Source organism: Dermacentor albipictus, unplaced genomic scaffold, assembly GCF_038994185.2.
Source record: "Dermacentor albipictus isolate Rhodes 1998 colony unplaced genomic scaffold, USDA_Dalb.pri_finalv2 scaffold_83, whole genome shotgun sequence".
In the NCBI taxonomy this organism is placed as follows: domain Eukaryota; kingdom Metazoa; phylum Arthropoda; class Arachnida; order Ixodida; family Ixodidae; genus Dermacentor; species Dermacentor albipictus.
In genome coordinates this window covers 93,761-216,237 of record NW_027225637.1, presented here as the reverse complement: position 1 = coordinate 216,237, position 122,477 = coordinate 93,761, and the positions used below count along the sequence as shown (strand labels likewise).

The 122,477-nt window shown below is 46.7% G+C and overlaps 1 protein-coding gene across 5 annotated transcripts; it reads right to left on the bottom strand.

Annotated features, from left to right (window-relative positions):
* Positions 1 to 33,977: 33,977 nt before the first annotated feature.
* Positions 33,978 to 88,882, bottom strand: LOC139053226 (zinc finger protein 182-like). Of its 5 annotated transcripts, XM_070530319.1 has the most exons (6): positions 88,744 to 88,882; positions 88,134 to 88,240; positions 64,596 to 64,802; positions 63,741 to 63,885; positions 63,260 to 63,342; positions 33,978 to 35,588 (listed from the first exon to the last, which is right to left on the bottom strand). In XM_070530319.1, the coding sequence occupies exons 4-6, from the start codon at positions 63,749 to 63,751 to the stop codon at positions 34,105 to 34,107; spliced, it is 1,578 nt and encodes a 525-aa protein (XP_070386420.1). In that variant the 5' UTR covers positions 63,752 to 63,885; positions 64,596 to 64,802; positions 88,134 to 88,240; positions 88,744 to 88,882; the 3' UTR covers positions 33,978 to 34,104. The 5 variants fall into 5 exon arrangements, with proteins under 5 accessions (XP_070386420.1, XP_070386416.1, XP_070386417.1 ...); XM_070530315.1 differs by lacking the exons at positions 63,260 to 63,342; positions 63,741 to 63,885; XM_070530316.1 differs by lacking the exons at positions 63,260 to 63,342; positions 63,741 to 63,885; positions 88,744 to 88,882 and adding an exon at positions 88,490 to 88,730.
* Positions 88,883 to 122,477: the final 33,595 nt, after the last annotated feature.

The window sequence follows — 122,477 nt, the reverse complement described above, 5'->3', positions numbered from 1 at the left end:
GCAGAGAAGTGGCTACGTGAGGCGGTTCGACCGATAACTGTAGAAGCGTCATTCAAAACAAGTGATTGTTCTCCACTTCCGGCGGCGTTTTCTCTACTTCCTTTGTAAATAAAAAGATGTTGATCCATAAATATTCTCATAAACAACGGTTACCTTTTTTATTATTCGCTTTTGCTTGCAGTTTGGTTGTTGCCTTGGCTCTCTCCCCCAATAGATCGCTTAATTTCTCAACTCCTTGCGATTTTTGTTTCCAGTTTCCAATTTTGCACGAAAATTTCCTATAGTATTAGGGGAAAACAGACGAGGTAACAAGCGACAGTCATCTTGCTTAGGGCTTAAGGGTTATTGCAGGGTTTCATGACGGACGTTCTTTCACATTATTTTATTTCCCACCTTATCTAACCCATATCACGTGTATATGGTTCCAGGCACCTGCGAGCGTCGCGGCGAGCCATAACTCAAGGAAATAGTGAAGCAAAGGGAAAGCTTAACGCAATTGGCGTTTTCTCCGCGGCCGCAACTCGTTCCATGAGAGTACAGACCAGCTGAGTAACAGCCGCATCCCTCTCCTGGTCCCAGGATCAGCCTAAGCAAAGAAGGTTGAACTAACAAAAGTAACAGCTATGCGTGTGACGGTTGATTAGATGGTGACAACTGAACGCATCTCCAGTTAATCGCGCGGGTGCGGAATCTATGAGAAAATTGTCCTTCACATTACAAGAGATGCTGATAACTACCGCCATCTAAAAGGAGTGAAAAAGGCAGCATAATGCTGACCGATGACCGAGTCTCAACATTGATCTGGCGCCGCTTCAGGAATGTGTGAGGAGTGGTGGCGTGGGTGGGGAGGAGGGGGGGGGGGGTATGCCACTTGATTTCGGGAGGGGGCCCGGGCCCCCCCCGGGCCCGCCCCCCCCCCTAGGTACGTGCCTGTCTCGAGATTCAAAGGAAACATTCAGAGTCAAAGTTTTTCTGCCCGTTTTGGACCACCTGATTGTGTAGCTGACTAGGCGGTTCACGAAAAACGATGATGTACTCTGCGGAGTTAGCAACCTTCACCCACGGAGTGAGAATTTCATGGACATCTTACTGAAGCTTTCCACCGAGCACTATGCATGCGACATCGAAAGCGTTGAAGTTGAGTGCAAGCTGATAATGAAACTTCTTGAGCGCATCGAAGCCGAAAGTGCAAGGGAGACACTGCTGCAACTGGCGACTGTCTTGGGAGAACATAATCTAGCCTTCCACGACCTGCACACGCTAGGTCTTATCGCCGTGGCGATACCGGCATCGTCATCATCTTGCCAGCACACGTTTTGGTGCCTTCAAATATTGAAGACTTCGCAGAAAGATGAAAAATTAAAAATTAAATTATGGGGTATTACGTGCCATAACCACTTACTGATTATGAGGCACGCCGTAGTGGAGGACTCCGAAGATTTCGACCACCTGCGGTTCTTTAACGTGCACCTAAATCTAAGTACACGGGCGTTTTCGCATTTCACCCCCATCGAAATGCGGCCGCAGTGGCCGGGATTCAATCCCGCGACCTCGTGCTAGGCAGCCCAACACAATAGCCACTGAGCAACCACGGCGGTTCGCAGCAAGATGAATATCCGTCTGAGTGACATAGCTGTGCTTGCGGTCGATCAATATTTCTTGCCAATAAGATAGATCTTCAGCGTGTTGTTGACATGTTTGAAGCTGAGCACAGTAATCGATGTTTACGTCTGCACTAGTATGCCGGTATAATGATACCCCATCATATTTTTGGGGCGATCTCGTGGGAAAATTGTGCGGCACAGGCGTAGGACCAATACCTGTACCAGTATTAGAACACCCGCTTCACCATCGAATAAATCCCGGCTGTATTTTGTCTTATACTGTCAAAGCGCAGGCATTGGCGTCTGTGGTTGTGACGAAACCTTTATCTGTCCCTTGAATCACTTTGAAGGAGACTGCATACAGGGTGCTGTCCGAGGCCACGTTGGTAGCCTAGTTTGAGTAGCGAACAGTGTATAGACGGAGAGCTGCCATTTGCGTTTGTGAAGCTTGCTGTATTGCACGACCAAATGTGGCAATGACTCAAATGCTTATTGCATGCTCTATTATTGCAATTCACTCCTCTCATCTTTTGTTTGTTATTCTTTTCCCATATACCATTTTGTAATTTTTATCATTTCCAGGATTTAGAACCACCAGCCGGCGCCACAAGAGTGTATTCTATATATATATATATATATATATATATATATATATATATATATATATATATATATATATATATATTTAATCTAGCGCGTCTTTACCTATGTTGGAATTGATATGCACATTGCTTTAAGGTGCACATTGCTTAGCTATGCTTAGAGGTGTTTCGCTCCCGTTTTGAAATATGCTCTTCTGAAGCGATATTGCGATTTAGTTAACTGGTGTTATATCGGTACTGCTGGGCACCTGTATTTTCTTCTTCCAGTCAAAAACTCCTGCCCATGGACTGCACCCGCCTTTAGGACTACGTCTTTGCACAGCCATGCATCCTGGTGGAATGTGACCACCACCCACACTAGAAAGACTCACTTTGGATAATATACAAACAGGGAAACGAGATGTTCATATAGCAGATACCCTCTCTCGGTTCCCTTCGAAAGAAAGGGTACTGGAAGAATAGCACTTTCAAGTATACGCCGACCAAGAGTTAAGTCTCGACAGAAAGACCACAGCAGATCAAGTGTGAAACCAACTGAGATGAAGATCTCGGTACCCTGAAGCTACATGCAAGCACAATATTGCCAGAAGACAAAAAGTTGGTGCCGGAACAAATCCGAGCTATATTGACCGTATCGTGACCAGATCCATGTTGAAGAAAATGTCCGTATACGATCCAACCGACTCACCATTACCTGCAGCATGAGGAACCAAGTCTTAGACATCATGCAAGCGGCACGTGGAGGCACAGAAAAGATGAAGCAACGTGCCAGAGACGTCTATGTTATTGCAGGGTATGTCGGCGGTAGAGGGTCGTCCTCTTCAGTGCTTTTGCTCGTGAGTGCTGCTCCTGCTCGGAGTCTGTGCTCTGCCTAGACTGTCGACACTGCGCTGCTCCTAGTCCGGTCAAATAAACACCTTAACACAGCAAACTTCGTAAAGAAAGTGGAAAGGTGTGCGCTCTGCAGACAACACAAGTCCAGGAACCAATGGCTACCCATGATGAGCCACAACATCCCCAAACTGCCGTGGCACACAGTTGGCATCGACATTTTCAACCAAACGGGAGAGGAGTATGGAAGCAACGCAGACTTCTACTTGTTATATATTGAGCTTCAGCGCTTGAAGCACACAACGGCAGAAGCTGTCATTAAGTTCTGCCAAGAGGTCTTCGCTACGCACAGCGTTGCCTGCAAACTTAGCACCGACAACGGGTTACCGTTTAACAGCCACAAGTTTGTTGAATACATGGAGCTCCGTGACAACATCCACACTACATTAAGCTCAGATTACCCCATGTTTAATCGGAATGGCCGAGCGTGCCGTGCAAGAGGCGAAGAAGCTTCTGAGCAAGACAATTTGCCACACGACAAAGTTATACAGTGTCCTACCGTAGTGGAGAAACATGCCAAGAGAAGCTCGTGCAGTCTCCAGTGCAGCGTCTCACACGAAGGATAGGGATAGCCAGCGCCGCCTTCCTCCTTAATTAGTTGTAATCAAAGCGTGCCTAGAAAATTTGCTTCTCAGCTACCACAGCATGCAGTTGTGTGTGCACCATGGTCTACATGAAGGTGGAACATAAGAAGTACAAGGAAAAGCAGACCAGCGACTTTGTGTCACTGGACCGTAAATCTGTCCCCACTACTGACAGGTCAGAGGGTGTAGGTGCGACCCGACGAAGTACACGCTCCAGTGTTGAGCTTGGTTGAAATGCCATGATGCGTAACTGGCGCCACCTGATCCCTTTCGTTCCCTGAAGAGAACAGCAGAGAGCTTCACCAGGTATATAAGAGCCACCAAAGCATGCTGTTGCAGTCCGAGAACCGTCTTTCAGCACTGCAGGGTCAAGAACCGCCCAGGGACAGTCCTCAATGGGCATTGGTCAAGTAGTGTGGACATGTAATGGCCAGAGAGTTGTTTGACCAGATCACCTTAACAATTGTTTCCTGGCCTCACCTCTCTTCCATGGTTTTTAAAAGGGGAGATGTAGAGGACGCCACTGTTCTGTTCGTATGCCAAAACTTTGTGGCTCCCTCTGGATGTTGGTCGACTGTATATATGTACTGGCCTTCAAATAAAGGGGGCACTTGTTCGTTTGGGATTTAACGTGTCAGCCGTCTGTCTTTCGATGTTGTCGCAACAAGTGGCATGCGCCATCAAGCCTACATCGGTCATATTTGCACATATCTTATATCTGCAACATCGTGCGGGTTCCTGCAATGAACCTACATTGTGTTTGCACAAAAGATGTGAGGAATATTGTGCAAACATGGTACCTCCCAAAGTACCATCAAAAGAAGCAATACTAAATAGCAGCTTAGAAATCTAGATGGAATAAATCTGAGAAAATTTCTTGGACAAGAAGACAGGCAAACCTTAGAGCAAAATTGAGCCCGAGTTGAACTATCAGTCGTTGGGCCACATTCCTTAATATTAGTGTTCATTGTTTACATTTGGGTTGCTGAACATCTGCCTTCTGCATTGTGGCGAGCAGGTGCTCAAGTAAGTCTTCCATTCACTAGCCACAAAAATCCGAGATAAACAGGGTACCAGTATGAAATGCAAGGAAAGAAACAGTACACGAAGACGCTACACAGAGTGCCATTAAAATGTGCAACAGCTCACCTACTCGCGCATTATCTGCAACAGGAAGCCCGACGATGGAGGAATTCCTTTTTTTGTGATCTATGCACAAAACTGAGTGGCAACAGCAACAACAAACCCAAGAACGAGTTTAAACCTTAGCGCCGTAGGAGAAGAACGGCCAAGCTGAGAGCTCACATGCGCCCCATCCACAATGGAAAATTCAACAAACGAGCAACATCACTAAAAAAAAAAGAATAAAAGCTGCAGAAGACCAATCTACCAACCACAAACGTGCTGTGAGGTACATGGAAATGAACTGCTCCAGAGCTGCGCCCAAGTGTCCCAGTGTGTGTGTGGTGCGACCGTAAGTTTCGCATGGTTGAGTGCTAGTTCAGTGTTCAAAACTAACGAGACCTGACGACTGCAACACGAATAAGCAGGGTGGCCAAAGTTTGATTCCTATGTAGGCGGCTGCGGCCGAGCGTAGGGTTCCAGAAGTAATATGTCTTATCGAAATTAATATCTAAAAAGTTAGGAGCAGCTAGTTGCTCCTAATTCATGTCGGGCTGCTGTAAGAGTCTGTCAAAAAGAGAGCGCATGAGAAACAAGGTGACCCTGTGCTCCATGTGCGTCTCGCACAACTCCAAAATTTGGCTGAGATGTTCACATTAGCGTATACTATCAGAGGACTGTGTTTCTCAAAGCCCGAGGGGTGGTTGAGGACCGCTTTAAGAGGTACCACATATACCAACAGTCGCGGGGCTCCATTCTTATTTATATGGAAATTGTGCCGTGAGTATACGAACTTGGACAATCTTTCATCTTGGAATTATAGCTATATAACCACTCACAAGATGATAAAGCTCCGCCGGTGAGTTAAACAAATTGCAACGATTGAAACGACCGTACACCTACGAGATGCTCCGTGATACAGGCAGATGAGGCGGTTAACTAAAGAGAACAAATAGCTTTCTCAAACCTGACGCTCCCTGACATCCAAGCCACATCAAGCTTTGCAACGGACTTTTTAGGCCACTTACTATTTGAACTACAGGTTATACACGATGGGACAGAAACCTTTACTAACTTGCTTAACATCAACATAACCCACGTCTACACTTACAGGCTGGGCGCAGCTAAGCAAAAAACTTGCATGTATGTAAGCAGCTAGACAAAATTCATAATTCTACGCTCGGCAACATCACTGCCAACTGGGTGCAGGTATAAATGGTCATAACCATAACATTTAATGACTTTGCAGACCACACTGTTCACTCTTTCTTGACATCCATAACTACTCTTTCCCTTCCCTCTGACCCCCGCTCTGTTTTCTGTGCCAGAAAATCCATTATCCAGTGCGACACGTGTGCCATTATCCCCTGCGTGTCTGCTCCGCTGCCCACATTCCTTATATGGTGGAGCAAGTCTCTGTCCGGAGAGCTTTACTCTTCCCGTAATGCGCCCACCGGGCATCGTTAGCCCGCTAACGATGGCTTGAAATGCCGGTTCCGAGAATTTTCGCGCCACCCACAGACATACTGCGCTATCGTACATGAACGAGGAGAACTATTTTGGATTCTAAGCAGTTCACTTTTTACCCCCAGATGGTAAAACTTTTGAACACACTCCGAAGTTTTCCAGATCGTCAAAGCAGAAAGCAAAGTCGGCCTTTCGCGCCACTCACGGACACTGTGGGCCATGGGACGCGAAGAAAACTATATTTTTGTTTTCTAAGCAGTTTGCTTTTTCCACAAAGTGCTAATTTTTTTAATGCAATCCGAAGTTTCGCAACCGCCAAAGTAGACAGCAAAAATAGCTGCCTCGGAGAGAGGCGCTCGCGCTTCGAAAGATCGCAGATCTCGCGCTTGTGCTGTTTTTTCAGCTGATTTTATCGCTGGATCGAGCAGCAGTGAGTCTGAGGATCAGGGTGTCTACAAACCGGGAAAACCGGGAATTCTCAGGGATATTGAGTAGTCTGGAAAAACTCAGGGCATTTGTGCTTCTATCAGGGAAAATTAGCTCTAATTTTATTGAAAGGGAACGAAAGTCGCGGTAATGCTAGCTCGAGTAACAGAGAGGAATCGTGACGAATGGTCTTTGACGCCGCGTCGTTGGCTGGAGGAGTTAATTACCAGAGTACAGTAAACAAGCGACTCTACGGACGGACGGTTTCGCGGCAACAGGACATTCGATGCGTGGGCTCCGTTGACAATCTTTGATTGCGGCGGATTACAATATTGGATCAGCGTATATTTACCATCCACGGGTTCCCTTCAACGCCTGGCATCGCCTGGTACCACCAGTGAACCTGTGAGTGCCATATTTTCGGCGGTAAAGACTGTCTGACTCCTCAGCACCACGCGAAGAGCGCTAACCCTAACGGCCGAGTGGTTTGGGTGCCTCACCGCAGCAGAGACGCAGGTGCGCCCGCGGATGCGAGGCATGGCGTTCGCGCAACGCTGGGTCTGACGACGTTCGCCAGCGAGTGCTCCCGCTTCGCTCATGACTACCGCGACTACTATGAATTCCCTAAGAGGCTACGACCCGACGGAGATGGACTTCAGCCATGTACCAACATCCCAGCAGCAGCTGATGCCCCCGCAGGATCTCCCGAAGGAAGACAACAGCCGTGGCTGGAACATATGGTCCCGGCGCAACAACGAAAGAGCGGCGCAAGCTAAATCGACAGCTCCCAAGCAAGAGCCGGAGCAGAAAGAACGCCGAGAGCGGCCCGCACCGAGACCTCCGCGTCTACCGAGTTTAAAGAATTTTCCATACAATCCGACCTAAAACCACGGTGGATCTGCAATCTGTGGATCCACGCTCCTTCGATCTCGAATTAGGGATCCAAGCGGCCCTCGACACACCGCTACAAGAAAAGCCAACTCTGCGCGTTGTTAGCCAGCAGAACATTATTATGATATGTGCTCACTGTGACGAAGATGCGTTCCGCCTCGCCAAGCTTAATAGTCTGCACCTCGACGGCAAGAGTATAACAGTCAGCGCATACGTTGCCTTGCCAGAGGATGTTTGCCGGGGTGTAATACATATCGCCTGAAGTGGGTGATGACTCTATCTTCCAAGACGTCTCCTCACCCAGCCATACAATCCTGGGAGCGCGCCGTCTGGGCAAGACTACGTCGGCAGTCATCGTCTTCGCCGGCCAGAAAGTTCCATTCACGGTCGACTACGGCTGGTCAGAGCGCCGCTGCTACATCTACCGGAAAACGAGGGCGGCTTGCATCAACTGTGAAATGCCAGGTCACCGGGCAGACGTCTGCCCGAAACCCAAGGGGGCTGCTTGCCAGAACTGTGGAACGCCGAGTCCAGATGAGACGCATGAGTGCGCACCCGTTTGCGCGCTGTGCAAGGGTCCACACAAGACTTATTCAAGGGACTGCAAGGAGAAATTCCACAGACCATTGAAAAAGAATGCTAGTGCCACGTCATCAAACGCGGCATCAACAACGGAACCTGAAGAAGGTAGGAGCAGGCCGAGGCACAAGAAGCAGCCTGAACAGCGATGGCAAGGAGCGTCGTCATCAGTCACCCACTCTCGTTCCACCTCTCGCGGCCGTTCGAGCTCGAGACGCCGGGCAACCGGCTCCAACCAGAACGCCAGTCACGTGGAGGCGGGTAAAGAACAAGGGAAGGAGAACCACACGAAGACCACCGGGGCGCTGAAGAAGACGTCCTCGGGTCAGCTCTCAGATTCGAAGGTGAGCTTTGCAGAGTGGCCTCCCCTCCCCTCGTCCTCCCCGCATAATAACACACAGTTGGCAGCACTCAAATAAGAGATAGAAAGTCTTAAAAACAAGTCAGCGCTTTAACAATCAAAAACCAAGAGCTTAAGCGAGCCACTACTAATGCAATAACGCCGGTAACTCAGCCGACTCCTCAAAGCCAAACACATCAGGCACCTTGCTCCCAGCCTGCCTTAGGCGAGGTCTACCAACAAATTATCCAAGAACTCCGATCCTTCAAGGAGGAGTTTCGAGCCTTTCCAATTTACGTGAACGCCCAATTCCGAGAAATTCGAGAGCAGATTGCAAACAACAGACGATACACGGAGACGGCAATTTCTGCACTTCGGAAGGAACATGCGGATAAAAGACATAAGTCCAAATTCGCTCGTACAATGCAAATGGACGAGCCCTCCGATACGGACTCACCATGCCAGCCAAACCTAGAATGAAGATCTGGCAGTGGAACTGCCGGGGCTACAGAAGAAAGCAGGCGGCTCTTGATCTCCTACTATCTCAGGAATCTGACTTACCGGCAGCTATCCTAATTCAAGAACCCCACCTAATACCTATCAAACTCCAAGACTATGTGACTTATCAGCAAGACCAGTTAACTGCCACGTTAGTGCACAAACTATACACTGCCATACTGCACGACCCTTTCGAGCCGGATATTGCGCACTGCTATATTACAATTCTTCCTCTCCAAAGAGGAGCGACAAGCACGCATGTATTGAATGTTTACAGCCCTCCCAAAGACAGGCACGCAAGATTGGGTTCCCTCATAAAGAAATTTCTGAGCTTAGCGGGCCATGCCCCCTGCGTGATTGGGGGCGACTTCAACGCACCGCAGCCTTCATGGGGCTACCCGGCGGTGACACCAAAAGACAGAGAACTGGAGGAAGTAGTGACGCAAGAAGGGCTATCGATCCTTACCGATCCCACTTACCCTACGAGGCTGGGAGACAGTGTTAGTAGAGACACGTGTCCGGACCTGACGTTCACCAAGAACATAAAGAGCGCGATTTGGAAGAATACCGAACAGCACCTGGGAAGCGATCACTTCATCCTCTCTCTGGAGATAAGCACAAACGCGTGCAAACGCAAAATAGGTATCGCAAGAATTACGAACTGGGACAGGTGGAGACAGGCCCGGGCATCTACTGCAAACTCTATTACAAACCTAGAGGAATGGGTTAAGGGTGAGGTGCAAGCTTCGAAAGCCTTTACGAAAGAGGTCTGCACGACAGAAGATTGCCCAGCGGTCGATCCGCACCTTCTACATTTATGGGAAGCAAGACACTCATTGACAAAGAGATGGCGAAGAGAACGGCTTAACCGCAAACTCAGGGAAAAAAAAAGACGAGATAAACAAAAAGGCAGAATCCTACGCCATATCCTTGGCTAGACATAACTGGAATACGCTCTGCGATGGTATTCAGGGGAAGCTAGGTATGTCAAAGACTTGGAAGCTCCTGCGTGTCCTAATAGACCCCAGCAGCAGCAAGTCGGCCACTAAAGACAGGCTCACGAAGATTGTACACACCATCCCGGGTACGGACACAGACTTGATGGAAAAGCTCAAGACCAGGTATCTGTGCACGGACCCAGTCGTGGAACAACCGGAGTATTCTGGGCTACCGAATGCGAAGCTGGACATCCCACTCACGAAAGAAGAGATCAAAGCAGAAATAGCGGCCATGAGAAAAAATGCAGCTCCAGGTCCAGGTCATATAACAGCAAAGCTCGATCCTATTTAACCTCAGCGATGACACCATCACCTCGCTGGTGGAATGCTTCAACGAGCAGCATTGGGCTACAGGAACGCTACCAATATCCTGGAAGACGGCCGAGGTTCGGTTCATTCCGAAGCCGAACAAACCCCTTAAACTGGATAATCTAAGACCGATATCGCTGACCTCGTGTTTGGGCAAGCTCATAGAGAGGGTAATCAACACGAGACTCAGTAGATACTCAGAAGAGAACCTCCTACCTAACACTCAAGTCGGCTTTCGCCCTCACCTATCGACCCAGGACGCCCTCTTGTACCTGTACAAGGATCTCCTTGAGACTCCCACCAAGTCACAGACTAGGGCCATCCTGGCACTTGATTTGAAAGGAGCGTTTGACAACGTTCTGCATAAAAATATTCTTCAAAGCCTCGCCGACACCAACTGTGGCACCAGAATCTACAAATATGTCGAAAACTTCTTATCAGCAAGGCAAGCCACTATAAACTTCGGTGGAATAAAATCAGATCCCATCACTCTAGGCCCGAGAGGAACTCCGCAAGGGGCGGTACTGTCACCCCTTTTGTTCAATTTGGCTATGAAAGATCTGCCAGGACTTCTCTCCGAAATCCCGGGTATCAAACACACATTGTATGCGGATGATATCACTGTCTGGTGCAACTCGGGGAGTGATGCCGAGATCGAGGAACGTCTTCAAGCAGCAGCGGACACGGTGGACCAGTACGCAAGGAAAAGAGGCCTCCAGTGTGCGCCGGAAAAGTCCGAGTTGCTCATCCTGAAGAACCCGAGGACACCCCTGGCGCAGAACATCACGGTGTATATAGACAACCACTCAGTACCGAAACCCACGGAGATCAAGATCCTAGGGCTGTATATCCCGCAGGGGCGACAGAACACCACCACTGTGAAGAAGCTTACAACATCCACCGAGCAAATCCTCCGGATGATACATCGTATCAGATATAAGCACCATGGCATGAAGGAAAGGGACGCCATCCGCTTAGTGCAGGCTTTCGTGATTTCTCGGATAATGTACGGGACGGCATTCCTTAACCTCTCCAAGTCGGAAATTGAAAAGTTGGAGACACTGATCCGGAAGGCCTACAAGACGGCACTGGGGCTACCAAACTCCATGCCAACGGCAAAGCTCATGGCTCTATGAGTACGTAACACCCTCGAAGAGATGTGGGAAGCACAATGCCTCTCACAACTCAATAGGCTCGCACTCACAAAACCAGGCAGAGATCTGCTCGAAAAGATCCATATTAATCTGCCCTATATGATAGACCAAAGGGAAGAGGTACCACGTGATGTGAGGAGACGCATCAACGTGTACCCCATTCCGCGGAACATGCATCCCGCATATAACATCGAAAGGAGAAAAGCAAGAGGGGAAGCCCTGCAGAAGAAATGGGACGATCAACCTAACACCCTCTATGTGGACGCCGCAGGGCCAAAGAATGGAGTGATGACTATTGCGGTCTCAACGCCTTCAGGATCGATGGTGAATTGCGCCTCGATGAAAACTTCCAACCCCACTCACGCAGAGGAAGCAGCAATTGCATTAGCTATAGCATCTAACCCCAACGCCGATGTGCTCACTGACTCCCAGAACGCCTGTCGCAACTTCAATAATGGATTAGTTCACAGGTCAGGGTTGTCATTGCTGACTAAGCATCCACGCAGTCAAGCCTCAGTCATCTGGTTTCCCGGTCACCTGGAACTACCAGGAGGAAACGAAGCCGCTCACAGGCATGCCCGAGCTCTTCTTTACCGGGCGTCTCCCCCTGATGACCGTGAAAAGTGCTGGGACTTAACTGCTTTAGCAGTGTATGCTGACAATCTCGCACCATACAGAACAGCCAGGAAGGAGTACCCAACACCACATAAATCCCTCAATAAGTTGCAAGAGAACACTCTTAGGAGGCTACAAACTAATACATACCCAACGCCAGCTAATTAAGTTACACCAGTGGTACCGTACACTATACTCCCCGCAATGCCCACACTTTGGAGAGGTAGCTAACCTCTAGCACATGGTGTGGGCTTGCCAGTTTAATCCCATAGTTGACCCCATTCCAAATCCCTCAAAAGAGCACGTGGGAGGCTATTCTGCTCGCGATGATCCTGACCGTCAGCACTGGCTGGTGGGGAGGGCCAGCGCAGCAGCAGTAACAAGTGGGCTACCGGAATAGGCGGCCCACCCACGAGTTCTACGAATATCCTGCAAATAAAGATGTTTTCAATCAATCAATCGCGGCAACACTACGTACCCCATAGGAACAATGTATAAGAACGTCTGAAATTTCGAACACAAGAACCCTTCGCCGTCCGATTTTCTAAACTTTTTGCCATGACCGCAGGTCCGAAACGGCATTAATAAAAGCCACAACCGCCAATTTGATAACCTCGCCGCCTTGAACCGGCACACTCGCGCGCAGATCCGCTGGCAGCCGTGGCCACCACCGCGGCAATGCTACGCCTAGCTGCTTCGAGGTTCGATATTAAGCTTCTTGCCGTTCTGTGCCGTGTTTTTCATTGGAAGAATTCGCCGCTGTTAGCAATGGCACCGACACCACCTTTGTGGTCACCGCGATTGGCTTCGAAGTTCGGAAAGCACGGCGCGTTCCATAATCCCGGTTCCCGAAGGTCAGCTTTACCTCATTACAGCAGTGTTACGCTGTGAAGCATAACAAGTGTGGTAAGGGGCAACTGTCACTATAGACACGGTATGTATTCCTTGATTGTGCACGCGTGCTCCCACCATCTCCCATCTCAGTACGAGTACCGATATGCCTAATAAGTGTACTGGCAGGCCTTCAGAGATTTTTAGGACGTGGCTGTGGGCGATTTTAGCCCTTAAGGGCTGTAAAAGAGGTGCATTCATGTTTTCGGAAACTTTCACGGCCCCTTGGGAGTCCGGAAAGTCGGACGCTGACTGTACAGCTGTCCAACAGGATGATTCAAAAAGACCGTGTGGCGAATGTGCAGCCTAAGGAGGACAAGGAGAATCGAAGGAGAAATGAACGGAAAAGGAAGCATGCCACCGCTTTTTTTTGAAGGAGCTTGCACTCTAAAAGCAAAGTGTTGGCTCACGCAGGTGTCCCTCATCCAAGGAAAAAAAACTATTTAGAACAGTGAAACGCAACACTGAGGCGTTGTGCGCCGGCTGAGAGTATGTCAGGACAGTTCAAGTTGACTTACCAGCTGTTACGAGAGAATCTCACTTGTGATAATGTTCGGGCCTCAAACCAATTAGATTGCTATAAGTTCATAGAAATACCGCATATTCGAAAATATTCTGTATGCACCTCTTTCTTATTCGTATTTGAGAATGTTCGACCCGATTTGTAAGGAGTTTTACTACTACTTTCCAAGACATTTTATTCGCTGTTCGTTTTACATAACCCCTCTTTTCTGTTTTCTTTTTGAATAAAATAAACACTACCCCGTACTATACAAACTGGATTAAGTTGTTTTTTCATTTTTTTAACATGCTTACTAGAGAGTGACACCATTGGGTGACATGATGTAGGGAGTCCGTCTTGACATAAAACAATGTTGTGCCACTCAGGGAAAACCTGGAAAACTCAAGGAATTCGTAAATGTCAACTTGGTAGACACCCTGGAGGATGCTGCCTCTTCGTTGGACATTGAGAGCAACGAAGACACAAGCCAGCCCGGAATATCGGAGGCCGCAGCCTGGCACGCCAAACTATAGTGCTTGCACTAAAATTTTTTCAAGTGGGAAAGCTGCTGAATGAAAAATAGATTTTTTGGGATATTTAGTGCCTATTAGACGGCAATATACTTTGCATGGCATACCTTTTTACGTTTTTTCTTAGCAGATACAAGCATTTCTCCACAAACACTGTTAAATTTTATCCCGCAATCTTTATTTTCAGCAATGTATACCTCTTTTACCGCATACATCTCGTTAATAATTGTAATTTTCAAGGAGACATATGTCGCCTTGAAGAATACAAGTCCACTTGTCGAAAGGTTGGCTCCCGTCTTCACCTTGTTCTTGTTTTCCTCATCGTCTTGAATTTCCACCTCCCGCCTTCCCCTTGTTTTCCCTGTATCTCGTTAATAAAACTCTTATGCGTGAAAAGTGCACTCATTCTGCTTTTTGTTTATGTATTACATAAAATATTTCATAAATATTTACATAAATATTTCGAAATTACATAAATTACATTACATACTACGTAAATATTTTTATCTGAAGTAGCTTAATTCAGATAAAAATATCTGGCGTAACCTGCAAAAAACACCTAGTTTCCCCATGCTGCGGAAAGAGTGAAGCCATCGAGCCATCACTTCCGCCTGAGGTCAGCGCTACGTACCCATTGTTTAGTGTCCGCAGTGCAAAGCTCGTACCTCTGCAGCTGATACCGGCCATCTACTAGACGTGCCCTGGGCCTCGGGACAAAGACAACTCCCAAAAGTGTACTTAAAGGTGTGAATTGAAAAGACTACGAATAATGGCTTATGGACATCATATTCTTTAAGTCTGCTGCAGTATCTTAGTGAAACGAACCTGCATGCATATATGCAGATTCATGCTGACATTACACCGGGTGGCAGCCAAAGAGAATAAAAAATAAACACTTTGCAGCAGGCAAGGGGCAGTGCTACATTCCAGGCGACGCGGGAATTTATGCTTAGCACTGTGATCGATACACCGAACACTGTTCTACAATGCGAATGTCTTGTAAAATTTCTTTGCGAAAAATACCATAGGCTTTTGTGCATGTGACACCAATGCCGTTAATGGCGCACTGTGCATAGGATGGCAGCCAGATGGTTGGCCTGCACAGTGCATTACGGAGAGCGGAAAAGAATTGTCCGTACATAATCGTACGTACCTCATCAACAGAAATAGCCCTCGACAGTAACGACAACCCATCAAAATGCACATAATGGAGTCGAAACCCATACGCAGCAGCAACGCTATAAGGCAGATTCAATGCCCCCCCCCCTTCCCACCCAACCCAATCCTCGCAAAACATGACAGCTTCTCTGCTCACACCATTGAGTGTGCAGCAATGTCCCCTCTTATCGCCATTCCATTCTCCATAAGCCTAAATGAGCCCTTATGTTAAGGCTTTGTGTAAGCAGATCACTGGGAAAAGGAAGGGAGGGGTTCTGCAGCACTATGTAAAAGCTGGTGGAGCATCGCCAAAGCCAAAGGGTCTGAGAACCCCTACCTTGTGTAAGTGTGCACAGTTCGGTGAAAGAAAGGCCACTATGCTAGCGTAAATTCCAACGGAATCTGAAGCGATCTATGAAGGCTTCAATTGTGCCGCTTATTGTGATGACAGCCTGCACATGACAAAAATGGTGTATACATTAAATAAAATTTGGTAATGCCATTTTGCTTCAACGCACTTGTAGACAAAATGATCACTCATGGCAGATTGAGAAGATAACCACTTGTGTAAAAAAAGTGTGAACCACTTTTCACGCAGAAGGATGCTTAATTAGGCAACGACTTACTTGGAGAACGTAACCTAGCGAGCCGTGTAACATTCAAAATTTCTCACTAATGAGTATTTTACTGTACGCTGCAGTCTTTTGTATGCATAGTGTATAAACAGATGCTACGTTGTTGAGCCGTTACATCAAGGAATATTACATGGTTGTGGCCACTGAAATATGTACTCTAAACTGATTATCAAAAATGTCTGCAACCATCAGCGCACCTGCATAGCCTTGGCTATATTGCAATATAACTAAAGAACTTGTTAATTTGTATTACAACATATTTATTTCCAAAGTGTGTACCAACATAACTGGCACGATACTTGACTTTGGTATTGTGGTGTTGTCAGTGTCATGTGTCGCGTCGTATCAGTGTTTTCAAATTCTTTCATTGCTTTCATAAAACATAATGAAACAGCTTTTCACATTATACTGGAACATGCTATGAATTACCTCTGAAGCTCAACATGTCTGAGCATACAGTAACAATTGTGTAACAGAATGTTATGTAGCATACCGCGCACACATGCATATTCCTAATTGAGATTTGGCGTAATACATTGACACCTACATCGCATAAGGGTGTTAATAGACAATTTCTACATATCTGAGTTCACAAGTTACAAGTAAGCAAGCTTTGAAAGAAGACCCGGCACTGAAATGGCCACATGTTGGTGCAGGTGCCTCTTCACGTGGATGTAACGTGCCACAGTCTGAAGCCATACGTGCCACTAAGATGGCTGAATGGATGTGGAGGTAATCCTTAGGAGCGCAACTTGCAGAACAAAAAGAAAAAAGCCTCAAATGTGTTTATTTATTACATGAAGGTACATTGTCGCCCTATATAGAATTTTTGCATACTGAATGGAATACAATTCGAATAGTGCCAGAAGTGAAACAAGTGTAGAATATGTTTCGAACTGTTCTTGAAAAGTGCACAGCAATTGTCAAAATATAGGTAAAAGAATGTACACATCCTGGTGTTCATTCCATTGGCAAGTTCCTGTAGTTACATCGCACATTATGCAGCATTGTTTACTAAAAGCGCTAACGGATCACTAGCAACAAATGAGGAAATTACTCGCATACAAAGGACTCTTCAGGGAGTGCAAGTGGTCTTTGTATAGCCAGGAAAGTCTAGCTGCCTGAGAAGCGTTTGCAGCTTCTACTACGCATGCTCTCATGTTTTATGCATATACTATGCCCATGGTTGTTGTTTACACGTCTTTATTCACATTTTTTGCCCTTAAAGGGCTGCGGTGAATTGGCTTGGGAAGTAGCGGGAGTGAGAAAGTAAGGGAAACAATGAGGGGCGTAACCCTTTGAGGGTCGATTTTTTAAATTGCAGATGACACTTCTTCTTAGGGAGTTATTTCGAAAAAAAATTACCGTAATTTTTTCTAAGGTGACCCTAAAGTGATAAAAAATATTTTGCGTTGGTATATAAGCACTCTTCATTCATGAATAACAACAATAAAAACAGAATTAAACCTATCAGAATTGAAAATTTAATGCATTGTTATAGTTCAAGGCTTTGAAAATGCGCACACGAGAATATTTCGCAAGACTCAAATGTTCCTGCTCCTACACTAATATGTAACGTCCATAGCGTAATCGAACTGCGCAGGTGCGCGCACTCAAGAAAACTGTGTGGTTGTGTGCCCGTCAAAAAAACATCCGACAAGCTTCCGCTAATCTTCATCTTATCGCTTACCAGAGGCGATTAGCGATTAGTAACGAGATAGCGATCAGTTTTGCAAGCGCAGGAGGCCGAGATCGCTCGCGGAACAAAACCCAAGCCGCCACCTGCCTGCGCGAGCGTATGTAATAGTATGTAGTAGTATGTGGTAGTAGTAGTAGCATGTAGTAGTATGTAGTATGTAGACGCGCAGGAACAAACTAGCGCTAAAACAAACCATGCAGCGAAAAGCAAAAGAGGGAGGCGCGCGAAAAATATTCCCTGTATTCCCACATAATGGCAGCACATGACAGAAAAGAAAAAGTTAGGAAATTGTTGCGCTTTTTAGGTATACAGACGGCACCGTAAATATACGCAATCGACCATTTTGGAGATCGTTCGTGGCGCCGTATATTTATGTCATTGACCCTCAAAGGGTTAATTATCTACATCATGCGGTCTGATGCTTTCGCTGGTACGCTAGAGATGAAGAAGCATGGTCCCAGTGGCTGGAGCCTCAGGATCATCCAGGAATTCATACAGTGATCGCCAGGGCTTGTTGGCGGTCGCAGCACTGCAGTGTCTCGGTAGAGCCCAGCTCTGTAGGGAGTTGGTCGCCATTCCGTTGGGAGCCAAGCAAGGGCCCTTTGCCTGGGGCCAGAATACAGTGGGCAGTCCCAGATCAAGTGTTTGAGGTCTGCCCTGATGTTGCATGGGCTGCAGCTACACGCACGCGAACATTCTAGGCCACGAGGGTCTTCCGTTCTGCGAAAACGCTGCACGAGAAAGGGAGTAAGAAGGGTGGCAGTCTGTACCTGCCGGAGCAGAACCTGCTGCCGAAGAGAAACAGCTTGGGAGGGAAGGGAAGGAATGTGCATGGGATTGGGCGTAGTGAAGAGATAGCTGCGCCGGTGGTGCTTGGCTTCGGCTATTGCTTCCATGGGATTGTACCACTGACTGTGTATTTCCGTGTGTTCAGGTACGTTGTTCAGTGACTGTTCCGGCGGTTTTGACAGCGCGGATAGTACCATGGCGTGCGCTAGTCGATGAGCCCGTTCATTTCCTGGTATACGCGTGGGCTCCGGGATCCAGTGTAACTGAAAATCATGACCTTGGCCACGCAGACGACGCACGTGGAGGCGGAGTTGTTGGAGCACAGCAGTGGTTGTACGAGTGCCCTTGCAAGCTTTAAAGACATTTTGAGAGTCCGTAAACACTCTGTAGTGCTGCTTAGCCTCTCTTGGAAATTTGTTGGCAGTGTGTTCAGCATGCTGTAGGGGTTGAAGGACGGACTTCGGGATGAAAACCAAACTTGGGAGGATTTATTTTACATTATATACAGAGAGGTGAGACTCAAGTAACAGTCGTACAGTCATTACGGGCCGGCAGCAACTCGGACGCTGCGGCCCGCGGCAAGAAGTTCGAGAGAGGTCAATCAAGGGAATCAGGGAATGCTCAGGTCTCTCTGGAATGCTTCTTATAAACCCTTCGAGCACTGGAAGTCGCGTCATGTTTGACCAATAGGAGAGTCCGCTCAGATGACGCCATTTTCGGCCAATCGTTGGCGCCCGTGTCGCGTTGTCACACCCGGCGGCTCTCTGCGGTCTTGCCTCGCAGACTTGCAATGCGCTTCTTCGAAGGAGGAGAAGTGGGGACGCTCATGCTCCATTGTCCGACGACCCCTCCAGTCCCGGCGGTACGGCTCCGCTGTGGTAGCAAATGCCTTCTTCAAAGGCGAAGAAGGGTGACGATTGGGCTCCATTGTCCAAGGGCCCCTTCTAATCCCGGCGGCGTACGAACTGGGGGCTGCAAACTTGTTTGCAGCTGTCTTGTGGCCTTCAACTTGTTTGCTCGGGCGCTCCTCTGGAATGTGCTTTCCTGCTTCTGCATTCCTCAATTAGCTGTGCTGCGATTCGATGTGGTTCTGGGGAACTCAAAGTAGGCGCAGGAAACAGCTCCATATCTATCAGCTCGTCCTCGCCCAGGTTGTTCTGAATGGCCGGTGAACTCAATTCGCCGGCCATGAGGAACACTGAAAGAACCTGCAGGGTATTGGCGTCGAGCCTCGTTTGACGAAGTTCGGGGTCCTGGGCCCTGGAGAACATACGTCAAACAAACCAAACAACACAGCGCTGCCCCACGTGTAAGCGCAGGCTCTTCACCCCTGACTCGCCAGGCTATTACTGAGTCAAAATGAACCCTGATCTTTTATTTCCCGAATTTTGACAAAACAGTTCCAACCACCTTTCCAAACAGCTATCCATTTCTCCCCGATTGCCGACAAGACCAGAGTACTATTGTTGTTGCAAAACAAAAGGGTCGTTGACGATGCAAACAACAAATGAAAACAGCCGAACATAACTGAAGTGGCCTAACTACACGAACAGCATGTTTCCAATCTATCGCAGTGGCGTACTTATCGCACGTAATGGTGCCACTGAACAATCTGGTCAACCTCACAAGTGCGTAATCACAAGCGCACTAGCCTTGTGGTCATTAAACAAAACGCGTACTTGCGTTGTAGGCAAACTTTTCATTTACGCTTACTCACGTTTCATCCCTGAAAGTCCAACAGGACACGTGACATAAACGAACAATTAAACTTGTGGGACTTACACACTCCGCAGAACCCTTAAAATAATGCGTCTTTTAATAACTCGTTCCACGCATACTTATCAGAGAAGTCAGAATACGGCTGCCCTCAACACACACGAGCAACCCAGTCATAAATCTGCTTCCTTCCGCCCACACAGGACACGCCCTAATGGAACTAAGAACGCTTCTCAATGCAAATGATGCACTTACTGAAACTTAACCTTACAAAATTCAAAAACACTTAAAAAGAAAGAAGGTTAAATAACACACGCGCTTTACAAAAGGCCTTTCGACGATAACCTTGACCTTCAGGTTACTCACACATACACAAAAAAAGAAAGCCTGTTTACTTATTAATGAACATCTCGCGAGACTACAGGTTTACATAAAACGCATCCTTCAAATCTCGGAGCTTTCTCAAACCAAAACATAAACAAAGCTCATAACTTAAACGTTGAAAGAAATCCTAGTCTCAATTCGCGAAAACTTTCTGATGTTCAAAAAAAACACACTTCATTTCTACAGAAGGGCTCTTGGCCTCCCTTTCCAAACGTTTACGTCTGACTCATACTTTGAGTCGAACCCGGGGTGGTCGCGGTTTCAAAGCTACTCTGGCTACGGAGGAACAACAAAAAGGCTGACACACTATCAGCTCCTTCAAGACGTTACAGACCCCTGCCAATTTGCGTCCTCGCGGCCCGCTTTCCTCACAAACTCGATTGACCGCGTCGCTACTCCCCACCTGGTCTCGTCCTGCCACCTTGCGTTTCTTCGAACTGCACGCTAAGCTATGAAAAGAACTACGGAACGACGAGGAGATTAACTGCCCCGTGCCCTTTGTCCGCGTCCGCGCAGAAAATGCTTCGCGGTCCCCCTTTGACCTGTGGCTCGCTCGTTTTGGATGCGTCAACATCGTCCGTGACGACCGCACCTTTTTCCTCGCGCCCTGCCCTTTTGGGTTTCTCGCCATCTTTGGCGGCGCTACATAAGTTACCGCCTTTCGGTCTTTAGCGCGCTTCTTGTTACGGCGCTTTCTCTTTGCACTCGCCTTCATGTCGCCTTCTCGTGCCTCGTGCTGGCCGGTACACGTTTCGTCGGCCCGGATCGGTCTCTTACCCGCACAGTCTGAGTGATTTTCATTTAAATCAACATTCTCTCTGCCTCGACTGGCCGACAGCTCAACCGACTCTGGCACAATGCAGCAGGCTTTACTCGAGTTAGACAACTCGCACTCTTGCGAACTGCCCTCTACTACATTGCCCAGCTCACGCTGTGCATCGGCACACAGCCCGTCGGTATCGATCGCTGTCTCACGCGCACAGTCCGAATGATTAACAACTGAATCATCCCTATCTAGGCCATCTAGACTGGCAGAGAGCCGCACCGATCCCTGAACAATGCAGTTGTTCTCTCGTGGACTACGGAGCTCGCCATCCCGAGAACTACTCTCAACTGCATCGTCCAGTGCGCACCTCACTTCCGCACGCAGATCTGGCTCTACATGGGTGCTCGCTTCTGTCTGGTCAGAAGTACCCTTTTCTTCGCTAGCAACATCGCTAACATTACCAGCGACCCACACACGCGGTAACTGTGCCAATTTGTTCGCAGCTGGCCTAGCTGTCTCTACAGTCATCTGTTGGAACAGCACCTCGTCGCTCTCCTTGCGGCCTTTAACGGCCTCTGTTGCCACTAAGACATCGTTAGCAGCTAGCCTTTTCCCTTCACTTATGAATCGGCAGCCAATCTCACAGGCACTACTCTTCTCGTCGGCTTTTGGCGAAAATCTGCTAGACACTTCCTCATTATTTCGCTCTGTACTTCCTACAGAATTATCAGACAGCCGTTGCCTCTGTGCCAATAACTGATCACAATGCTGTATCTCTTTGATCAGTGCTGCCTTCTCTCTCTCATACTTTTGCTCAAGCTCTCGCTTACGTTCCTGATACTCCCGTTCGCGTTCATTCTCACGTTCGTGACGCTCACATCTAAGAGTAAGTTCTTGAAGCTCATGTTTCCGTTTATTCTCGCGTTCTTCACGCTTACGCTCACTCCCAAGTTCACGACGCTCCCGCAAACGTTCACGACGCTCATGCTCCCGTGGCTCCTGTATCACCTCCCAAGCAAGCTCAATGCTTTTACCATCATTGCCACTTTCGTTAATCGCCTTTATGATAGCTGGCGTCTTCATCTGTTCGTCGGCCTCAACTCCCAAATCGTCGCACACCAACAACAAGTCTAACCTCGTCAACCTTCTAAGATCCATGGCAGCTGCCCCGACAGGTGGTTAGAACTGCTTTCCTTAATTTGTGCAAACACACAATGCAACAAACTCCCGATTCCCAGAACCATCAAAATGAACACACAACATTTGAGTCTGGCGAATCAAAAGGAAAAAAACTACGCGCTCACTTACGGTTGCAGCACCCTGCAATCCGGTTCATTTGTCCGCTGTTCCCGGTTCCTCCGGACTCCCTGGGTCGAAGGCTCGCTCTTCTTCGCTACTCCCAGTTTCTTCGGACCTCTTTCGACGAAGGCTCTCTCTTCTTCGCTCTTCCCGGTTCCTTAGGATCTCTCTCGACGAAGGTTCATCCGTAGCGCTGCCGCCAGCTGATGCATTCGGAGGCGATCTCACCGCTGCCAACCAGATGTAGGGGTTTGAAGGACGGACTTCGGGATGAAAACCAAACTTGGGAGGATTTATTTTACATTATGTACAGAGAGGTGAGACTCAAGTAACAGTCGTACAATCATTACGGGCCGGCAGCAACTCGGACGCTGCGGCCCGCGGCAAGAAGTTCGAGAGAGGTCAATCAAGGGAATCAGGGAATGCTCAGGTCTCTCTGGAATGCTTCTTATAAACCCTTCGAGCACTGGAAGTCGCGTCATGTTTGACCAATGGGAGAGTCCGCTCAGATGACGCCATTTTCGGCCAATCGTTGGCGCCCGTGTCGCGTTGTCACACCCGGCGGCTCTCTGCGGTCTTGCCTCGCAGACTTGCAATGCGCTTCTTCGAAGGAGGAGAAGTGGGGACGCTCATGCTCCATTGTCCGACGGCCCCTCTAGTCCCGGCGGTACGGCTCCGCTGTGGTAGTAAATGCCTTCTTCAAAGGCGAAGAAGGGTGACGATTGGGCTCCATTGTCCAAGGGCCCCTTCTAATCCCGGCGGCGTATGAACTGGGGGCTGCAAACTTGTTTGCAGTTGTCTTGTGGCCTTCAACTTGTTGGCTCGGGCGCTCCTCTGGAATGTGATTTCCTGCTTCTGCATTCCTCAATTAGCTGTGCTGCGATTCGATGTGGTCCTGGGGAACTCGAAGTAGGCGCAGGAAACAGCTCCATATCTAACAATGCTTGGCAAAATCTAGGATGGCATACAGTTCTGCCGTAGAGCTGTGAACGACATGTCTTGTGAGGCGGAGTTTACTCCCCCGCTTGGCTGCTTCCATATTTGTCCACGCCGTAGTGAACGTTGGCTCCTCCTCTGATCCTCCCTCCGATACAAGCATCCACATAGACCATATGGCACCTGCCAGAGTTGTCGTTGCCCCCCTTACGTAGTTGGTGCGTACATTTCTTGTGGCGTTTGGCGTGGGCCTGTCTTCTTGCCAATTGATCTTGTCCCATGTTCTTCGGCAGTGGCTTGGGATCCGCAATTGGTACTTGCTCCCAAGGGGGACATATCTGTGAAAGCGCCGGAAAGTTAGAGATGTCATGCCAAATTTTAACCAATGTGACCCTTCCTGCGTTTGTGGAGTTGAGCTTGAACTTGAAACGTAATGTCTTGCAGGAACGCAGCAATAAAGTTGTGCATGTTGCCTTTGATGCCCATTTCTTGTATCGCCTGCACGATAAAGGCATGGGGAAGGCTATCGAAAGCTTTCCTGATGTCCACCCCAACAACTATGCGAGGACACGAGGACGAGACATAGAGCACGTCCTCTTTTAGGCGGAGCATAATATCTCGAGTAGAAAGACCAGGCCGGAATTCGTATTGAGTGTGAAGCAGAAGACAATTTACCTCCAACCACCATATTAACCTTGCATTCACCATGCTCTCCAAAAGTTTGCACAGACATGACATGTGCGAAACTGTTCTTAAGTTTCCCAGGCAGTTCGGTGGTTTGTTCGGTTTCGGAATAGGCTTGACAATAAAGTGGCGCCATTCTAGTGGGAGAGTTCCTTCTTTCCATATGCGGTTGAACTCCGCCAGACGAGTAATTTTGAAACCTTCGATAAGGTTTTGGATTTGTGCTGCCACGATTCAATCAACCCCTGGTGTGCCACGGGTGTTAATTTTGCGTATGGAGTCTTCGAGCTCGCGAGCCGTGAAGGGCTGGTTTATATCGTCGTGTCCGTCTTGGTCGTCGTCCCTCGCATAAATTCTATTTGTGGTACTCTTTGACTAGGGGGAAAATATATCTGCCGCTTTCTCTGCGAGTTCGACATTGGTGATGCCTTCTTTCAAGGCAACACAGGCTACGTCGTCTGACGTTTTACGTTGCCCAAGAAGAGATCTCAATACAGCCCCCGCCCTGCTTGAATTAGTCGATCCGTTGAGTTGCTCGCACACCTGCATCCAATGCTCGGAAGCTAGCTCTCCCGTATACTTCTCAATTTCCTCTTGTATAGAGCGTAGTTTAGTTCGTAGTGTCCGGGGGTGCCCCTTCCCTCGATAAGAAGACAGAAGTCTGGGCCTGCGGTTCCGCAGATGCAGGAGGTGCCTATCCGGATTAGGTTGGTCTGGGGAAACCCGAGGCGTCTTAGTTGCTGTACGCTTGCCACGCGTCGTAACTTGCGGTAAAGGTCAAGATTGTTGACTGGACCGTTTTCTTCTAGCAGCATCCGATATTTGTCCCGATGGGTAATCGTACAATCCCGTTTGTAAGACGATGGGTGGCACGAGGGACCATTTGTTCTCACTGTGACGGCAATTGGAAGATGATCACTGCCTAGAGAGTCCTCTAGAAGTTTCCATTGGCAGGTTATGGGTCTCGAGGACCATGTTAGGTCTGGCGTCAGGTCTGCTTGCCTTGTGTCCTGTCCAAGCCTTGTATGGGATTGCGGCAGAATAAAGGGCGATAGTTCATAATGGTCAAACTCTTCCATGATACGACGACCGCGTGGCCTGCACTTATTATAGTTCCGGGCTACGTGTTGAGCATTGAAGTCTCCACAGATTAGAATTGTAACCTTGGGATAGATCTTCCGAAAATGTTGTATGCAGCTAAAGTCTACCGAGGTGCCCTTAGTCTTCCTTCGTGAGTTTTCTTGACGTATGTACACAGAAAAAAACAATTATTATTCTTTCGGGCGTAAGTTAAATGCAGCATACAGTAACATAAGCAATATTCGAACACCAAGGCTCAGTGTCGAGCTTTGTGTGGGTGAGTCTTCGATCCAGATACACAGCTGTGCACACAGGTGTGTCGGTGTCTTCGGGGAAGCCATAGCCCTCGTAGTATCGTAAGCGTGACATAAAGCAGTTCATCTCCTGCAATGAACTGCTCATCTCCTGCAATGAACTGCTTTATGTCACCAGTCTCAGAACCGCCAGGATGGCGGTTCTGAGACTGTTATGCGACATGCCATAGCGTAAAATCATGTCTGCTTTTTTTTCTTTTTTGAGGAAGCGGCAATTCCACTGAAGCACTGTCGGGACGGCTCCCGCCACATCCCGACCGTGACCGCAAACATTAACTTGAGGGATTAGCTGAGCCATGTTGTGTGTGAGCCATCTGCTTCGTAGCTATCTGTACAGAAAGCAAAAACGCCATATTAACTCATGCGGCCGGGATAAGATCTCCGAAGGAGAGCGTTCCATTGTGCATTAGGCACTCCATGATGGTGCGAACGCATGTTTCGATAGCTCGTTCTATCATCGTTTGTACCCTTGACATGATGTTATGTTCCATTTGTGCCAGGCATGCAGAGAAGATGGCTTCGTAATCAGGATGAATTTGTGGTTTTGCCTGCGTTTCTAGCAGCTTATTCTGGCTCTGCTCTGGTGCCCCGACAGTGATAGTTTCATGGATTTGTCCATGAACACGTGTACCTTCATTTGCTGAGAGTGAGGCGGGGACAGACTGACCTGTAATTTTGCTGACTCGCATTCGCGTGTTCTAGCGCTTCGCTGTTAGCCACCTTGACGACATTAGCAAAGGCATGTTTGCCATGGTCGAAAAGCGGTTTATTTTCCGGCGGTATCGCAGGAGTTGATGGAGCGCGGGGAGGCCCAGTGTAAGAGTTGTGTCTCAGGGTCACTGTCTTTTGAGGGCGCTCATGAACTTGCGGTTGTCACCCCATGGAGTTCTGGCTTTGCTTCTGAGGGCGTTTTGACTTCACGCGCAGCTGTTTGTTTATCTTTATGCGCTGAGGGCAGTCTTGAGCCGTTGCAAAGTATTTACCCCCCCCCATTTGCGGCATTTCGGCCCCTGGTTGGGACAGACCTCGCCACTGCCATGCAGCTTTCCGCCAGCCACATGTGGCACAACGCGGTCAAAATTCGGACAATGCTGTTTTCCGTGTCCTAATTTGTGGCACGTCTAACAAGTGTAGACCTGCGACTTGAGCGGATAGACTAGTATTCTGAAACACTTGGGCCCGATTTTGTATGGAAGGCTAGTCCCTTTAAAAGTGACTGCAGCGGTGCCTTTCTCCCCAATGGGGCGAGCGCTGATAATGTCGCACTTTCGGCAGTGCGGGTTCATGGTAAGCTGCTCGGCAGTCATTCCTCCTGCGTTGCGGATAATGCCCCACATTTGATCCTCTTCTATGGCCTCGTATGCTTGAAATACAGTTGGCTTGCCATTTATTGGAAGCTGTATTAAAGACAGAAGGGCATTTCGTGTCGCGATCACCGATGTCAACCACTACTTGATTACTCCTGTCCAAATATCTGACCTGAACGATCGGGTCACCTTCCCTTCAATGTTTTGAGGGAGCATTCTGCATGTGTATCCAAAGTGCCTCAACAAAAACAATGAAATTTTTATTTATGATTCTGCATGGTGTTAGATATGGAGCTGGTTCCTGCGATTACTTCGAGTTCCCCAGACCACGTCGGATTGCAGCACAGCTAATTGAGGAACGCAGAAGCAGGAAAGCGCATTCCAGAGAAGCGGCCGAGCAAACAAGTTTAAGGCATCAAGTTCACGTGCCAACAAGTTCGTGCACCGCCGGGATTTGCAGGTGGCCGTCGGACAATGGAGCAGGTGCAGCCCTCCCCTTCTCCTTGTTCGAAGTGTATTGCCAGTCTGCGATGCAAGACCGCAGCAAGCCGCCAGGTGTGACACCACGACACGGGCGCCTACCATTGGCTGAAAGTGGCGTCATCGGAGTGGACTCTCCCATTGGTCAAACATGACGTGACTTACAGTGCTCGAAGGGTTTATAAGAAGCCTTCCAGAGAGACCTGAGGATTCTGGGACATGCCCTGATTCCCTGATTCACCTCTCTCGAACTTCTTGCCGCGGGCCGCAGCGTCCGAGTTGCTGCCGGCCCGTAATGTCTGCACGACGGCTACTTGACGCTCACCTCCCTGTACATAATGTAGAATAAAATCACTCCCAAGTTTTTGGGTTTTCATCCCGGAGTCCGTCCCCCAACCCCTACAATGGCAATTGAGGTTTTAGGATCACAGTGTGAGCATATGAACGACGTGTAGTGAGCGTTCGCTTGTTTCTTCGCTGGATCGGGGCGTTTATATGTAACGGTTTTCCATGCTCCTTGTTCGCTGTCATCTTCGCGAGTAGACACCGAGTTCGAGTCATACGCATTAAACTATGGCGTTGCGTTGCCGTTGTAGTGAGAGACGCAATGACGAAACGCAGCCTTGGGTTTAGCTGCTGCAGCTATCGTGGACAGTGTTGCGCGTTTCTGCCCATGCTTGGCGGTGGGTACAATGATTAGGTTTGAGACGAGTAAATCATCGTACTTGCCTTTGCTCCCTCTTGGTGGCTCAGGATCAGCAAGCGAAGCGAATGGATTCACGTATGGACGCAGCGGCGTCTTTCTCGGAGCGGTGGTGTTCACCATGGCGTCGGTCGAGGTGCTCGTTACGGTTGGCGCATTCTCTGGCGTGAGGGCGTCCTCAAACTGCTGTAACTCCATGTCCTCGGGTAATGGGACATTCAAAGCTGCCTCTTGGTCATCCATGACCACGGTCGATGCGACTTTTGGGCCCTAAGGCCCAAAGTAACAGGACGAAGACAGTGACTGTCGGAGATGAAAATGCACACGTCTGTTCAACTCGGCCACCCGGTGGCGAGTCTCCTATGCCCATGGGGGTGACATTTATCATACTTTTGCTTCAGTTTGAGGTTTATTTCTGTACACGTATTGTTTTAAGTGTTCGAAGGCTATTAGAATATAGTTGTATTGACAAAGTGCCTGCTTTAACGTATCAAACATTTGCACGCCCTTAATCGAAACAGTGAACACTTGTATTTATTATCTCAAAAGCATGTCCTCTACACAATTTTGTCGGTGAGGAAATTCCTGATGAGAGACTAGTACAACTGCAATGCAGAAAGCATCTTTTTCAAATTTCGAAAAACAGGATTGCCTCAATTTCATGGCTTCTGCACACAAATGTATTACACAGTGCAGGCTTATAAGCCCAATTTAATATATAAAGTTTATACAAATATTTCTACAAATATATGTAGCACTAGTCAGGCACGTACCCAGGATTTTTTTTCGGAAGGGGGGGGGGCACCACCTCCATCATCATCATCATCCTGTTTTATGTCCACTGCAGGACGAAGGCCTCTCCCTGCGATCTCCAATTACCCCTGTCCTGCGCCAACCGATTCCAACTAGCGCCCGCGAATTTCCTAATTTCATCGCTCCACCCAGTGTTTTGTCGTCCTCGATTGCGTTTTCCTTCTCTTGGTACCCATTCTGTAACCCTAATGGTCCAACGGTTATCTAACCGGCGCATTACATGGCCTGCCCAGCTACATTTTTCCCTCTTCATGTCAATTAGAATATCGTCTATACCCGTTCGCTCTCTGATCCAAACCGCTCTTTCTCTGTCTTAACGCTATGCCTAGCAATCTTCGTTCGATCGCTCTTTGCGCGGTCCTTAACTTGCTCACATGTCTCTGCCCATATGTCAGCTCTGGCGAAATGCACTGATTGCATGCACACCTTACTTTTCAATAATAATGGTAAGCTTCCAGTCAGGAGCTGGCAATGCCTGCCGTATGCGATCCAACTTATTTTTATTCTTCTGTGAATCTCCTTCCGATGATCAGCGTTCCCTGTGATTAATTGACCTAGGTAAACGTACTCATTCACAGTCTCTAGTGGCCGACTGGCGATCCTGATCTCTTGTTCCTTTGCTCGGCTATTTATCATTATCTTCATCTTCTGCATATTAATATTCAACCCCACTCTTACACTCTCTCTGTTAAGGTCTCCAATCATTTGTTGTAACTCGTCTGCATTGTATTGAATAGAACAATGTCATCAACAAACCGAAGGTTGCTGAGAGTTTTGCCGTCGATCTTTACTCCTAAGCCTGTTAGATATGGCGCCGTTTCCTGAGGCTATTTCGAGTTCCCCAGACCACATCGAATCGCAGCACAGCTAATTGAGGAATGCAGAAGCAGGAAAGCACATTCCAGAGGAGCGCACGAGCCAACAAGTTCACGTGCCAACAAGGCCGTACGCCGCCGGGATTAGAAGGGGCCCTCAGACAATAGAGCCCAATCGTCACCCCCCTTCGCCTTTGAAGAAGGCATTTACCACCACTGCGGGGCCGTAGCACCAGGAGCAGGTGGGCACTCGGACAATGGAGCATGAGCACCCCCCCATTCTCCGCCTTGGAAGAAGCGCATTGCACGTCTGCGAGGCAAGACCGCAGAGAGCCGCCGGGTGTGACAACGCGGTACGGGCGCCAACGATTGGCCGAAAATGGCGTCATCTGAGCGGACTCTCCCATTGGTCAAACATGACGCGACTTCCAGTGCTCGAAGGGTTTATAAGAAGCATTCCAGAGAGACCAGAGCATTCCCTGATTCACCTCTCTCGAACTTCTTGCAGCGGGCCGCAGCGTCCGAGTTGCTGCCGGCCCGTAATGACTGTACGACTGTTATTTGAGTCTCACCTCTCTGTATATAATGTAAAATAAATACTCCCAAGTTTGGTTTTCATCCCGAAGTCCGTCCCTCAACCCCTACAAGCCTTCCCAGTTTATTGGCTTGAATTCTTCTAAGCATGTAGTGACTATAGCTTTGGAGAAATTGTGTCTCCCTGTATGACCCCTTTCTCTATAGGTATCTCCCTGCTTTTCTTGTGTAGAATTAAGGTAGCTGTAGAACCTCTGTAGATATTCTTACGCGAAGGATGATTCAATAAGACGAGAAACTATTTTCATATTATATTTACAACAACGGTTGCAGCGAATACCGGTCAGATTCAAAGCGCGAGCCCAGTTCATTCTTCCTCCTCTTTTCTGGAGTGATGGCGCCCACGGGCCTCGTTCAAACAAACAAATACCACACGCATGTAGCAATATTTTCCAAGCTTTTTACGTAAGCGTTCTGTACTCCTTGATTACGTAGTGCCTCTATGACCGCTGGTATCTCTACTGAATCAAATGCATTTTCGTAATCTATGTAAGCCACATAGAGAGGCTTATTGTACTCTGCAAATTTCGCGATAATCTGATTGATGACATGGATGTGATCCATTGTAAAGTTTCTCTTCCGGAAGCCAGCCTATTCCCTTGGTTGACAAAATCGAGTGTTGCTCTTATTCTATTGGAGATTATTTTGGTAAATATATTACATAATACTGGGAGTAAGCTAATGGGCCTATAATTTTTCAATTCTTTAATGTTTCGTTTTTTGTGGATTAGTATGTCTGCATTCTTCCAGTTTTCTGGGACCCTTGCAGTCGATAGACGCTTCGTATAAAGAGCCGCCAGTTTTCCAAACATTATGTCGCCTCCATCTTTGAATCAATCGATATATTTATTCCACCTTCTCCTCCCACACTTCATCGTTTCATGTCTTGCAGGGCACTTCTGACCTCATCGCTAGTTATAGGAAAATTTCTGTATCCTTTTCATTACTGTTTCTAAGTGAGGTATCGTGACTCCACTGGGTACTATAAACAGGTCAGCTTAGAATTTTTCCGCTGCTTTTACTATATCTTCGAGATTGCTGATGATATTATCCTTATCTTTTAGTGCTACATCATGGTTTGTCCGATTCCATGTTTCTTTTTTACTGATTTCAGGCTGCGTTCATTTTTTACGGCTTCTTTAGTCTTTCTCATGTTATAGTTTCGAATATCAGTTATTTTCGCCTTGTTGATCAGTTTTGACAGTTCCGCGAATTGCGTAGCGCTGTGCGGCCGCCAGTCCCAGACAACCGCGTAGAGCGCAGGACTCTGCGATTCTAGAAGTACTGCGCTCACCGCGAAAGGTTAAAAAACACCCACATAAGCACAGCAGAGAAGTGGCTACGTGAGGCGTTTTCTCTACTACCTTTCTAAATAAAAAGATGTTGATCCATAAATATTCTCATAAACAACGGTTAGCTTTTTTACTATTCGCTTTTGCTTGCAGTTTGGTTGTTGCCTTGGCTCTGTCCCTTAGTAGATCGTTTAATTTCTCAACTCCTTGCGATTTTTGTTTCCAGTTTCCAATTTGGCACGAAAAGTGCTTTAGTATTAGAGAAAAACAGACGAGGTAACGGGCGACAGTCATCTTGCTTATGGGCTTAAGGGTTATTTGCAGGGTTTCATGATGGACGTTCTTTCACATTATTTTATTTCCCACCTTATCTAACCCATATCACGTGTATATGGTTCCGGGCACCTGCCAGCGTCGCGGCGAGCCGTAACTCAAGTAAATAATGAAGCAAAGGGAAAAATTAAACGCAATTGGCGTTTTCTCCGGCCGCAACTCGTTCCACGAGAGTACAGACTAGCTGAGTAACAGCCGCATCCGCATCCCTCTCCTGGTCCCAGGATCAGCCTAAACAAAGAAGGTTGAACTAACAAAAGTAACAGCTATGCGTGTGACGGCTGATTAGATGGTGACAAATGAACGCATCTCGAGTTAATAGCGCGGGTGCGGAATCTATGAGAAAACTGTCCTTCACATTACAAGAGATGCCGATAACTACCGCCATCTAAAAGGAGTGAAAAAGGCAGCATAATGCTGACTGATGAACAGCTGCCAAGTCTCAACATTGATCTGGCGGCGCTTCAGGAATGTGTGAGGAGTGGTGGCGTGGGTGGGGAGGAGGGGTGGTATGCCATTTGATATCGGGGGGGGGGGGGGCCGGGCCCCTCCGCCCCCCCCTGGGTACGTGCTTGGCACTAGTGCTTATAGAAATGCTGGTACATTAGTTGAAATAAAATGTAGGAATGATTAAATATGGTGGACTTGACATTCCACTCAAACATTAGGCTACTCATCTATGTTGCTTATAACAGGTTCCTTCTGTGTTAATAATGAAGTTCCAACTGCCGTCATTCAACTTCTCTTTCAGCCGCAGATACAATAGAATGCTACCATCCCTATATTGCATGCCGTCAATAAATTATTGAAATATCGAGAACAGACAACGAATACTCACCAAACACTGGCGTTTATTTGATGCTCTAATGAAACAGACAGTGGAAAGCTAGCTTACTGAACAATCAATTCCTCTAAAGAAGTACATATTTGTAAAAAAAAAGAAAGGAACCAACAGAATAAGATCAAGAGAATCCACAATGAACCATGTAGACCAGAACCAAGAGGCAACAAATACATGAATTGGTCTAAGAGAACAAGTTCATATGTAACAAAGAGAAGACTGAAAAAAAAAACAGAGCCTTAAGAACACATCATTCAGACATCTGTAGTGTAACAATTATTACAACAAACATACATAGTTTGTTGGGGCATGCAAACAGTAATTTTTGAGACACGAATGAACATCAATTACTTTTCGAATAATGAAAAGCCACAATATAACAAAGCAAATAGCTGTTTTTGCCCACTTCTTTTAATTAAAGTTTAACTGTATCTTGACTTTTTTCTCAGCTACAGCGGCTTTATGTCGGTTAGTTCTCGTAAATCCTTTTGCTCTATGTTCCATAACGTGTTAAAAAAAGATCTAGAGAAAATATGCTAACCCCGCAAACGTGTTTTAGAGACCCTTTAGGAGCAAGCTTCAGCTTGGGGGCTGCCATCTACATACATGGGAAAGGAGATCATTTTTCTTGACAACTACTGCACGAAACCAGATGAAGTTTGTTGCATATAAAAGAAATAGAATGTAGTGACTGTTGGTAGTGAATTTTTGATTTAGGCCATCAATCTTCTAATAACAGTTGTTGAAAATCACGAATTTTCAGAAAACGAAACTACCAAATTTACAACTCTGGTAACTCAGCAATGAAAAATATTGCAATTCTGTAAAATGCTCCAAACACGACACCTAAAGCGGACAATATTTAGGTATTAAACAAAGCGTTAAAATATGCCACTAATAAATGATTAGGACATCTGCAAAGTCCCTGTACGCGGTGTAACAAGTTAGCAAAATATACATTGGTACATCAAATTTGTCTGCTTTGTAAGATCTAACGTATGCAGTTTACAGAGCTACGATATCTATTCCAGGTGCAGAGTTAAAAATTTATAAAGTTCTTCCTCCAATTCTTTAAGATGAAAAATCTTCGTATATTCCTGTTATAACATTCAGGATTCAAACTAAATTATGCTTCCAGAAGACACCAGAATTTAGCTTTTTCTCTCAAATGTAACAAATTTCGTCACAATCGGCCCACTGGTTATTTCAGAAAAGCATTTATGCGTTTTACATGTATTTGAATAGGCGGCATCGAAGTTGGGCCCGAGTTAAAGCTTGCTCTCAGGAACATGTGGAAACACTTGTGCTACCTGATGCACGAGAACACTACGTAACATCCTACACGAATGCAGATTTTTATTTCAGACTCGAGTTCAACAAGATTGATAAAATACCCTACAGTATCATGGTGCTGTGCTCTCCAAGTCTGTTCAAGTGATGAGGACCTGAAGCAGGCAATGCAACTATATGGCCGGTAATTTGTATGAATGCACCGGTGTATCTTCAGGGCATTCTTCAACGAGAATTGCTGAAGGCAGAGTGGGCAATGAAATGGCTTCTCGCCTCATGTGTTTCCTAAGGTTGCTCGTTTGTGAGAATCTCCGAGAGCATGAAGGGCACTCATATGGCTTCTCGCCTGTGTGGGTGCGCAGGTGGGCTTTCAGGTGGCCCTGTAGTGAGAAGCTCCGAGAGCATGAAGGGCACTCATATGGCTTCTCGCCTGTGTGGGTGCGCAGGTGGAGTTTCAGGCTGCCCTTATGTGAGAAGCTCTGAGAGCATGAAGGGCACTGATATGGCTTCTCGCCTGTGTGGGTGCGCATGTGGAGTTTCAGGCTGCCCTTATGTGAGAAGCTCTGAGAGCATGAAGGGCACTGATATGGCTTCTCGCCTGTGTGGGTGCGCAGGTGGACTTTCAAGTACCACCTGCTTGAGAAGCTCTGAGAGCATGAAGGGCACTGATATGGCTTCTCGCCTGTGTGGGTGCGCAGGTGGACTTTCAAGTACCACCTGCTTGAGAAGCTCCGAGAGCATGAAGGGCACTGATATGGCTTCTCGCCTGTGTGGTTGCGCATGTGGAGTTTCAGGCTGCCCTTATGTGAGAAGCTCTGAGAGCATGAAGGGCACTGATATGGCTTCTCGCCTGTGTGGGTGCGCAGGTGGACTTTCACGTACCGCTTGCTTGAGAAGCTCTGAGAGCATGAAGGGCACTGATATGGCTTCTCGCCTGTGTGGGTGAGCAGGTGAGCTTTCAGGTTGCCCTGTAGTGAGAAGCTTCGAGAGCACGAAGGGCAGTCAAATGGCTTCTCGCCTGTGTGAGTCCGCAGGTGGATTTTCAAGTGTTGTTTTCCTGAGAAGCTCCGAGAGCATGAAGGGCACTGATATGGCTTCTCGCCTGTGTGGATGCGCAGGTGGCATTTCAGGTCGCTCTTCTGTGAGAAGCTCCTAGTGCATGAAGGGCACTGATATGGCTTCTCGCCTGTGTGGGTGCGCAGGTGGAATTTCAGGATGCTCTTCTGTGAGAAGCTCCGAGAGCATGAAGGGCACTCAAATGGCTTCTCACCTGTGTGGGTGCGCAGGTGCGCTTTCAGGTGGGACTTTTGTGAGAAGCTCCGAGAGCATGAAGGGCAGTTAAATGGCTTCTCGCCTGTGTGGGTGCGAAGGTGGGCTTTCAGGTGGCCCTTTTCTGAGAAACTCCGAGAGCATGAAGGGCAGTCAAATGGCCTCTCGCCTGTGTGAGTCCGCAAATGGACATTCAGATAACACTTGTGTGAGAAGCTCCGAGAGCATAAAGGGCAATGAAATGGCTTCTCGCCAGTATGGATGCTGGCATGTGCCTCCAGAAGAAATAGCTCATCAGCCACATAGTCACATAGCTGACATCGGTGGATGCATCCTTGCTTTGAGTCTTCACATTTGGCAGTTGACGCAGAAATTGAAGGCCTCGATGCTGCAGAAATAAAAAAAAGTAAATAAGAGTTTTTAGGAAATGCCAAAAAAGAACACATGCTAACTTTAATGACAAGCTATCTTTTTCATTTTATTTGGGAGATCTTCAGGGTGACCTTAAGTATGATGAAACAAAGAACTAATGGTCATTTTTATTTACTCAATATTTCTGCATTTTAATGCTTCATGATGACCCTGTTTGTGAAGTCCACTTATAAAAGGGATTTTTCAGAAAGCTAAGAATTACAAAGTGACAGAATGTGGAGTGCTTAACTACTCCATACTATGACCCTTAGAGAACACTTCAAAAATGCTTTGACCAAGTCTGCTCTCATATCCTCAATGATCACTTGACGCCCAGTAATCACATTAGGCACTTGCAAAATTTATGATTCGCTTACACAACCAATTTGTTTTATACGAGACTTCATCAGCGAGTTTCTCTTTGACCACACATTGAACATTGCCAATGTTATCGTAAGTCGAGATTGCAAGGAGCAGGCTAGGAAATTCCGCAGTTTTCCTCACATAACCTGCCAACACCTACTACCCACATCCTCTTTCAGAACAGCCCAGAAAGAAAAAAAGAATAATATGCGTCTATAACCCACGGTAACAACTGCATACGCAACCCCTAGATATTTACAAAACAGCATCCATTTGGGGATAAACCACTTGTGCGTGTGGTATATTCAGCCAATGACCCTGCTTTCCTGTTTCCAGAGACGGGAGCTGGGCCGTTGAGCATGGCTTATCGTGACCTAAGTTCAACTTTGCTAGCACCATGTGCACTATTCACTAACTACTAAATGCAAAATGGCGACCCACACAGAGGAGGAAAATGACCGACCGTGCACGAGAGAAGGGAGCTTCAACACACAGGGGTGGAAAAAGAGTGGGATTCCCCAGGAGATAGCAAAAGTGTGAGCACTCGAGAACCTTGCCCTGAAGTGTGGCTTTGGGGCTGTGCACGCTGTGTTGTCATGGAGTAAAACTTCAAATACTAATTCCAGTAGTTCATACCCCGGTCCTGACCTTACAGTAAATTTTTCACGATATTTGGTGCGGCATAGAGGTGCAAAAATACGGCAACTTCTTTTGGAGTGCGCTCTGCTCCTTGTGCTCTGCCATCACAAAATATTGGCAAATGATTGCTGGAACCGACAAGGAATGGTATGCTCCCTTTGCAAAGCGCAGTGGATTTTAACACACTAGTGGGTGAAGCTACTGTATTATGTGCGAATGGAGGCACCAAGCACCATCGGGGGCTCCGAAAGAATGACACACACACTAGTTTCATATCGCGCCCAACTTACCCCTCGGTTGCAGTGAGGCTGGTTATATATATATATATATATATATATATATATATATATATATACACACACATATATATATATATATCATTTAACAGGCATGTTCGTCTCAGCAAGATGGGCACGGCGTTTGGAAAAGGGCCACTAACACAAGGCAGCCAGATTGAAAAACTGAGTGAGACACACACACGAACGTCAACTTCTTCCTCCGTGCTGGCACAGAACTGGCGCCGAAGTGCTCCCGTACAACACACTTTGGAACGGGGCGGTGGGTTGCGCCACCAACCTTTTGCTATTTTAATGCCCAATGTCCTACCTATGAATTCCAATAAACAAACTTCATGAAACTCTATTGTGAACATTGCTTTGTACGCCCTTGTTTCTAGTTTACCTAACTTTTTTGAAGCTTCAAGTCGCCTTTTACTAATCTTCATTGCGGACATGGTTATTTTCACCATGCTCTTGATGAACCCAAGGGCTTCAAGGACGCTTGTGATTCCTAAATCGACCGCTGGGCAGATATCTTCACATTCTAATATACCATGCTCCATTGCTCCATTCCTCTCCTTGCTCCTCTCACCGGCAGCACCTCTTCTCCTTGCTCCAGCAAGGAGAGGAGGCGGTGGGTTGCACCACCAAGCTCTTGCTACTATACTGCTTAATATTCTATCTAGGTTAAAAAAGAAAAAAAAACGATTTCCCACAACCAAATTCTCTGACCCCCTATTGTGAACTGCGCTTTTGTACGTCTCCGTTTTTTGTCGTTTCCCTACTTTTCTTCCACCAATTTTCCTACCACCTCTTACTAATCTCTATTGCGGACGTGTGTACTTTTCACTTGCTCTCGCTGAACCCAAGGGCTTCAAGGCCAGTGGTGGCTACGTCAACCGCTGGGAAGATGTCTTCACATTCAAACACTAAAACACGCTCTATCGTTTCCCTACTGTACCGCAGCAAGCACATGCTTCTTCTTCCTTCTTATATCTCACTTTATAAGTGCGTGTTCCAAGGCATTCTGATCTCGCTTTAAAATGTAATGAGCTTCCCTTTGAGTTATCATAAATTCTTTCTTTTCTGATTTAGTTTTTTCCTCTTACGCAGTTACTCATGGTAGGTTTCTTTATTTCATTGCCGCCACCCATGAGATTATTTCAGCCTCTGACTTTTCGTTTGATGTTCTTTGTTGCTGTGTTGCTCACCACACAGGCCGCATACTTGCTGGTAAGCTTCCTTGTTCTTTGCCTCCACTATGCATGAATGTTATTCTTGTACAAACACCTGAACACTCTCCCAGTCTATTCACTTTATTCTATATTCCTCAGTCGTTATTCATGATTAATTTGTCTGTGAGCTTCCCTCACCTCAAAACTTCTGCAGCCCATATCACTCTGGATAGCTTCATTGATAGTCTTCCCGTGAGTGCCCAATGCGAGGCGTCCTGCTCACCTTTGGTTTCAGTCGAGTCCCAATTGTATCCCTGATTTCAAGCAAACAAGCGCATTTCGAAATGTAAGTCTTGGAACCATTAGATCTTTCCACATACCCCAAAGCACCTCGCACCTATTGTATCTCCCTAGTGCTCTGTGTTTCATTATGGCCGCATTTCTCTTCCCCTTAACTTTATTCTTTTTTCCTGTGTCTCCATATATTTATTGCCTTAATTTATCTGTATACGAAGGTGTTTATATTCTTTTACGCAAAATATTTCCTGGCGCTGTATTGTCACTGTGTGTTCGCTGTTTTCAATTAATACCATTGCACCTCATTTTTTAACACTACATTTCAGACCTAACTTATGGCCTTCCTGTCCACAGAATTGCCAGACAATGCATGTCACTATGCGCATGTCACTATGCGTGTTAGCTAGCAACACAATGTCGTCCGCATAAAATAAACCTGGAAGCTGCTGCTCTACTACTGTACTGGCCTGTTTGTATGAGAGATTTAACCTAATATTACTTCCTTCTAGCCCCTTTCCCTCCTCACCATGAACACCATAAACAGCAGTGGGGATAACGGCCACCCCCGCCTCAGTCACTTGTTGATATCAACCTTCTCCTCGCTCCTCATCCCTTCCCATTCATCGCAAACTGTATTTTCTAGGTAAATACTGTGATAAGCTGTAGACAGACGTCGCCTATGCCTTCCTTTTTTGGGGCTCAACCGGCACCCCGCGTGCGATCATTTTGAATATGCTGGCTCGAGGCTTGTTTGGAACCGCTGGTGGCTTCAATTGGATTGGTGTCGCAGCTAGGTGGCATGAGCCGCCACCCGATTTCAAGGGTTAAGCCTTATCCATCCATCTATCGTGAACGGTTACCATTGCCACTTGTGTGCAGCCTGCTCGTCTCCCGGGATATTCTCGCCTTTCGGAAGTGAATTTTTGCTGTCTGTTTTCGACACTATGGCCTCGCCTCACGCCTCTCCGCCAAACTTTGCAAAGAAAAAACGCGGTAACTACACCCACCTTAACTTTGGAAAAGAAAGCTGCGATCATTGAACTCATGGAGAAAGGACGGACGCAAGCTGACGTGGCGAAGCAGTTCCAGCTGTCCAAGCGAGCAGTTTCAGAATACATCCGCAAAAAGAGCAAGATATTGCCTGCCTTCGAGAATTCACTCGAAAGAGAAAAAAAACGGACCGCAAGGGTGAACATCTGCAGCTGGAAGACGCATTTAAATTGTGGCTTAAAGGGGTCCTGACAAAGAATATCCCAGTTTCTGGTGACACGCTTAAACAGAAGGCCATAGATCTCGCCATCAAGATTAACATAGAGAACTTCAAGTTCACTGACGGATGGCTCCGCAGCTTTAAGAAAAGGCATGGAGTATCCTTTAAGAAGATGTGCGGTGACAGTTGAGCCGTCAAACAGGCTGTGGTGGCAGAATACTGCAGCAATGATTTGATCTTTGTCCTGCAAAACTACAGCCCTGAGGACATTTTTAATTGCGATGAAACGGTTTTATTCTTTAGGATGCTGCTGGACCGTTTGCTGCATTTCTCAGGTGATCCAAGTACCGGAGGGCGGCACAGCAAAGAAATAATTACAGTTATGGTCGGTGTGAACGCGACCGGTACCGAGAAAATTCCACTTCTTGTGATTGGAAAGTCGCGAAACCACAGGTGCTTCAAGGGCCCCAGAAACCTGATAGTATGGTACATGAGCAATTTAAAGGCATGGATTACGCAATCATCATTCGAGGGTTACCTGCGCCGCATGGACGGAATGTTTCGATCCCAGCAATGCCAAGTGGTGAATTTTGTCGACAAATGTGCAGCCCATGGTGCTGTAGACAACCTCCAGGCCATCCGACTGGAATTTTTGCCGCCGAATACCACGAGTGTGCTACACCCCATGGGCCAGCGCGAGATACAAAATCTTAAAAGCGCTCTACCGAGCCAGTCTGCTTCGCCGCACAATCCTGTGCATCGACATCGAAAAAGTGCACACCGTGAACCTCTTCACGGCAGTCTGCATGCTTGCTGATTCGTGGAAGGCCGCTCAGCCAGCATCGATAGCAAATAGGCACGCTGGATTTTGTGCTGCTGAACCTTGAATTGTGCGCAGAGCCTACTCACCACGAGATCGTGACACAGGTGCTTACGCTTCAAAGTGATTCTGGATCCGATGCTTCAGCTGTCCTCAACCAACGACATCGGACATTAACAGTGCACGGATGTTGCTGTCAAATGTGTACGACGAGAGGTCGACCCTCGCGAAAATACAAGCGGATGTTGTCACAAGCAGGTGAAAAATGAGGCAAGGCACAGTCCGTAACTATGTCAAGGTTGATTCGCAAATATAAAGTTCACTTTTCCTATTCACAAGTTTTTTCGGACTGTTACATTTTTCTCATCCCAATGTAGTCTGAGAAATCGGTCGGCGACTAATATAACTGAGTGCAGCATTTCGACAATATTTCACATGTTGCTATAGTTATTCGCAATATATATATATATATATATATATATATATATATATATATATATATATATATATATATATATATATATATATATATATATATATGCTTTCCCCCCACTCAATGAGACATAGTTGGTATACCACTTTTACCACTTCCATCCTGCTGGTGTCGGTGATGTTTGCGGCAGATGGACGTGTTTTTCCAGGGCCCCGTGGCATCAACGAAAACATGGCGAGTTTTTTGTACATGCTTTGAGCTTGCTTCTGATTTTTAGCCTTTAAATAGTAATTGACTAGTTTTATTTTTGTGTATTTATGTGTGTGAGTGTGTTTTGTGCATATTTAGTTCTGCCGGATAGCCACAGCATCCATTTGCGAAACGTGTTTCAACACGTGCAACCGTTTTGGGACGTTAGCCTTTGTAGCTTTTAAATAGTAGTTTGGAAGTCGCAATACCATTAGCTATTAGTGGTTGCAGTCTGTGTGCATTGGTATCGGTAGTACTGCTTTGGTAGGACAGTGAGGGCGTGTTTGAACACGTGTGAATACGTGTCGTACCTTTAGTCTGTGTGGCATTCATTGCTTTTAAATCATTGGTGATAACAACTTTGCAGCATTTTAAGGATCTAGATTCTGTGCGTACAGGCCTCTGCTAGAAGGCACATGCTCTGAAAGCTTCGGTGCTTGTATTAGAAAAAGCAAAGTGCAACACATGGCAAGAAAGATGGTAAAACGTGCAGCGTACAGGAAGTCCCCCAAGGTAGACAAGGGGCCGGATAAGAACAGGGAGGAAATCAAGTCAATCGCCAGCCACTGTGATGTCAATGCTAGGCTGAACAAAATGGAGGCTTTCCAAGATGAGCTTGAGAAACAGGTCAAAGAGCTGGAGCGTGATGGACAGAAGGTGGTGGAAAAAAGGCCAAGCCGCCGAAGAAAAGCTGTACAGGGCCGCCATCATGAAGGAGAATGTTCGCGACAATGCAAAGCAGTCTGCCAACATGACAGGAGAGGGAGTGTCAACAAAGCACGTGGAAGGTATGCAAAGTAGGGTGCGAGTACCTGGAAAGAGCTTCACCTATCTTGATGTGACCACAAATGAAAAGCAGGAACGCAGAGGTCAATGGCCCTTGTCAAGTCCAAACCACACGGAAACTTTCCCCTTCCCACTTTCAATAATGTTTACCACCACCACGACCAGAAAAGCATGACAAAGGGAAGCAGGGAGAGGCCTCGGCAGTAGGAGAGAGTGAAAGGATGATTATCGCCGGCGACTCAAACCTGGCTAGGTGCTCAGAGGCAACTGTAGAGAGGGTGAAAGCTGAAGAAAGAGTGGCGGTAGGAATATTTCCAAGAGTGGCATTAGTAGACACTGCCATGGAGCAAGCAAAAGCAAAGCTTGAGGGAATAGCCCACGGACGCGACCTTGTCGTAGTCACAGGTGGGCTAACTAACGTCCCAAACAAAAAAGACAGGACTAGCCCAGCCGTTGGCGAAGGAGGCAAACAACTTCCGTGGGCTGTCTCCACAGGTGCAGATCGTGGTGTGCACAGTGCCGGATGTGCCTGTACCTGACAGTAACGTCCAAAGAGCCATAGTGGCTACTAATGAGGCTATATGGACTTTGAGCCGAGAGAAAGGTTTCGACGTTGTACTGGATGTCTACAAAGTTGACATCTCCAAATTCCCTGAGTTTCCAGGTTTTCCCTGAGTGCCTTTGCAAGATTCCCAGAGTGATGCAGAACTATGTTTTATGTCAAGACAAGCTGAAACCATATCACTTGACACTGTCACTCTCTAGTAAGCATATGAAAATTTTTTAAAGAACGACTTAATTAAGTTTGAATACTTAGGAGTAGTGTTTATGTAATGCAAAAAGAGAATACCCGGGAGGGGTTAGTAAAAAGCACAGCAAATGAAACGTCTGTGAAAAAAATTGCAAATCAAGTCGAACATTCTCAAATATGTATGAAAAGGAGATGCATAGAGAAGCAAATATTTTCGAATATGAGTTATTTCTATCAATTGATAGCAAGCTCTGCGGTATGAGGCCCGAACTTTATCACAATTTCGATTCTCTCTCAACAGCTCGTAAGTCAACCTCAACTGTTCTAAAATACTCTCAGCCCACGCATGACGCCTAAGTGTTGTGTTTCACTGCTTTAAAGAGTTTATTTTGGCTTGGATGAGGGACACCTGCATCTCAGAAACAGCCAACAATGTTTTTTGAGCTCAAGCTCCTTCAAAACGGCGGCAGCACGCTTCCTTTCCCGTTCTTTCCTCACTGCATAGGTCCTTTCTGTTCTTGTCCTCATTCCGCCACTCGTTCGCCCTACAGACCATTTGAAGCATCATCTTGGTCAATTGCACAGTCCACGTCCGATTTTCCGAACTCCCTAGGGGCCGGCAAAACGTTCGAAAAATTGGCCAGTTGGAAAAAATAAATGCATATCATTTACTGCCCTTAATGGCTCAAACCACCATAGGCACATTCAAAAACGCTCTGAAGGCCTGTCGGTACACGTATTAGGCATATCGGTGCTCGTACTGTGACAGGGGAGACCGGGTGCACGCGCGTATAATTCAGGAATACATACTGTGTCCGGTGGCATAGCCGCTTCCCACGCTTGTTATGCTTCACTGCAATACTTTTACGTATGCTTCACCAAGTAACGTTTCTGTACGGAGGCGAAGCTGACTCTCGGGAACCGGCACATGCCGGCATTATGCAACGCACTGTGCTTTCCAAGCTTCTAAGCTAATCGCGAAGACCACAAAGGCGGAGTCCATGCCATTGCTGATAGCAGCGAATTCTTTCAATAAGAAACATGGCACCCAATGGCAAGAAGCTTCATAACGAACGTCGAAGCAGCTAGGCCTAGCGTGGCTGCAGTGGTGGCTACGGCTGCCAGCGGATCTGCATGCGAGAGCGCTGGCACGAGGCGGCGAGGTAATCAAAATGGCAGCGGTGGTGGCTTCGATTAACGCCGTTTCGGACCTGGGGTTAAAGCAAAACGTCCGGAAAATCGGACGTCGAAGAGTTCTTGCGTCCGAAATTTTTGACGTTCTGATACATTGACTCTATGGGCTACAAGGTGGTGCCGCGAATCCATCCGAATTATCGGGAATCCTGAAGGTCGGTTGTTGACGGTACACTGGCAACTCCTCCAGCCGAGGGCAGAAAATGACGATTCATTACGAATCCTGTCTGTTACTCGAGCCAGCATTACCACGACTTTCGAACCTTTCAATAAAATTACAGCAAATTTTCCCTGATAGAGGCACAAATTCCCAGAGTTTTTCCAGACTACTCAAAATCCTTGAGAATTCCTGGTTTTCCAGGTTGGAAGACACCCTGTTGTAAAGTAAACAGGGAAGTGAAAAGGTGTGGTGGTTTCTAACGAAAGGGGGTCTACTTCAACCACAGGCATGGACGAGAAGTGAACTGGCGACCTGCTGGTCGTGCGGTTGCTTGCTTAATGGGCCCACGGACGATCAGGAGGCCAGTGTAAGTAGTGATGAGGAAGGTCCCCCTAAAGAAACCTCGCAATAGCATGATTGTAAAATAAAAGCAAAAGGAGGAAAATAAGAAAGAGAGCTCGCCATGCAAAGGCTACATAAACATGCAGGTCGGCAGAAGAAAGGAGACGTGGGCAGAGAGTGAGGAGCAGTTAAATAAGGAATGAATAGGGGTGTATTCGGTTTCAGAAACACACCAATTAGAGAATCGAAAGAGCCGCCAGTGATTGAGAATTATGTTTGGGAAGGGTGCAATTGAAATAAATCTGAAAGAAAGGGAGAGGCAGTCGGAACGCTCATCGATCAGGGAGCCAAATGGAAAATAATAAATTCAAGATGTCAAGAGCATCTAAGTTTGTCATGTACAATGAGGGGAAAGAAAACTTAGCTGCAGGCGTAACGTACTTGTGGATTGGAAATAATTGCAGAGAGAAGAATCAAGAGTTAGTGGAATGTCTAAATGCCGATATCAAGGATTTCGGGAATGGTGCCGAAATTATTCCATTAGGTGACATGAATGCCCACATACAGGATCTATATGGCTATACCAACAACAATGGGAAGTCAATGCTAGATCTTTGTAAGCAACATAACCTCGTTATCATGATTATAGGCCTAAGTATGACAGGCAGACCACGTGGGAAGTGGAAAACTGCCATTCGGCAATTGATTACAGCCGGATGATAGAAGGAATTCATGATTAGTTGAGAGAAATGGTCATTGACGAGGAAGGGTATAGTAGCATAGGCAGTGACAGTAAACGCGTCATTTTCAAGGTGGTTAGTTAATTCGGGTTTAATGGCGCAAGAGCGACTAAGGCCATGCTGCGCAAAAAAAAAACTAGATATTGTTACGTCTGATAAAACACAGATGATAGAGGCTATATACAGGGAATTTACACAGGAGCCAGATAACCAGGCAGACACTCGCCCGCGCCAAGGGCACAGACCCACTTCGTCGTCGTTGATATCGTAATACTACCCCCCGGCGGCAAAAGCGCCGTCACGGTGCCGTTAAACATCCAAGGGGCGTGGAGAGTCGAAGGTTTTGAGTCGGGCGACATGGACAATGTCAGTGGTTGTCACAGCGGAGGACGTGCGGACGTAGTGGGCGTGTCTAGAGCGATTTCGTAGGTGACATCAGTTACTTGGCGAAGCACGCGATATGGGCCTGTGCAGCAGGAAAGCAGTTTTTCACAAAGGCCAACTTTACGCGATGGTGACCAAAGCAACACGAGGGCGCCGGGCACAAAATCGACATCAGGATGACGGATGTCGTAGCGTTGCTTTTGTTTGCCTTGAGAGACTTGTCAGGTGCGCGCAAGTTGGCGAGCATGGTCAGCATGGGCGATAACATCATGGGCATAAGCGCTAGTTGAACCTGTGATGGACGGAAGCACAGTGTTCAGTGGTAGCGTCGGTTCACGGCTATACAAGAGGTAAAAAGGCGAAAAGCCAGCAGTTTCGAGACGGGAAGAGTTATACGCAAATGTAATGCGAGGTAGAGCCTCGTCCCAGTCACTGTGGTCGTCTCAAGCGTATTTAGATAGCATGTCTGTAAGGGTGCGGTTCAAACGCTCACTGTGGCCGTTCGTTTGAGGGTGGTAGGAGGTGGTAAAATTATGCTGTATTGAGCAGGCACGCATGATGTCGTCAATGACTTTGGCTAAGAACGTACGGCCACGGTCTGTTAGCAATTGATGCGGAGCACCATGAATCAAAATGATATCATGCAGGAGGAAGTCCGCAACATCAGTTGCGCAACTGGACAGTAGAGCGCGGGCTACGGCGTAGCGGGTCGCGTAGTCCGCCGCGACGGTAACCCACTTGTTTCCTGATGTAGATTCCGGAAATGGGCCGAGAAGGTCTAAGCCGACACAATGGAAGGGCTCGGCAGGGATGTCGAGCGGCTGCAGGTAACCAGCGGGGGGGCTGGGAAGGCTTCTTGCGTCGTTCGCAAAGTTCACAAGCGGCGACGTAATGTCGTACAGAACGGGCAAGGCCCGGCCAGAAAAAACGGCGCCGTACACGGTCACATGTTCGAGATACGGCGAGGTGTCCTGCCGTTGGTGCGTCGTGGAGCTCTTCTACAACGGTTGAGCGCAGGTGTTTAGGTATGACAAGTAGGAACTCAGAGCCGTCCGGATGAAGGTTACGACGGTACAGAGTACCGTCGCGGAGGGCGAAGAGGCGTAGAGTGGCATCGGCCAGAGAGTGTTCAAAACGGTCTATGAGTGCTCTGATGTAGGCGTCACGACGTTGCTCGTCGGCGAAATGAAGCAGCTGCGACACACAGAATACACAAGCAGCACTGGTAATATTGGAGGAGTCAGGGTCGTCAACAGGGTAACGCAACAAGCTGTCAGCGTCTTGGTGCAGGCGGCCAGACTTGTAGACCACGGAATATGAAAATTCTTGTAGTCTCAACGCCCATCGACAGAGCCAGCCTGTAGGATCCTTTAGGAATGAGAGCCAGCAGAGAGCATAATGGTCAGTGACTACGGAAAAGGGGCGACCGTAGAGGTAAAGACGGAACTTCGCAACCGCCCAGGCTACAGCAAGGCATTCTTGTTCCGTAATGGAATTGTTGCGCTCCGATGGTGTGAGGAGGCGGCTCGCATAAGCAATAACGCAATCCTGGCCACGCTGACGCTGGGCTAAGACGGCACCTACGCCATGACCGCTGGCATCTGTACGCAATTCTGTAGGGGCATCAGGGTCGAAGTGGGCGAGAATGGGTGGTGAGGAGAGAAGAGTGACGAGACGAGAGAAGGCGGCGGCTTCTGCAGTACCCCACGAGAATTGTAGGCCTTTCTTCAAAAGATTAGTGAGGGGTCTAGAAATTGCCGCAACATCTTGAACAAAACGACGAAAGCACGAGCATAGCCCGACAAAACTTCGAACGTCTGCGGCTGTCTTCGGAACCGGAAAATCTCGGACGGCGCGAGTTTTGTCGGGATCAGGCTGTACTCCAGAAGCGTCAACGAGGTGGCCCAGAACAGTAGTTTGGCAGCGACCGAAACGACATTTCGACGAGTTAAGTTGCAGTTTCGCCTTTCGAAATACATCAAGTATAGCTGTTAGACGCTCAAGGTGAGTGTCGAACGTGGGCGAGAAGACGATGACGTCGTCGAGGTAGCAGAGACATCTGGACCATTTGAAACCAGGGAGCAAGGAGTACATCATACGCTCAAAGGTGGCAGGGGCATTGCATAATCCAGACGGCATTACTTTAAATTGGTATAGGCCATCAGGCGTGATGAACGCGGTTTTTTCTCTGTCCATATCGTCAACAGCAACCTGCCAGTATCCAGAACGAAGATTAATAGAAGAGAAATAGCTGGAACCGTGGAAGCAGTCAAGGACGTCGTCTATACGTGGGAGCGGGTAGACGTCCTTCTTAGTAATATAGTTCAGATGGCGGTAGTCTACACAGAAGCGCCACGTGCCATCCTTCTTCTTAGCCAACACTACAGGTGACGCCCAGGGACTCGAAGAAGGCTCAATAATGTTTTTGTCTAGCACTTTGTTGACTTCACTTTGAATTACTCGGCGTTCCGACGCAGAAACTCGATAAGGTTATCGGTGAATAGGAGTAGCAGTAGCCAGTAAGAATCCGATGCTTGACCGCGAGCGTCTCGCCTAAAGGCCGATCGTCAAAGTCGAAAATATCTCTGTAGGACGATAATAGTTGGTAAAGCCTGCGCAGAAGACAGGTCCGTCGCAACCATTTTCTGTATCTTGGGATCGGCGGCCGAGGCTGGCACGATGGGCCTGCTAAGCTCGCAAACATCGGTCGATAAAGTTGCACGTGATGGTCGCCGAGACATCAACGTTGGCAAGGCTTGCCAACGTTGATGTCTCGCAAGATTCTACCGCAAGGCAAATACCTTGCGGTAGAATTTGCTTTGCCAATCCAAAGTTAAAGGTAGGCATGAAAGTGCGGTTCGCAGTAATAGTAAGTATACTGCGAGGCACGTTATACCGTGCCTCGCAGTATACTGTACCGTGCCGTGCCCGTGCCGTGCACAGTATACCGTGCCTACTGTAGTGGAACGTTGGGCAGAGGAGTGACGAGGTACTCGCCATCAGGGACTGGTGGGGAAGACAAGAGTTCAATATAGGCTATTGATTTTGGCAGCAGGTGAATAAAGCCGGTGGGGCGTAGGCGGCACTGGGGTGTGTCAAAAGGTTCTCTGACAATCGGCAACTCAAGGCGAAGAGTACTGGAAGAGCAGGCAATAAGAGCAGAATGCGTGGAGAGAAAATCGAGGCTGAGAATAAGGTCATGGGGGCAACGAGCAATCACGGTGAAGAGGACAGGAATGTGGCGGCCGGTGATGCTGACACGTGCCGTACACATGCTGATGATAGGCACAGTACCGCCATCCGTAACGCGGACGACGCGTGCCGACGCTGGGGTGAGGAGCTTGTTCAGTCGTCGTCGGAACTCAGCACTCATAATAGAAAGATGGGCACCTGTATCGATGAGTACCATGACAAAATAGCCATCCGTCAACGTCAAGAAGGTTTTGGTTCGTGTGTAACGTGAGCAGAGGATTTGAAGGCAGGGTGGACAACGCAGCTTCACCTCCAGAAGCTGCAGTACCTAGTTTTCCGGCTGGATCCGGGAGGCGATAGGCGACGGAGAGAAGCGACGGGGTTGCGGCGAACGAGACTGATGGCGTCGAGGTGAGGGAGAGCGGCTGTAGCGAAGGTTCGGTGCAGGAGCATCAGCGGCAATGGGTTCAACAGAAGGTCCAAAGGGGCGGGAATGAGCAGCGGTGTATATCCGAGGAGGTGGTGGCCATCGGTTGTGGCAGTGACGAGTGACGTGGCCGATGCGAAAGCAGTGGAAGATCGGCCTGTCATCAGGGGTACGCCATTCGGGCGGGTTGCGGCGAGATGTGGCAGAAAAGGACTGCCGGGGACGAGGAGGGCTGCTAGAGAACTGGGGAACCGTGGGTGGAGACGATGAACAGACGGAGTTGAGACCCATGTTCACAAATTCCTGTCTGACGACGGCCTGAATCAGCGCAATCGTGGTTGCTGGTGGATCGGGAGGAGTCACGGAGAAAGATTGCAAACAGGCGGCCTCGAGCTCGCGGCGAACAATACGGGTTACATCTTCACAGGGTGTGGTCTGACGCGGTCGACCCTCACATGTCGACGTAGCAGCAGTGTTGGGTAGCCGCGTGATGTGATGTGTGATACGGCGACTCTTAGCTTGTTGAAGGCGACGGTATTCTTTGATGATGGCGTCGATAGTCCAGACGTGACCGAAAACAAGCAAATTGAAAGCATCGTCGGCGATGCCTTTTAGCACATGCGACACTTTATATGGTTCAGACATCGTATCGTTAGCTTTGCGGCAGAGAGCCAAGACATCGGATGTACGAAACGTACGGCTCTGTAGATGTCTGAACACAAGACGCAAGAGCCTTTCTCGCGGCAGCCTTGCGCCCAATGGGGTCGCCGAACAGTTCCCTGAGCTTTTCATTGAAACTGTCCCAACTATTTATCTCGTCCTCATGCGTTTGGTGCCACACGCGTAGGGTGCCGCCGAGATAAAAGATGACATTGGCGAGCATGATCGTTGGATCCCAGCTGTTATTAGCACTGGCGTGTTCATAGAGCTTGATCCATTGGTAAACGTCCTCTCCCTCGAGGCCAGAGAACACACCAGGGTCGCGATGTTGGCAACCATGATGATTGGAGCAGTCGGACAAGCCGAAGCCGTTGCTGAGGCGGGCTCGTCACCGGGAGGCATGGTGACAAGCTCGATGTGCCGACCCCTCCGAAGTTCCGTGGTGAGGACGGGGATCACTGACCTCCACCAGAATGTTACATGTGGAAAAACACAGATGAAAGAGGCTATATACAGTGTATCTACTCAGGAACCAGGCCACCAGGCCGAAACTCGCCCGCGCCAAGGACACAGACCTACTTCGTTGTCGTTCTCGCGGCGGCTCGTCCCTTGAGCATCGCTCGATGATATCATAATAATATTAAGAAATCAAATGTTCAAGCAACAAAAGCTGCATTACTTTATAGTCTGTGCAAAAACAGGTTTCTTCTAAAAAGCTCACCAAATCAGTGAAGGGCACTAGCGGATCATCTCCGAATATTGAGGCGGGGTGTAAAGGTAAGTGTAATTTATAGAGATTCTGTAAAAGCTTCCGTCTCTGTGCTTCAGTATGTGGACATGGATAATAATGTGCATTACTGCAAGCGGTTCATGGCACTTCTCGCAAGTTAGCGGGTTTTCGTTTTGAAGTAGAAAATTGTGCGTCACATGTGTATGCCCAATTCGGAGTCTGCATAGGATCACCTCACAGAAGCGTTGCTGGTGACTGCATGACTTCTACTCGCCAAGCAAAGGTTTTATTGTGAGTAACTTGTTATTTATTCAAAAGTCCCATTCTAGTTGCCACTTTGACGCCAGGGCCTTATGAATCGCTTGGATACTGTCTCTGTGTGGAAGTGTTGTATGTCTTATGCCTTCTTGTGCTGCATTGAATGCGCATCTATCTGCGGCTTCATTCCTTGGTATCCCAACATGGCTGGGGATCCAGCGGAATCGTATGGTTCTTCCATATTTATTATAGGCCACAATGTTTAGGGTATCACCAAGCAGGGGTTCAGACACGGAGTTAAGGTTTAGGGCTCTGAGTGTGCTCAGCGAATCGCTATATATGATAGCATTCATCTGCTTATCGGCGGTAAATTTTTTTACTGCCATCCATATCACATAATCTTCAGAAGTAAAGACTGAAGAAAGTTTATTTATCCGAATGCTATTTTCCAAATATTTTGTTGATTCCAACACCTACGTACTGTCGTGTTTTAGAGCCATCAGTGTAAAATTCTGTGTAAATTTAATATTTTTCTTGAATAGCTCGGAACTCTTGGATTATGTGCAACGTCCTTTTTCTTTAAATGTGTTAGTGTCCAGTCACATAGCTGTGAAAAGTTGTACCATGGGGGCAATCTTGGTGGCCTTTCAGAAGCCTGCAGGACCTGATGAGGAACATCATAAGTCTGACAGTATTCTTCGTGTCGCAAGACAAGTGGCCGAACCGTGTTGGGTTGGTTTCTGTATTGTACCCGTAATTTTCACTGTGTTACGATGCTGTAGCATATATGTTGTGGTGATGACCAAATTCTCAGTACATAGGAAAGTGTAAGTAGTGCTCTGCAGTGCTGTAAGGAATGCTCATTGCAGTCAACGTACCGTATTTACTCGCATAATGATCACACTTTTTTGTCAAGAATTTTGACGCAAATTCATGGATGCGAACATTATGCGGGTTAAATGTCCCGTGAAAAGAAACATTTTCTTTTTTCATCCCGCATTTGCTGCGGGATAACAACGGGTCAACAAGCAGGTTGCTGCCGCTGTCAGTGTGGGACATCAAAACAAAAATGGCGGCCGCCAGAGCAAACCTAACGCGCCGAACACAATTATTTTTCTTCTCTTAAGTACATTATGTGCATTGAAACAGTTTGTTCCATATCAGTAATGAATAATATCGTTCATACCGGCAAGTTTGCAACAATAACACAGCCGTGTCCACTTTGAGTGGACAGAAACAGAGATGGGCGCGCTTAGCTGACAGAAACCCATGGTGGGCATGCGGCGGAAACTGCAGCATTTGCCTTCAATGCTATCCTAATAAGGTAGGTTTCTGCTAAGGGTGGGTGAATATCTTAGCTGTGCTACAAGTGTCAGCCTTCTAACGTATCAGTGCAAACGTGGCCACTATCGTTGCCCCTTGCGAATTCTTGCGTGCCCACGAGTGTACACGAGAAGAATTGAAAGGTGCCTTTTATGTTGGTGTTGTTGACCACAACCATTATGATGCCTACAAATAATAAAGCTGAGGCATGTTTAGGTGTAGCCTTTTCTTCCATAAAAGTGCGGAAAGTGATGAAAGGAATGAAATGGGGCATCTGCTTAAGAATGTTTGGTGCGTGCAGACCGCTTGATAAGTCTTCATTTCGTTCGTGTACCATTCGACAGATAGCAAGCACGATCATCATTAGCTAGACTTGGCACATGACATATCGCTGCAACAAGTTCGGGGTGCGATCATTACATGGGAAAGAAAAAAATCTGAATTTTGACGACAAAATTAATGGTGCGATCACTACGCAAGTGCAGCCATTAGGCAAGTAAATACGGTATAAACATTGGACAGACGATGTACTGTAGGCACTGCTTGCCAGTCGTGGGCCGAGATTATGAACTGGATCAAGTCGCTTGATGTATGACTGCCTAGCTGCACCATAAACCACAATACCGTAGTCGACGATGCTACGTGTAAGGGACTGGCATATGTGTAGTAGACAAGTTTGGTCAGAACCCCAGTGCTTGTGCGATAACACCTTGAGGATATTTAGTGCTTTATTTGCTTGAATTTTAGTTGTGTTAGTGTGGGCTAGGAATTTCAGCTTTGTGTCAAACGTTAGGCTTAAAAACTTGTGGTCTTCTTTGACTGGCAATGCTGTACCATCCGATGTGAGAACTGGATTGCAGTGTAACCCTCCCTTCTGGGAGGAGAGAACTGTAACAGTTTTGTCTGCTGAAAAACGGAATCCATTTTTGTTAGCCCATTGTGTGAGTTTATTTATCATTAATTGCAGTTGTCTTTCACAAGTGAGTAGATTTGAGGCGCGGCAAGCCATTTGCAAGTCATCGACACATATTGAGGGCATAAAAGAGGATGGGATGATCTTATTAGCAGACTTCATTTTGAGTGTGAAGAGTGTCGTGCTCAGAATGCAACACTGTGGAACGCCAGCTGCCTATGTAAATGTGCATGAAAGTATTGTGCCGAGACGCACCTGAAATCTTCTATTTGTCATAAAATCAGACACAGTTTAGCATTCTGCCATGAACTCCCAAGTCAGCCAGGTCTCTTAAAATTCCATACCGCCACATGGTATCATACACTTTTTCTAAATCGAGGAAAACTGCGAGACAGTGTTGTTTGTGTAGAAACCCGTTACGTACTTCATGTTCTAGTCGTACTAGGTGGTCAGTTGTCGAGCAACCCTTTCCGTAGCCGCACTGGTGCATGTCTAAGAGGGTTCTTGATTCAAGGATGAATGTGAGTTATGTTTATGATACTCTTGTAGGGTTTAGCTAGACAACTTGTTTGTGCAATGGGTCTGTAGCTGCTTGGGGATATTGCGGGTTTACCTCATTTCAAAAAAGGCACTACTACTGCTTTTTTTTCAATCTGCAGGCATTACTCCAAATTCCCATATTTTGCTGAAAAATTTAAGAAGTGTTTCTACTGATGCTTGAGATACGTGTGTCAGCATTGTGTAGTGGACGTGGTCAAAACCTGTTGCCGTTTTCTTACAGGCAAGGAGAACTCTGTTCACTTCTTGCAATGTGAGGGCATTATGAATTACACATGAAGCCCCTGTATTGGGCAGTCTCTGTTTCTCCGCCAAATCTTTATATTTAAAGAATGCATTTGAGTAGTTTGCTGAGCTGGAGACATAAAAGTGTTTGCCTAATAAGTTGGCCTGGTCGTGTAGTATTCTTTGTGTGCCTGGACATGTCAGTAGTGGTACTGTGTATGATGTGTACTCTCCTTTAAATTTCCTCACCTGGTCCAACATTCATTTTGATTTCACTGTACTATTGATTGAAGATATGTATTTCTGCCATGATGATTTCTCTGCCTTTCTTCAAATAAATTGTGCTTTGGCTTTGGCCTGTTTGAAATTTAAAAGGCTGCTATAAGTGGGGTACTTCAGTAGGATTCTCCAGGCCTTATTTTGTTCTTCTTTGGCTTCGGTACACTCGTTTGTCCACCAGAGATTTAGTGTTTTGCGCACAACACCAGATGACTGGTGTATTGCCTTTTCTGCCGCTGAGATTATGATATCAGTGATTTCTTTGTTAAATTTCTCAATGCTTAGCTCTGGCAAAAAGACTTCCAGTTTTGCGTTCTCCATGAAAACCGACCACTCAGTGAGCTGTAATTTCCACCGGCGTGGCCTAGTGACTAAGGTTGGTGGTGATGATAAAAGTTTGATAACTGCGGGCAAGTGATCACTACCATAAGACACACGTGTTGAGGGCTTCCCATCATTAAAAAGAGATGGTGAGCAAAAAGCTAAATCATAACAACTAAAGGTGTGGGAAGTCGGTGAAAAATATGGTGCAACTGAATTTAAAAAGCAGACATCATTTGACAGACTCAAATCTTCAACCAGCTACCCTCTCTGGCCAGTTTTGATAGTGCCCCAAAGAGTGCAGTGAGCATTGAAGTCCCCTACTAAAAAAAATGGCTCCAGTAATTCACCTGTTAAATTTTCTAAATGTTTAGTAGTAAAATGGGTGTGGAGTGGAATATACAGTGAACAAATGGTGATGGTTTTGTGAGCTATAACGGTGACAGCAACGCCTTCTATGTGACTGTTAATGGGAACTTCTCTAGCTGCAATACCGCCCTGCAGAACAATGGCTACACCACCCGAAAGCCGGTTCACCTGAGTACTGTCGCGCCATACAACAGTGAAACCTTTTAAAATATTTTTTGTTTTTCGTATAGGTTTGTTTCCTGTAAGCATAAGGTTACAAGAGAGAAGTTAAATAACAGGTCTTTGATGTCACCTAAGTTATGTAAGGCACCTGTGCAATTCAAGTGCATAATGAAAGACATTATGAAATTTAAAGGTAAAAAATGGCATTCCGAGTGAATAGGAGATAAAGATGTTAGGTAAGATGGATCTAAAGAAGGCTGATACAAACGAATGACAAACTTTAGGTTATCACTTTCTTATTTAGAGTGGCTATTGGGACTTTGTCCAAGTTTAGCTGCTCGAGAGAGCGCTTGTCCTTCGGCGTCGATGACACCGGGGTTCTTGGGTCGACCTCCATCACTCTCTCTGAAGCACTGGAGGACCGAGAGTTGGGCGTTGAAACACGTGTCTCGGGCCTTGGGGTTCGTTTGATTTTATGGCCCTGCTGAACTAGTGTCTACAGGCCCTTCGACGATGATGGAGCAGCACTGGTTGCTTCCACCATGGGGGTGGGAGGGGTCACTATGGGACCACTGTGCATGGGCTCGGAGGACTTCTGAGGCCTCTGTGATGCTGCCCCCACCTTCATCACATTGGCATAACCACGTCGCAAAAGGTACGATAGTCGCTTTCTGGCTTCAAAGAACGAGATTTTTTCTTTCACAATTAGTGCAATTCTTTTTCCTTTTTCCAGCAAGGGCAAGACTGAGTAAGCTGGATGGTCTCCTTTGCAGCTAATGCAATGTTGGGAACAAGTGCAGTTGTCAGATTGGTGATCATTGGAGCTGCATTTAGCAAAGGTTGTTTGGCCTCGGCATGCATGTGAAGCATGTCTGAACCTTTGGCACTTGAAACATCTGGCGTTCGGGATATATGGTCTGACATTTACTATTACGTACCCTGCATCCAGCAAGGTAGGCATTACAATCGTTCCAAAGGTAAGCATAACATGTTTTGTCGGGATTTCTTGGTCGTTTCTGCGGATGACAATTCTTTGTACTTTGGTAACATTTTGTTCGTGGAAACCTTCCAGCATTTCCTCATCGCTCAAGCCAATAAGGTTTTCCACTGATATCACACCCCTGCTTGTATTTAGTGTTCTGTGTGGTGAAATTGTCCCTGTCGCGTCGCCAATACTAGTAAGTGCCGAGAGCTTTCGCGCTTGATCTTTGTCATTTAGTTCTAGGAGGACATCTCTGCTAGACATTTTTGAGACATTGTACGTATGTCCGATTTCGTCTTTTAGACACTTGGCCACTAGGAATGGGGAGAACTTTCTTACTGGTATGTTGTTTTCGCTGTGGACAACATAGTACTTGGGAAATGATTGGGCATTGCTCTGAAAAGAGAACTGGAATGGTTCGGCATCATTTAAGACACCGATCATAGACAGAAGTTTGCGCAGCCATAAGAAAATGTATTTGTTCGGCAATAGTGCTAACTGCCCACCACGGAGCCCAACGAGGTAACGCGGCAGAGTTTGTGTTCAAGCCGGCTCGATGCCAGCCGTATGCCACCACTATAACCAAATATAAATACCCACGGTAGGATAGCAACATAAACTTAACCGTCACCACCGTGGAGAAAGGAAGTAAATGGAAGAGAGAAGAAGACAGAAAAGTTTAAAAAGTGAGAGAGAAAGACAAAGATTTGAGGAGAGAGAGAAAGGAAAAGGCGACTGCCAATTTACGGCGGGTGGCCCAGTCCGGGGGTGCCGTCTATGTGAAGGAGAAGCGAAAGAGGTGTGTTGCCTCTGCCAGGGAGCCTTAAAGGTCCGAATACATGCGGGAGGGTCCAACCCTCGTGTGCTCGCATACGTGGTGTCGCAACACAACAAACGCCTGCTGACGCAGATGCCCCTGCGGGAATATTGAAACTGGATATGTAGTTGCGAAACAGAGCAAGGAGCAGAAAATGGCCACTCCAATTTTTAACGCTGGACAAATAACAGATATAGTCACAAGAGTTGAGGAAGAACTGCGCAAATGGTCAAGCAAAAACTGGGAATATGGTGAGCTTCTAAGTGTAGTAACGACAGAAATACGGAAAGAGAAGCAACATGTTCGTTGGAAAGGAAAAAAGAAACGCAAAAGCTGGCGGAACAGGGAGATCCGAAAAGTGGGCGTCGAACAACAGAAAGCAATCCGAGAGCACAGGGAAGAAAAGAAAAGCACAGTTGAGGCAGGATGAAGAAGCCAGGAAATGGGAAATATACCAGGAGAAAAATTCTATGGCTCAAATACTGGTTCAAGCAAAGTTAAAAGCTCAAAGTGACCATTAGTTGTCAGAAATACATGAGAAAAAGAAGGCTGCACCTAGAAAACTTTGGAACCACATAAACTTATTCGGCAGGATGTCTGGAACAATACAACATATTCAAGATGAAGACGGAAGAAAAATTGAACGAGGAAACAGCAATAAATTACATCCAGAATATAACAACCGGATCTTTTCAAGGCAATGATGAGATTTTACTTGAGGAAAGAAACAGCATGAAAGAGAACCAGATGGAAAAGGAGCTGGTGGTCACAAATTTCAACTGCAAGAAAAACGAAGAGAAAATCCCGAAGTGGACATCCACAGGGCTAGACGAAGTTCCCGTTAGGCTGTATAATAAACTAGGTCGAAAAGGTAAAGAAGCAATGTTGAAAGGAGTAGAAAAATGTCCGAAAGATAGACGAATACCAGACAGTTGGTCACAAAGTAGAATGAACATAATTTATAGTGGTAAGAGGCAGAAAGATAGAATTCACTCATATAGACCGTTGACCATTACATCAGTAATATAAAGGTTAGCAATGCAGGCAATTAAAGCTACAACAATGGGCAGAGAATAATGGCATTTTGGGGGACCATCAGGATGGCTTCAGTATAGGTAGACATCTGGATGATGATTTTTTGGCCTTACTCAATCTATTGAAATATTCAGAGTAGAAAATAAACCAATATATGCAGCTTTTTTAGACATTACAGGAGCACATGACAATTTGGACAGCAACATTTTGTAAGATATTCTGGAAGAGGAAGGCTTAAGTGACGATTGTATACAGCTTTTGAGAAAGGTTTACCTAGAAAATACAGTTTGTGTTGAATTAGAAGAGATGAGGAGCGAGGATAAAGTTGATATCAACAAGGGTCTGAGGCAGGGGTGTCCTTTGTCCCCACTGCTGTTTATGATGTGTGGCGACGACGGAAAGAACGCTGGAAGGAAGTTATATTGGGTTTAATCTCTAATACAAACATGCAGGTACAGTAGTAGAGCAGAAGCTTCCAGGTTTGTTTTATGCGGACGACATTGTGTGGCTAGCTAACATGCAAAGTGATATGCAACGTCTGTCTAATATCTCTGGACAGGACGGCGAGAATCTAGGTCTGAAATTTATCGTAAAAAAATCAAGTGTTATGGCACTCAATGAAAACAGCGCACAGGCAGTAACAATACAGAGACAGGATATACTATGGGTAACAGAATATAAATACCTTGGTATATGGCTAAACGAAGGTGACATATGGAACTACAGAAAAAAAAATACAGGGGAAGACAATTGCGGCCATAATGAAACACAGAGAGCGATGGGGATACAATAGGTACGAGGTGCTGTGGGGTATGTGGAAAGGTGTAACGGTTCGAAGACTTACATTTGGAAATTTGTTTGTTTGCTAGAAATCAGGGGTACAATCAGGACTCGATGGCAACCAAAGGTCAGAGGGACACCTCACATTGGACACTCACAGGAAGCCTATAAATTAAGCTGTGCAGGGTGATATGGGCTGCACAAGATTTGAAGTGAGGGAAGGTCACAGTAAAATTGATTCTGAAGAGCGACTGAGGAATATGGAAAAAAGTAAATGGGCTGCGAGAGTGTTCAGGTATATGTACAGGTAAAACATTGATTCACAGTGGAGGAAAAGAAGTAGGGAGGTTACCAGCAAGTATGCAACCTCTATGGTGAGCAACATGGCAACAAAGAGCGTCAAGCGGAAAGTCAGAGAGACGAGATAATCTCATGGGCGGTGGCAATAGAAAGGAAACCTGCTATGAGTAACTACTAAAAATTAAAAAAAAAACAAATTAGGAAAGAAACAATTTATGATAACTCAAAGGGAAGCTCATTACTTTTTGAAGTGAGATCAGGATGCCTTAGTATACGCACTTATAAAGCGAGATATAAGAAGGAAGAAGAAACATGCGCTTGCTGTGGAAAAGTTGAGGAAATGATGGAGCATGTTTTTATGAGAATATGAAGATATCTGCGCAGCAGTTGATTTAGGCACCACTGGCCTCCTTGAAGCTATTTGTTTGAGAGAGAGCTGGGGAAAAGGAAAGATGTCTGCAATAGAGATTAGTAAGAGGCGATTGGAAGATTGGTGAAAGTAGGAAAACTACAAACAACAGACGCATACGAAACCAAAGTTCACAACAGTGGTTCAGAAAGTTTGGTTATGGGAATTCATTAAGGTGTTTTTCTCATTCCTTTCTTTTCTTTTTTTAACATAGGTAGGACATGAGGCAATATATGAGCTTGGTGGCACAACCCTCCATCAAGTTTCAAAGGGGACACTCATCGTATACATCCATCCATCCATCCATTCTCGTTCACTATGGCCGCCCTGTTCAACTTTTCTTCAGCTGCTTAAAGTCTTTTTTCGACCGCTTTTCGTGCATCGCACTCCATATTTAGCTAATTCTTGAGCTCTTTGACCTGTTTAACAAGCTCATGCTGGAAATCCTCGATTTTCTTGAGCTTAGCATCGACATCACAATGTCTGGCGATTGACTCGACTTCCTCCCTGTACTCACCTGGCACCTCCTCTACCTTGAGGGACCCCCCACACACTGCACGCTTTGCCTTCTCTCTCGCCATGTGTTGCACTTGGCTTTTTCTAACGGAAACTCCAATGCTTTCAGAGCATGTGCTTTTAAGCAAAAGCCGAAACGAACAGTATCTAAATTTTTTTAAATACTGCACAGTAATTATCACCAATGTTTTAGAAGCAATAAATGGAACCTCGTATTGCCTGACTTGTACGCATGGTTCTGTCCCCTTTCTTCTGTTCACAACACGCTGCTACGTGCAAGGAAATTGACAAGTCGGACAATTATGAAATGCTGCTTCTATTTGATGTTCTTCAGTTAGCTATGGATGAGGAAGTCATTGGCATTGTCCAGATTTTCTCGGTGGCTCCTTTAAGCACATTGTCCTTACGGAGTACTTCAGCTGCCAGCAGTCGAATCAGTGCAAGTTGTACCTGCTGACTTTGTCACTTTCCGAGTCTGCAACAGGCTAACACGCTCGCTGCGGCAGCAACTACGGTTGATACTCGCATCCCACCAGGCTGGAAGGGAAGCCCAGGAATCACCTGACAACGTCTTAGCAGCCGCAGAGTCGTCAGAGGGGTTTGTTTTTTTTTTCTTTTTGGACGAGTTCATCAATAGCAAGTTGCCCATGCCGTTCTTGTTCTCGATTTAGGCGCCAGCAAGGTGGTCGCTGATACACCAGCATGACGATCTGCTGTACATCATGACTGTGTCGCAGCACTTTCCATCGAACTTGACTTAAGTCGTCTAATGTTGAGTCATTGGGTGCCTTCGGCGATAGCGGACTCTTCCGTGTAGTTCCCGGAAAATATCTCTGCTCGTCGATGAAGGTAAGCCTTTTGGCTCACGCGGGTTTGTTCGAAACTGGGCTGGCTGCTAGAAGCGGTCTTTTTCAGTGGTAACGTAGTTATTCGTGCGACGGTGTTTGTAGCAGCTTGTGTCCTTTTTGTGGTTGTGCATGGTCTTAGGAGGCCTTGGCTCTGTCGTCGATATGTTGTACCCATGCTTGTGCTTCCAAACACTGCTTCGCCAGTGTTGTTCGTTGTCCTTGCTGCGGTGGCGGTGGTGGGAGGATCATGTGTTGTAGCATGATGGCCACTGGACAGGCTCCGAATCTGCCACAGCCTTCGCACAATGTAGGGCAAGTGGGCAGGTGTGTATGAATCATGGGCTAACTTGGGTTATAGCATTCGGCTGGTCACTGACATCTGTTCCCCGGACGTTGCATGGTGTGGGAATTGAGGTGCCTTCCTGTGCCTCGTCCCCCAACTCCTGCACTGTGTTTAGCTTGATCTCCAGGAACTGCCACCATAACGGCAACATGGCTGACACAACTAGCGTGCCGAAGCTAATTTCTTGCACAAACCGTGCTTATCCCTCCCAGGGTCGAATCACCGCGTGAGCTAGTGTCACCAAGATGCGCCCCAATTGGCCTCCCGAGTGGCGGGCCCCGGGCACCTCTCCACCCGAGCTCTCTTTCGCTGAGCGCTTCATTGCCACGGCAGATGCTCACAGGCCTGCACCTAGGTGGTTACAAGGACCTTTGCTCCCGCAATTCTTTCGTTTTCACATTTGGTGGGCCGCTTCGCAGTTAGCCCTAGCGCAGCGACACGCATACTCGATCGGTCTTGCGGTGAGCCTTTTCCCATAAGTGCCGTGACTGTCACACTGTGCTGTGTCTTGGTTGAATAAACCTATGCTTGTTGGCGATCTGATTCTGGAGCCTTCTCTGTGCCATGTCAGACTCAATGAACCTTGCCCAAGTGTTTTTGTGTGTTGCGGAGTGGAGGAGTGCCGTGCCCTTCCCTGAACATCGCTCGCAGGGTGTGCCTTGTGCAAACCCACCTCCATATAACTGCCACCCAACTTGGTTTCAGCATGTCATCACTGCAGACCCCTTTTCAGCCCTCGTTCCTGCTTGATCCCCTAGCCATGGACTTAATTTCCTTCAACACAGATGACACCTACAGCATGAGGTACCTACCCTCTGCTTTTGGCCACCAGGAGCAATCCCTTCTTTGGAAACCCCTTTCGTCACGTCGACCACCTACAGGTGTACCCTAGTCCTAGGCGTGCCAGTTTTGGGTTTGCTCAACTCTTTGAGACGCACGTGAAACAGGTGCTTACTAGCACCCCCCATGCTCTGTTCCCGCTCGCTGCCTGCTTTTCGTCGCGAGTGCAGTTGAGTACCCCAGGTGCGACGATGGAGCCACCCTGCTTGAGTGTCCACACTAACTCACTCACTGGCCTCTCTTTGTCTTGAGCACCTTTCTCTGACGAATTCGCCGTAGACCAGACAGAGTCATGTGTCACTATGCGTGACGTTACAGCAGTACAATGTACGTAGGCGCACTTGTGAGAAATATGTCAACTCTCCTGATGGGAGCACAAAGCTCGCAAGAAGAGCAAACGGCATTTGGTTTGAAATTTCAGCTCTTTCCATGGCCCATAGCGATGTAATACTTAGCAGACACGATCGCTAGCATGCATTGTATAACAAGGTCCTTGGCTCAAAATGGCCACACCTGGTGAGGGGCCCCTTAACATTTTGGACCCAGCCATCACTAAGTTGAAAATCCTCAATGTTCATATGAAGCGCTACGGCTTCTGCCTTTTAATTTAAAACATCACCGGACACCAGCACTGGCATGGCTATCATGGCTTTCAGTCACATTAGAATAGCTTCAAGTTTTGGGTGGGCACGATGGCTGACATTCTTCTGTCGAGATCGGGAAGATTTCTCAGCGGCTTCCAAAATCTTTACCTTCTTGTTTATGTAGACTGATATTGTCTGCTTCGAGAGTTCTAATTCTTTTGCGACGTGTGATTGCGACAAGCCCCTTTGCACTTTCCTGATAACGGTGGTCTTCTTTTCCATCGTCACTATGCTATGATTTCCTCACTTCAAAGCCTTTGTCGGAAGGCGGCGGATGACAAAGCCAGTGTCGGCACCATTGTTAACAACTGGCGATGAAACCACAGAATAGAATCGGTTGTTGAAGTGGCTAAGCCTAGCATCACAGTATGCAGCTGAATTAAACCACAATGCACATGAGTGGCGATACAAAGAGTACCACTGGCCATATGCGACTGACGAGTGCCGACAGCAATGAGAGCACAAAGGAACGTAGGAGAGTGCATCAAGCGGTGCCTATTGAGGCTGTACCTGAAATGGTAGCTCTGAATTGGCATGCAAGATGTGTGCAACGCTGCTTTGAGGCTGCAGGAAAACAAAATGACAGCGATGTTGTTTGCATTTTCGGTAGTGTCAAACTTGCGATCGGGAGAAAAATTCAGAAAAATTAAACGAGAACACTTCGAAACATTCAAAGTTTACGTTATTATTATACATAACTATATGGAACAGATTGGCAATAATATTGCAGAATTAAAATATTCTGGCCGGCCCAGAAAATAGGCCATCCAAAAAAATCAGTCGGCGATTGTGTCATTATTATGCTGTGAAAAAAAAAACATATTCAAATTCGACTTCATGTTATTATAAACATGTTGTAAACCATTCTGCTAATCTTACACTGCAACTGTACGCACCTGAATTACCAAGGACAGGTTGGGTTTTGGTCAGTTGTCGCAGAATAACTAGCACGATCTTCCTGTGTCTGTCATGTAGTATACTGTGAAACAAAATAAATTTTTCTTGTTTGCAGTTGTCAAAGTGGAGAAAGGATCATAGTTTTTGTCATTATTGTGGCAAACATGCCAAATTTGCAAACTTTGTCCAAACACGAGTTGTGCAAAAATAACATGTCATGGCTTTATAAGTGCGTCTGAAAACGTGATAAAATGGGTGGAAGCGCGAAGCAAGATTGTGGCAGTGCGTCATATGGTTTTATATGAATAGAAAGTAAAACAGAGCAAATGTCGATTTCCATTGGAGGCTTTGTTGTGCAATGGCTACCCTGTTGACAGTAAACTTGAAGATACTGCAATTGAATTTTCTTGTGAGCACCGCGCACCAGTTCTCCTGATGACAGCAGATTCAATTCATTGCAAAGGCATTTGAATTGCTCACCAGTGCCTCATTTATCCGAGGGAAAAGGCATCACTCTTCGCATCAGCAAAGGTAGATAACACGTCGTAACAAGGGTGCTGAGATGGAATAACTATCCACTGGCACAAACAGGTGGTATAAAAGAGGTCCCGTCGGCCACTGCAGGCTGTAAACATGGAAAAAAAGAACCTGAAGCTGCTATCGACGGGAGAGGACTAAAACCATCTCAAGATGCGTGCAGGTCATCTGAAGCGATTGCTGGCGTGCAACTCAGGAGCCCAGTGCATGCTGCTCATTGCCTGAGGGCAGTGTTGCACATGCGTAGTCCCGCTTAGTCATCACCAATGATGTGCTCTGGGATGTTGTGACCGAAACCTGTCCCAAGACAAGAATCCTTACAGTTCCCGTGCCGTATTCAGCTCGCTCAATGAATGAGCATATTGAAAAAACAAGGCATGTATTATAGTTGACTGCATTAAAGAATTTTGTTTGAATTTTATTCACATCAAACTCAGAGGTCAACTTACATTCTGCATAGATCTATATTCATGGTCATACACTCCTACACCTATCTATACATAGCTAAGAGACTCACTGGGTGTAAGGTCATCATAAAGCAATGTAAGGGCTGCAACAACACCAGCTCAACACGGCTCTGCATTAAGCTCTGCAATCTAAGGTGCTTCAGTGTGCTAGCATTATTTTCGCATTTTGCCTCAATCAGTATGCAGACAAGAATAAAAAACCTGTTAATTTGTCATCAGCAGCAGAACGTTGCACACACTTGAGCAAGTTGTGCCCAAGCTAGGCAGGCTTGGCCATTTACCACACACACACAAGCAAGCAAACGTAAGAGAAGTGCCGGTCACTGCCCACCTGAGGTGGAGCTTAACTGTTCCACAGCCTCCGTAGTCTGCACGCTCCTAGACTCGCTCCCTGGCTTGAACGAGCACCCAACAGACTTGTCAGCCAGAGGCAAGCTGCACTGCATGCCAACCTCGACCTGACCACCGATCTTTGAAGGGGCATGGCATGCCATTTTGGCAGTGATGGTTTCAGCTAGGCTCATCGCATTTGTGAGGCCTGCAGAAAATAAGTGAGGCGATTGCAGTCCTGTTACAGCATCAAGAACAAGAGGTAAAATACAATAGAATAAATACAGGAGCATAGCCAAGGAACAAAAAATAACCCTTCCAGTTCAGTATTCCTACAGGGCTACAAAGGACAATCCACACTCAATACTCGAATGCAGGGCAACCTCTTCTTTGTGGAAGGCTTATGACAGCACAACCTATTTGAGACACTTTTTCATCTCATGCATTATAAAGCTATTCGTGTAGTCCAAGTAATGAAAAGTTATTGCACCATCCTAAGGTCACTGACATCAGCATATTTAATGTCAACTGTAGGATCTCCTGTCACACCATGCCTTGTGCCAGATGATACTGACACATGACCTCGTTTATTTTTTACGGATGAGCGCTTTTACCATCTACAAAGTGGTATCGCTCAGCGCAGGACGCATCTACATGTATCGGAAGTTTTTAAAATGTTATCGATGCTTCTATCCGCTGTCTGTTGTCGCCAAACCTTGCATAAGCTGGGTGCATGTATGCACGACACAAATGGTGTAGAACTTTGTGGAAGGTACGCAGGTCCCAGCGTCTACTCTGGAACATTTGACGACTGATCGATAAAAGCCGACGTGCTTGACCCACTGTTCAGATTTTCACCGATCACGGACTGTGTTTGCCACTATCGCTGTTCTCTGAGTATAACATGTTTTTTGAGGGCACAAGTTGACCCAATAAAACGCTAGTTTTCTCACGTTTAGTATTGCTGCTTTACTCACCGTCACTACTACGTGACAATACCATGCCGTGCTTGCAAATTTTCTATTTCATCACTCTGCCTGTCTGCTGTCCAGGATTGCACGTCAGTTCGATTGATAACAATTCAGTAACCCTGATAGGCCACCGGTTACCCGCCCTACACATTACATTGCTGGTGCACAGTTCATTTTCAATGCAAAAGCATTCTTTAGGACTTTACACACTTAGCAGTAGATCTGTACGTATGTATGTACGACTGCACATAACCTCTTTCCTGCCAACTTGTGTTTGTGTGTAGTCTATGATCAAATGGGTAGAGCATTTGGTCGCTGTGCTGTTAATGGGAACTGGGTTCAAAACTAACTGCCGGCCCAACTTCGGTCGCTCAGCATGTAACAATGGGCATGTGCTGCTATTCAACAAACTTCTTTGATGCCAAGTTGGGTCACTGGGTATGTGGTACTTATTATGTGCCACTGTTCAATGAGCAGCCTCTCCCAGTGATCTCCAATCACCCCTGTCTTGTCATCTACCTTTACCCCGACTGTGTCTAGGTTGGCTGGCCTGCTCCCTCCCAACTAATTTGGTCTTTCTCTCTTCAAATTGAGAACAATCCTAGACCTCTCCAACCTAGGATCACTACTATTTACCCGACCTCACACTTCTACAACTTGCACTTTGCTAGGGTCGGCACAATGTATGAAATCTATTTCATTTCTTGTGTCCCCATTACGACTTTTCCAGGCCCACTTCCTGCCATTCCGCTTCCAGAAGAACGTATTCATATCTCAGGGACAATTTATTTCCATGAAGTCTGCCACATCTTTCATCTTCTAATTCTAGAGTTCATGACATAGTTGCCAGTAACCTGTTCCCCCACCCAATTTTCCCCCACTTTCGCATTAAAGGGCCCCTTGAGGTCTGGCCATTTTGAGCTGACAAGCACAGTGCATACAATGCGGACTCATAATCAAGGATGCTAAAATTACATCAGTACACACCGCGGAAACAGCTAAAATTTCGAACTTAAGACCGTTCACTCTTTTCCTCACGGGCCTGCTCTCCAAGATGAGGGGATGACTTATATCAACAAAAGCGCCTACGTACATGTGTATGCTGTGATGTTGCTCATAGTGACATGTGACACTTTAAGAATTATTCAAGGCAACATGTGTTATTTGTGTAATCTGCTGTTTCAAGAGACGAATTAAAGTTTAGAGAAATAATATAACATGCAGACTCCGTCTGCATGTTATATGCATGCTGCTTGAGCAGACATGATGCTCAAGCAGCTGTCTCCCCAAGCATCTCTGCTCGTGACTCTTCGACAATGACGACCACGATTCATCAAAAGTCTCCACACCACTGTCCAATGACTACATCCCGCAGGCATCCAGCTCGGCGCTGTTCATCGACTCGTCCACTTCAACCTTTGCTGCAGAACATGATCAAAGCACCTTGCTTCAGCCGTTTGAAGTATTGTACTTCATCGATATGCCAACTGAGGGAAAGGGGAAAGTAGGGAAAGGAGGAGGCAAAGGTAGGGAAGAGGTATTTCAGCAGTCAGCAGGCTTTGTTTCCATTACTCACAAATTATGCTTCAGGGATGCACGACAAGATCGCGATAATCATTACCTTGCAGAAATTTCGACTATAACTTGAGAGCTTTTCCTGACAGGGGGTTTCCTTTCAAGCAGTTTGGCGGCAACATTCCTGTCAGCCACTCCTTGAGCAAAATTTTTAAAAGGCGGCCTGATAAACTTCCTGGAACTTAGAAGCAGCAGCAGCTCTTTGCGGTGGTCAGTGTCGTTCCACATCTCATCACTGGTAGGCTCATGGCCTCTTGCACAATCCTCTGTGCGTAAAGTTCAAGGGCTTCGCGACGGGCCTCTAATGAGGAAGCACACAATCCACGAATCTCCGAAGACCTATGAGCAGATTCAGCAGTTCCCGAGATCGATAAAACAGGCCACCACAGTCTCGATGAGCGATGGGCCTGTGTTTAGGAGTGCTGCTTTTTGCTCGCCGTAGGAAGCCTATACGCTCCTGACAGTGGAGTTTCCCGGCGACGGCCGCGCCACCTGTAGCGTTGAAAGCGCAACTCTGGTACTGATACAACTTCAGTCGACGGCGTAGTGGCGCACGTGTTGTTGTTATGACCGCGTGTGATTTGAAACTTCTGAACCACGTGCGCCACCGCCCTGCGGGTAAACGTTCTCATACCGCTGTTTTACGATGACAAATGTGCAAGACATCGAAAACTGCCCAGGAAAAAATAGCGTGGGGACGGCGGTACTGCTGCGTCAGAGGCTGTAACAGCCGTGCAGGGCTGCCTGCTCTCCGACTCCAATTTCCTGGCCGGCCGTGGTTTTGTGCTCGCAGTTCCTTCCTGGAGGATCGTACTAGAAAGCATCGTAGTCAGTAGACTGAAGTTTTTGGTCGAGAAAGTCTTGCCGAGCAGCCGACTTACATATTTTTGAAAATTCTCCATATCTTTTAGAGCTATTTATTTTGCTGTGTACGAGGCACACTGCGCGGTGGCTGCAGGTGTTCTGGCTTGCGTGAGTCGCTCAGCACTTCCCGCTGTGTGGCTCTGTTTGGGTTCAGATTGCCGGATACGGTCACCCGAGTCTTGGCGGCAGGAGCGCCCAAGCTTCGTCGTGCCGGTGCCTCGGCAGTTGTAAACAAAGTACTGCGGTTGCTTGTCTAATAAAAATTTTCTGCAAGTTGTTTACAAGAGCCTTTTAGTAATTTTAAAAGATATGGCGCCTATCATCCCTGGCTAATGAGGCTTTGCAAGCGTGTCAAAACAGCACCATGGAAGGACACGGCACGGGTGTACGGTAACTCAAAAGGTTGGATAAGAACACGTACGGTTTCATTAGTAGCAATTGCTACGAACGGGTGGATGTCTGATTTTCCCGTATTTAATTACTTATCTCCACCTTGCCGGTTTCCGCAGAACTATTACGTCATACTCTTGCCTTTGCTTCGTGTTGTCGACAAATTCGACTTCGCCCTGCCATCTGCTAGCCGCCTGGTTAGCTCAGATGGTAGTTGCCCTGGAAAGGCGGTGGTCCCGGGTTCGAGTCCCGGACCAGGACGATTTTTTCTTCAACTTTGAGGCTTTTCTTTTGAGCAACCCGTTTAGGTTTCCTTTGTAGCACGAAGGGGTGGATGTCTGATTTTCCCTTCTTTACCTGCCTCTAACGCTTAATAAGCTCAGCCATGCCTGCACACTCAATTGAGCTGCTTGATCACAGCATAATGTGATAGTTGAGTGTACTCAGGCTACAGATACGCTGCAGTTGTGTTTGCCTTGGTGGAAGTGACACTTCTCATGATTCAGTTCTCATGAGATGACTAATAAAAAAATCGGGCCCCTCGGTTAACCCCCTTTCTTCTTGTTTACTTTGCCAGCACAGTCACACCGGCGACTTCTTTCACGCTGTGTACGTGCCCGGCAGCGTACAACTTTTCCCCTTTACGACGAATGTCAGGGCGTATCCGACCGTCTAATATTAAGATTGGTCTGAAACCTTACAGCAAAACTTGCGCCATTTGTTCGTTTCAAAACAAGCATGAACAAGCGATCACATTGGCAGATCCGCGTGGGCAGCGTGAGTAGCGCGGTCCGTCAGTCATGGCCGGTCTCTAGGAGAGCGAGCGCGCGCTCCCCTTGAGACCGGCCGTGCGTCAGTGTCAGTTTTGACGGAAGGTGCCGCAAGAGGCGCTGACGATCGCTGCTCGGTCGCGCCGCCTGGGCAGTGTCAGGAGCCTATACGGCCTGCACAGGGAATGTGCTCACTCGCCGCATGCACAGTGTATTTGTCAATCATGGCCACGCTGGCGATCTGAAGGGTGGAGACAAATGGTCGCGCTGAAAGGCAGTTCAGGACCTCATGAAAGGTGCTTGTCGCACCATGCAATTCCTGTTGAATAAGAAGATGCTGCGATGAGAATGTGGCCAAGCTCTTAACATTGCTTTCAGTTGAAGTTGCCACGATTCTGGTCTTCAGCATCTTTGCACTCTGCACTCTGCACTTTGCACATGCTGCACTCTTTACGTCCAGCATGTCATTGTACCCGGCAATGCGGCTCAGAAAGCCAAACATTGGCTCGATCGGGTCGCTGGACATTTTCCGAGTCAGGATGAACTGGAAACTTTTTTCGCTGTAAGTAGATGATGGATGCAGGCAACTTTTGATTTTGTTGGAAAAATCAGTGAGATAAATTTTCTTGCTTAAAAGGACACTAAAGGTTGCCAGAAACTCAAGTTAAAGTGGTAGAGCAATGTTCTAGAACGTCTAAGGCGTCAATTTAATCGCGAACAGAGCTTTAGTAACCGAGAAATTGAGGTAAATGCATGACACGATTTGAGACCCCCCAGCGACGATCCTCGTATTAAAAATATCATTTCATTCGATTATAAGACGGCAAAAAATGCTGCATGTCTACGTCTATTCGATTCTAAGAAAAAGTAACATTTTGACATTGCCCTTCAGTAATATGGGTGTTCGAAAGGTTTCGTTTTCGCTCGACTCTGCATGCTCGACTCTGCGCCGCACACGCTTTGGAGTTTCAGTACTTTCGTTATCGCATCGTGCTGTGAGGGTTCTGCTGGCTCGCAAAACTTTCAATGCCACGTCCATGTGATGTCGTGGGAAGCCCTCGTTGCTTTCCCACTCCGGAGAGTCGGTGTCGAGGCCACCGTCGTAGTACTCAACGACGCTGGCAGTGCGAGCCCTCAGCAGCAGGTCGCGCTCGTCGGTGCTCAAATCGCTGAAGTTGAGCCCACCATCGCGAGCCAATCTGTCGGTGTCAGGGTCCATTGCGACAAGCGTCGAAGTTTGCGTCATAGAATGAAGTACCAGCTTATGGGCGTATTGCGTTGGAGTTTGAGGTATAGTAGCGGCGCCTGGTGGCGGTGCGGGAAACCACATCTGGGTCATGCCAGCTTGGCTGTCGCGAAGCACGTTTCTAGGACGAGTTTTGCGTCGATTCGCACTTTTTTATGCCCTGTTGCGAGTGCAAAAAGGCTCACAGACCACGCCGACCCGCTGCGAGCTCGCCGCAGCCTATAGTTTAACGAAAACGGACTCTCCGTGTGCCGTGGGATGTAATTCGTTTCTCCTTCCGCTAGCCACCATACTCCCGCTTTCGCTCTGCTGTCGGCTCTGTCTTGGCTCTGTTTCTGGCCGCGCGTTTGCATTTTGTGCAGAAAAGCCGTAGCGCCGTCTGCGGACGCCGTTCTACTCACCGATGGCGCAACGTCACTATGAGAACATGATGTCAGTACTCCTCGATCGGAGGGCGGGCGATTTGAACTGCGCAAGAGGTACGCGGACGCTTCAGAACGCATTTTCTCTTAAAATAAGTCTCTCCTTGGCACGAAACAAGCGTTTCGAGGTTTCTGTGATGGTATTTCAACAGTCCACGTTGACTTAATAGTAACCTTTAGTGTCCCTTTAAAGGGCCCCTGAAACGGTTCGGACAAATTTCATAGACGCGTGGGGTACAGCTTAAGTAGAACATTCGCACCACAATTTCAGCTTAAGTCGAACATTCGCACCACAATTTAAGTGAAGCGTTACGTATTAATGGAGCTACAAGCTATTAGAAGTTACCCTCCTCCCCAGCCATGCTTTTCGTCCTCAACTCGTTCGCCGAGCGAGCGGGGCTAAGCTCCGCCTTCACTGGTCCTGCGTCACGATGCAACGTCACATCGTCCACTTCCGGTTGTTTTGAGCCCGCCCCTGCCCGCGCGAAACCTCTCTGCTAGCCGCTTGGCTGTCGACCCCAAGCGAGAGCTATCAAAGCAGCGTGCGTTGCGAGCATTCTGTCGTAGCGCCGAACATGTCTGGTATTCCATTAACCACAGGCAAGCTGGTCATTTCGGCAAATGACTGGAGGCATAAACTCAAACTGATGAAGGAACTTTGGCGTAGACGTACGTGAGCGGCCTGATCGGTCTGCACGGTCCAGACACTTGTTGGCGCAGCGCTTAACCAGCCAAACAAAGCGCTAATATTGCTCCAACCAAGTGTAAAATATTTTAACCATTTATAAAAACAATGTGTTGATGATTACACTCCTGCAAAAAATACGCACCAGGAGCAAAAAAGAATACGCTTCATTGCCGCTACTGTGTATGGTTGAGCTCTATGCCACCAGGTGGCTGCACCGTGCAGACCATTCACATTTGCCCTTCTGCTCATCTCGGCTCATCCCGTTACGGCTTACGTTTGCCATAATACGGGACTCGCGAAACGCTATTGCGTTAGTAATCTTCCGGTGTAAAGTGACGGCCACAAACGCGCAAATCCTGGCGCCGATCGGATAGTGGCAGTCCGATGCGCAGCAGCCAGTTCTCTCGTAAGCTGCCTTGCAGAGGGACACGATGTCGCAGCTTGACATATTGCCAGTCGCTACGTTTGCAGTCCACAAGGCAACAAAATCAAATCATAGTGCTCACGAAAAGACTGAGACCAACTCTGATTGCGGAGCTCTCATCAAAATGGAGTACGTTGTAACACAAGCAGACGACACTTGCTGTGTGCCGGAAGTGCGTAAGTGTACTGAAAAATTGTTCTTGTGCATTCTCTTTATGCTACTTTCTTTTTATAAAAAGAAATTAACTAACATTCCAACTATTACGAAGATCATTTGTTTATCATAAAGTTGGAAAAATTATCACGCGCCCTGGTCAGCCAATCGGATAGCTCGCCCCACTGACGTCATATGGGTGATTTCGGTCATATGGGTAGGGGCGGCTTAAAATTCCGCCGAGCAGTGCACTGCGATCGGCAGCGATGTGCATTTTTAAAACCTTATAGTAAATTACACGCTTTATGCAGAGCACTTAGATGTGTCAATTAATGATCAGAAGGACCTACTCTAACGACTCAGTACGTCTGTAGAAAATCGTCAAAAGCGTTTCAAGGTCCCTTTAAAGGGCCCCTCACCAGGTCTGGCCATGTTGAGCTGACAAGCGCAGAGCATACAGTATGTGATAAAAATTGTGCCTGCAAAGTATTTCATTGCCATGTGCCGCGGAAAGATCCGAAATTTAAACCGAACGCTGTTTTTCCTTCTCGCAGCCGCCACGCTCCAAGCCGGAGGATGATATACTCCCGTCCCTGCACCTACGTAGTCGTGTCTGCAGTGTGACGTAGCTCGTGGCGACACGTGACTGAGAATTATTGGAGGCACCATCTGTTATTTGTGTGATCTGTTGCTTGAATTGACGAATTGAAGTTTAGAGAAAAAAATAAAACACACAAACGGAATGTCTACGTGTTTTTCTTTTACTTCGCACCAAACCAAGAGAGAGCTACTTCTGTTTCGTCTGCTTCTTCCCACGGTCGTGCGGTCACGTGCGCAGGTACCGAAACTGTGCCATGTTCTACTGTGTTCCAGCGCGTGATCATGCCCTGCAATCCGCTTGTTCTGCCTCAGTATTAGCATAGCAGTGAATTATGCCACTAGTACGGTTTCCCTGCACACAGCGTGGAAAATTTGTGCGCTTCACGAACAAGAGAACAGCTCGCGCGCGTTGTTGTCACGGAAGTGCATAGCAGTGAAAAAAAAAGTGAGAAAAATGTATGCGTCACGCGATCCTCGAGGTCCGGTATGGGAGAATGCAGGGAAGGAATTTTGCTTGTGGAGGCTAGACAGGGCGAGTAGAGAGACTGTCTTGCTTTGCAGTAGAGCCCGCCTGCAGAAATCATGAGTTTGTGGCACTGAAATATTTATATATCGGCTATTATTGAGCCCATTTGAAAATTTTCTGCAGCAGAATGCTCCTTAGAGGAAACGTAACAACTTCCAGCATATAGCAAAAGTTTGCTATGGGGCCTGGTGAGGGTCCCTTTAAGGTGCCAACCGTAAGCTGCAGTGCAAGCTGGGCACAGAGAACAATCGCGCCCCCGACAACCTATTCCAGCAGCGCATCAGACATTGCAGTTACAGCGGCATCATCTCGCATTGTTCTCTATGAATAAAGAGTGCTAAGGTGATGCTAAAGGTTTGGAGAGGCTGCGAGCTAAAAAGGACGGACATGCGAGAGCAGACGTCTCAACACCAGCTGCCCTTTTCACTAGTTGGCACTGGTCCGCGTTACTGAACCAAAGCCATGCTTCATTTTATTGTGTCCACAACTAAAAATTGCCGACAAAGAAAAGGAAAAAAAACATCGGGTTCTGGTTCCTTCACACTGCAGCGCTTTGATGACTTGCGGCCATGCACTACTGCACGACAGCGCGCTGAACTACTCGCAAATCTACTGGCATTTTACTGCTGGCAGAACTACTAGCATTCACGCGTCCCTTCGTCCCGACCGTCAGTAGCAGAAAGGCCGAATGCCACACTTGAAATTCATTAAGCATGACAAGCACCTGCGCGAAAACAAGGGTGCGGAGACGAAGTTTGACATCACTCTGGGTACTCTCATCCTGAGCGCGCGATAACAGCGCCATGGTGCGGCCCTGCAGCTGCTCCAGCCGCCTAAGCCGTGATCCATTTCAATCTATGGTCAACTGTACATGCTGCCCTTCACTTTGATGCCAAGTTGGGTCATTGTGCATGTGCCAGTATTGAAACTCTTTGACACCACTACCAACACTACCCCTACCACTACCGTATATAACAATTGTGCGCCAATCATAAGATTGCTAATGACACTAAGGTCAACAATCTAAAAAAAATGGATGCACCACCAATTTGCTTCTTCTTAACCCCATTAGGGCCTACTTTTCTTTCTCCAAGTGCGACCCCCCAGCGTTGAGTTCTTATTTATAGCAGGTTTACCATCGTCAGACTGACCTATATTGCAAAAAAGTTAACACATTTTTCTCAGTGACTATAAAGTGGCAATTATTATTTTTCGTAGAAAAACATGCATTGTTCATTTTTCAATACAGATACAGATGGGTTGCATAACTACTTAGAAGAATAAAATAGTAGATACACCGAAATAGATACGTTCCAATTCGGCACTCACCCACGCCTTGTTCAGTTGCTTCGCAGCCGCACTCGGTACGTGCTGCTCTTTACTAAACCACTTTGACGCCAAATTGAATCGCAGGTGTGAGCACTTTTTATATTGCTTATCATACAAATCATACAATCAATAATCGTGCACCAATCATCGGACTGCTAATGACATTGAAGTCGCCAATCATCTCTAAATAATCAATGCACCCCCAATTTTCTTCATCTTAAACCATCGAGAGTATTTTTCCCCCAAATGTGAACCCTCAGTGTTGAATATTTTTACTGTAGATTTAAAATCTTGAGACTAACAAATTTTGCAGAAAAGTTATCTCAACTTTTTCAGAGCGACAATAAAGTGACCAAACATACTTTCTGCAGGTAAACATGCATTTTTTATTCATGAATACAGATGGGCTTGCATTACCACTTATCAGATTTTTTTTTTAAATACAGAGAGGCTAGAAAGCAACACAGAGGCTAGAAACAGTGACGTGCTCCCAGGGCTCGGTTATGTTAGCAGCTTCCACCATGATGCTATCACTACCATGGGGGTTTTGCTCCAGTGCATAAAGCCAGCCTTTTTGAAACAGCAGTTAATGGTGAAAAAGGGTCCCTAACACTTTTTCCATTAATAGGCACGGCCACTGGATACAACCTTCATGATGACAGAACTCCCAGTTTTCAGAATCATCAATATGGTTACGGACCAATAGTTACGATAAAGAAGAGGCCAGCACTGTGAAGGTGACGACAATAATTAGAGGCTACTAGTATGGGCTGTTGTCTTTTGGCAGAGTGCAGTGTACTCATTTTGTAAATAAACTTGTATGTCGCTTCTTGTCTTTGACTTCCCAAGTAACATATTTGGTGGAGGTAGACATGCCCTGTCCTCGTCATGGGGCTCGCAGTGGATGGTACATCGAGCCTTCCGTCAAGGCTCCCGGAGATGACAGTTCGACTCAACCGGCTCTGACACATGCTGCTACTCCGACGAGCCACATCGTACGCTCCACTCCACGTGATCCTGGCGTATTCATGGAGAAAGATAGGGAAGACGTCGATGACTGGATCAGCCTGTACCAACGCGTCAGCACCAATAACCAGTGTGACTCAACCGTCATGCTTGCCTACATATTATTTTACCTCGGTGGGTTGCACAGCTCAAGTATGGCTTAGGACACACGCAGACGAGCTCACCAGTTGAGATACACTTAAACAAAAGCTGCTGCAGAACTTGTTTGGCAACCCTTACGGTCACCATCTTGCTGCTGTTGTGCCTGACGATCGATCAGAACAAAGGATGATTCACCTGAAGACATGTGGCAATCACAGGTGCTGATCCCACCTCATTGTTCACTCAAGGAAGCTGAATCAGCATCACGAGTCTTACGGACAGGTAGTCACGTTCCAGATCCTTGGCTTTCGAGCACCCAGAAATGACAGCTCACTTAAAGCTAACAATGGCACCCTCTCCTGACCATCACGAAGAGGTCACTGATTGATGAGAGGGTCATTGACTAGAACTACCAATAAAGGCATCAATGGCCGGTTCAGTTTGCCATGTGGAAGCCGCCTTGTATTGTGCAACGTTGGGAGCAGGATGTGGTGAATGGTAAGGCGTTTGTGATTGTCCTGTGAAATCCCTTGACGAGAGAATGAGGGAAATAAATGGCATAAAAAAAAGTGGACTGGGATGGATGCGAGAAGGAAGAAGCTCTGACATACACACTCTAGCATGAAATACGCTCTTAAAGTTAAGAACCGTGTGTATAAAACTCAACCATGTATTTCTGAATATAAAACCTTTTCTCGTTCTCGTAACTGTCGCTCAGAACCCTTCTTTTTGCCGGCACCAGGCACAGCACCATACATGGAACCGACTTCACAATACAGGCCGGCAGCTTATGAGATCGATTCGCATTGGCTACATTGGTGTGGTGAGTGCTACGTGTTTGCTTCTCTTTTCCCAAGACTCATAGCGCAGGTAATCCATAATAGTGTTTGGTGTTGTTAGTTAAATAATTACATACATCAAGAATATAGTGTCTCGTGGGCTGATTGCTAGTGGGGAAGGAACACAGGGTGCTTTGTGAGCATGGAGATGTTGCATATCCAAGAACTCCTTGAAAGTCATGAGCAGATGAACATTTTGGTTGGCCCTGCGAAAGGCAAAATGTAGCAATTAGACCTTCTGCAGAATGAGGAGAGGAGTTGGGAGGAGGCTGGTGAGGCAAGGAAAATTGCTTTGTAAAAAAGAGCACGAAGAACAAGAAATTCTGCAGTCTCCTAATAGTGACAAGGATGGACTAGCTATTCCCTGATGTTTGCTCTTCGTGTCACCAGAACTCTTGCTAGTACAAGTAAGCAGATGCTAGGAGGGTACGTTTGTGTTTTCTAGTGGGGATTATTTTACTCATTCACCTTCTTTAAATAGCAAACTTCAGTTTTAAGGAAGGGTGAATTTTGAAGGCTAACGAATTCGCCATGGAAAAATTCAAAGCGCAGGACCTCCTTCTAATTTGCAAAGAGTTGGGCATTCTCACCAGCTCCGCAAATACACAAGAAGCAGTTCTCGACGTCATGAACGCAGAAGATGCGACAGTCCAGGAAGCTGAAGAGGCTTGGGAAACCATTGTTGAAAGAAAGCAAATGGCAGAGGAGTGCAAGAGGTGCAAGTGTGAAGCAGGAGAGAGGCAAGAGAGGTGCGAATGTGAAGAAGAAGAGGCGTGCGAGGCGTCAGCATGAAGAGGCAGAAAGGCGCAAGCGTGAAGCAGAGAGGCGCGAGCATGAAGAGGCCGAAAGGCACAAGAGTGAAGCAGAGAGGTGCGAGCATGAAGAGGCAAAAAGATGCAAACTTGAAGCAGAAACACACCAGAGGCATGTGCAGGAGGCAGCACAATGGCATGTTCTTGGAATGGAAGAGCTTGAGCAGAAAAGTCAGATACTTAGATGGCAAATAGCGCGATTCCTGCTCCATACTTTCAGGGCAGAAGAGGATATAGTTCATATCCTCGCCGGTTTTGAAAGAGTGTGCGTCGTATTTTCCTTTTGTGGTCTGTCTCAGGTGTTTGTGCTGTAAGTTTAAGTTCAGAATTATGTACAAACTAGGCCCAAATGAAGTTTTACTGAGAAAGAGGGTGTCAGCCGGGACTTGTGGACCAAGATATTACCAACACTAATCCTGTTCAGTATTGCTGTTTCATGAACTGCTTCTCTGAGGACAAAGTGTGAGACTACAATAGGGCTACGGATTCTTTAGACCCTTCTGTATAGCATTTCAAACCGACTTTGAAGGGCAAAAAGAGAGAGCAGCAGAACTCGCCAAGCATTACCGCCCGCTCCGAAGTTTCCGAAGTAAGTCGTGACAATCAGAAACAAACGACAAAGCAGGATATGGTTCCCGGAAGCCAAAGGGTAACAAGTATTTCCGTAGGAATTTTAAACCGGAGACTTCTAATCCCCCCAGCACAAATCAGGAGAAAGAGGGTGACACACCTAAAGTAGCAGAAGCAACGAAGATGCTCCCGCTGATGGTGCACACACATTGCAGGCACGGAAGATCGTTGTGTATTACAACTGCGGAGGAAAAAACCACACAGCCAGGAGCTGTGATAAGTGGGTGGTATTTGTCATAATTCAGGAGTCCGATAAGAGCATGCAGCCATATATGGGACAGCTTTCACTGAACGGCCAGGTGTGTACGGAGGCGGCAATTTCGGCCAGCCTGCCAGAGCAAGTAACCTACTGATCGCCGAATAGGCCAGAGCAGGCACTGACAGAACGAGGAGAACCCTTCTCCAATATGGGAGCTTTCAGGGCAAAAACATGGGAGGAGGCTCAGAGACTGATAGGCGCATTCCCTATTGCGCAGCAGTCAGAGGACCATGAAATGATTCTTGAGGCAGCTGAGCACAGTGATGAGTCAATCATGCTGGTAGCTGGAAGCGAGGGGAAGGCAGTAGACAGCGGCGTTTTTTTCTGCGCAAGAAACGGAGGGTCCATTAGTCCAAGTGTGTACGTAGGCGGCAAGCTCGGCCAGCCTGCCAGGAAAAGTTGCCTATGGCTGTTTGCATTCGTCAGAGCAGATGGTGAAGCAAAGGGATAGGCCCAAGATGAGAAAGGCAGATGGGGTAAGGAGCATGGAACCAAACATGTGAAGCGACAAGGCCACACAGGCAAATGCACGAAGGTCAGGATCCGGCCGGAGACTGTGAAAAAGGCAAAGGACGGTAAATCCCCAGCTTAGGCGTTTCCAGAGATCGACGTGACACATGTTGCAATAACGAGAGCTTCATGAAGATTCAGACGTAGTAACAGTCACCTAACAGCACTGCAGCCGTCTCTTCATAAGCAGAGGGACAAAGGCAAGCATCCTGTAGGCTGCTACAAGAGCCGGTCACTCACAGGGGCAAAGAAAGGCAAATGCCTAGCACCTAAGGGAACAGTGCGTGTGTGGGTTTGTAAATGTAATCTTCTCTCAGTACTTGGAGGCTGCTGTCCTAAAGTTGTAGCTACGAGGTGCGTCAGGAAATTAGAGGCTTTTGCCTGCTTCAAGACTGCAACTTGCAAAAGCCGTGAAATGCATCACGCACTCCAGCTCGTCTGAAATCTGAAATCAGGCAGACAGGTTTGCAAATTGTTTTGCTCTTTTGATTCGTGTTGTAATTAGCTTAGTTGAACGATGAATGCTTAAGAAGCATAAGGAATACCACAAAATTTTGTTAGGTGGTTAGCATTTTCGGCTCACGTTAGATCTCCAATTACAAACAAAGTTTATGTCACAACACACGTAGAATTGCCAGCCAAACGAGGTTAGTGTTGCACACAGTTTGGAACATCCTTTCTGCGTGTGGTAGAAAGGATGACCCAGATTCGCTGCCAAAGCTTGCGAGTGGTGGCAGAGGCGAACACTCCAGAGGTTAGTTCTTGTAGTAACACATGAATGCCCAAGTATATGGATGGGGAAACCGCGTCGCGGTAGCTGAATGGATTAGAGCATTGCACGTGTAACGCAAAGACGTGGGATTGTTCTCCACCTGCGGCAAGCTGTTTTTTCATCCACTTTCATTGCCTTTAATTTATCATTTCTTTAATTCAACTAGTAAACAAAAGTTTTTTTTCCCACATGTTTCCTTGGTGTCTCTGTTTGTTGGCTTCTCAAGGTATGATTAACAAAAACTGGGCCCATCGCTTAACCCCCTTTCTTCTCATTCTTACATAATGAGGGTCTTGAATCCGACAACATTGATGCCTTCAGGTAGCATGTGCAGGTTTATTGACCAGGTGCCTGCACCCTGAAAAATCATGTACTTACGCTGCCTGCGGCAGAAAGGATGTTTGACATCCGCCGACAAGGCTTGAGAGTGGGGGTGCTGGCTAACACTCCCAAGGTTAATTCTCGTAGTAACACATAAATACCCAAGAAAGTGGATGGGGAAACCATGCCGCAGTAGCTCAATTGGTTAGAGCATCGCACGCATAAAGCAAAGACGTGGGATCGTTCCCCACCTGTGGCAAGTTGTTTTTTCATCTACTTTCATTGCCATTATTTTTCTTAATTTCAATTAATAGGTATTTACTCAATGTTTTCCTTGGTTTCCCTGTTTGTTGGCTTCTCATATGATTAATAAGAACTAGGCCCCTCAGTTGACCCCCTTTCTTCTCATTCATACAGTTTGGAAGCTCACACGCAAGTTGCGCAAGTGGATAAGTTATGGTTTTGCAGGAGTTCATACAAGTCATAACGTGCAGGAGTGTTTTTAGACACGTTTTGTAGATTGCGCACAAAAACTTCAATTTCTTCAACAATACTAAATTTTGAACGTTTTAGGAGCTTTTGTCAAACACAGGACATTGTTGGTCTGTTCTGCTCAAGGTATGGCAGACTTTCTTTAGTTAGTTTAATTACTTCCTTGAAAAATCAGATAATTAAACACTCAAGAAAGGAAAGCGTCAGTGAAGATAAAAGGCCTCAGTGTAATTGCTTGTAACTTGCTTTCGATAGTTTGCATGATTTGTTGGAAGTTCTTTTTTTACAGGTCAGAATTGGTGATTTATTCTAATCACACTGCATCATATTATCCAAAGGTACGTCACATAAATATGGCCACCTGTTCGGGTAGGGCGTAGCCTTACAGTAGCACAATTAAAAGTGAACTAGAAGAAAGGCAAAATAAATCAGGCCTTCTGAGCCAATTTTTAAGTGATAAGGCTTGTAGATGGTTTACACATTTGTTTATTTCGCAATTTGGCATCATGTCATGATCATGTAGCTATCTTGTACCAAGTGTTACAGATATCAATCAATCAAAGTCAGTTCTCCCTTCGTCTTCCTGATCTGTGGAAGCTCTAATTCATGATTACTTAGCTTCATTACATAAACTTCGTTTGTGCCTATTTGCACGGAGACATAGTTGAAAGTTTCCTCGTGCTTGTCCAGATTAATGTGAACCGTGTGTTTCATGGTTTCCCTTCAGATAGGGGGTTGTCAGATTATTTCAACTTGTACAGGCTGGCAATGAGTGGCCTGCATGTGGCGCTTGCGGCATTGTGCAGGGCTGACAAAGGTCGTTCCGTGGAGCTTGTCATCTTGCATCTATACAGTCAAGTCAGAGCCCACCTATTAGGATGCCTTTGGCCAGAAGATCTTAATTCTTGGAACCTGCATCCCAATGGCTTTGAGAAATGCAAGCATCAAGCCAGCCGAGCTGCATCGAACAACTCAACGTCCTGATGCGCCGTCTGGTGGCAGGGGTGTTGTGCCTGACAATCCCTCAGAAAAAAGATGCTTCACCGGCGGACATGTGGCTATCATGGGCGCTGATCACGTCTCATCGTTCACTCAAGGAAGCTCAATCAGCGTTGCCTGAGTAGTAGAACAGGCAGTCAGGCTCGAGATCTTCAGCTTTTCAAGCACCCAGAAATGACAGCTCATTTCAAGATAACAATGTCACCCTCTCCTGAGCATCACAAAGAGACCACTGATTGATGACGGCGTCATTTTCGAGAACTTACAGGGAAAGGCGCGATCCTTCTGCACCTACCTAAGTCCATACCTATGCCAGCAGCCCCCGGAATCAGTGCAGTACTGGCACAACGCCAGCACAGCAACGACCATATTACCACTTATGCCAGCAGACACCTTCCAACCTTCAAGCATGACCATTCCATCATTGAGCTCGAGTATCTGGCACTAGTTTGGGCAGTTGCAAAGCTATGCCTATAATTATATGGCCAACCCTTTTCAGTCATCACACACCAGAACGGACATTGCTGGTTGTGCTCACAGAAAGACCCTACAGGTCTACTTCCTCACTGGGCGTGACGCTGACAAGGACATTCGTATTCTGTCATTTACAAATCTGGCTGTCTCCACAAGAACACTGATTGCCTGTCTCGTTACCCAGTCAACGAGCCTGATGACACTGTCTGTCACACCGCCAATGGCATTTTCTCTGTGTCTGCCTTCCCTAACAATGCCGTTGAGCAGTACTGAGACCTATAACTTCGAGCAATCATTGAGCATCTGCACTCTTCACCTAACAATCCCTCTCTTCGCCGATATGTCCTCCAGGTTGGCATTCTCTAACGAGGGAACTTCTACCATGGCGGGTCTGATTATATCTTCTTGTCGTGCCCAAACTTCTACAACGCACTCTGCTCTTTGAGTTCTATGATGAATCTACTGCAGGACACCTTGGGGTATCTCTCAGGTACAACCCCATCCGCCACCGCTTATTCTGGTCTGGTGTCGCTCAGCTCATCCGATAACATGTTGCTGCCTGTGATTTCTGCCAGCACCAGAAAGAGCCACAGGCGCTACATGCTGATCACCGTCCCTGCAGAACAATTCTTCCATGCTAGATTAGAGCTCCTCAGCCCTTTTACCACGCCATCCACTAGAAACAAATGGGTAGCCGTTGCAAATGATTACGCCACCTACTAAGGGTGGCGCCAATCACACGGGCTCTCCTGACGAGTTGGGCCACTGACGTTGCACTTTTTCTTCTATGACATTACCTTGCTCCACGGCGCCCCGTGACAGATTTTTACTGATAGTGGTCACAACTTTTTGTCAAAAATTATCACCGACATCTTGCGTTCCTGCTCCACACAACACAAGCTGACCACCTCACATCATCCTCAAACCAATAGACCGACGAAGCGGTTGAACCGTACTCTCACAGATATGCTGTCCATGTACGTTTTGAAGAACTGCTATGCTTGGGACGTTGCCCTTCCTTACATTTGCCTATAATTCTTCTCGCTGCCACAATTTTTCTATTTATTGTAGGGTCGCAACCCAACCTTGCCCCTGGATACTACATTTCTCTCTGAACCTCCTCGACAGGCGAGTATGCGCAGTGCCATCGCCTTGGCCTACCAAGCTTGCCAACTTGCCCGTGGTCGACTGACGGCATCGCAAGCCACTCAGCAGCAACTCTACAATGCCTGCCACTGTAACAGACAATTTTTCCTTGGTGTGCACATGTTCCTGCGGTAACCCTCTCGTCATGCTCGACTTTCAGAGAAGCTCCTTTCCTGATAGACAAGGTCCTGCCGCATGCTCCACCAGGTGACACCAGTGATCTACGAAATTGCTCCCGTCAGCTCAATGTCACCCTCTACTAGATCATCCAGTGATGTTGTGCATGTCAGTAGGCTCAAGGCCTACTACAGTGCTTCCAAGCCAGGCCTTTAGTTGGACCGGGTTGGCACTTTTACCGACGAGGGTAGTGCTATGGACCAGTAGTTACGATGCAGAAGAGGCCAGCGGTGTGAAGACGATGATTAAAGGCTAGCTCGGGCTGTTGCTTTTGGTGAAGTGCAGCGTATTCATTTTGTAAATATACGTGCATATAGCTTCTCATTTGCATTTTCCCCTGTAACAATATCATTGAATGCGAGCTCATACTTCTTCCAGTCTTCCAAATTTGCAGTTACGTGTCAAGCAACACAGTGTTGCACTCTGTCAGCACCACGGAGTAAGACATTTCGAAGGTGAAACTCCTGTCAGCGCGAGCGAGCGCGGGCGACCAGATAAGGTCACAATTGTTGCATGCGCCAACGGGACCGTATGCAGTTGCGGCGCCATGCGGCGGGTCTTAGAAGCCACAGCGAAAAAAAAAGAATGCAGCGCGCTCGCATGCGGCTTTGGTGCGCTCTTTGGCCACTTCTTCCGTGCCAGGCGTGCGCAGCTGAACGGGAGCAACACGCTCGGCTGGTTGCCCTGGCAACCGAAACGGTGGTAATTTCTATCCAGGCCGCCAGCTTGAAAATGGTTCCGCGGGCTTGTGACCTTTTCTGGTCGCCGCAAACAGTGGAGTTTCCACTCTTAAATGTTTCTTGCTCCGTGCTCAGCACTATCATTGGCTAACAAATTGGCTGTCTGCTGCTTTGTACTGCTTCTACAGCAAATTTTCCACATTGTTTCCGCGCTTACCTAGAGAGAGAAATGGCAGAAAGGGGGGTGTTAAGGCGCCACTTCACCTTTCACTTATAGCCCTTTTTCTTTCATACTCTCTATCTCTCTCCGGATCCATATGAAGTACCATTATGAGTGGTGCAGATGCAATGCAGCTGGCGCCTCTTGCGCCAAGCTGCGATGCCCTCCGTGGCTTTGCGAGATGCACTGCGCGGAAATGGTGGCACATTCAAAGTCTCATAGGTAACCTTTCCACCCTGCCTTAACACTGTTCGTTTAAAGGGAACTTAGCAATGGAAATGTCAAGCACAGTATGAAAACACCATCCAGAAGACATAACTGATGGTTGTGTCTAACATGCTATGATAACATGTCATTTTATATGGATTCTTAAACGTAATCTTTCCTTGCATGTTTGTTCGAATTTTTTACTGCTGCTACTGCCTTACAAGCCGCTTCAGGCAGTGGATAAAAGTGTGCATGTACATGGCAGGAGTGAGGTAGAGAGGAAAGGTGATGCAAGAGGCTCGTTTCATTTTTTTCCATCCTGCTGCATTTGCCAAAGACCCTCAGGGTAGTCACCAGATAAGCCTCTTGACAGCTGTAGTTATCCGTGAGCCCCCCCCAAAATCATTGCAGAAACTGCAGCGCTTTTTACTCTTCTATTAATGTGCTAGTCTCGAGGGGAGATAATACAGAATGCAGAGGATGGGTAGAACCTACGCAGTTGTGAAATGAGTAAACAGTCTTGCCCCTCCCACTTTCCATACAGAGTGGGGAGAGGAAGGTGGGAGAGGGAAAAGGTGACATAAGAAACAAAAAAAGACCACATGCTCTCAAACTAAAGGTGCAATACATTAAATTTCTGCTATATCTGAAATATAGACAACACGCAAATTTGCCAAGTGGACAACTGGCGTGGGGTGCGTACACGCCAAGCTTCATTACATCACCGTAGGGTCTAGGCAACAAAACAGAAGAAGCAGCATGTGAAATCGACCCTTCTGTGCTCACAGCGGCAGCTTTGCGGCTATAGTCAAGGTCGCAGGTTCAATCCTGACTGCAGCAGCCGCATTTCAACCAGAGTGAAATGCAAAAACGCTTCTGCATTTAGGTATAAGTGCACGTTAAAGAGACCCTGAAAGAATTTTGACAATTTTGTAGAAATGTACTGAGTTGTTAGAGTTGGCACTTGTGATAATTAGGTGACAAAAAGCGGGTAATTTATTATAAGGTTTTAAAAGCGTACTATCACGCTCAGTATAATCTACAACACGCGACGCTTCGCCATGCGCTTTTGTGTTGTAGCTCATTCTGAGCGTGATTGTACATCACTACCAATCGCAGCACGCCACTCCTCCGAGTTTTCAACCTCCCCTGGCCAAGTGACTTGAGGTGACCACATGACGTCAGTAGGGCGAGCTGTCCGATTCGCTGCTCAGGGCGCATTATCGATACTTTTCCCAACTTTACGGTGAACAAATGTGGTTTGTAATAGTTGAAATGTAAGTTAAGTTGTTTCTACAAAAAAGAAAGTACCAGAAAGAGAATGCACAAGGACAATTTATCGCTATACATAAGCACTTCCAGCATACAATAAATGTTGTCTGCTTGTGTTACAACATGCCCCATTATGACGTGAGCGGCGCAGTCGTTATTGGTCTCGATCTGTGTTTCCGCGAGCAATACAGATTGCCCTTGGACTGTGGGCTGCAAACCTAGCGATTGGCAACATGTCAAGCTGCAATATCATGTTCCTCGGCAAGGCAAACATGTGAGCAAAGTGGCTGCAGCGCTCGTCGGTATCCAATCGGCACCAGGATTTGCGCATTTGCGGCCGTCACGCCACACTGAAGGATTACCATATACCTCAACAGTGTCTCGCATGTGCAACCTTTCAAGTAAACCCAAGCACAAGCGGACTGGGCCTGGGTGTTTTATGGGATGAGTGGAAGCGCAAATGTGAACGCCCTGCATGGTGCAGCCACTTGGTGGCAGACTGCTCAACCACAGAACTAATATAGCAGTAAACAAGTGCATTGTATTTTCCTGCCGGTGTAAATTTTTGATAGGAACTTAGCCATGAACATGTCTTTCTAAACGTTTAAAATTGTTTAGGCTTGGTTACAACTATATTAGCTCTTCGTTTCGCTGGTTAACCTCTGCACCACCAGTTGCTTGGACCACGTAGACCGATCAGGCCGCTCACATACGTCTAGGCTAAAACTCCATTACAGCAACAGTAGTATGGGGAGGGGCTTTAGTTTAGGCCTCCACCCACCCGTCAAAGCATCCAGCTCACCTGTGCTTACTGGAATATCGGACACACTTGGTGCTGCTACAGAATGCTCACAACGTACACTGCTTCGCACACTGGCTCCAAGACAACCACAAGTAGACAACACGACATCCCATCATGAGGCAAAGCCAGTGGAGGTGGAGCTTAATCCCGATCACTCGGCAAATGGGTTTAGGAGAAAATGCATGGCTATGGAGGAGGGTAACTTGTAATTGTCTCTAGCTCTCTTAATATGAGATGCTTCACACAAATTGTGGTACGAATATTTACTGTACCCTACGCGTCTACAAAACTTTTTTGAACCATTGAAAAAAAATTAAACTGTGTTTTTACGAGCCAACACCTAGATCTGATTACAAGGCACACTGCAGTGGGTAACTTCGAAAATATGGAACACCTGGGGTTCTTTAACATGCACCTAAAACATGGGTGTTTTCGAATTTCGATCCCATTAAAATGTGGCCAGGATTCAATCCCAGGACCTCATGTGCAGCAGCCCAACAGCATAGCCACTAAGAAACCAGAGCGGATCCTGAACCGTTTCAGCGACCCTTTAAAGGACACAAAGGTGTCAAAATCCGTAGTCTGCCATTATGGCATGCTTCATAATTTGAGTGTAGCGTTGACACATACAACCCCATAATTATATTTATGTTTAACACATCTGCCACGATACAATGTGCCATGAGAGGGAATGACAATACTCAACCCTCTTGTAAGTCATGAGCAATGACGTACAACTCCTCAAGAAATGGGTTCCTGTAGTAACGGAGGTGTGACAAAACTTTATCAAAGGTGTGCAATGTTAGCAAGCAAGAGTGCAAGCCCTAAACCCTTGTTGGTAAGATTGCTGGCAAATTAGAGCATGAACTTGTGTGAAGAAAATGTGCAGAGACCATAGATGATGACTATCAATGTAAGCGAATAGCCTATAGGAATGTGAACAAACAAAAGAACAAGAAAGAGCGAACGAATGTTTTCCTTGCAGAGTCCAACCACCAACCATTACACACCTCCAACTAACAACAAAAATGGTCGAAAGAGCCAAAGAAATTCCCTTCAAAAGATTTCGTCGCAGCCACACGTCCATGTCAGAATGAAATGCAGAGTACACCACACTGCTACACATAAAGCCCAGAGCAAGTGGCAAAGTTTCAATAATATACCACCATAAGGACGGTTGCCGATCACAACTCAGACAAACACCGAGACATCTAAGCATAACTGCAGCCTTGCAGAACTATTTGTGATGCTGAAAAAATTTAAGCGATTGTTTTGTCCAACTGACATTTCCCATGTACAAGACCTGATCTATACTAACACTTTTGCCATTACTCGCAGGCATCGCTTGTGGCGCAGCAACTGCATTGTACAGATAGGCACAGTCTTATGACAATGAGTCAGACATTGAGGATGCAACTGCCAAGTGATAGTGCACCTGCCTCAAAAGACCTTGAAAAGTAACAATATTCCCACAAGAAAATTACTCACAGCTGCGGACGTATAGTCGCAGTTTGCAACACAATTATCTCTGTATGATTTATTGTCTCGGGGCAGCTGGGCACAAATTTTCTGGATTCATCTATTGTTTCTTTTGTGATGACATCAGGCACGAAGGGCACCACAGTATCATAAGAGTTCTGGCCTAGACAAGTTTATATGCGCATTTAATGCATTTTGGGAATTTTTAACAGGTAACTGGCCGGCCTTACTGGCCTAGATCTGAAAATGCCTTGCCACCTGTATAGCACAACAGTGATAGAGTGTCACGCATCACTCAAACGACATTTAATTCAATCTTCCTTTACCGGAGCAGCTCAAGTAAGAGAAGCATCAGCATGCCTTGAGCAAGAGAATATACATACCAGATTATAGACTGAGCAACCACCAGCAATCAGCGCTTGCAGCTAATTGTTGTCAACGGTGCAGAGTTAGGCTAGACCTTGACGGGCCCAACTAACATCAGAAGAAGCTGTAACGACAGCAGTAGCACAGTAAAACAAATTAGACAAATGACGGTACAACCATCCTGGGATATGTGCCTTGAGCACTTCACCGCGTAACTGTTGCAAAGCGAAAAAATGTGCTCCTCGCGCAACAAGGAAAAATGTTCTTTTAGCTGTAAACTCTCGAATGCGTAGCGTTCGTCCGGGTAGCGCGTTATAGATGTCCTAAAAACAGCAGACAAGATTAAGGCAGACAGACTACCTGTGTCACATACCGTATTTGTGTTACTACAATGTCGACCTCGGATGCAAAGTTACGCGCATGACATATTGTTACAAGGCGGGAGACGTCTATTTAGAAGGCTCGGCACTAAAGGAGTGGATGGAGCGAGGCCGCTACAGCAAAAACAAAATCCTGTTCACCCGCTCCTTTTCTTCTTTGTGTGTACAAGCGTGCCGCTACACAATAAACAAAGAAAGCAACGGACGTAGGTATAATGAGCTGATTCGTGCACTCATCCATGTTTACCTTTGGAGGTGGTCGTAAGCGACAGCAGCAGGGAAGTTTGTTTACCTGCCCGCTCACCACGTGCATAAGCCCATAGTGTTTCTTACAAAAATTCCTAGAGGGAACTCTCGCGCTAGTGTCTACGGGAGCTGCAATGGGAGTGGTTGTACCCACGACCTACTGGAACTGCAGGCCTGCACAGATGTCCCACTTCTTTGGGAGCAGCTTGCCCACACTTTCGTTCAACCGATGGCCGTAGGTGGCGCTTTTATAACCTGTTCGTCTGGTACGCGGTGGGCGGCTGTGCAACGAAATAATCCAAACGCCAGTGAATTTAATCCAGACACAACGGAATTCAAGAACTTTTGGATTTCAAGCCTTCTGAAAATTTGTGAACATATTATGAGTTAACACCTTGAAAATGAAAGAGCGAGGTGATAGATCAGTAGCTATCCTGCCACGGGACTGACGACAACTTTTGGAGGTTTTGAAGCGAAAAGCTTCAGCCGGCGTATGTCGGAATTGGCTCCGTAAGCATGTTCGGAGTCAAATTGGCTCCGTAAGCATGTTCGGAGTCGAATTGGCTCCGTAAGCGTGTTCGGAGGCGGCGCAGGTGGCCACTGCCGCGCGCTTGGCGTCATCGTTTGACGTTCGCCGCAAGTGCGTGTTTATCGCAGAGGCCGACTTATAACCGCTTGCCGGAGAATAGACGTGCGCATTCAACATGGAAGGAAAAGAGAGTGATACTACCGATACAGAAAGCTGTGTTTATGGCTGTACAGAAATCGCAAGACAATGTGCCCAACAATGATGAATAAAGAAGTTTAATAATCCTGCATAACTTATGGTATATATCATTGATAAGCAATTTGCATAACTAAACAAGGCACATATATAGCATAAACATAAGCTAACCAAAGCATATCCATAAGTGAAACCGTGAGCATAACCATAGGCTAAACCGTAAGCATATCCATAATTTAAGCCATCAGCATATTCATAAGTTAAACCGTAAGCATATCCATAGGCTAAATCATAAAGCATAACCATAAACTAAACCTTTAGCATAAAGGCTAAATCATAAAGCATAACCGTAAGCTAAATCATTCGCATCACCGAACCTTTTCCCTTTGAGATATCCAGGCTTAACCTTTGCTAAGCCCCAGCCATTTTTTTTTATTTTCTACTTCGTTATGAGAATGACACAGCAGATGACAATTCTCGAAATTATTTGAGAGGAAACGTCAGCATGAGTACGTCGAGTTAATGGTACACATGCGATTTCGTCATGGCTATCAAACGAAGCAATAAAGGTTGATTCGATGATAATCACGAGGCCGAGCTCGCCATGAGGCTTCGGTGGCTAGCGAATACGATTCACTATTCTACTGCCATATCCGCAGCCTCCAATCAAAGACCTAGTCATCAGTACCGTTAAAACAGTCATGAATACCATTTAATTGCATAACTGATATGGTCGAGTCACTAGTGATCACAAGTGAAATACAATGTGCAGTTCGGGGTTCTTGGTGTTTCGCGCAACATAACGTCATTTACATGCAATGAAATACCATAACACGAGTGACTCACTATGCCTATATAAACTCGTATTCTTAAGTCACTGGCGAATATTATTCGCCTATTTTACTATCCCTGAGACAGCTTTCCCTCGTGAGTGCCGTCAGTTATCAATGAAGCTGCAAAAGGACGAGCATTCTTGCGTTACCACTGCCAACTAATACCGCCGAGTTTTTATCATCACTAGTGATGCGCTCATTGCGATGTTCTCGAATTTTCATGCTGAATAGCGTCATAGATATAAAATGAGATGTCATTCAGACGGCTATTCACTAACTATAATTTATTAACTATAGGAGATTCTAAGATTGATTCACTCTAGTGATAAATAATCACTTTGTGTAGTTTGATGGTCACAGCCATCATATATGCACGCCGTCAATAGTATAAATTAAAGTCTCAATAAATGATAGTTTTAATGAGTCAACATTGCTAGCTGGCATTGCAGAGCCATTAATGATCACTAGCGATAAGCTCTGTTCGGTGTTCTTGCACATTTATGATGCATAGCGTTATGCATGTCAAATGAAACTTTCAAACAATAACCCACTTACGATCATTTACGATCAGTGAGCATTTGGTCTGCTACCATTGCTACCTGATAGTGAACAAGGATTTGTGATCACTAGTGACACAATGTTGTGCCACTAGTGATCACTAGCGACTAGTGACGTTACGTTGCGCAAAACACCAAGACCCCCGAACTGCACATTGTATTTCACTTGTGATCACTAGTGACTCGACCATATCAGTTATGCAATTAAATGGTATTCATGACTGTTTTAACGGTACTGATGACTAGGTCTTCGATTGGAGGCTGCGGATACGGCAGTAGAATAGTGAATCGTATTCGCTAGCCACCGAAGCCTCATGGCGAGCTCGGCCTCGTGATTATCATCGAATCAACCTTTATTGCTTCGTTTGATAGCCATGACCAAATCGCATGTATACCATTAACTCGACGTAGTCATGCTGACGTTTCCTCTCAATTAATTTCGAGAATTGTCATCTGCTGTGTCATTCTCATAACGAAGTAGAAAATAAAAAAAAATGGCTGGGGCTTAGCAAAGGTTAAGCCTGGATATCTCAAAGGGAAAAGGTTCGGTGATGCGAATGATTTAGCTTACGGTTATGCTTTATGATTTAGCCTATGGATATGCTTACGGTTTAACTCATGAATATGCTGATGGCTTAAATTATGGATATGCTTACGGTTTAGCTTATGGTTATGCTCACGGTTTCACTTATGGATATGCTTTGGTTAGCTAGCTTATGTTTATGCTATATATGTGCCTTGTTTAGTTATGCAAACTGCTTATCAATGATATATACCATAAGTTATGTAGGATTATTAAACTTCTTTATTCATCATTGTTGGGCACATTGTCTTGCGATTTCTGTACAGCCATAAACACAGCTTTCTGTTTCGGTAGTATCACTCTCTTTTCCTTCCATGTTGAATGCGCGCGTCTATTCTCCGGCAAGCGGTTATAAGTCGGCCTCTGCGATAAACACGCACTTGCGGCGAACGTCAAACGATGACGCCAAGCGCGCGGCAGTGGCCACCTGCGCCGCCTCCGAACACGCTTACGGAGCCAATTCGACTCCGAACATGCTTACGGAGCCAATTTGACTCCGAACATGCTTACGGAGCCAATTCCGGCACACGCCGGCTGAAGCTTTTCGCTTCAAAACCTCCAAAAGTTGTCGTCAGACCCGTGGCGGGATAGCTACTGATCTATCACCTCGCTCTTTCATTTTCAAGGTGTTAACTCATAATATGTTCACAAATTTTCAGAAGGCTTGAAATCCAAAGCTTCTTGAATTCCGTTGTGTCTGGATTAAATTCACTGGCGTTTGGATTATTTCGGCTGGCGTTCGGATTAAATTGAGTGGCGTTTGGATTAAATTGAGTGGCGCTCGGATTAAAATCACTGGCACTTGGATTAAATTGACTGGCGCTTAGATTAAATTGGCTGGCGCTCGGATTAAATTGACTGGCGCTTGGATTAAATTGAGCGGGAAAACCTGTAGTGATCACTAGCGACTAGTGACGTTATGTTGCGCAAAACACCAAGAACCCCGAACTGCGCATTGTATTTCACTTGTGATCACTAGTGACTCGACCATATCAGTTATGCAATTAAATGGTATTCATGACTGTTTTAACGGTACTGATGACTAGGTCTTTGATTGGAGGCTGCGGACACCGCAGTAGAATAGTGAATCGTATTCGATAGCGACCGAAGCCTCCTGGCGATGGCCTAGTGATTATCATCGAATCAACCTTTATTGTTTCGTTTGATAGCCATGACCAAATCGCATGTGTACCATTAACTCGACGTACTCATGCTGACGTTTCCTCTCAATTAATTTCGAGAATTGTCATCTGCTGTGTCTTTCTCATAACGAAGTAGAAAATAAAAAAAATTGGCTGGGGCTTAGCTAAGGTTAAGCCTGGATATCTCGAAGGGAAAAGGTTCGCTGATGCTTATGGTTTAGCTTATGGTTACGCTTTATGATTTAGCCTATGGTTATGCTAACGGTTTCACTTATGGATATGCTTTTGTTAGCTTGAATTACGTTGTGTCTGGATTAAATTCACTGGCGTTTGGATTATTTCGGCTGGCGTTCGGATTAAATTGAGTGGTGTTTGGATTAAATTGAGTGGCGCTCGGAATAAAATCACTGGCACTTGGATTAAATTGACTGGCACTTAGATTAAATTGACTGGCGCTCGGATTAAATTGACTGGCGCTTGGATTAAATTGAGCGGGAAAACCTGTAGTAAAGGAGGCATTGGCTAGAGACAGAGGGAAGTTAAATGAGTCTGACATAAACAATTAAACAACTATATATGCTTTCAAATAAGTTATGAAGGCAAATTTATATTCGCTAGCATTGATACAAGGAATGCGTATATGAACCCTATGGCTAATCCACAAAACGAAATGGGCCGCATTCCTCGTCGGCACTCGTGCCCATAGAAATAAGGAATAAAGCAACTACACATTCGACCAATAGGCTTATATGTGTACCGCTGCAAATGCACTGATTACAGGCTTAGTTTTCGGTAGACTTCCGAAATGAAACAGGACTTAATTAAACAAATATAAAGCGCTAACGGAGAGAATGGTACGGGAAGCGAACGGCGAATCTTTGATATATGGAACACACACGGCACAGCGGCGTCCGTCGTCGTTTTCTTCTCAAACACGGCATGCGGACGTCTAATCTCGTAAATCGTCCTCGCAAGCGTGTTCTTATCCGAGAACAGTTGAGTGCCGATGCTCTGCGACTGCTTTGGTTTTGCTATTGCCAATGTATTTACCATTGCATCTGGCATCGACCCATGCACGGCAACTTTTGACAAGTCCCAATTGCGCAGGCACTTAATATCATGTCTAACAGATAATGAAATAGTTCACTTCCCTCTTTCTGCCTCGCCAGTGCCTAGGGTAAAGCCAAAGTGGAATTGAATTGTTGTTCCAAAATGAGTTTGACTATTAGCAGGTAGAATCTGAACTTTGGACTGCCAGACAATGCAAAACCGAAATTTATTCCAGGACTTTATCTTTAAATATAGCACCCAGTTTGTTCCGGTCAAGTTTAACATAATGGCCGAAGGACAATACTTATACATTACATGTTGTGTTTGCATGTACATTCTACATTCTTTCATGTTTATATGCCTACACTTTTAGTCATACAGCCATTGATTTTAGGTCTTTGTACAGCTGTCTTTGCAACTTTAGCTTACTAAGAGTAAATTGCTTTCATTAAAAAGCATTGCTGCACAGCCTTTGACCATATTCTTGGAGGTCTTTTGATGGTGAAAACCACAGTGGTACCTCCCATGAGTAAGTGTGTTCAGATAATGTCAACGAAAAAGTTACTGTGACCTAAAAATTGTGTGTAGCTTGTCTGTGCATTCTTCCAAGTTTGTTGTTGTTTGTGTGCTGCATCTAAAGGTAATTCATTTTTAATAAGGTGCACATGTATGCCTGAAAAGGTGCATGCTAATGGCGAGCTGTAAAAAAAATTGGGCTATTTTTCTCACTTCCAGTTTTGTGTCCGCAGAATTTTCTCTAAAGTTTATAGTTCGCAGGTTGGCAGGTGACATGAAACTGGAACAAAATCAGACGAGATAAAAAAAAGAAACTTATGCTGAAATCGTATTGTGTATGCTAATTATTTGTATGCTGGTGGAGTTTAGTATTAAACATTAACCTGTTTTATTAGAGTGCATGTGATATCAGAAATTGCAAATGGAGATACTTCTAAAATCTTTTTTGCCGTTTATGAGTTATTCACAGTGATGTTGCAGGCACTTGCCCAGCAGAGCAGCGCAGGAATATCGCCTCTACATAGCAAGAGTCGCAAATATTTTGCGATTCACCGCCGTTCAGGGAATCCCTCAGAGATACTACGATGAAAGTGCCACAAGTGGAAGCAAGGGAAACATTATTGAGCTCTTGATGTTGTTTGGGAAATATGAAGACATTGTGGGAAAGAAACAGTGGTGGAGCAGCGAATGCGAAGTACGTTCGTCACTCGATACACGATCAGATATCCTCGAAATTCTGAGCCACACCACGTTAGCAAGTAAAAAGGAAGAGATGAAAAGCTTCAAGTACTTTGTACTTATTGTCCATGAATCCAAGGAACTAAGCAAGACGCAACAATTATCAGTTGTACTAAGGTACTACGCAAATGGGGCTATCTTTGAGCGGTTTCTTGGATTCGGCAACGCTGACCACTTGGATGCAAAGTCACTCCTGGGCTACGTAAAGGAAACGTTGAATTGCTGTGGCATAGATACTCGTCTGTGCATTGCTCGAACCACGGCCGCTCGATGCAAAGCAAGGTGCAGCCAGCTACGTCGCGCCGCGGACAATAGGCGGACGCGTCTCGGCCGAGTTTACAGTTGCGACCGCTTTTCTTGGTGAGGGCGCCACTGCTCGGGGATGCTTTCGCGACTTCGCGCCGGGTCTAAGCGGGCGTTGGTTCTCGCGTCAGAACGTGTTTGTCTCGTGCTCTATGCACTAATCTCGTGCTTTTTCGCGTGCGTGTGTGTGAGCAAGTCGGTTCACGTCAGAACGTGTTTGCCTCGTGCGATATGCATTAATATCGTGCTTTTTCTTGTGCGTGTATGCGAGCAAGTTTGCCTGTGCTTGCTGTGCTTTGCTAAGGCTCTTCGGCGTGCGTGTGTGCCGTAGCCAGCCTCGTTCATTTGGCGCGATGCCGCGCAACTTGGAGCGTCACTTGGAGCGTCGAGAAGCGTGGCTAAAAAATATCTCTCGTCAAGGAGTGTCGGGAAAAGGAAGCAAGTGGGAACCGAGCGATAGGTCTCTGGCATGTTCCCTGCACTTTAAAGAAAGTAACTATAAAAAGAACACGAAACTTAGGCTCTTGCTTCCGAATGCGGTACCGACCGTGTTTTGCAAATATCCACAGTACCTGCAAAAAGATAATGTGCAGCCCAGAAGATGCCATCGAAGAAACTTTACTGATAACACAGTAGTTGAGGCAAGCGATAACTGCGGAACCTCAGGAAAAAGCCCCAACATCGAAAGTGCCTTGCAGTTTCTCAGCGACGAGGTGGAAGCTCTAGTTCCAGAGACTGCCTTATAATCATGCTCTGAACGTATTTTTCTTGTTGACCAGGCCTGCCAAACTACATTAGATATTGTGGACGTCCTAGAAAAGTCAAAGAAAGCAGTCATGAGATTGTAAAAAAAAAGTTGCCCGTCAAGGAGATGAGTTCAAAAAAATTGCAGTCCGAACGGGAAGAAATGAAAAACCGGCTCTTAGTTTGTGAAAACAACAACGAAATTCAGTTCTTTGTTCAGGTGTTACAAAGAGCGGAAAAAGGAGACAAAGTTTTTATCATTTTTATCAGCAACCAAGTGGCCACTTCAGAGAGAGAGAGAACAACTTTATTAAAAATGCCTGCAGAATCGGTTAGGTTCCCTCCACGCAGGGAGGACAAGCTTCTACCGCGACGCGGCCACTACGTCAGTCTCGTGTGTTGTGATCCTCGAGGTCTTGGTTCCTCTCTACTTCCGCGGGTCCTTCAGAGAAAAAAAAAACCTGCCTACAATGAAAGTATCCTGCGGAAATGTGTTTTATGGAAAGCGTACGTGCTCAAATAAAGGGTATGAGCATGTTCGAAGCAGAGGCCTTTTGAAGCTTCGTTAAAAGGGGCCCACTCCTTAGATAACCTCTAGCATCAGTCAATATGCTTCGTTTTCATGAGAAACAATCTACTGATGATTACTTGCAATTTAGACACAAAAAAGTCTAGTGGCTCCGACGGTATTCCTAATTCCTTTTTACTTCGCTATTCACAATGGACATCACGCTATCTTGAAATTATATTCAATAAGTCTCTAGATACAGGAATCGTTCCTTCATCGTGGAAACTTGCAAGAGTAATACCCTTGTATAAAACAGGCAGGAAGACAGATATAACGAATTACAGACCCATTTCTTTAACTTCCCAATCGTGCAAAATGCTGGAACTTATTATTTACAAACACATAATAGATTTTCTGGAGTCCAACACCATTCTAACTAATGTTCAGCACGGCTTTAGACGTGGTTTCAGTACTATCACGCAGTTAACCGACTTCACCCATGACATCGCTTATCAGTTGGATCTCGGTAAACAGATTGATGCTATCTTCATTGATTTTTCTAAAGCTTTCGATTCATTACTTCATTCTCACCTCTTGCAAAAATTAAATGCAATACTAAAAAATTCCCACCTGGTCAATTGGATCGCTAGTTTCCTTTCTAACCGGTCCCAATACGTCGACTTTAGTTCTGCAAGGTCATCCATACTTGAAGTAGGCTCCGGGGTTCCTCAAGGATCCGTCCTGGGTCCTTTATTGTTTTTATTTTATGTCAATGACCTCCCAAAACATGTTTCCTCTAATATTCGTCTTTATGCTGACGATTGCGTCTTATACGACGTGATTGATTCCCCGAATAGCTTTCAGCGATTAAACGATTCCTTTATCTCTTTCAGTGCTTGGTGTGAAAAATGGAAAATGAACATTAATTTTTAAAAAACGGTTGTTTTGTCCTTCACGAAAAGAGCAGCACCTGTAATTGCGACATATTCATTGAATGGGTCTCCTTTAACCAGAGTTCGACAATACAAATACCTTGGCGTAACATTTACTCACAATCTCTCATGGACTACACACATTGACCAAACATGTTCAAAGGCCCTAAAACAGCTTGGATACCTACGTCGTACTATGCAAAAGGCTCCGAAAGCAACAAAACTTCTAATGTATAAAACTCTTGTTCGCCCCATTATCGATTAGGCCGCAACAGTCTGGTCACCACATAACCAAAACAACATAATCAAACTAGAAGCAGTTCAGAAAAAAGCCGTCCGTTTCATTTTACATCGGTATGACCGCTATTTTTCACCGTCGTCCGCCCTCCCAACGCTGAATCGAACATTACTTTCAGAACGTCATGATGTGGAATCATTAAAATTTTTGCACAACATAATTAACAAGTCATACCACACTTCAAACACAGCTTGCATATCTTTCACCAAGCCTTCTTGCACGCGTAATTTCCACGAGCTTAATCTTAACCCTCTCCGTGCCCGTACAAATACCTTCAAGTACAGTTTCTTTCCCCGCACAATAGAAGTATGGAATTCCTTGCCTGGCTGCGTTCGTTCACTCCCGATAAACGAATTTGAAATTGCTGTCTATAAAAACCAGTATATGTAACTATTTAAATCAGGTTTAGTTTATACTTTATCTGTGCGTATTGCTGTGTCGTTGCTTTTTATGAATCGTTGAAAACAATTTGTAAGATTTTGTAAATGATTCTAAAGATGTTGTAAGAGTCAATGTTGATTTCACTTTATTTTTGTTCAACACTGTTTTTGCCCACTCCTGCAATAGCCCTCCTATGGGGCTGCAGTAAGTACAAATAAATAAATAAATAAATAAATAAATAAATAAATAAGCGTTTTACTTGCGAAACTCTGTACAAGTTCTCCCTATGTAAAGTTTACTTTGCGAACGTGTTCACGAGAAGTGAATAAAAGTACTGATAGATTGCTTCAAGCAGAACCTCTCGATGGAAGTGCACCACCCAGTCGTGCATCGTACGGGCTACCGTCACGGATAGCGTTCAGGCGTATTCTAGAACAGGTTTCCGCCCCTGTGACAATCTGTTGGCGTTTGTGGCGTAATCAGCATTTCCAATGACGACTTAAAAGATTTTGTCTGCAATTTCCAAAAATAAAACGCATTATTTACGCCTTGACTGGAGTGGAGATCGCGCGTGCCGACGCAGCTGTGAAGGCGCCCTCTGTCAGCAGCCATCCCCGAGCGGTGGCGCCGCAGCGGGCGCACGGAGAACTAGGCCCGAGACGCCGTTCAGCCGCAACGCAGCGGGCTGCACCTTGTGCTTTTGGATCGAGCGGCCGTGCTCGAACACATGATGGTGTGAGTGTCATGAGGGGTATCTCAAGCAGCGTCCAGGCCCTGTTCAGGCAGGAATTGCCGCAGGCAGTGTACGTCCACTGCATGAACAACCGGATGTCTGCAAGGTGAGAAAACCGGTGAGATATTTTTTCTCCTTTAGAATGCCTCTATGTTTTCCTGAGTGGATCTGCAATTCAGTCTTTGTCAGTGAGAGAGCTGCAGCATCTCAGCGATACACAATAGGTCTGCCAGATAGTGGCTTGCACAGCAACAATGAAAAGCTTTCCTGCTATCCTTGTACGCCTCGCCGAAGTCATCGCTACAAACAGCAGGCGAGCAACGGAAGCTAAGGGTCTGCTTGAGCAAATGAACTTGTCGTTTCTCTTCCATTTAAGCCTATTTACCGAGGTACTCGGCCGCCTTAAGGTTCCTTCGGACCTATTGAAAAGTAGAGATTGCAATTTTAGTCAGGCATGCCTCATCGTACGCGCAGCCATTGACGAGTTCTCCGAAATGAGAATTTCGCCGAACGCCTTCGACACACTCTGGGGGCAAACCGGCAGTGTTTCTGAGAATAGGGTGTCTCAAAGAAAAAAAGCAGAGAATGAAGCGCCTTCCGCTACAACTACAACAGTATGTATTGAGTGAAGGACATGTCATTGAAGAATAGTCTCAAAATTCAAAGGAATTACATTCAGAGTCAGAGTTTTTCTGCCCGTTTTGGATCACGTGATTGCGGAGCTGACTAGGCGATTCACGGAAAACGATGATGTACACCGCGGAGTTAGCAACCTCCACCCACGGAGTGAGAATTTTATGGACATCTTACTGAAGCCTTCCACTGAGCACTATGCATGCGACATCGAAAGCGTTGAAATTGAGTGCAAGCTGATAATGAAACTTCTTGAGCGCATCGAAGCCGAAAGTGTAAGAGAGACACTGCTGCAACTGGCGACTGTCTTGGGAGAACATAATCTAGCCTTCCACGACCTGCACACGCTAGGTCTTATCGCCGTGGCGATACCGGCATCGTCATCATCTTGCCAGCACACGTTTTCGTGCCTTCAAATATTGAAGACTTCACAGCAAGATGAAAAATTAAAAATTAAATTAGGGGGTTTTACGTGCCAAAACCACTTACTGATTATGAGGCACGCCGTAGTGGAGGACTCCGGAAATTTCGACCACCTGCGGTTCTTTAACGTGCACCTAAATCTAAGTACACGGGTGTTTTCGCATTTCGTCCCCATCGAAATGCGGCCGCAGTGGCCGGGATTCAATCCCGCGACCTCGTGCTAGGCAGCCCAACACCATAGCCAATTAGTAACCACGGCGGTTCGCAGCAAGATGAATAGCCGTCTGAGTGACATAGCTGTGCTTGCGGTCGAGCCAATAAGATAGACCTTCAGCGTGTTGTTGACATATGTCAACAACACGCTGAAGGTCTATCTATATGTTTTAAGCTGAGCTCAGTAATCGATGTATACGTCTGCACTAGTATGCAAATATATTGATACCCCATCATATCATTGGGGCGATCTCGTGGGAAACTTGTGCGGCACGGGCGTAGGACCAATACGTGTACCAGTATTAGAACATCCGCTTCACCATCGCATAAATCCCGGCTATATTTTGTCTTATACTGTCAAAGCGCAGGCATTGGCATCTATGATTGTGACGGAACAATTATCTGTCCCTGTCATCACTTTGAAGAAGACTCCATATAGGGTGCTGTCCGAGGCCACGTCAGTGGCCTAGCTTGAGTAGTGAACAGTGCATAGACGGAGAGCTGTCAATTGCGTTTGTGAAACCTGCTGTATTGCACGACCAAATGTGGCACTGACTGAAATGCTTTTGCGTGCTCTAGTTTTGCAATTCTCTGCTCTCATCTATTTGTTAATTTTTTCCCATATACCTTTTTGTCATTTTTATCATTTCCAGCATTTAGAATCACCAGCCGGCGCCACAAGAGTGTATTATTTTCTTTTTTGTAAACTAGCGCGTTTTTACCTATGTTGGAATTGATACACACATTGCTTTAAGGTGCGCATTGCTTAGCGATGCTTAGAGGTGTTTCTCTCCCGTTGTGAAATATACTCTTTTGAAGCGATATTGCGATTTAGTTAACTGGTGTTACTTTGGTACTGCTGGGCGCCTGTTTTTTTTTCTTCCAGCCAAAAATGTTGACGCCGTCCATGGGATGCATCCGCATTGAGGACTACGTCTTTGGACAGCCATGCATCCTGGTGGAATGTGACCACCACCCACACTAGAAAGATTCACTTTGGATAATGTACAAACAAGAAAACGAGATGTTCATATAGCAGATGCCCTGTCTCGGTTCCCTTCAAAAGAAAGGGTACTGGAAGAAGAGCACTTTCAAGTATACGTCAACCAAGAGTTAAGTCTCGACAGAAAGACCGCAGCAGATGAAGTGTGAAACCAACTGAGATGAGGATCTCGGTACGCTGAAGCTACATGCAAGCACAAAATGGCCAGAAGACAAGAAGTTGGTCCCGGAACAAATCCGAGCTATATTGACTGTATCGTCACTAGATCCATGTTGAAGACGATGTCCGCTTTAGATCGAAACGGCTAAGCATTAGCTGCACCATGAGGAACCAAGTCTTAGACATCATGCAAGTGGCACGTGGAGGCACAGAAAAGATGAAGCAACGTATTAGAGATGTCTATGTTATTGCAGGGTATGTCGGCGGTAGAGGGTCGTACTCTTCAGTGATATATCTGGTGAGTGCTGCTCGTGCTCGGAGTCTGTGCTCTGCCTAGACTGTCGCCACTGCGCTGCTCCTAGTCCGGCCAAATAAACACCTTAACACAGCAAACTTCATAAAGAAAGTGGAAAGGTGTGCGCTTTGCAGACAACGCAAGTCCAGGAACCAATGGCTGCCCATGATGAGCCACAACATCCTCAAACTACCGTGGCACACAGTTGGCATCGACTTTTTCAACCAAACGGGAGAGGAGTATGGAAGCAACGCAGACTTCTACTTGTTATATATTGAGCTTCAGCGCTTGAAGCACACAACGGCAGAAGCTGTCATTAAGTTCTGCCAAGAGGTCTTCGCTACACACAGCGTTGCCTGCAAACTTAGCACCGACAACGGGTTACCGTTTAACAGCCACAAGTTTGTTGAATACATGGAGCTCCGTGACAACATCCACACTACATTAAGCTCAGATTACCCCATGTTTAATCGGAATGGCCGAGCGTGCCGTGCAAGAGGCGAAGAAGCTTCTGAGTAAGACAATTTGCCACACGACAAAGTTATACAGTGTCCTACCGTAGTGGAGAAACATGCCAAGAGAAGCTCGTGCAGTCTCCAGTGCAGCGTCTCACACGAAGGATAGGGATAGCCAGCGCCGCCTTCCTCCTTAATTAGTTGTAATCAAAGCGTGCCTAGAAAATTTGCTTCTCAGCTACCACAGCATGCAGTTGTGTGTGCACCATGGTCTACATGAAGGTGGAACATAAGAAGTACAAGGAAAAGCAGACCAGCGACTTTGTGTCACTGGACCGTAAATCTGTCCCCACTACTGACAGGTCAGAGGGTGTAGGTGCGACCCGACGAAGTACGCGCTACAGTGTTGAGCTTGGTTGAAATGCCATGATGCGTAACTGGCGCCACCTGATCCCTTTCGTTCCCTGAAGAGAACAGCAGAGAGCTTCACCAGATATATGAGAGCCACCAAAGCATCCTGTTGCAGTCCGAGAACCGTCTTTCAGCACTGCAGGGTCAAGAACCGCCCAGGAACAGTCCTCAATAGACATTGGTCAAGTAGTGTGGACATGTATAGGCCAACAAGTTGTTTGCCCAGATCACCTTAACTATTGTTTCCTGGGCCTCACATCTCTTCCGTGGTTTTTAAAAGGGGAGATGTAGAGGACGCCACTGTTCTGTTAGTATGGATGGATGGATGTTATGAGAGTCCCCTTTGGAACGGGGCGGTGGGTTGCGCCACCAAGCTCTTGCTACTATACTGCCTAATATTCTACCTAGTTTAAACAATGAAAAAAAGCAAAAAAACACTATGAACAACCACACCCAAATTTTCTGATCCCCTATTGCGAACTGTGCTTTTGTACGTCTCCGTCTTTTGTCGTTTCCCTACTTTTCTTCCACCAATCCTCCAGTCGCCTTTTACTAATGTCTATTGCGGACATGTTTGCTTTACTACTGCTCCCTCTGAACCCAAGGGCTTCGAGGAGGCCAGTGATGCTTACATCGAGCGCTCGGTAGACGTCTTCATATTCTAATAAAACATGCTCCGTAGTTTCCCTAGCTTTACCACAGCAAGCACATGCTTCTTCTTCCTTCTTACATCTCGCTTTATAGGTGCGTGTTCTAAGGCATCCTGATCTCGCTTCGAAAAGTAATGAGCTTCCCTTTGAGTTATCATAAATGGTTTCTTTCCTGATTTCGTTTTTTCCTCTTAGGTAGTTACTCATGGCAGGTTTCTTTTCCATTGCCGCCACCGATGAGATTAATTCAGCTTCTCTGACTTTCCGCTTGACCTTTGTTGTTGTGTTGTCCACCCTACAGGCCGCATACTTGCTGGTAAGCTTCCTAGTTAATTTCCTCCACTGTGAATCAATGTTTTTCCTGTACAGATACCTGAACACTCTCCCAGCCCATTTACTTTCTTCCATATTCCTCAGCCGTTCTTCATACTCAATTTTACTGCGAGCTTCCCTCACTTCAAAACTAGTCCAGCCCATATCACCCTGCACAGCTTCATTTGTAGTCTTCCCGTGAGCGCCCAATGCGAGGCGACCCACTGACCTTTGGTTCCCGTCGAGTCCTGATTGTACTCCTGATTTATAGCAAACAACCGCATTTCCGAAAGTAATTCCTGGAACCATTACACCTTCCCACATACCTCGGAGGACCTCGTACCTATTGTATCCCCATAGCGCTCTGTGCTTCATTATGGCTGCATTTCTTTTCCCCTTTACTGTTATGGTTTTTTCCTGTGTTTCCATATATCCATTGCCTTCGTTTATCCATATACCAAGGTATTTATATTCGGTTACCCGAGGTATTTCTTGGCCCTGTATCTCCACTGTCTGTTCACTGTTTTTATTGAATACCATAACACCTGATTTTCTAACACTGAACTTCAAACTTAAATCGTTGCCTTCCTGTCCACAGATATTAGCCAGACGTTGCAAATCACTTTGCTTGTTAGCTAGCAACACAATGTCGTCCGCATAAAATAAACCTGGGAGTTGCTGCTCTATTACTGTACCCGCCTGTTTGTATGAGAGATTAAACCCGATATTACTTCCTTCTAGCGCCCTCTCCATCCTCACCATGTACATCATAAACAACAGCGGGGTTAAAGGGCACCCCTGCCTCAGTCCCTTGTTGATATGAACTTTCTCCTCGCTCCTCATCCCTTCCCATTCAACGCAAACGGTATTTTCTAGGTAAATCTCTCTCAAAAGCTGTATACAATCGTTAACTAAGCCTTCCCCTTTCAGGATATCCCACAATATGTTGCGGTCCACGTTGTCGTAGGCTCCTTTAATGTCTAAAAAGGCCACATACAACGGTCTGCTTTCTGCTTTTGATATTTCAATACACTGAGTAAGAACAAACAAGTTGTCATCCAAACGCCTACCTATTCTGAAGCCATTCTGAAGCTCTCCCAAAATGCCATTATTCTCTGTCCATGCTTGAAGCTTTAATTTGATTGCCTGCATTGCTAGGCTGTATATTACCGATGTAGTGGTCAACGGTCTATACGAGTGAATTCTGTCTTTCTCCCCCTTTCCTTTATAGATCAAATTCATTCTACTTTGTCGCCAACTGTCTGGTATTCGTCTATCTTTTAAAGTTATTTCCACTGCTTTCACCAGAGCTTCCTTACTTTTTGGTCCTAGTTCATTTATCAGCCTAACAGGAACCTCGTCTAGCCCTGTCGCTGTACGCTTAGGAATTTTCTCTTCCGCTTTCTTCCAGTTTAAATTTGTCAGCACCAGCTGCTTTTCCCCTTGGGTCTCTTTCATGCTCTTTTTTTCAACAAGTATAACCTCGTCATTGCCTTAGAAAGATTCGGCTGTTGCTTTTCGGATGTAATTTATTGCCGCTTCTCCTTCAAGTCTGTTTTCATCTTCGTCTAGGATATGTTGTATTGTTGTTGACTTCCTGCCTAATCATTTTATGTTGTTCCAAAATGCCAAAAGTTTGTGGCTCCCTCTGGATGTTGGTCGACTGTATATATTGACACGTGTACTTATCTTTATCGGGCGACCACGTTTCGCCGCTTAACAATTGTAATCTCACAGCGAGGGACGCGCCTGAATGTATCCGATGTTTCTGGAAAGTTATCGATGCTTCTACCTGGCTGTCTGTTGTCGCCGAACCTTGTGTTATCTGATTTCATCGCGTAACGCGAATGGTGTAGAACTTTTTGGAAGGCACACGGGTCCGAACGATTAGTCTGGAACATTCGACGACTGCTCTATAAAAGCCGACGCGCTTGACCCGCTGATCAGATTTTCGACGATCGCCGACTGTGTTCGCCGCTATCGTTGTGCTTTAAGTGTAGTCTGTTTTGTGGGAACAGGTTCGCCCAATAAATGCTAGTTTTGTCTTTCACAGTACTGCTACTGTGTTCTTTGTCTGGCGTTGCAGTTAGGTCTTGGCGTCGGATCACGGCTGCGTCGTGTTGAACTGAAACTGGAACGTCGCGTCGTCAAGTCGTCTTTCGTCGGTGTAGTCTTGGCTTGCTGACTTCGTCGGGACGGCGGCGTGTCGTCATTAGGTCGTCGAGATGGTTTCTTCATCGACTTCGTCGGCGGCGGAGGATCTTCGACTACGAAGCATGCTAGACCCGATGAGCACGCGTACTGAGAACAACAAGAAGCTCCAAATTATAGCAGACAACTTCGAGGGTACAGACCAAGATCTCGTTCATGCGCTTCAGAAAAAGTACATAGGACCCTCACCTGCTACGTCATCGTCGTCCGCGAGGAGACAATACGCGGGGGAGGCGAACCCTAAATTAGACGAAGATATAACGTACGCGGAAGTATATGAGGCGGCACAATCCGCAGTTAAAAACTCGGCACCGGGCCCAGACTCGATCACAAATGCAATGATTCGAAACATGGATTCGGTAGCCCTAGCGAAAATCACAAAGGTATTTAATAGCGAGTTCTGGGCCAAGGGAGACTTGCCCCAAGAGTGGAAATTGGCTAAAATATTCATGATCCCCAAACCAAAAAAGAATCCCTCGATTGATACACTACGGCCGGTGTCGCTCACGTCCTGCCTAGGTAAGCTCTATGAAAGGGTTATCCATAGCAGATTGCAGCGATACCTGGAAGAGCGGAGCTGGTTCCCGGACTCTATGATAGGATTTCGCACGGGTTTATCTTGCCAGGACGCGTTCCTCCTACTCAGAGATGAAATTCTAACTAATATACCGTACGGCGACGAGAGACTAGTCCTAGCACTAGACCTTAAAGGAGCATTTGACAACGTCTCTCACGCCGCAATATTGGAAGAACTCGAACTCGCGGGTTGTGGTGAGCGCACATACAATTACATAAGAGCGTTTCTTTCCAACCGCGAGGCGAGCATCAGTATTGGCCAAATCACTTCGGATTTATTTAAAATGCCTGACAAAGGAACACCTCAAGGAGCTATATTATCTCCTCTTCTCTTCAACATTGCGATGTGTCGACTCGCGCGCGATCTGGATCGGATACCCGACCTAGGTTACACGCTCTACGCAGACGACATCGCGCTGTGGACGAGCAGAGGTTCACTAGGGGATAAGGAATATACGCTCCAAAGTGCAGTATTAGCGGTGGAGAAATTTTCTAGATGGAGTGGCCTGAAGTGCGCACCCGAAAAATCTGAGGTTATCCGGATACACGCGAAAGGCTACAAATCCAGAGGAACGATGAACATCGTGGTTGAGGGCCAATCAGTCCGAGAGGTACACACGATGCGAGTCCTGGGTTTGTGGCTTCAGAGCGACGGGAGAGCACTACAGACACTCAAGACCCTCAAATCCACAGCCAACAACATAGCCCAAATGATACGTCGCGTGACGTATCGAAAAGCGGGAATGCGAGAAGACGATACCCTAAGGCTCGTACAGGCCTTAGTGGTTAGCCGAATAACCTATGGCTTACCGTACCAAATCCTGAACAGGAAGGAGGAAAAGCAGGCTGACACAATAATTCGAACCGCTTTCAAAGCTGCTCTGGGCCTGCCTAAATGTACTTCAACGGAGCGCATGTTAGCTTTGGGAGTGCACAATACTTTCGACGAACTGAGGCAAGCCACCCTGATGCGACAGAGGGAGCGCCTCAGCTTCACAAAAACTGGTAGGGCAATATTGGCTAGACTCAATATCCCAGCATACCCCATTTATCTCACAGAGCAGGCCGTACCTCTCCCTCCTTCGATGAGATCCAAAATTACAGTAGCCCCAATTCCAAAGAATATGCATCCAGAGTACAACAAAGAAAGGCGCAAAGCACGCGCACAACACATTCAATCAGCCTACTCTAACAACCATAGGTACAACACGTACTACACGGACGCAGCTCTGTATGCAGACACGACCGGGCAGCGCTACCAAAGGAGGTACGCCCTGGCAGTCGTGAACGCTGTCAGCCAACAGCAAATTACCGCGTCGGCCACGGCGGGATCCCCAGCCTCGGCTGAAATATTAGCAGTGGCGATCGCACTCGCTCACGCGGAGCGTTCGCAAAGGGACTCGGTCGTGGTCACGGACTCCCAGGAGACATGTCGCATGTTTCTCAAGGGGCACGTGACTGCGGCTAGCCTCGCGATAATCCCGAAATCCTTCAACCACCATCATCGCCTACTGTGGTGCCCGGGCCACGCGGGGGTACAGGGGAACGAAAAGGCTAACGCGTTAGCTCGAGGGTTCACTAACCGAGCGACGGCGTCCTCTTCTAACCCCAACCACCCGCACTACCCATCACAAAATTCCACCAATTTAAATGCCAAAGACATCCTTGCTCATCAGCGTGGAGTCCGAAGAAAATACCCGCCGCCTCACCCACAACTTAACGGGGAAGAGGCCGCCGATTGGCGTAAAATACAGACCGGGGTGTTCCCCCATTTAAAATTGCTAAACGCCATGTATCCCACTCGTTATAGTGCCAACTGTCCTTGGTGCGGTGGCATACCTACCCTAATGCACATAACCTGGGAGTGCACTAAGCACCCTCATAGGCCAAACACCAGTAGGACAATGGAGCAGTGGGAGGCGCAGCTCGCCCGCTCCGATCTGGCAGGACAAAAGTCCTTAATTAGCCAGGTCAGGCAGGCAGCAGAGGCCAGTGGGGCCCTGGACTGAGAGGCTCCGACCACCCCTCCTTCAAATCTTTAGAATCACAATAAAGTTTCTCTCTCTCTCTCTCTCTCTCTCTCTCTCTCTCTCTCGTCAGTTCGACGAACAGCAACCGCACCTCCATCGGTTGCTGCTTTTAGTTTTCCGGATATGGGCTCGCAGAGCGGTCCCGAGCTGGACCAGTGTACGGTCGGCGCTGCGGTGACAGGTAGCGGCCTGTTGACGGTGAACGGGACGGTCGTCGAGAGTTCCGCTGAGTGGCGGCTAGGTAATCGGCGATTTCACGTGGGCGCTCGCCAAGCTGTGGACGCGGCGCGTTGACGGCGAACACAAGACATGGGACGCGGTCCTGCCGTACGTAACCTTTGCGTACAACACGGCGGTGCAAGAAACAACACAGATCACACCATTTAAGCTGGTTTACGGCAGGAACGCGACGACGACGCTCGACGCCATGCTGCCCCACGTCACTGAAGAAGAGAATGTTGACGTCGCTAGCTATCTCCAGCGCGCCGAAGAAGCCCGACAGGTCGCCCGCCTGCGAATCAAGAGCCAGCAGAGGACCGACAGCCGACACTACAACCTCCGACGACGCTTCGTCGAGTACCAACCTGGTGACCGTGTTTGGGTCTGGACCCCGATACGCCGACGAGGACTCAGTGAGAAACTACTCCGACGCTATTTCGGACCCTACAAGGTCATCCGACGTATTGGCGCTCTGGACTATGAGGTCGTGCCAGACGGCATTTCGCATTCACAGCGGCGCCACGCACGACCTGAAGTGGTCCACGTGGTGCGCCTTAAACCCTTTTACGGACGCTGACGAAATTCCTTATTTTTTGTTTTCTTTGCTACGGGTGTTTTTATTTCGCTTGTATGTAGCATCGGGTCGATGCTTTTTAAGAGGGGGGTATTGGCACGTGTACTTATCTTGATCGGGCGACCACGTTTCGCCGCTTAACAATTGTAATCGCACAGCGAGGGACGCGCCTGAATGTATCCGATGTTTCTGGAGAGTTATCGATGCTTCTACCTGGCTGTCTGTTGTCGCCGAACCTTGTGTTATCTGACTTCATCGCGTAACGCGAATGGTGTAGAACGTTGTGGAAGGCACACGGGTCCGAACGATTAGTCTGGAACATTCGACGACTGCTCTATAAAAGCCGACGCGCTTGACCCGCTGATCAGATTTTCGACGATCGCCGACTGTGTTCGCCGCTATCGTTGTGCTTTAAGTGTAGCCTGTTTTGTGGGCACAGGTTCGCCCAATAAAAGCTAGTTTTGTCTTTCACAGTACTGCTACTGTGTTCTTTCTTCACCGTCACTACCACGTGACAACATGTACTGGCCTTCGAATAAAGGGGGCACTTGTTCGTTTGGGATTGAACGTGTCAGCCGTCTGTCTTTCTATGTTGTTGCAACAAGTGGCATGCGCCATCAAGCCTACATCGGTCATATTTGCACATATCTTATATCTGCAACATCGTGCGGGTTCCTGCAATGAACCTACATCGTGTTTGCACAAAAGATGTGAGGAACATTGTGCAAACATGGTACCTCCCAAAGTACCATCAAAAGAAGCAATACTAAATAGCAGCTTAGAAATCTAGCTGGAATAAATCTGAGAAAATTTCTTGGACAAGAAGACAGGCAAACCTTAGAGCAAAATTGAGCTCGAGTTGAACTATCAGTCGTTGGGCCACATTCCTTAATATTAGTGTTCATTGTTTACATTTGGGTTGCTGAACATCTGCCTTCTGCATTGTGGCGAGCAGGTGCTCAAGTAAGTCTTCCATTCAATAGCCACAAAAATCCGAGATAAACAGGGTAACAGTATGAAATGCAAGGCAAGAAACAGTACATGAAGACGCTTCACAGAGTGCCATTAAAATGTGCAACAGCTCACCTACTCGCGCATTATCTGCAACAGGAAGCCCGACGATGGAGACATTCATTTTTTCGTGATCTATGCACAAAACTGAGTGGCAACAGCAACAACAAACCCAAGAACGAGTTTAAACCTTAGCACCGTAGGAGAAGAACGACCAAGCTGAGAGCTCACATGCGACCCATCCACAATGGAAAATTCAACAAACGAGCAACAGCACTAAAAAAAAGAATAAAAGCTGCACAAGACCAATCTACCAATCACAAACGTGCTGTGAGGTACAGGGAAATGAGCTGCGCCCAAGTGTCCCAATGTGTGTGTGGTGCGACCGTAAGTTTCGCATGGTTGAGTGCTAGTTTAGTGTTCAAAACTAACGAGACCTGACGACTGCAACACGAATAAGCAGGGTGGCCAAAGTTTGATTCCTATGTAGGCGGCTGCGGCCGAGCGTAGGGTTCCAGAAGTAATATGTCTTATCGAAATTAATATCTAAAAAGTTAGGAGCAGCTAGTTGCTCCTAATTCATGTCGGGCTGCTGTAAGAGTCTGTCAAAAAGAGAGCGCATGAGAAACAAGGTGACCCTGTGCTCCATGTGCGTCTCGCACAACTCCAAAATTTGGCTGAGATGTTCACATTAGCGTATACTATCAGAGGACTGTGTTTCTCAAAGCCCGAGGGGTGGTTGAGGACCGCTTTAAGAGGTACCACATATACCAACAGTCGCGGGGCTCCATTCTTATTTATATGGAAATTGTGCCATGAGTATACGAACTTGGACAATCTTTCATCTTGGAATTATACCTATATAACCACTCACAAGATGATAAAGCTCCGCCGGTGAGTTAAACAAATTGCAACGATTGAAACGACCGTACACCTACGAGATGCTCCGTGATACAGGCAGATGAGGCGGTTAACTAAAGAGAACAAATAGCTTTCTCAAACCTGACGCTCCCTGACATCCAAGCCACATCAAGCTTTGCAACGGACTTTTTAGGCCACTTACTATTTGAACTACAGGTTATACACGATGGGACAGAAACCCTTACTAACTTGCTTAACATCAACATAACCCACGTCTACACTTACAGGCTGGGCGCAGCTGAGCAAAAAACTTGCATGTATGTAAGCAGCTAGACAAAATTCATAATTCTACGCTCGGCAACATCACTACCAACTGGGTGCAGGTATAAATGGTCATAACCATAACATTTAATGACTTTGCAGACCACACTGTTCACTCTTTCTTGACATCCATAACTACTCTTTCCCTTCCCTCTGACCCCCGCTCTGTTTTCTGTGCCAGAAAATCCATTATCCAGTGCGACACGTGTGCCATTATCCACTGCGTGTCTGCTCCGCTGCCCACATTCCTTATATGGTGGAGCAAGTCTCTGTCCGGAGAGCTTTACTCTTCCCGTAATGCGCCCACCGGGCATCGTTAGCCCGCTAACGATGGCTTGAAATGCCGGTTCCGAGAATTTTCGCGCCACCCACAGACATACTGCGCTATCGTACATGAACGAGGAGAACTATTTTGGATTCTAAGCAGTTCACTTTTTACCCCCAGATGGTAAAACTTTTGAACACACTCCGAAGTTTTCCAGATCGTCAAAGCAGAAAGCAATGTCGGCCTTTCACGCCACTCACGGACACTGTGGGCCATGGGACGCGAAGAAAACTATATTTTTGTTTTCTAAGCAGTTTGCTTTTTCCACAAAGTGCTAATTTTTTTAATGCAATCCGAAGTTTCGCAACCGTCAAAGTAGACAGGAAAAATAGCTGCCTCGGAGAGAGGCGCTCGCGCTTCGAAAGATCGCAGATCTCGCGCTTGTGCTGTTTTTTCAGCTGATTTTATCGCTGGATCGAGCAGCAGTGAGTCTGAGGATCAGGGTGTCTACCAACCGGGAAAACCGGGAATTCTCAGGGATATTGAGTAGTCTGGAAAAACTCAGGGCATTTGTACTTCTATCAGGGAAAATTAGCTGTAATTTTGTTGAAAGGGAACGAAAGTCGCGGTAATGCTAGCTCGAGTAACAGAGAGGAATCGTGACGAATGGTATTTGACGCCGCGTCGTTGGCTGGAGGAGTTAATTACCAGAGTACAGTAAACAAGCGACTCTATGGACGGACGGTTTCGCGGCAACAGGACATTCGATGCGTGGACTCCGTTGACAATCTTTGATTGCGGCGGATTACAATATTGGATCAGCGTATATTTACCATCCACGGGTTCCCTTCAACGCCTGGCATCGCCTGGTACCACCAGTGAACCTGTGAGTGCCATATTTTCGGCGGTAAAGACTGTCTGACTCCTCAGCACCACGCGAAGAGCGCTAACCCTAACGGCCGAGTGGTTTGGGTGCCTCACCGCAGCAGAGACGCAGGTGCGCCCGCGGATGCGAGGCATGGCGTTCGCGCAACGCTGGGTCTGACGACGTTCGCCGGCGAGTGCTCCCGCTTCGCTCATGACTACCGCGACTACTATGAATTCCCTAAGAGGCTACGACCCGACGGAGATGGACTTCAGCCATGTACCAACATCCCAGCAGCAGCTGATGCCCCCGCAGGATCTCCCGAAGGAAGACAACAGCCATGGCTGGAACATATGGTCCCGGCGCAACAACGAAAGAGCGGCGCAAGCTAAATCGACAGCTCCCAAGCAAGAGCCGGAGCAGAAAGAACGCCGAGAGCGGCCCGCACCGAGACCTCCGCGTCTACCGAGTTTAAAGAATTTTCCATACAATCCGACCTAAAACCACGGTGGATCTGCAATCTGTGGCTCCACGCTCCTTCGATCTCGAATTAGGGATCCAAGCGGCCCTCGACACACCGCTACAAGAAAAGCCAACTCTGCGCGTTGTTAGCCAGCAGAACATTATTATGATATGTGCTCACTGTGACGAAGATGCGTTCCGCCTCGCCAAGCTTAATAGTCTGCACCTCGACGGCAAGAGTATAACAGTCACCGCATACGTACGTTGCCTTGCCAGAGGATGTTTGCCGGGGTGTAATACATATCGCCTGAAGTGGGTGATGACTCTATCTTCCAAGACGTCTCCTCACCCAGCCATACAATCCTGGGAGCGCGCCGTCTGGGCAAGACTACGTCGGCAGTCATCGTCTTCGCCGGCCAGAAAGTTCCATTCACGGTCGACTACGGCTGGTCAGAGCGCCGCTGCTACATCTACCGGAAAATGAGGGCGGCTTGCATCAACTGTGGAATGCCAGGTCACCGGGCAGACGTCTGCCCGAAACCCAAGGGGGCTGCTTGCCAGAACTGTGGAACGCCGAGTCCAGATGAGACGCATGAGTGCGCACCCGTTTGCGCGCTGTGCAAGGGTCCACACAAGACTTATTCAAGGGACTGCAAGGAGAAATTCCACAGACCATTGAACAAGAATGCTAGTGCCACGTCATCAAACGCGGCATCAACAACGGAACCTGAAGAAGGTAGGAGCAGGCCGAGGCAGAAGAAGCAGCCTGAACAGCGATGGCAAGGAGCGTCGTCATCAGTCACCCACTCTCGTTCCACCTCTCGCGGCCGTTCGAGCTCGAGACGCCGGGCAACCGGCTCCAACCAGAACGCCAGTCACGTGGAGGCGGGTAAAGAACAAGGGAAGGAGAACCACACGAAGACCACCGGGGCACTGAAGAAGACGTCCTCGGGTCAGCTCTCAGATTCGAAGGTGAGCTTTGCAGAGTGGCCTCCCCTCCCCTCGTCCTCCCCGCATAATAACACACAGTTGGCAGCACTCAAAAAGGAGATAGAAAGTCTTAAAAACAAGTCAGCGCTTTAACAATCCAAAACCAAGAGCTTAAGCGAGCCACTACTAATGCAATAACGCCGGTAACTCAGCCGACTCCTCAAAGCCAAACACATCAGGCACCTTGCTCCCAGCCTGCCTTAGGCGAGGTCTACCAACAAATTATCCAAGAACTCCGATCCTTCAAGGAGGAGTTTCGAGCCTTTCCAATTTACGTGAACGCCCAATTCCGAGAAATTCGAGAGCAGATTGCAAACAACAGACGATACACGGAGACGGCAATTTCTGCACTTCGGAAGGAACATGCGGATAAAAGACATAAGTCCAAATTCGCTCGTACAATGCAAATGGACGAGCCCTCCGATACGGACTCACCATGCCAGCCAAACCTAGAAGGAAGATCTGGCAGTGGAACTGCCTGGGCTACAGAAGAAAGCAGGCGGCTCTTGATCTCCTACTATCTCAGGAATCTGACTTACCGGCAGCTATCCTAATTCAAGAACCCCACCTAATACCTATCAAACTCCAAGACTATGTGACTTATCAGCAAGACCAGTTAACTGCCACGTTAGTGCACAAACTATACACTGCCATACTGCACGACCCTTTCGAGCCGGATATTGCGCACTGCTATATTACAATTCTTCCTCTCCAAAGAGGAGCGACAAGCACGCATGTATTGAATGTTTACAGCCCTCCCAAAGACAGGCACGCAAGATTGGGTTCCCTCATAAAGAAATTTCTGAGCTTAGCGGGCCATGCCCCCTGCGTGATTGGGGGCGACTTCAACGCACCGCACCCTTCATGGGGCTACCCGGCGGCGACACCAAAAGGCAGAAAACTGGAGGAAGTAGTGACGCAAGAAGGGCTATCGATCCTCACCGATCCCACTTACCCTACGAGGCTGGGAAACAGTGTTAGTAGAGACACGTGTCCGGACCTGACGTTCACCAAGAACATAAAGAGCGCGATTTGGAAGAATACCGAACAGCACCTGGGAAGCGATCACTTCATCCTCTCTCTGGAGATAAGCACAAACGCGTGCAAACGCAAAATAGGTATCGCAAGAATTACGAACTGGGACAGGTGGAGACAGGCTCGGGCATCTACTGCAAACTTTATTACAAACCTAGAGGAATGGGTTAAGGGTGAGGTGCAAGCTTCGAAAGCCTTTACGAAAGAGGTCTGCACGACAGAAGATTGCCCAGCGGTCGATCCGCACCTTCTACATTTATGGGAAGCAAGACACTCATTGACAAAGAGATGGCGAAGACAACGGCTTAAGCGCAAACTCAGGAAAAAAAAATAGACGAGATAAACAAAAAGGCAGAATCCTACGCCATATCCTTGGCTAGACAGAACTGGAATACGCTCTGCGATGGTATTCAGGGGAAGCTAGGTATGTCAAAGACTTGGAAGCTCCTGCGTGTCCTAATAGACCCCAGCAGCAGCAAGTCGGCCACTAAAGACAGGCTCACGAAGATTTTACACACCATCCCGGGTACGGACACAGACTTGATGGAAAAGCTCAAGACCAGGTATCTGTGCACGGACCCAGTCGTGGAACAACCGGAGTATTCTGGGCTACCGAATGCGAAGCTGGACATCCCACTCACGAAAGAAGAGATCAAAGCAGAAATAGCGGCCATGAGAAAAAATGCAACTCCAGGTCCAGGTCATATAACAGCAAAGCTCGATCCTATTTAACCTCAGCGATGACACCATCACCTCGCTGGTGGAATGCTTCAACGAGCAGCATTGGGCTACAGGAACGCTACCAATATCCTGGAAGACGGCCGAGGTTCGGTTCATTCCGAAGCCGAACAAACCCCTTAAACTGGATAATCTAAGACCGATATCGCTGACCTCGTGTTTGGGCAAGCTCATAGAGAGGGTAATCAACACGAGACTCAGTAGATACTCAGAAGAGAACCTCCTACCTAACACTCAATTCGGCTTTCGCCCTCACCTATCGACCCAGGACGCCCTCTTGTACCTGTACAAGGATCTCCTTGAGACTCCCACCAAGTCACAGACTAGGGCCATCCTGGCACTTGATTTGAAAGGAGCGTTTGACAACGTTCTGCATAAAAATATTCTTCAAAGCCTCGCCGACACCAACTGTGGCACCAGAATCTACAAATATGTCGAAAACTTCTTATCAGCAAGGCAAGCCACTATAAACTTCGGTGGAATAAAATCAGATCCCATCACTCTAGGCCCGAGAGGAACTCCGCAAGGGGCGGTACTGTCACCCCTTTTGTTCAATTTGGCTATGAAAGATCTGCCAGGACTTCTCTCCGAAATCCCGGGTATCAAACACACATTGTATGCGGATGATATCACTGTCTGGTGCAACTCGGGGAGTGACGCCGAGATCGAGGAGCGTCTTCAAGCAGCAGCGGACACGGTGGACCAGTACGCAAGGAAAAGAGGCCTCCAGTGTGCGCCGGAAAAGTCCGAGTTGCTCATCCTGAAGAACCCGAGGACACCCCTGGCGCAGAACATCACGGTGTATATAGACAACCACTCAGTACCGAAACCCACGGAGATCAAGATCCTAGGGCTGTATATCCCGCAGGGGCGACAGAACACCACCACTGTGAAGAAGCTTACAACATCCACCGAGCAAATCCTCCGGATGATACATCGTATCAGAAATAAGCACCATGGCATGAAGGAAAGGGACGCCATCCGCTTAGTGCAGGCTTTCGTGATTTCTCGGATAATGTACGGGACGGCATTCCTTAACCTCGAGATCTCCAAGTCGGAAATTGAAAAGTTGGAGACAATGATCCGGCAGGCCTACAAGACGGCACTGGGGCTACCAAACTCCATGCCAACGGCAAAGCTCATGGCTCTAGGAGTACGTAACACCCTCGAAGAGATGTGGGAAGCACAATGACTCTCACAACTCAATAGGCTCGCACTCACAAAACCAGGTAGAGATCTGCTCGAAAAGATCCATATTAATCTGCCCTATATTATAGACCAAAGGGAAGAGGTACCACGTGATGTGAGGAGACGCATCAACGTGTACCCCATTCCGCGGAACATGCATCCCGCATATAACATCGAAAGGAGAAAAGCAAGAGGGGAAGCCCTGCAGAAGAAATGGGACGATCAACCTAACAGCCTCTATGTGGACGCCACAGGGCCAAAGAATGGAGTGATGACTATTGCGGTCTCAACGCCTTCAGGATCGATGGTGAATTGCGCCTCGATGAAAACTTCCAACCCCACTCATGCAGAGGAAGCAGCAATTGCATTAGCTATAGCATCTAACCCCAACGCCGATGTGCTCACTGACTCCCAGAACGCCTGTCGCAACTTCAATAATGGATTAGTTCACAGGTCAGGGTTGTCATTGCTGACTAAGCATCCACGCAGCCAAGCCTCAGTCATCTGGTTTCCCGGTCACCTGGAACTACCAGGAGGAAACAAAGCCGCTCACAGGCATGCCCGAGCTCTTCTTTACCGGGCGTCTCCCCCTGATGACCGTGAAGAGTGCTGGGACTTAACTGCTTTAGCAGTGTATGCTGACAATCTCGCACCATACAGAACAGCCAGGAAGGAGTACCCAACACCACGTAAATCCCTCAATAAGTTGCAAGAGAACACTCTTAGGAGGCTACAAACTAATACATACCCAACGCCAGCTAATTAAGTTACACCAGTGGTACCCTACACTATACTCCCCGCAATGCCCACACTTTGGAGAGGTAGCTAACCTCTACCACATGGTGTGGGCTTGCCAGTTTAATCCCATAGTTGACCCCATTCCAAATCCCTCAAAAGAGCACGTGGGAGGCTATTCTGCTCGCGATGATCCTGACCGTCAGCACTGGCTGGTGGGGAGGGCCAGCGCAGCAGCAGCAACAAGTGGGCTACCGGAATAGGCGGCTCACCCACGAGTTCTACGAATATCCTGCAAATAAAGATGTTTTCAATCAATCAATCGCGGCAACACCACGTACCCCATAGGAACAATGTATAAGAACGTCTGAAATTTCGAACACAAGAGCCCTTCGCCGTCCGATTTTCTAGACTTTTTGCCATGACCGCAGGTCCGAAACGGCATTAATAAAAGCCACAACCACCAATTTGATAACCTCGCCGCCTTGAACCGGCACACTCGCGCGCAGATCCGCTGGCAGCCGTGGCCACCACCGCGGCAATGCGACGCCTAGCTGCTTCGAGGTTCGATATTAAGCTTCTTGCCGTTCTGTGCCGTGTTTTTCATTGGAAGAATTCACCGCTGTTAGCAATGGCACCGACACCACCTTTGTGGTCATCGCGATTGGCTTCGAAGTTCGGAAAGCACGGCGCGTTCCATAATCCCGGTTCCCGAAGGTCAGCTTTACCTCATTACAGCAGTGTTACGCGGTGAAGCATAACAAGTGTGGTAAGGGGCAACTGTCACTATAGACACGGTATGTATTCCTTGATTGTGCACGCGTGCTCCCACCATCTCCCATCTCAGTACGAGTACCGATATGCCTAATAAGTGTACTGGCAGGCCTTCAGAGATTTTTCGGACGTGGCTGTGGGCGATTTTAGCCCTTAAGGGCTGTAAAAGACGTGCATTCATTTTTTCGGAAACTTTCGCGGCCCCTTGGGAGTCCGGAAAGTCGGACGCTGACTGTACAGCTGTCCAACAGGATGCTACAAATAGACCGTGTGGCGAATGTGCAGCCGAAGGAGGACAAGGAGAATCGAAAGAGAAATGAACGGAAAAGGAAGCATGCCACCGCTTTTTTCGAAGGAGCTCGTACTCTAAAAGCAAATTGTTGGCTCACGCAGGTGTCCCTCATCCAAGCAAAAAAACTATTTAGTACAGCGAAACGCAACACTGAGGCGTTGTGCGCGGGCTGAGAGTATGTCAGGACAGTTCAAGCTGACTTACCAGCTGCTGCGAGAGAATCTCACTTGTGATAAAGTTGGGCCCTCAAACTAATTAGCTTGCTATGAGTTGATAGAAATAGCGCATATCCGAAAATATTCTGTATGCACCTCTTTCTTATTCGTATATGAGAATGTTCGACCGGATTTGTAATGAGTTTTACTATTACTTTCGAAGATATTTTATTCGCTGTGCGTTTTACATAACCCCTCCTTTCTGTTTTCTTTTTGAATAAAATAAACACTACCCCGTACTATTCAAACTGGATTAAGTTGTGTTTTTTTATTTTTTAACATGCTTACTAGAGAGTGACACCATTGGGTGACATGCTGTAGGCAGCCCGTCTTGACATAAAACAATGTTGTGCCATTCGGGGAATATTGCAAGGGCACTCAGGGAAAACCTGGAAAACTCAAGGAATTCGTAAATGTCAACTTGGTAGACACCCTGGAGGATGCTGCCTCTTCGTTGGACATTGAGAGCAACGAAGACACAAGCCAGCCCGGAATATCGGAGGCCGCAGCCTGGCACGCCAAAATGTAGTGCTCGCACTAAATTTTTTTTCAAGTGGGAAAGCTGCTGAATGAAAAATTGATTCTTTTGGATATACAGTGCCCGTTAGAAGGCAATATATTTGCATGTCTCTTAACTTATGTTACATTTTTTCTTAGTAGACATAAGCATTTCGTCACAAACATTGCTGAATTTTATCCCGCAATCTTTATTTTCAGCAATGTATACCTCTTTTACCGCATACATCTCGTTAATAATTGTAATTTTCAAGGAGACATATGTCGCCTTGAAGAATACAAGTCCACTTGTCGAAAGGTTGGCTCCCGTCTTCACCTTGTTCTTGTTTTCCTCATCGTCTTGAATTTCCACCTCCCGCCTTCCCCTTGTTTTCCCTGTATCTCGTTAATAAAACTTTTATGCGTGAAAAGTGCATTCATTCTGCTTTTTGTTTATGTATTAGATAAAATATTTCATAAATATTTACATAAATATTTCGAAATTACATAAATTACATTACATACTACGTAAATATTTTTATCTGAAGTAGCTTCAGATAAAAATATCTGGCGTAACCTGCAAAAAACACCTAGTTTCCCCATGCTGCGGAAAGAGTGAAGCCATCGAGCCATCACTTCCGCCTGAGGTCAGCGCTACGTACACATTGTTTAGTGTCCGCAGTGCAAAGCTCGTACCTCTGCAGCTGATACCGGCCATCTACTAGACGTGCCCTGGGCCTCGGGACAAAGACAACTCCCAAAAGTGTACTTAAAGGTGTGAATTGAAAAGACTACGAATAATGGCTTATGGACATCATATTCTTTAAGTCTGCTGCAGTATCTTAGTGAAACGAACCTGCATGCATATATGCAGATTCATGCTGACATTACACCGGGTGGCAGCCAAAGAGAATAAAAAATAAACACTTTGCAGCAGGCGAGGGGCAGGGCTACATTCCAGGCGACGCGGGAATTTATGCTTAGCACTGTGATCGATACACCGAACACTGTTCTACAATGCGAATGTCTTGTAAAATTTCTTTGCGAAAAATACCATAGGCTTTTGTGCATGTGACACCACTGCTTGCTCGAACATGCCGTTAATGGAGCACTGTGCTTAGGATGGCAGCCAGATGGTTGGCCTGCACAGTGCATTACGGAGAGCGGAAAAGAATTGTCCGTACATCATCGTACGTACCTCATCAACAGAAATGGCCCTCGAGAGTAACGACAACCCATCAAAATGCACAAAATGGAGTCCAAACCCAGACGCAGCAGCAACGCTATAAGGCAGATTCAAAGGCTCCCCCCCCCCGCGCTCCCAACCAACCCTAATCCTCCCAAAACATGACAGCTTCTCTGGGCTCACAACATTGAGTGTGCAGCAGTGTCCCCTCTTATCGCCATTCCATTCTCCATAAGCCTAAATGAGCCCTTATGTTAAGGCTTTGTGTAAGCAGATCACTGGGAAAAAAAAGGGAGGGGTTCTGCAGCTCTATGTAAAAGCTGGTGGAGCATCGCCAAAGCCAAAGGGTCTGAGAACCCCTACCTTGTGTAAGTGTGCATTGTTCTGTCAAAGAAAGGCCACTATGCTAGCGTAAATCCCAACGGAATCTGAAGCGATCTATGAAGGCTTCAATGTGCCGCTTATTGTGATGAGAGCCTGCCCATGACAAAAATGGTGTATACATTAAATAAAATTTGGTAATGACATTTTGCTTCAACGCACTTGTAGACAAAATGATCACTCATGGCAGAATGAGAAGATAACCACTTGTGTAAAAAAAGTGTCAACCACTTTTCACGCAGAAGGATGCTTAATTAGGCAACGACTTACTTGGAGAACGTAACCTAGCGAGCCGTGTAACATTCAAAATTTCTCCCGAATGAGTATTTTACTGTACGCTGCAGTCTTTTGTATGCATAGTGTATAAACAGATGCTTCGTTGTTGAGCCGTTACATCAAGGAATATTACATGGTTGTGGCCACTGAAATATGTGCTCTAAACTGATTATCAAAAATGTATCTGCAACCATCAGCGCACCTGCATAGCCTTGGCTATATTGCAATATAACTAAAGAACTTGTCAATTTGTATTACAACATATTCATTTCCAAAGTGTGTACCAACATAACTGGCACGATACTTGACTTTGGTATTGTGGTGTTGTCAGTGTCATCTGTCGCGTCGTATCAGTGTTTTCAAATTCTTTCATTGCTTTCATAAAACATAATGAAACAGCTTTTCACATTACACTGGAACATGCTATGAATTACCTCTGGAGCTCAACATGTCTGAGCATACAGTAACAATTGTGAAACAGAATGTTATGTAGCATACCGCGCACACATGCATATTCCTAATTGAGATTTGGCTTAATACTTTGACACCTACATCGCATAAGGGTGTTGATAGACGATTTCTACATATCTGAGTTCACAAGTTACAAGTAAGCAAGCTTTGAAAGAAGACCCGGCACTGAAATGGCAACATGTTGGTGCAGGTGCCTCTTCACGTGGATGTAACGTGCCGCAGTCTGAAGCCATACGTGCCACCAAGATGGCTGAATGGATGTGGAGGTAATCCTTAGGAGCGCAACTTGCAGAACAAAAAGAAAAAAGCCTCAAATGTGTTTATTTATTACATGAAGGTACATTGTCGCCCTATATAGAAGTAATTTTTGCATACTGAGTGGAATACCATTCGAATAGTGCCAGAAGTGAAACTAATGTTGAATATGTTTCGAACTGTTTTTGAAAAGTGCACAGCAATTGTCAAAATATGGGTAAAACAATGTACCCATCCTGGTGTTCATTCCATTGGCAAGTTCCTGTAGTTACATCGCACATTATGCAGCATTGCAAAAGAGTACGCATTTGGGCTGGTTGGTTCATGATTCCGAGCAATAAAAACAGCGCTAAACGACAGGACGAGTGAAGGGACAACGGCGCTGTTTACTAAGCATTGTTTACTTAAAGCGCTAACGGATCACTAGCAACAAATGAGGAAATCACTCGCACACAAAGGACTCTTCAGGGAGTGCAAATGGTCTTTGTATAGCCGGGAAAGTCTAGCTGCCTGAGAAGCGTTTGCAGCTCCTACTACGCATGCTCTCATGTTTTATGCATATACTATGCCCATGGTTGTTGTTTACACGTCTTTATTCACATTTTTTGCCCTTAAAGGGCTGCGGTGAATTGGCTTGGGAAGTAGCGGGAGTGAGAAAGTAAGGGAAACAATGGGGGACGTAACCCATTGAGGGTCGATTTTTTAAATTGCAG

Coding starts and splice junctions, on each gene's coding strand:
- LOC139053226 (XM_070530315.1), bottom strand. CDS start 64,788: ATGAGCCTAGCTGAAACCATCACTGCCAAAATGGCATGCCATGCCCCT. Junction 35,589..64,595: donor ACAGTTAAGCTCCACCTCAG/GTGGGCAGTGAC, acceptor TTATTTCTGCAG/CATCGAGGCCTTCAATTTCT.